Source organism: Coloeus monedula, assembly GCF_965178545.1.
Source record: "Coloeus monedula genome assembly, chromosome: 19".
NCBI lineage: Eukaryota > Metazoa > Chordata > Aves > Passeriformes > Corvidae > Coloeus > Coloeus monedula.
The window spans coordinates 7,340,808-7,447,914 of record NC_138799.1 but is presented as its reverse complement, the minus strand read 5'-3'; the positions used below and the strand labels follow the sequence as shown (position 1 = coordinate 7,447,914).

The 107,107-nt window shown below is 39.3% G+C and overlaps 3 protein-coding genes across 3 annotated transcripts; 1 reads left to right on the top strand and 2 right to left on the bottom strand.

The window, feature by feature from the left end:
• Nucleotides 1–15,531: 15,531 nt before the first annotated feature.
• STXBP4 (syntaxin binding protein 4) lies at nt 15,532–81,668 on the bottom strand. The gene is made up of 23 exons (XM_082293961.1): nt 81,652–81,668; nt 79,605–79,723; nt 72,266–72,339; nt 71,986–72,081; nt 70,936–71,005; nt 70,046–70,120; nt 67,960–68,045; nt 67,218–67,347; nt 66,527–66,659; nt 64,348–64,454; nt 63,784–63,964; nt 62,731–62,809; nt 60,131–60,213; nt 59,543–59,639; nt 58,105–58,217; nt 57,360–57,446; nt 56,239–56,304; nt 50,428–50,604; nt 48,268–48,384; nt 47,698–47,747; nt 46,448–46,578; nt 29,087–29,144; nt 15,532–16,176 (listed from the first exon to the last, which is right to left on the bottom strand). The coding sequence occupies exons 2-23, from the start codon at nt 79,640–79,642 to the stop codon at nt 16,065–16,067; spliced, it is 2,160 nt and encodes a 719-aa protein (XP_082150087.1). The 5' UTR covers nt 79,643–79,723; nt 81,652–81,668; the 3' UTR covers nt 15,532–16,064.
• On the top strand, nt 81,667–85,408 carry COX11 (cytochrome c oxidase copper chaperone COX11). The gene is made up of 4 exons (XM_082293962.1): nt 81,667–81,916; nt 81,983–82,138; nt 83,248–83,373; nt 83,864–85,408. The coding sequence occupies exons 1-4, from the start codon at nt 81,680–81,682 to the stop codon at nt 84,044–84,046; spliced, it is 702 nt and encodes a 233-aa protein (XP_082150088.1). The 5' UTR covers nt 81,667–81,679; the 3' UTR covers nt 84,047–85,408.
• Nucleotides 85,409–87,566: 2,158 nt separating this feature from the next.
• Nucleotides 87,567–100,995, bottom strand: TOM1L1 (target of myb1 like 1 membrane trafficking protein; the record flags this gene model as incomplete). The annotated part of the gene is made up of 12 exons (XM_082294008.1): nt 100,846–100,995; nt 100,462–100,581; nt 98,821–98,928; nt 98,122–98,238; nt 95,124–95,257; nt 92,700–92,760; nt 91,199–91,316; nt 90,345–90,441; nt 89,827–89,887; nt 88,882–88,969; nt 88,533–88,605; nt 87,567–87,612 (listed from the first exon to the last, which is right to left on the bottom strand). The coding sequence occupies exons 1-12, from the start codon at nt 100,984–100,986 to the stop codon at nt 87,567–87,569; spliced, it is 1,164 nt and encodes a 387-aa protein (XP_082150134.1). The 5' UTR covers nt 100,987–100,995.
• Between the last annotated feature and the right edge of the window lie 6,112 nt (nt 100,996–107,107).

The window sequence follows — 107,107 nt, the reverse complement described above, 5'->3', positions numbered from 1 at the left end:
ACTTCATTCCACTGTTAAATATGTTCTGTCTGGAAAAAAGAGTTGCAAAAGTAGGCGGGCAGAGAACAAGCTGCAAGATGGAGAGGATAAATAATGCAGAACAAGTGTTCGGGTCAAGGCACAGGACAGACTGAAAAAGCAAATGGTTTACAGTACCTTAAATACCCACTGGTTCATCCACTGAGTGGATCTCCACCTCAGCCCTTTGGGAGCCAAAACAATGGATGAAAGGATTGAGTGAGATGCACAAAAAACCCCCCAAAAAACCAACAAAACAAAACAACAAAACAAATAAGCAGAGGAGAGAATTTGAAGAGGCTCATGATTCAGCCTTTGTTTTAGTTCTGATTCGTCCCAAAGCAGTGCAAAGTTCCCAGGCTGACCTTACAGGGCAGTGCATTTCCAGCTATGTGACGCAGAACGTGGAGGGCCATGAAAATCTGCGTGAGAACGCTCAGACACCCACACCCAACTGAGCTGAAAAGCAGCAGCTTTTGAAGAGAAGATCGAGAGACACCAAGGAGCAATGCCTGCCCCCCACTTCCCTTGCCTCCACAGAGGTTCTGGCCAGAGCCCTCGCTTGGCTTTCCAAGTGAAAGCTGCTACCCACAGCACTGAATTACTGAAAAATTGATGTTTATTGTCCCCGTGGGGTGCAGCCGAGTGAGCTGCTGTGGCTCCTCACAAGACTAAGAATGCCTGTTGAATGAACCATGAGTTGCCCCTGCCTTTTTTTTTTCTTTTTTTTTCTTTTTTTTTTCTTTTTTTTTTTTTTTTAAGTTTAATTGAATGTGGGAGAGACAGGTTTGGAACTGCTTTTGGGTGATGGCAGAGGAACTTCTCTTAAGTAATCTGGGGTGGTTCCAAAAGGCATTCCAGTTCGCAGAAAAATAGGTATTACTAGTCATTGCTTATATGCTATGAGTTGAAAGATTAATAATTTTCTCTGCCAAAGTTTACAGGCAGCCTTTACCATGACATGGTAGATCAAATACATGTTCTTGCCTGGGCAGCTGACCTGATTTGAACTCAGTAAGCGTGGCTCTCACTGATGACTACAGTTTTGGAACAAATACTCTGCTCTGCTTTTTAAAGCAACCTTCCCCTTGTAGAGCATTAACCAGACTCTCAAGGCCATTTCCAGGCACCTTGTGCCTTTGGTGCCTTGGCAAATTATTTAGACCCAGTAGGTGTAAGCAGCCAGATGACAGAACTGGATTGAGACAAGAGATAAGGGAGTAGCTGGCCCGTTTTGCAGTCAGACCTTCCCCTAAATAAGGACAACTCCCAGCTGGTGCCAATGGGAAAAACAACTTGATCCTTCCATTTATTCCTCTGTACTCTATTCCTCTTCCTTTTTCACTCTTGGCTTGCGTGCTGCAAAAAGACAGTTTAGAAATAGCTGTTCTTACATGCTCAGGCTGTTTGATTTTGGAATTTGGCATTGGTTTTACTGGAGACAGAAGAGCACCCACGAGCACAGAATAAAACAGCCCATCCCCGGCCAGAGCTGCAGCAGAAGGGAAGAGTGAAAGGTGCAGGAGCTGAGCATCATCCCCTCCTTAATCAGAGTTTCTATTGAAGTCAATGACCTAGATTTCTCTGACTTCAAATGGCTGCTTTCAGAGAGCTTGCTGGAGGCACGGTGCTGGGGAAGGTCAGGCAGAATTTAGCCTGAAGAATTCTGCATGCATAGGCTTATCAGCTCGGGATCTGTACAGCTCGATACTGCAAACCCCGTGCTCTCCAACGAGCTCTCTCAAAGTCACTGAAGTGACTGCTGCCCTGGGCTTCAGGCTTGCTAGGCTGCCCTAAGCTTGGGATTTCTTTCTGTGATCAGTTCTGTGACATCCACCTTGCTCCCAGGTTTCCTACTTAAAAAAACAAAATGCAGAAACACAGATCAGTTTTTAATCCCATGGGTTTAAATTATTAAGGACCCAGAAATGTGATAAACCTTTCTTATCTTTGGTAGGAAAGCCTGACCTTCTGTGGGAGACTGGGAAAATTCCTACAGACAAAAATCAGGGTTCTAAACATAAAGGCATTAAAGTCATGCTATGTCTCCTTATGAAAGAATTATTTTAGCAGCAGCAAGTAATGCAGAAATCCACATTACTAGCTGTATGCAGTTTGTCCTGCAGGTTTAGATTCATTAAATCTTGTTGATGAGACTGGGGGGGTTCTTCCCCCCCTCTTTTTTAATGCACTCTCAGTTTCATGCAGTACCTGAGCAGATTCCTGACAGTGCTGCCAGCCCACAGTGCCCTTCCTGGGTACCCCAGGTACCCCCAGCCAGGGCATTCTGCTAAATTACCACCTCTCTTATTAGCATTATGGATTTTTAAAAAATGTATATTCCAACCCAGAATCAGCTTTATTTATAGAGAGCATCCCAAAGCAGAGTTTCAGTGGCATGGCTGGGTGTTTATGAGAAGGAAAAGGAGGTAATTTCCCATAATCATATATGCTTTGTCTTACCAGTGTCCAGGGTAACGCAAGACAGAGTAGCTGCACACTGGGGACCGTGCTCCGAGGGACAGGGACAAATCAGAGCCCTCCTGCCTCTCCTCTGCTGGAGTCAGCAGCTCTGCAGAGTCCTGGTGGCTCCTCTGCAAGCCCAGGCTCATTGCTTGTGTCTCCTGCGAGGACAGATGTGCACAGAGACAAGGTACACTGAAAGAGACACCTCATGTTTGCCATTTCAAGCAGCGCTCAGCTTTGTAAAGTTTTTCTGCATTAAAGTGAAATGTTGAAGTTAATTGAGATGAATACAATGATAGCTGGCAGCTGTATCATAACAACCCCTCAACATACACAGGCACAAGGAAGCAGAGCAGCCCTGCTATTGTTTGTTGCTTTATTCTGCCTTTGACTTTTTTTTTTTTTAATGCCATGATTTCTTTTAAAGTTATCTTCTCTGATCTGCAGCAATGTGGGTGCATAATTGACTGTATTTGGACTAAAGATATTCTTGTCTGTATGTTTTCCTGGCCAGGCATTTAGACTACAAGCTGTATGGAAAGCAGCAGGCAGAAAGTTATGCAGAAAACATCAGACAGAACTGGTTTAATGTTAAACCAACTTTGTAATATTTTTATTCCCATTAATTTTTAAAGCCTTTAAAAAAATCCCTTATTTAATTGGCTTGCAGAATAAATTGGTTTTGAAGGCTTACAACTGGCATTTTCATAACAAGTTTCTTGGGTTTGGGGTTTTTTCTTTGTTTTTTTTTTAACTGCCAAAGGGCATAAACATATAATTTTCTATAGCCACCTGACAGCATCCATGCAGGGAAATAAAGATGTCCTTCTCCTGTATTTTTTCTTAAATGACTTTGACCTGGAGAACACATTATGTTGATTGGCATGAGAAAGAAGGCTGTGATCTTATTTTTACTGTTTGTTATAGTGGCTTCAAACTTATCAAAGAAAGAAATAGAGATTTTTTAGATGGCTGCTTGCCAACAGCACTAATCAGAATTTTAATGAGATTTTTCAAGGCCTAAATTAGGTCTAATTAACAATATATAAAGCTAATGTATAATGCCATAGAAGGATGTAGCCTACTGCATATAGAATGGGTTCTGATCTCTTTAAAAATAGAAAGGTTGAACAAAATGCACATTTTTATGCAGGTTTACATATCTGCAGCTCTCTGGTATTTTTACTGTTATGCCTTAATTAACAAATTGCCTTTGGAAAACGTGGCCCTCAACTTCATAATAACTTTGGCAGCCCTGCAGGGGAATAGTGCAGGTTCTCATGGCTGAACCCCCTGTGTGGTTTCCACTGACTGACACAGACTCCTGGGTCCTACAGTGCTCCCTTTGCCATCCTCCTGTCTCCATTTAGCCCACGTGTTCCCATTGTTTGTGAGAGAGAACTGGCCTGGGACTCCCATTTCCCAACCAGCACTAAAGGCAGGGTTATATTTAGTCCACACACTGTTTTTCTCCAACAATTTAAGACAGAAAATGATTAACAACTCCAAAACGTCATCCTCAAAGCGCAACCTTCTTTCTGCCCCCAAAGGGTATTTTGTGCAAGGACAGATGAACCAAAAGGATTTTTCTCTATACAGGAGTTTGTAGTTATTTATGATACCACAATTCAGTTCTTTCCTTGTCTGTCTGAGCTGTTACATATAAACTAAAAAAAAAAAAAATCTTGAATCCCAGTCGTTCATATGAAGCTTAATGCAATTAAACACCTCAAAGTAGGGAATTGCTGCTTCTGCCTAAGTAAACATTTTTATTCACATACTCAGACCATTAACTGGGAACCGTCTTGCAAAGCCTCTTTCCAAATTTCATGTTTAGTAAACAAACCTCATTTCTTTATGCCAGATAAATCAATACCTCTTCTGATTCATTTAACTCATGAAAGATGACCAGCAGCAGTAACAATGGGGGCAAAGAGCCCACTGAAACAGGCCAGAACAGAATGAATATAAACACCAAAATAAACTCTGCCCCTCTCACAAACTTGGGGTCATCAGTTCTGTGCTGTTGGGCTGAAGTGTTCAGAACACTTGAGTGGGACTTTAAGTGCTGCTCCAGAACAGGTTCATCTGCAAAGCTGTAACCAGAGCTTACACTAATTAATAGAATCTGTAGTTAATGAGGCAGTCTGTCAACTGACCATAAATGTTGAACCAACATCAGACAGACTCCAAGGAAGCTTAAATAGCCATTTCAGATGTGTATTTCTTGAAGTGTTTAAATAAATATATCCACATCAAGTTTAAGGAAAGAGCCAAACCACAGGGCAGAGGGAGCCAGAATCATTTTGCATCTATTACAACACTCAGGATAATGTTTGGGTTGATTTATAGGGAAAATATTTGGTTTTCAGCTGGAATTTTGGTAACTCAGAACAGATGTTCACAATGTTAGAATACTGTCTGCCCATGCAGCTCTGTTAAATCAAGTGCTGTTACACATTTAAACTCAGCTAGGAAAAAATTAATAGACTGTGAAATTGCTAATCTTACAAAAGGTACATATTAATGGGATTCCAATTTGATTATCTTTCCATTATATCAGAATCTCAAGCCATACAATAACACCTGTGAAAAACTACCAGAGTTCTCAAGGAATCAAGAGCAGAGAGTTAATCTGGTTTGTGACCCTGAATGGAGAGGGAGTGCTTGTCTATCATTTTTTTCAAAGTGTTTTTCAAATTGTTGAACCGAATCAGCTTTCTTACTTTTTTCCCAACTTCCCTGAGCCAGGGGATATTTAAACATGTGGAGAGAAGAAGGTTCTTGTAATGAGAGAGTTATTTGTACCTCCTAAAAATCATTAAGAATTCGGTAAAATATTTTTTTTAAGTCCTATTTCTATCACTTAAAGACCTCTGAATGCAGAGCAGCCGTGAAGGCAGCTCCCTTTCCCCACTGATTCACTCACATCCATCACCACTCAGCCGGAGGAGGAGCGGGAGGGCGACTCCATCCTCGTTTCCGTGGCCGGGGGAGCAGCGTGGTCTGAAACCCACGGACGGCTTTGCATTCGCGCCGGGGGCACGGGGCTCCCCAGCTCCGAAGCAAATGGCACTTATCTCAGTTTGGAGAGGCTGCCTTTTTTCCTTTTTTCCTTTCCCCCTTTTTGACTAGGCAGGCAAGTTGCAGTCTCCACAAGCGCAAACATCCAAAACTATTTGCTGATGCGAATTCCAGGCTGCCAGCAGAGCTCTGCCTGATGTCTTTACGAGGGCTGCGATTCCTTCTAGGAACTTTCAGATGGTCTAGTGCCGTGTTCTTCCCTCCCAGGAGAGATCCAAATGAGGTGGCGTGTAGCTGTTTAATAGCTATCCCATTTGCAGCCACCTTTTCCTCCTGTGCCATCACTCTGTTCTTAATAGCCGATGGCACTGCCCGTGTCAGTAGCTTGTTCCTGAGTGAAGCAAACATTTTGAATTACTGTAAGCTGAGCTCTTGCAGTTGTACCCAGCCATGTTCCCTCCCTGCTTTGGTGCCCTCATGGCATGGCATGATCCCTCCTTCAGCCCGGGATGTGCTGCCGCTGCTGGGGTGCGATGTCCCTGAGTGCCACCAGCTGGGACAAGGGGAGGCAGAGCAGGGGGACTGTGGGGTCTCTCCTGTTCCACACCAGTATCTCATCCTGAGGGATGCACTGGTAACGCCGGGAGAAGTGGAGTCTCAAGTTTGTTGTGCAAACGCAGTACAAATGCAGATTTTACTCAAGTGTGCTCCTTGCAGGCAAGTTCGTATTTATAGTGGTGCCATGAGTCACCTCCTCAGGTACCATGGATACAGAGTCCCATCCGCTGGCTCCATTCAGCACAATCAGCCTCTCACAATACTCCGCATTTGTGCTTGTACAACTCGGGGATTGTTTTTCTCTTTGGGGAACTCCTTCCTCTTTGTCCTGGAGCCATCGGGCAGGGCAATGCCTCCATGGCCAAGAATCTTCCATGCAACAGAAACAAAACGTCATCTGCTGCAGACTTTTAGACCAGATTTTCGGAACATTTCTCTGATACTTTGCTCAGACATCCAGCATCGTTACTTTATCTTGATCATTGTCTAACTGACTTGTCTACTATTCTGTTATGTAAATTCTTTCCTGGAAAACCTGTCCTTTCTGAGAGAAGCTCATATTGTCTTATTATTTTTATTTTTTTGAGCAGGAGATAAAAAAGTTGGAAACCATTTTTTTACTACTGTTTTTGAAGAATAAAATTTTCTTATAATTTAAACCTTTACACTTGATCTGGAGCCTTCACTTATTGAGACAGTTCAGTGCAGGGGTGGAAGCACCAGGCTGGTGACCTCAGCTCTCCGGCCCCTGCCACCACTTGCTGCATGACCTTGGACAAGTCACTGAGTTTTCATCAGTGTTGTCTCTCTCTCTCTTTGTCCGTTTCCTGTAGGATCAGGTAGGGGGATCTTAAGAGGGTAACACTTGTATGCCAGGTGAGTATTTGCCAGAGTTAACTGTGTGATTTCTTGTATCTGTAAGGTAACAAGGTCTGTTATGACACCGACAGGTTGCAAACCTCTTATACACAGCAGCCAGGTACTTGTTTCCAGTAAGAAGTCTTACAGCAGTACATTAGATTTCGCTGAACGTCACAGTAACGTCCTCTTGACTCTCAAGCTCTGTCACTGAGCTGCTCAGAGGCTGCTCGGCAGTGTCTGCTCAGTAACAGCGTCAGCATCGACCTCACTTACTGCAGATTTCTGCACAAACCCTCTCACAATTGTTCCTCATAGGAAAACCGAACTGCTTAGATCCCGGCTGGATTTGGGGGGTTTGATCCTGACAGGTGCTGGCTGAGCCACCCTCAGCCCCTTGGAGCAGGTGATGAACACGGCTGCTGCGGGTCCAGCCTGGGACAGGGAGACTGTGAGATGCTCTCCTGCAAGAAAACACCTTGATTGCTCTGTGTTGTGAGTAGGTGAGACTGATTTACTTAAGAGTTGCACTGAGGTCCTTTGGAAGTCATTCAAAGGCTTTATTATGCTAAGATTAGTAGCTCTTGAGTAATCTCTACTAGAACAATTCACTCTCACTGTTGAAACTTCGCAGCTGCTACAGCTCCCTGCCATAGAGACTGGGTTTGAATTCAAAGAAATCTGTGGAAATGTCATATTTCTGGCAAAAGGGTCAGAAGAGGGTCCATGGTGGTCCATACAACTGGCTTTTCTGGAAAGAGAACACTGGCTTTATTATAAACACAGGATTTGCTGTCATCTGAGTGTGCTTGTAAATTTGAATAAGAAGTAAAACATGCATGAGTTCATGGGAGAGGATCCTGTAACTAACACACACTGCAGTTGCAGACAAAAAATGCTGTGGTTTTGCTTTATTTAGAGAACAAACTTTTCAGCAGAGACCCCTTTGTGATACAGCAGCAGCACCAACAGCACTGATGGGAGTTTGAAATCAACTAAAAAATCCTTAGGCTTTCCAGTTTTATAATAGTTAACAGGAGATGTGATTTCTTTTTAATATTTTTAACACTTCCCCTCAAAATTACAAAAATCATACTGATTTTTATTCCAGGTTGCAGGTGCTCCAGGCAGAGGACTTTGCCTACAAGAATTGAGCACCCTGGCAGCCTGTCCCTGGCTATCCCTGCTCACAGAGTGAGGCTGTGACAGAGAATGGTAGGAGCTATTCTGAGCTCAGAAGTCCTCCTTAATGTCACTTTCATTCAGGCATGGCTTTCTTTTTTCTGTTCCACTAGCTGCTATTCCCTTTTACACAGAAAGATCTCAGCTGGGTTTTCTGTAGCAGAACTTGCTCTGCTCGAGCCCTGTGTGCCAGCAGTCCCCCGGCTTTCAGGTGCTGTTTTACAGCTGTTCAAGTGCCTCTGTAAAGACCAGAGGGACAGCCTGGCACCGGGCAAATCCATCAAAATATTGTGTTTTTCAAGAGCAGTAAAATCTCATTCCAGCTCTGGATCTCACCAAAGCAGGTGAGGTTTAGTGACTTCTTGTGCCTTAGTGTTTGGACGATAAAGATGTTTGCCTGCCTTGAGAGCTGCAGAGGAATGACGGCATTCCCATGAGGATCAGCCTTGTTGTGAGCACAAGTGAGGCTTCCCTGGAAATGTGGTACCATTTCAAGTGGAGACTCCGGGGAGAAGTCTGCCAGCAGCCTTTTCATCTTCCCTGCACCCTGACTCATGAATAAACATAGGCAGAGAGGGAGGAGATGAAAAGCAGCCAGGACGGTGTTGCTGCAGAGCTGTGCATCCTCCCGGGCAGAGCCTATAAATGGCTCCTCTCTTTCGGGGCTACCCAGGGTTTTAGCAGGTGTTTCGGTGTCTCCCTGAAGGGAAGCAGAGCAGCCCATGGCACCCACGTGCTAAAGCAGCTCCATTGATTTTAGGTCACATTAACAGCAAATCTGTGGATTTGCTCTGCTCCCTCTGCTCCCGCGGCTCCAGGCATCAGCCGCGTCTGATCTGCCTTCAAGGGAGGCTGGAATCTGTTTGAATCCCAGTTATCTACAATTTTAACACGTACTCCACCCCCCAAAATTGTGTGAACCGGCACAGGGCTATCATGTGCAATAGTCTTAAAAATCTTGGCAGGTTAACTTTGAAGAAAATCTCTGGTTAGGCAGTAGTCCCTGCTAGCAATTACCAGGCTTTTATCTGTACCTATCAGTGCATTGTAAAAAAGTGGTTGTTACTCCCATTTTATAGAAGCAGATGTTCTAGGGACATCTGCATAGATTTAATGCAGAAACTGTATGCCTAAAAGGTGTTCTAGAAAATCCCTTCATTATCACATGACTGATTTTATTCAGTGCACCCAGGAATTCAGATCTGCTGGCTGTGCTTTGCTTCTCTTCTTGTTTTAAAGCAATAGTTCTGAAATTTTCATTTTGCTCCTTTGCTGAGGCAGAGGAGGAGCTGGAATGAGTCTTTTTTTTTTTTTTTTTTAGGCAAACTTTCAGGTATGGATTTATTCAAAACTTCTTGAGGTTTGATTTGGTTTTGTGATCAAGAGGCGCAGAAGTCACATTTGTGAAATCCAATTAGGCTCCAGCCCTGGCAGAGACACATGACATGAGGCACGTACATCCACCCGAGTCCCTGTGCCTCCCTGCTTCTAAAGCCCTCAGCCTCTACGGCAGAGCTGTGCTTCTTATCTCAGGTATTTGGGATTACTGCAAACTCAATTTACCCACTTGGGAGCTGTCAGAGCTGCAGTCCATCCCTTGGAAAGGTGGTAGTGACAGAGAGAGGCAGCTGAGCACTGCGCTCCTCCAGGGGAGGGATCATGATCAGAACTGAGTAGGGCAGGAGAGCTGTAGATGGATGGAGCCAAGAACAATTTCTGGATGCAGTGGGCACAGAGGGAGGAGGCTGAGCTGCAACTTTGGCTAGGAATTACAGCCTGCTCTGCACGTCTCTGCTGGTTCACCCCCCCGCCTGCAGCTGGAGCTTGTTGGTGCCTTTGCAGAGCACACGGTTTTTTTGGATTGAGGGCTTTCCACTACAATGAGCTAGAAGAGCAAGGAAGCACTCCCCTGGTAACACTCCCTAGGATCCAGCTCCCGAGCTCAGGGAGGTGGTGATGCCCCTGGCAGGGTGCCCCTGTCCTCACTCCAGCCCCAGAGCCCTTGGCTTGCCTTTCCCTTTTGGCTATAGCAAAAAAAAAAAAAAAAAAAACTCAATCCTTCTCCTTACCTGGAGAGCTGTAATTTCCCTCAGCAACATCAGAAGCTGAATTGCTAATTCCCCCCGTGCTCCAGCTGAGAGTCCCTGGCCCAGAACAGCCCCCTGGGCACCCACTGGTGCTGTTCAAAACTTCAGTCATGATAGCTACTGAGTTTTCTTATAAATGAGAACGTGCATTTTTATGAATGTGGTGAAATTACCAAGGCCTTTTCCTCCAGTTTCCTGTAAGTGGGTTAAATAAATTGTGTATCCAAAACATCAGGACAGGCAACAATAACAAACCTGGTCTGAAACAGACTTCAGGGTTTTGTACCCAACAACCTCTGACCACAGTTATTATTATCCACTCTTATTATCCTCAGCCAGCCGCAGGACTTTTCCTGTTAGTGAACATTTACTATTGATTTCATTTTTGGCTTTTGTATCATTCTCTGCAGGACTCTAAGTGGTTATTTGAAACAGCAGAGCATGCAGGACTGTGCTGCTTCAGCAACTACAGCCAGAATGGGTTAAGCACATTCATGGAGAATTTAGGCTCAAGAGACTGGACTGCATTCCCAAAGATGAGCAGAGAAAAGAGTAATTAACTGCATTTACACATTTTCAGTTAATACCAGAATGATTCCTTTTGGTTGCATCTTTGAATTAGCCAAGTAACAAGACAGCCATATTTCGACAGTTAGGTCCTATTTCCTGATCCTCTGAATCTTTATTATTTACAACACTTCTGCATTTAATTGGAGGAGTAATATGGTCTGAATGTGCCAGGCAGGTTCTTACTGGGCCTCTTGACTCCTGCTCATGCCATGCCAACAGTGATGAGCAGTTGTCTTTGGCTTGGAACATGTAACCCCCACGGTGACTAATTACAGTCCCTAATGATGGGTCCCCAGTGGCTCAGTCTGGAGATTAAAATGTGCAGCTCAGCCAGGGCCTGAGATCTCCCCTGTCCCCAGAGAGCCCCCTGCTCCTGCTGCTCTCTGGAACAGTGGGGTAGGAAAGGAACAGGGATGCATTACCAGCCTTTGGAGTGAAAATGAAAACATCAGCAGGAACTCCAATGCTTTGCTTTCCTAGGATCCTTTCTCTTTCCCATATAAATGCTGTTATTGTTATATTTCTATTTCAGACCAGAAATATAATTTAATTTCTTTTTCCATTTCAATCACGTTTTAATGAGTTCTCTTCACATACAAAAGCAAGGATAGTTCTTGATGATAATAACAATAATTGGACCACAGGGAAATAGTGACTGTGGGTAGCTGACAGGCAAGGTACTTGAGAGGAGATTAAGACATTTCTGATTAGAGTGTAGCTTTTGGGGGTCAGGGTGAAATAGTGTCTTATCTAAAACAGCAGCAAAACTACTGATTTTTCATGGTTTGCTTTTAGCCAAGAAGCCTAACAATGAAACCAAAATTCCCCATAGTGACTGTCTGGAGAAACTGGATTCTTCCTCATCAGGATGAGGGATCATTTCAGCAACCTCCCTCATTGGAGCCCTCAGTGAATAATAAGGATCATGTCGCTGCAGTTCAATGTCTCTATTTATCAACATCCTTCTTAAGGTGAAGGAAGAGCACAGCTTATGTTTGCTTTGGAAAAATGCTGAGCTGAATTCTCTGGAGTCTCGAGCGCCACTGTAAACACCAAACACATCACTGTCCTGGCTGGTGTGCTGAGAATTCCTGAGCTGCAAGATACAGGCAAGGAAATATCCTCAGACAGCAGTTAACCCTGCATATATTTAACCTCAGCTAATCCTGAAGTTGTAAATAGAGATCCTGGACATCAGATCAAACATGGCCTTGTGGCTTCAGGGCCAGAATTTGCAGGGGACAAACCAACCTCCCAAACATACCTGGGAGCAGGAGGGATAAAGATTTTTTAATCCACTCTCTTTAAATGATAGTTTTAATTAGTTTGGGTTTGACTGATACTGTACCACAGGGACAGAATCAGCATTGGTTATCAGATTTCAACTTCCCAGCTTCATATTGCGAAACAAGAGGCTCCATTTATAACAGATCTTTGGCCCATGCCCTTTTTTTTTCAACTCTATTGACTTAATAATGAACTATACAAAACTCATTTCATCTTTGTAGGAAGTGAATTCAATACTATTATCTTGCAATAAAATATCTTAAATGAGTGTTGCGAAAACACCAACCTATTAAATCCATGCCAAATCAGCCACTGTTTGTGGAAAAAATCTAGAATGAGCAATAATCAAGCCACCAGAAAATATGAGCAGAGCCTAAATGGTACCACCTGTGAGCTGGCTGGTATTTTTAGTGTTACATGAAAACAATCCCCAGGGAAAGGCAAAGCTGGTTAGAGAGGACAAAGGTTAGGCTTTAGTCACCAGTATTTGATTTTTGGTACACTATCACTGCAAGCAGCCAGGGGAAAGATTTACTAAGGTATTTAGGTACCTAAACATGCCAAGCAGCATTTATAGCAGCATCTAAGTAGGTTAGGTGCCTAATTCCCATTAACTCCATGAACATGTTTAAGCTGCTAAACATCTTTGCAAAGCTGGCCCCAGTGCCTGGGCTGACAGGTGCCAGTCTGAACTGGTGTGACTGGGCTCATTCCCTGCAGGCTGGTGCTCCTTGGAGTGGGGAGTATTGGTAACACATGAGGACCAGGAGCACAGAACTGAACAAAGGCTCCTGAGCTGACTTAAATTTTTGCTGCTGACTTAAAGCAGAGCCACACAAAAGTTACTCAGAGCAGCACTTGCCAAAAGGCCACTGAATTTTGGAGCTTGGTTTGGAGTGAGCATTAATGCTCCTGTGTATCTTGAGCTGAAGGTTAAGAATCCCACCAGTTCCCAGAAAATGAAACATTTCACAGGCCGAGCCAGAAAAGCATTTTCCTGAGCTCCTGGAGAGCCTTGCCCACAGTCAGTCCTGCACAGCCCAGCCTGTTCCACAACCACAAATATTTTTCTTAAAGGATTTTCCTTTCCTTACCTCAGTGGCACCAGGCACCTCCTGAGTGTCAAAAAAGAGACTTAAATAAATGAACCAAACCATTTCTAAAGCAGCCTGTTACAAGAGGCATTTCAACAGACGGAGAATGTTATATGGGACAGATTCACTCCTACATAAAGGTTTAGCTTTATTAATTTAAAGGCTATAACATGCACTTTAGTATCTTTTCCACTTAATTTTTTAAATTCAGGAATAAAAATGAAATTTTTTTGTTTACAGCATTGCATATGTTGACAACTGCTCTTTACAAATTCTGTTCCAAGTTATCCTAGAACCCTTTTCTCAATATACACAGTTCAGATTAAGCAAAATAATATTCACAAAACTATTTCACAGAAAGGAAGAGACAAGGGGAGATCAAGAGAAATAACCTAGGAAACAAGTATGCCACTGTACAAAAATAGATTGGAACATTTGGAGGTTGTAGGTAAGAAAATGTATTCTCAACCCCAGAGAATGTGAACTGGTGGATTATCTGAGGAGGGAAATGCTCACCGGAGCAGCTGAAGAGATGCAGAGATCTATTTCTAACATCTTTAATTTCTAGGCAAGTTTATAAGAGAGAGGGAGGAAGAGGCTCCAAGTTTGTGCCACTCTCATCTGTGGGAGGTGCCAGTGAGAGAACAGGCGGATTGTCCCCGTGCACAGCAGGCTGCGCGCCCGGCGCCGTCCCCAGCGCCCCGGGAAGGGCAGCATGTGCAGAGCTGTCTTCCTGCAGCTGGTCCAACAGAAGGACAGCTTTGAACTGCTCTCCATGGAGCCCCTGCTTGTGCAGAGCCTGCCTGAGCCACAGTCCCCATCCTTAAATAGCTGCTCCCCTTTGGAGCACCCAGCTGGCTGACACAAAGCCAGAGCAGAACGCACTGAGGCTGCAAGAGGCAAGTGATGGCTCAAACCTCTCCTGAACAGAACTGGGAAGCTGAAATCTATGTGCAGGCTGGATATCACTGAAGTATGAACAGAAAGTGCTGTCATAAAGCTTTCAAATGACTACTATGGCTACAGCAAATACCATAAAGAATTCAAAACATCACATATCCTCTGTGGGTCATGAGTCTGTGCCATTCTGAGAAAAGGGATTTAAATGAAAATGCTTCTGGAGCATCCAAGCCTGAAACTGAAGCACCCGCTCTGTCCCTTTGGCCTGAGCTCTCCGGGAGCGCAAAGGAGGCTGTGGAGCACACAGGAGCCACTGGAGCAAATATGGCTAAACCATTCATGTGTTATTGCTAGGAGAAGTTTTCTTAGAAATCTAAGTTACTGTGGGTCTGCTGAGCAAGCTTTTTTCCCTAATCCACACCACCTGTGTAGATTCACAAATAATTTGGGTCTGACCTAGTTAAAAGTACAAAACAAATTTTTCCTATTTGCTTATTCAATGTACACTGACTTCTACTTCCTGCAAAGGCCTCTTTTGTGAGCTTCAGGAAGAACATTTGGTGATGTGCTCTCCAGCTCTCAGGCCAAGCGCAGTCAGAAGCCTGACTTGGATTTCAAAAAAAGGTGAATTATTTTGGTTCAAAAGGATCAACTGTTCCAGTGAGCCTGACCTGGCAGAACTCTGCACTGCTGAGGACAGAGAGCGTGGTTGAGGCACCAGAAGTGCAAGTGAGTCTGGTTTTCATATTCATTCTTCAGGGGACAAGGATTCTTAACTCCAATGCTACACCTGCTGAAGACAGACCTTAAAAAATGTGATTGCAGCCTGTACCTTAAACTGCCACAATCCCCTTCTTCCTCCTGCACTGAAGCACAGAGATAGTTTTCCTTTGGCATATCCATCAGTGCTTCTGCAGGTTCAGGGCTGTCTCATTCATTAGTAACAGCCACCATTATATACACAACACACACAAAAAGAGCCTCCAGAAAAATGTAGCACAGAATCATACATTTGAGAAAGCTGAGATCAGACATTGTGCTGTGAATAATGAGATTTAAAATATCCTGTGCTATTGAGGTACACAGAAACCTGTTCAGTTTCTGTTCATTAACTTGCACTAGCACCCACCATCATTTTCTTTATCCTCTTTAAAACATCACCAATGTGTACAAAATGATTTTGCTCTACTTAAAAGACCAGTTCTGAGGAGGTGACTGATTTCTGCTGATCCTGGAGGTGGTTTCACAGGTTTCATTGTACTTGAAACTTCACAGCTTCCACTGAAGTATTTGATGTGTGTCTGTATCACTGTAGCAAAGTACAAAAGTAGAATAATTTTCATCTTGCCTCATATTGTTGTCAGAGTATGGTGTCCTCTATGAAAACTTTCTTTTTACTTGACAACTTATCAAAGACACATTTTTCTAAAGCTCAACAACCAATCTATATAAGTATTTGTTTTAAAAGTCATCAGGGCTCCAATATTTGTAATAAATCCCTAAATTTCTAGTAGCAAAACTTATTTGCAGATTTCTCCCATCGAAATAAGAATTTTCAGTTAAGTCATCTACATTATTCTCACTAGCATTGGTTCAAATACCCCACCTCACTTTGCATCTCTCAGTCAACCATCAGCTGGAATCTATCACCAGTGGTCCCATCTTGAATCTCATGTTGCTCAAAGCTGTGAAAATTTCAGCTGACCTGAAAAATTCAGCTTCACGTCAGGGAAATTATGGGTCAAGGGGGTAATCATGAAAAGACTGGACTGGGCCCTAAGGTGAGACTGATCCCTGGCACACCAAACTGGGGCAAATTAAGGACTCCTGTGGCACCTGCATCCTTTGCAGCACCCATCAACAAACCCACCTCAAAACCAGCAGAACTTCCTTCAGCTTAAGGGGGAGAAATGTCACCAGGTACTACTACATCACATGAGAAAGTAGGTAGATTAAAACCTGTGCATCTTCTTACTAAGGGACTAAAAGCAGACAAACTACTCTCTGTCCACAGCTGTCCTCAGCTCTTGGGCCTGGGAAGGTCTCTGATCCCATCCTCCTCCTCCTCGGAGCAAAGCAAGCTCAGTGCGCTCGTGACGGGATGGATCCAGGACGTTGTCTGTGTCACGTGGCTAAAAACCAACAAGAAATGCTATCAGCAACCCAAAAGAGGCTTACCCACCCCAAAACAAGGAATTCCAGGTGGATTCTGGAGTTGTAACAATCATTATGACACCTTCAAACACAGAATTGTCTTTTTCTTGCTAGCTGCGAGATTTTTAAAAACAAAATGTGGAGTCTTCAGACAGCCAGAACCTGGACTGGAGATTCAATTTCCCAATGCAATAAAGAAAATGCTTTTGTATGAGACTCCTGATACAGACTGGTGACATTTATTGTTAATTACTGGAGCTGTAGACAATTAACACAGCAGGGTATTAACATGGCCATCACACCAGTTCCAGCCTGAGGGAGGCAGGGTGGTCAAGAGGAAGTTGAGCAAATGTGGAATCACATCATAGAAACACACTCAGCTCTTTAGAATATGAACCCTGGAAGTGTCCAAGGCCAGGCTGGACAGGGCTTGGAGCAACCTGGAATAGTGGAAGGTGTCCCTGCCCCTGGCAGAGGGTTGGAATGAGGGGGTATTTAAGGTCATTTCCACCCAAACCATTCTATGATTACTATTCTAGCATCATTAAGTAATTCCTCTTCTTGCAGAAAGAATGAATTAAAAAATGATGGTTTTTACATGTCTTCCAGCCCAAATTCTGGACGTGCTCCCACAGCCTTTACACATGTAATAAAAGGGTATCAGTGCTGATTTTTAATGTTTAAACCCTCACTTGACATGCAGGCTAAGCTGCTTTATAGTTTCTGGAAAGTGCCCAAGCAGGACTCAGTAAGGACAGACACACGGACAGGTTTGGTGTCTGTGGTGAGAACATGCACACCTTATGAGTGGTGTGTGCATGTGAGCCATACTGTGTGTGGGCAACACACTGCCTCTTCTCCCTTCTGGAATAATGTGTTCTTGGGAAAGGAAATAGCTTCTTTTCACTTGGAAAAAAAAATCTTGCTAATAAATTCACAGCTTTTATAGTCAAGTCAGTGCAAAGATTAATTTTGTAATGTAAGTTCACTACAAGAACAAGCTGAAAAATACTGTAGGTATAATAAATACCACAAAGGACACACAGCTCTTCTCACGTCCTAGCACAGTGTCCCTCATGCCCAGGTCTGTACTCAATTTCCAGATGCATTGCTTTAATTAAATTTGAAGTGCCATCAAGGAACTACTCTGGATTTACCTTTTCAAGTGAGAACAGGTTTTGTCTTTCTCTCTGCAAGAATGGTCTCTTGAATAACTGATTATGGAAACAGATACATTGAAGTAGGAATTCGAGCCAATGTTCCACTACACGGAGTGATGCGTTTGGGATCACTCTTCCCATCAACATGATCATACTATTCACACCTTTCAGCTGAGTGCACTGAGCTCAGAATCAGTTGGGTGTGATGAGTATGATACTGTTCACCAAGGGCTAAATATGATCCTAATGTAAATCCCAGCTGGAGCTGCTCTGAATAGGTAACCTGTGAATTCAGGCATTACTTCAACTCAGGCAATGCCTGAGCAAGGACCACACAAGGAAAACAAAGTGTGGAATATAAAGGCCATACTCTCGGTTCTCACACATTAAAAAAAATACCAAACCCTGAAGCTCCAGTTACGTGTAAAACCAATTCAAGAAGTGCTCTTTTGGTCAGAGCAGGACTGGATGGACTCCATTCCTTCTTTTGTTACAAAATGTGCATTACTGGGGTTGTAGGATCAGTTTCACAGAGTTAAAACAAAAGGATAAATGAAAAACATGTTCCTACAGAAAATACACTGCAGCAGACAATGACCACTCTCAAGGACAGTAATTGTTCCATTCTAAGAAAGCAAATGTACTAATTTTACTAGGAATAAGAGCAACTTAGCAAACATTTCCAATGTTTACCTTTAGAAAGTGAGGTGACACCCAACATGAAGAACATGAAAAGAGTTGTTTTACAATGTTTTATGAGAGACTTGTGAATAAAGTCTGTCTAACCAAGAACATTGTTCCCATTATTCCACAACGCAGGGAAATGTATGCATCGTATTTATATTATGAATATATTTACATTTGTAAATATACTCAGAAAAATATTTTGCTGCACATTTCTGCAATGTTTTCTATAATGTCAGGAAATGCCTTGTTTCCCAATTAAAATATTCAGTCAATAAGGCTTAGTACTGGAGATGTGCTCCAGATTGAAGTATCAGCATATGATTTATTAGTATAACAACATAAAACTATTTTCAATACCTGCAGAATTATGGGAGCTGAATAAACTGGATTCCATCCATTCCACCTCTGCCAATGCAAGATTTATTGCCTCCAGCACTATGTTTGTATTGCCTACTTTTATCAAACCATTTCTGAGCAATCCACTGCTGAATTTAAATAAGAACAAAATGATTTTTAAATTTGTTTCTTTTTCCCATTTGTCTTCCTTGTGTAGCATGCCCTGACCTGCTGTGTACCTGAAGCCTTGGTTCCATTTTCTCCTGAGCATGCAGTATCAACCCTGTGAAGGGGGAGAAACTGCACAGGAGTAAAGGAAAGGCATCCACAGTTCTTTGATGTAAAAATTCTTTGCAAAGTGTTTCTTCCTCTTCAGATTTTTCTCCTACATACCCCAGGCAAATGACAGCATGCCCAACTTTCTGCTACTGCTGTAAGAACTTCAGTTTGCTCTCACACAAATTAAACGCATACAATTCTCCAGATCTTTAGCAGTGCAAAATTGTGGCACTGAAATCTGGGTTACGATTCCCTGTATTTGATTGCATAAGATTGTTTCATCAGAGTAAGAAAGAAAAGAACCAGTTTTCATTCATTTTCAAAACACCAGGGGCCAAGTTTTGCTCTGTTGTCAGTCTGCTGCTGCAAACACTTCTGATTTGAACCCAGCTCCTTTCAACTTGCTCTAGACTTTATCCCATGGGCGATTCTCTTACGACAGTTTGGTTTAAACCCTTTGCCAAAATCCTTCCTAGGAAAAGAGCTCTTATAAATAAACATTAAGTCCAGATACCATGTCTCACATTGTAGACAGACACACACAATACGCACAGATTATTTAAGTACAGAATAAATGTATAAACCCTGCTGCTATTTATTTTTAGCTCTCCAAAAGTGCTGTGACTAAAGAGCTTTGACATAATCAGTCCGAAGAGATAATCCCAGATTTAGTGGTTTGCAGAACATTCTTGTATACACCCTCTCTGATTTGTGTGTTAGGGCCAGCAATAAAAAGTGAGAGAGAGTCCAAATCTACCTCTAGGTTTTGCTTAATTGATGCAATTGGTTTGAATATTAAAGGAATATTTGGAAAGCCAGCATTACAAAGTTTAAATGTACAACATTTTCCATTTGCAAATGTTCCTGTTCAAAATTTAACATCTTCAGAGCAATTTAACATCTTCAGAGCAATTAGCAACATTTAAAGATTTTTAGGTTTTCAAACAAATCACTGCTATCGGAGGGCAGCCAAATTTATTGATAGAAAACAAACATTTGATCTGGAAATATGTCAGTAGATTAGTCTGTCTTTTTAACATTAGCAAACTGCAGGACAAATTTCAGAGCTTGGGAAAACAAAACATGAGAACAGAGGGATGTTTTGGCAAAGAAATAGTAGTGGATTATTCAAATGCCATTATAATTACTCTCCTTATGGCTCTTCCTTCTTCACATGGAAAATTATTTCTTTTAAAACTACAACCGCAGACAATATTTTAAGAAAAGAGTAACTCAAAAATTCGGAGAAAGGCTAATGGAAAAAATATTTGCACCTTGTTTTTAGATTTTAAGCATCATCAAGACATCTTTTTCACTTTAAATTGTGCTCTCCAGCCAGGGCCAAACTCTGGAGCCTAACAGGGAATTGTGAAATCTTGCAGACACCACAAGTGCTGTGGTCTCGGTGCAGGATGTTGAGCTACAAACCTGACATACAGCATTCTTGGAAGTTGTTTCCCCCCCCCCCCCTTTTGACATGAGATGACATTGACAACACCTGGCTCAATGTTTCAATTGCACCACTGTTCCTGAGCTTTAAAAGGAGCCGTCTTGTGCAAGACCCATTTGTTTGAGACCAGTTCAGGAGAGGAGATGCAGCCTTAAGCAATTAGTCAGTCAAACTCTCCTAATGAATAGGGACCGTTACTCATTAGGGGCCAAAAAGGATTTAGTTGTATCTGAACTTAAAAAGCCGAATTCTGGCCTCAGATGAGCCCTGTTCTTCTCTACCAAACTGAGCAGTATGGAAGACGAAAGTGAAACTCTGCTTGTGTAAAACAACACAAACCCCATGTCTTCCTCCTTAATGAGCATACCCCATAAACTAAATCCATGTAATCCATAGCAGTAATTTTGCTAAACTTTTAATCTTCTCTTCTTTTTCATTTCCCAATCGTCACTAGCCCTTTAACATACAAGAGTGCTCAGCTGAAGAATACTGATGCTTGATGAAGCTCTTCCTGATCTCTGCACAAAACCTCTGCAAAGCCCTGGTGGCCCCCAGTGCTGCTGAGAGCCTGAGCCAGGGGCACTGCACACCCTGTGGGCTTCACCCTTTGGTGTATTCACTGTTGCTATTGAAATAATCATTAAAAAATGCAGCAAATAGCACTGCTAGATGTAGATGCAACGGGTTTGAAGGGGACATGCTCTGCACTACCCAGAAATATATTCCACATTGTGCTTTGGTAGTTTTTAGACTCACATGCATCTCCCAGAGGGAAGGTTTGGAGTTCCTGTGAAAGGAGTGTGTGCCATCTGCCAGAGGACTGGGAACATGAACTCCACATCCCCTCCTTACCCACTGGCATGCAGGCCCCGGGCACTGCTGGCTTGGAGGCTAATAAGGGCCAGAACTATAAGAAAATAAAGAACAATGCCCCTGAATGAAGATCCTGAAACTTAATCCTTCATGTAGAGACTCTGCTGTCCTCCCTGCTTGCTCTTGCACAGGCTGTGTGTCACTCTGTGCTGGACTCCACATGGCTTCTCAAGATTTGCTTGAATTACTGCCTTTGTCTTTCGTTTCCAGGCCTTTCTGTTCCTGTTCCCCTTGTGCTTGGGAGAGCTCTTTGCTTTGCAAGGATCCTTCTTCCTTTCAAACCCACTGTCCCAAATTCCACACCTCAGAGAAGGTTCTCAGCTCTTATTCTCATGCGTCTCTAAAGCAACCCTCTTAAGCCATGATCAGAATTCCTTGGGCATGTTTGGAAATGTTGTATAATTAGAAAATATACAACCAAACATAGATCCTGCATACAAGCGGAGCAGTCCCAGCTTGCAGCAGCATCTTGAGGACCTTTACATCCTGGCAGGGAGAGAGAATCACCCTTCCCAATGAGAGCAGGTCGTAATAGAGCATCTACAGGAGCTCCAGGGAGTTGCTGCTCCTGAAGGCAGTCCATGGGATCATGGCAATAGCTGGCCTTTAGTTACCCTGACAAGGCTGTGGAGTTTAGATAAATACATCAAGATTTGGTAGGCAGGATGGTTAAAATGCTGGAAGTGGGCTAACTCTGTTGCCCTCAAATCTCTACTTGCTTCTAAATCACTCTATAATTCTATTAAATGTAACGTGGAGCTGTTGGTGCTGCACCTCACACATTTTGGGAATGCACTCCTAACTTGAACTATTTCTCAGCTTTCCAGAGCCAGTGCTTTTAATACTCTGCTGTTGTCCCATATGAATCTAAACTTGGTATTCATTTTTTGTTTCTTCTTCTCTTAGAGCCAGCACACACCTGCAGAGCCAGCCAAGGTGTCTGCATTGGCTGGAAGCCCCTTTGGAAAGGACAGTGGTTGGAAAGCAGATATTAAATGCTGTCAAGCACTGGAAAACTCTTGCTATTTCGAAGAGCAAATGCTGGGAGGATCTGTGAGGAATAACTTATTCTGAGCTGTAACTAAAGCATTTTCATTTAGCGGGTAAGCAATCAGAGCAAAATAAAACAACTGAGTGACATTGATGGAAGTATAATCTATCAATCAATCAATCAATCCTGAGAGCATCTAGGGATGACAGTTTCCAGACACGAATCCTAAAGGCAGTTTGGGAAGGGTTTTTGCACTGCATTTATCAAGATCAGATTATTTGAACTGGAACATTCATTTTTTCTTTTTCCTTTTTTGTTAAAATTCATTTAAGCTGTACCCTCTTTCAAGACATTTCAAAAGACCATACAACCTCTAATAGTACCCCAGGAGATGCTGGGCAGGTCCTGGAAGATGTCAGTGACCTTAATTTTACTGGCTGTAATAAGATCAAGAGCACTTGTCACCTCATGGAGCTGTGTCCTGAGGCAACATAAATGTTTATTGTATTTCCCTCCCGGATTGCAGATTTTGCTTGAGTATTAATTAAAGATTGAGGGATATAAAGTGAAACCCCAGAAGACAGTCTTGCTATTTACTCCTTGATTAAACCAATTAAACCCTTGTCTACTCAGAAAAATCTATGAGCCATTTCAGCGGGCAGCAATCACTAGGAAGAAGATTTATCCAGCCAAATAGTGTGTGCTGCATCATTAAAAATTGTCAACAATAAACAAATGGCCTGAACTAAAATAAAATCAGTACAAAAGTATCTGAGCCAAGGCTGAATCAGAACTAAGGTCTGAGTGACAGCACAGGCACTTCTCAGCTTGAAAGTGCTACCTGAAATCTGTTTCCCTAGTACCAGCCAAGTGCTGTTCCTCTGGAAGTGCTGGTTTAATGTGTGCAGTTACTCACAGTGCTGTCTCTAAGTGAGCTGCATAAAAATTCTGGTGCTGTGTATTTGCAAATGCATCAGAGCATGTTGAAGGCTACTGTTTAAACTCCTTGTGTACTAAACTGACATGAACCTGGAGCAGTGATTTTGCTCCAGATGAAGCACATCCCAAAAAACCTTGCTGTGTGCTTTGATCTGCTTCCGATGGCCCTCCCAAAACCCAGGGAGCAAAATAATTTCACTTTCTTGTGTTTTCTCACAGAAGAAATTTTAAGATGCCTTCTGTGACAGGCCAGAAGCTGGACAGAGTGTGCAGTATCTGCGGAAGCCGAAAGAATGTTTCTCCATTTTGGTTCTTGATATTAGAAAACAAACAACCTCTCAGGAAAAAAAAGATTGCCCAACCAAAAGCAGCTTAAGGTCTTAACATTCTTGTATTACAAGCTCATGTTATCATAAAATCCAATGCCAAGTTTCCTAGTTCTACATCTGACATTATTTTCCTTATTGTCATGGAAAATGATTTCAGTGAGAATCAGAGAAACTGAATTCCAAAAATCCAAGCGAAACATGTCAGGACTACCCAAATTCACGTGGTTACATCTGAGGTGTGTGAACTGATGCCAAGCTGATGGATGGAGACAAATTTGGATCCCTGTACATTGAACAGCAGTAATAGCAGGTAGCACTTGGTTAGTGCTCAGCCAGTTCTGTTTAATATTTGCCACTACTTGTAACTATATAACTATTCTTTATTTTCATTCAGGAGAATTTGAGGATGACAGGTAAAAGGAAACATTTTCAAAAACAACCTCCTTTGTTTTTTTTGTGAAATGTAAAATAGGAAAGGTCCAAATTTTAAGAGACGTAAAGTAACTGCAGCTTTCTTTGAACTCAGTGGAACCAGCACTGCATGCCTCAAATTACCCATTCCTACCCACAAAACTTCAGAGTTAAGATGGGGACACCTACAGTGATGATTTGATAACTGCTAATTTTGGTGCAAGTAACTTGCCTACTGCTTTACAGGGAGCTGGGTGCAGAGCTGGCACTGGATTCAGTCCAGGGGAATTTCAATTCCATGTTGAAATCAGTATGGCAGATCACGGGTTTTCTTAGTCTGCTGCTCTGAACTGACTGAAAATTAAGTGGAACATACACAAGTTTATTTCTACATCAGGTCTGCTGTGATTTGAACTTCACTGAAGTCTTCTAGCAAGGGCAACTCCAACCCATGCTGAGATAACCTGCAAGTAACCAGGATATTGTAATATTACCAGAGTATTCAGGAATGAGCTGAACACACCTCAGTGTGCTGGGGTTTGGATCCTTCATTTATAGAGCAGTAGAAATGTGCAGAGAACATTTATAAAAGGAACAAATTTGTATTTTCAAGTTACCATGCAGTTAAGTAAAATCAACTGTGATTTGTTTTCCTTTTACGATGATACCTTTAACTCTAGTGCTGTAAAACATCCATGTTTATACTACAGAAGTTCTTCATCTATCACACATGCTCTGCTATTCTTAGCTCAGCTAAAATGATACACAGTTTCTATGAATGCCCAGTTTTCATCAAAATGAATGGTGCCTCTTTCCCAAGCAAGACCAAACAAAATACAATTTTATAGAATATCTAAGTACGATGTGTCTGCTTTCCAAATAGAAACCTGATTTCTTAGGCATGATTTAAAAATCCACTAGAACACATCATGTGTGGTTTTTATTAATCTGTATTTTGTAAGTATTGACTTTAGGCTTCTACTTAACCTGGAGCAAATTCTCCACCTTCCAATGGAGGCACCTGAAGTACACATGGCCTCCATGGGAAACTTCTGATTTTTAGATTAATTGCTGAAAGATAATCCTAAATGAAACATTACTGTTTCCCCTTTGTTGTAAGATAGAAAACATCACAGGCCCTAGTACATCTAAGGGAAAAGATCCCAAAAGTTCTAAAATATTTGAGAACTTCTACTTGTCTTTAACAAAAATTTAAAATAAGCATTCTTGAGGAAAATAGTTGTTACTGTGGAATATTTGGAATCTAGTTCTATTAAAATGCTAGAAAAACAGTGTTTACAGGGGCAAAATTCACAGCTGGTCCTTACAAACCACATACATATGCAAGGAGTGGGTGGGAGTGGGAGGGAGCATAGCAAGGCCCTACCTAATTTTAGGTGCCAGCCTCATGATACAGAGCTGCCATATGTTAAAGGTGAACATAGTGGGAGGATGAAAGAGATTAACTAGAATGGGTTTTCTAGGGAAAAATTAGTGTGTCCCAGCTCTGGGGTTTTATGCTGTTCCTGTGTGATTCTAAACTAGCATGATGTAACCATTAATTAGCAGATATGGCCCTCCCTGGGAGGGCAGTTCTGCGCAGAATCTTTCTCCTATTTGAAAGTTAAACCCAAAGATTCCTAATTCACAAAATAAATTCAGTGATAGAATGGACACTGTTTGCACTGCTGGATTTTAGTGCTAGAGCATGCAGCAAAAGTGAGATTTTGTTCTAGTGGTGGTTGGTTACAACACTTTGTTAACTCATTTAATGCCTGAACTAAGCCTGGGCAAAACCAGCCACATGAAAACTTTAACAGTGAACAAGATGGCCTATCCCTTATTTACAAAACTTTTCCCATCCTAATGCCTCCCAGCTGACTGAAAAGTGCTCTCACACTCATCTGGGTGTAGGTGATACTTTAGGAGGGCTCATTAGCCCCTTTGTGTTTCTGGGACTTACAGATGAAATGCCTGTTTGGGACAGGAATTTCTATTAGAAAATCAGTAATTTAAAAATGCCTTTATCAACCATAAGTAAAATTAATTAATGGACCTTTTTACCTTATTATGTGGGGTCTCTTGAATGCACTGATCTTCCAAGTTCAAGACAGAGAATGGAAGAATGGGGGAGGATCCAGAGGAGGGTCACCAAGATGATGAGAGGGTTGGAGAACTTGGCACATCAAGAAATGTTGAAGGAATTGGGTTTGTTCAGCCCACTCTTCTCACAAAGATGTTGGTCAGAGACAAGAAGCAATGGGCATAAGTTGCTTCAGGGGAAATTTTGACTAGACTAACAAAATATTCTTCACTGTGAGAACAACTAAACATTAGAATGGGATACCCAGCCAATATAAAAAGGATTGAAATTCAAAATGTAAATTGGTAAGAATACAGGCACCAGTGCTTTGTTTCTCTTGATGGGGCATGAATCTGGTGCCATGTATGAATGGTGGTACTGCTACATAAAAATACAACAGTGCTTGTCCTCTCTGTTAAGGTATACCAAGTTATCTTAAAACATATCCAGGCCCAAATTCCACCTTTACTGCCCAGCAGGAGAGAAATTACATTTGCAATGAAGCTGATCCCTATCTACTGTTGTAATTTTTGTCCTTCTGATAACTGTTAATTTATTTTATTTTAGTAAGACACTTGAACTTGCTTTTTTCCAGTGTACACTGAGCTGTAACTCAGAGAGTCTTCCATTACACTTTGCTATTCCATGGTAAACCTGTACAAATGAGCTTAATGGCCAGCCCAGGTTTCTCACACTTGCAGCACTGAGCAGTCCTGACAACCTGGTTGACTGAAAATAATTTACTGAGGCTGAAATGATTTGCTGGATAAAGTGACAATTTCAAAAGTTGTCCTAAGGTCAGGATTCACGGACAAGATGCAGCTTTCCCTGGTAGGTACAGGGAGCTTCTCAACCCTATGTAAATGTTTTATTCATGTCACTTATTCATGTAAGTGGGTTTCACTTCAGTGTGTAACACAAGCCAGCTGGTTTGCTTCTTTTAAACTCTGATTTCTCATGCACCTCATATTGCTACACCCCTTCAGAGATATTTATGGAAATTTCACAGCAAGCTGTCTCAAGCTTATGTGCTATTAAGATTCCATTCTGGGGTGTTTACTGCATTAGATTTATAATGTATAGATTTATGGACTCAGCTACCTGATGGCCCAATAAAGCATGTTGGAACTGAAGGCAACTGCTAATTAAAATAATATTTGATTGTCCTTAGCATATTGTAAAGCTGCTGTGGATTTAAACAAAGCCATTGCAGCTTCTATACATCCTCAGTGCACAGTAAGAAAAATGGCAATTCACATATAAGACCAGTTCAATTGTGGCCTCACTTTCAGAATTCTAACATGTTTTTCTATTTGTATACAGGGAAGTGGGCTAGTGTTGAAATACTCTTAAGCCCCTCATGGCTTTGACTGGACTAAAAATGAATGAAAGGATTCTAAAATAGAATAAAAAGATTGACATTCACAGCCAAAGAGAACAAGAAGGTGACAGCATTAGTACCAGAGCTGTGAAGTATCAACTATTCTGACAATTCCCATTTAAACAATTAAGATTAAATCCTACTGGAAAGGATCAGCTGATAAAATCGTCCCTCAACTGAGTTCCTCCTAGAAAAAGGATGTTTTCAAAGTTGATTTTCACCCTGAAATCTCCACCATTTGATGTTAGAAACAAGGATCTGTGCAAGCCCTGCTCCTTGCTCCAAACAGTTAACTTCGACAGCTGACTTCATACACATTAAACAGTGTAGTAAGAGGTATGAATTGCCAGGCATGCAAACAGCCTGGCTTACACTCTGCAAAGGCATTTGGAAACAGTGATGAAAGCAAAATAAGGAAATCGTTAAAAATAATATTAATTACAGTGATGTGTTACTGAAATGCTCAGTCAACTCCATTCTAATGAGCTGCATTAAGAGCTCTAACACCTCAAATTCAAAATTCCACTCAAAAGAAGTTTTTAGCCAGTGGTCATAAAGGGTGATTTCACACCCTTCTCTGCAATTAAATGGATAAATTTTCCTTGCCTTCCTTCCTCACAAAGACTGACAGGCAGAACTTTTTAGGACAGATTACAGAAGGTAACAGCAATGGAAAACCTGGGCACTGTCACCAGGAGCAAATGAAGAGAGTCACTAAGTCAGATCTGCAAAAATTCCTGAAAAAGCTTCTTCATGTGAACTTGTGAGTTTCAGCAAGTGGGGACAAGATGCAAAACATCTGATGCTTTCTGCAAATTAGACTTGCACCACCTAGAGTAGCTGAGATTCTGCTGTTGCTAATAAGCATCTGCTTGTCACATCTGCAATGGTTCAGCATCCAAGTGCAGAGCTCAGAAAGAAATGTCTGCACATATCCAGCAAATCCAGCTTTCTGCTGAGTCATTGAGATACTTATCTGTACGAGAAACACAGGAGCAAACCCCCCAAAAAAACCCAGAACAGATGCTTCAAGAATGTGTCATTTCTTCTATTCTGATTCTAAATTTTATTTGCTATTTTTGATAATACTATCTTCAAGCTTAGTTTCCAGTTACACAGGTACAAACCCGGAGTATTACCCAGAAAAGAGTCCAGCATCCACCTTAACTCCCCAACTGTTCTATCATGTCTCCCTGTATGAACAGACAGAGCCCAAGGGAACAGTGCTCTATTTTAATAGTTGCTCTTGTATTTATTTCCATGACTATGAAATTGGCTTTTAATTCACTTTCATTTCCTAAGCTATTTTTCTACAATTTTTTGGGGTATAAATCTCATGTAGTAACCTACATATGCCTGAAAATAAAAGGCACCCTTTGATTAGAGCTGGAATGCAGGATCATATACAGAGTGTTTGGAAACCTCTGCAGAAAAAGCCATGTCTGCTTTAATACATCTCGTTCGAGGCAGCACGGGGTGAAGCAAGGACAACTGAGCACTGTGCTTGAAAAAAAGGAAAAAAACCTCTGCTTTTCTTGGCCAGTAAATGCATCAACTTCAGTGTTATTTACGTGACTTTTGGAAGAGTTCGGGATAAAAGTAATTTATTTGCTGCCCTTCCTCTGTTTAAGGAGACTGCAGAAATCCACCTGCAAAACCCTGTGTTTCTGGCACCTGTAAGAATTAAACAATGTGAAAATTTCAGTAGCTAGAATAACTTGCTATTAACTAGATCACGATATATATGGAATGGAGGCGAATTATATTTTTTGCCACTTCTTTCAATCTTTTAGAGGAATAACAAAAAAACCCCATATTATATAAATTAATCTTCACTATATTCTAGAAAAAAACAACAGCATACAGTACAATGTGCAATAAATTTTTCCATTAATTCTAGGACTGAAAATGTGTTTATTTTGACGTGCTTCTATTTCAACTTTGACCCGTTTACCCCAGAACTACTTACTTGATAAAATATTTGATTCCATCAGCTGTGTAAGCTTCTTCCCATCCATAAGGCAGACCTAAGAGGAGATAAAGACATAAGAAGTCTGTTGAAGCTCAAGTGACACCGAGAACATAGTTTTGAGGCAGTGTAAGTTACAATGCTGTAATTTCAAACAATATCATAGATTATAAACCAATTCCTACTTTTGTAACAGGTAATAATATAAACAATACAATTTAACAAATACTTGCTGTGCTACAAAGCTATTAGCTTTGATGATTTGATGATACATTTATTACTAGATAATACTTTTTGATAAGTATCATTTGATGACATTTCTATTACTAGAATGATGAATAATACTTTTGGTAGGGCACTACCCTATATTCCTTTAAAAATTAAGTTTTCCAAACAAATCTTTACCTTTTAAATAACTATTTGCTCAAAACTAACTCTTTGTAGGGTTTGAAAAGTGCTGGAGAAAAAAAGCATCAGTCACTGTGTAAAAATGCTCTCACTTTTGTGATACTGTACTGTAAGGTATATAATGGCAAGTGCAAGGTCCTAAAAAACTGGCTTATATATATATATATAAAATATATATAAAATTTAAATATTCAAGAAAAATTGTTCTTGAAGTGTTTTGCCTGAAACTCATCTCAAAATGTGAGTGTCTTAGGAGTTAAACTATTTTTGTTCAAGTCCCAGTGTATCTCAAAGACCAGCTCATTAGAACCATCTGTGAGCCTGCTTTAGATTTAAAACTTTTATTTGGAAAATGTGCTGGACTGCACGCACCATCTGAGCTTTGAAAGCTGCCTCCTCCCCAGGACTGCCTAAGTGCACATGTTTATTTTTTAAATGTCTTTTTTAAAAGGCTGGTTTTCTTCTGTTGTCACACCTTTGTCTCTAGTGTGGTTCTTCTTAGAAGTGTGGGGAGGGATAACTTCAGTTCTCCAGTATAAACAGAGTTCATTACAGCTACTGAATCAGGACGGGGCACAGTGGAACTGGTACAAACCTTCTCAGAAGGAATTAAACCTGTAGGCACCAAGTGAGGAGCCAAAGTAACCAAAGCTCCAGAACTCAGGAAGAGAACTTGAGAATTCGGAACTAGAACAGCACCGTGATCAGTCAGTACAGCTTGAAAAAGAAAAAACCCACTGGATTGATTTTTTTTTTTCCTATCACTTTTACCCCCATTAGTCACTTATCTCAGGCTTCTTCCCATTTTCAGTTTAGAACAGATCTTTACAATCTGTTCCTCCAAACATGACGCCCACTACCTTTCAAAGAGAATAATCCACAGCTACTTCCCTTTAAACACAAGGTAGATGCTGCGTAGCAGTTCTCAGGCTCTGACTCCATTATGAAGGGAGGAAGAAACGGATGTTTTAAGTTATAAATATGCTAGACATGCTCAGTGGTTCTTCCTTCCTCTCCCATGAAAGATGGGACCTTTATTCAGCATGGATATTTTCTGACTATTTAAATGGCAATGGGATTCATCCCTCAATTGCTTCCATCTGCCCTGGCCTTTCCTTCTTCCTGCATGAAACATGCATGTCCCAATAAATGACAACAAATTTGCTCAATTATGAGTAAAAGCCCAGCATCTGCTCTGTGCTCACATGGATCCCCTACATCACCTGTTTCACTTATCAGTCATAATTACACTTTTTTCACTGGTGATTTGATTAAAATTATGGCTTTTTTTCTCTTCTAAATGAAGAACCCTATGTAGGTAGCAATAACTGATGCTCTGTATTCTTCCCTTACACACTGAAGACTGCTTTTCAAAAACTCTGAATACATTTGCCTAGAAATGAAACTCTGGAGATATCTCCAGAGCTTTATTTGCCTTTTTGACTTTGTATGTGTTAGATTGTATATCCTATCCATTGTTTATACGCTTCCACGTTCCACCTACATCTGTAGGTTTTTTAATGGTTTTATTTTCCACATTTTTTACTTGCTCTCCACTAGTTTTTCAGTGCTGTTCCCTTTATTTCTTTCCTTCCCTTTCAGATTTGTACTTCTGTTTCATGTATTTCCCCTGGTAGCCAGGAAGCTCTCATGTTTTGCATCGTATTTCCCCAGACATCATCTCCACTTCCTCCAAGCTTGCTGTCTCCATGAATCATTCATAAGTTGATCTACTTCCTCCTGCTCTATTTTCTCACACCCTCCAGGGTCAAATTTGTTGTCTGTCTCAGGACTTGCTTTGAAAGGCTGCTAAGCTCTCACCTGGAGTAAACGGGAGGTAAAGGAGCTGAAAAAGTCAGAAAAACAGTCTGAAATATACAGGATTTAACCTACATAAACTCCAGCAATCTCAGATTTCCTGCATATTTATAATTTCTCGTGTGAACTGCTACAGTCTATTTGATGAATCTTCATAAATAATATATTTGCCTGCAGTTGTCTGCATAGATCATCTTAAGAAATTACAGATTTACAGTATTTAAAAACTAGTTCACTTCAGCAGAAAATACAGGGCTTCTTGCTATTCAAATACTTGTGACTATTTACCTTCTGCGAGGTGAAGAAAAGGTAAAACTGCAAAAGCAATTGTGCATGCAACGGGAAGAGCAGTCTCCTGAGAGAGAGCACTTCAGTCAAAATACACAATAACCTACCAGCATTTTGTTCTGAGTATATGCATTTAATTAGGGTTAATGCCAAAGAAATGTCTGTAATTCTCTGTGAAAAACAACCAAGGAAGCGGCTGCTGTTGTTTGCACCCCAGCACTACAGCTGGTCAGGGTCCCTGGGGACTGCTCCTCCTTCCCTGAGATGCCTGCTGGGATAACCACTGCTCTGAACTTATCCAAAGCTGAGAGGAAATGAAGCCCTTGGGCAAACAGAACTTTCCTGATACCTGATAAACGTGGAGCTCATTGATCTTTATCACCTCCTTGGCTTAACAGGACAAAAACTGCACCAGCAGTGATACTGCAGGTCCCAGAAAAAAGGAGATGAGCATCAGCCCAAATTATAAACCCGTAGGAAGTGACAGACATGGAAGACTTTGCCTGCAGTTCCCAAGAGAGAACGTGTGTGCTCTCCCCTCAGTAACACTGCACATGGCATAATCCCTCTAAAGGAAAAAGGGGGAAATACATGTATTATGGGAAAAGCCTCATTCTGGGCAGTTATTAAACCTAGACACTGCAGTAATGTTGTTGGGTGATTTTTTTCCCTCTAAATAATCTAGTTAAAAATCATTAAAGCAAAAGATATGTGGAGATCAGCAGATGAAAGTAAAACAGATACCACAGCAGAATATTCAGTTGACTCAAAACTGCAGTCCTGACTGACATCAAAATACTGCAATCCAAAAATGCTCTATTTTGCTTATTTTTTGACAAAATTACTTAAAGGAAATGAGAGATTTAGAGCCTGTAGAATTGCTCAAAGAAATGCACTGCACTAGGATTCTATCTAGATTTGCCCTATTTAGATGCTGCAAGATAAGTATGTCCTTAAGTGTTTTATTTTGGCCTTGAGGCCACAGTTTAAAACCCTCCTTCCATTATAAGCAGGCACCAAACATCTCTGATGAATCTGGAAGAAGTGCTTAGGGACAATTTCCTACCAGAGGTGCTAATTTCACCCAAAGCACTCTTCTGTGAAACAGAAACTACTTTCCTGCATTTTTCACATCTCACATCATTAAAACGGTCTATGACTGCAATACCCATCCTGTTATGGGTGAACAGTCTGTATCTGGAATTAATATCTAGTTTAAGGGATGTAGTATCTATCTGGAATGCTAAAGACACATTATTGACATATTCTGTTTCACAATGAACCACTCCTTGACCAACAACAGAAACAAGGATATCTTTTTTACATACTTGAGTATGGGCCAGCTCATACCATTTATCTCCTGATAATTTATTTGTATTTAGTATCAGAGTCTCAAAAATGATGACATTTTTTTAGAAACAGGAATTACATGCTAAAAGGGTTTCTGATGCAGAAGATTTGCTATAGGACATTAAAACCAGCTTTCTCTGTCAGTTGATAAATGTGGTTCTGAATTCTGATCTTTTTTCAATAGCCATCGATTTCAGCTCTTATCAACATTTAAACCTTCTTCATGTGGCTTCAACAATAAAGGAAAAGGTGTTACTTAAGATCCCAGATGCCTTTGGCTCTTCTCTTCTGAGCTACTATTTCTGTGCTATTGAGCAAAGCAGATGGAAAGCTGAAGGTCTGATTTGTTGGTTCTAAGTTGCCTGGTTTTGGACTCCTGAGTGCTACTGGAATATGGGAATATCCCAGAGATGACACCAGAGGTATCATGTTGTGAGACCAGCAGAGGAACCCCTCTGTGACTTATGTAATTTGACACAGCTGAAGCAAAAATCTGTGGAGAAATATCCACCCTTGTTTGTCCAGAGTGTTCAGTGGGGTGCAGGCACAAAATGGCCTTTTATTTTTTGATGCTATCAATAATACAAGCTGTATTTTGCCATTTTTGAATTAAATTATAAACACCCAGGTTCAGAAAAACAGCTTTCAGAAGTGAATATGCACTTCTGGCATTTGCTTGTGTGTCACTTTAGATCACTTCAAGTGCTCTTCCCAAAACCAAATATGTTTCCTTTCATAAATAATACTCTGCTGAGGGGCCATTCCATTCCTTTATTCACATATCCAATTCCATTTTAAAGAAATTGTTCTTTTCTTTTGTTGTTGGTCACTTAATAAAACAAAGAGGGACTCAGCAGTCTTCAAGTGGAGACATCTGGCAAAAAGTATCAACTGAAACTTCTGCTGATTTAAGAGTATGGTTGGCAGACTGGCTTGTCTTCCTTCAGTCTGTTCCTAGAAACCAGGCTTCAGGAACAGTATTTGTCTTACTTTGGACATTCAGGGTATGGTGAAAGATGAGCTTGTGTTTTCCCACTGCCTATTAATCATAACATATTGACCCATCTATGTTGGCAAACTCATTAATCTTGGATTAAAACAATTACAATTTACAATTTAGAAGGAGTTATTAAATAGTTTGTGTTTCATGCTGAAGGATTATATGAACAACTTTTAGATCTTTTTGCTAATTCTGAAATTACAAATTGCTATAAATGTCTTTCTTCTAATACTTGTCTGTGAAAAGCTTGGTACAGTTAATTAGAAATAGTCTGAATACAAGAGCAATTGCAATTTATGAACAATGACCAGTCAACTGGCTAAAATTTAAGGAAATAAGAATGACCTCAAACAGCATGTGGTCAGACATTAGTACAGTCATTTTCCTCTCCTACCTAAGAATGAAGGAAATCCAAAGTTAGAACCAACTCTGCTCAGTGTGAAGATCTTCAGAAATGAGTGAGAGCTACAGTCACCTGAGCTAAGAGGTTCCTGCTATATGTCTTTAAGACGGATAAAGGATTACCTTTAAAATTGTACCTTTTCAGAAGGTGAATACTGGAAATAACAGAAAATAAACCTCCAAACTACATATTTTTCAGATAAAGACTAATTATCTGCTTTCCCATAACTCTTAGGTGCTGTAGGTTCCAAGCAATTTGGACTGTTAACAAGATGAGAAGCAAACAGAGGAAGTGATGCTCATTTTAATCTGTGCAGAAGCTTAGTAGTAGTCAAAATAATATAAAATAATCACCTCTCAGAAAAAAAGTAATTCATTAGCAACTTGGATCAAAAAAACCAAGTTTATTTCAACATGCTTCTAATAAATTGGCTTCCAAAGTCTTTCCACATCACATATTTGACAGTTAGATGTTCAACAACAGATTTTGAGGAGGCCAAGATACCATGAGGCTGCTTGTCCCTCAATATTATCACATTTCAGTCATGGGTGCAATACATTTGTTTAGGTATTAGTTCAGGAGAGCATAAATCCTCAAAGGTGAGGGATAGTGAAAGCTGGGAGGGGTTTCAGACCAGCTCCTTCTGACCAAACACTGGATTTTGCATAATCTACTGGCTCTTATTCTTTCCTTTTAAAAATGCATTTAACATACTGATTATCTGACGCTGATTTTTGCATTTTTCACCTACACTGCTTCTAAAATGCTATTGGCTGCCCAGTGAAAATACAAAAGAATGCAGTGACCAATCCCTCCAAATTATTTGGCTTATTGTGGTCAAGAATCTGTCGATAAGGTGGAGGCGATACAGAAAAACCAGAAACATGCCGAATGCAGAAATCCACCTCTTTCACAGAAAAGGCTAGAAAGAAAAAGAAATCATACCAGTGTTCCTTATCCTCCAGTGGCTCCCATCTGTTTAGTTTGCCAAGTTAAAGATGTTTTGTTTTATTTTAGTGTTAAAGGCTGCAATAGCTGAGTCTCAATTGGTGACACAGCGAGAGAAATGCAGTGCCCGAGGATCACAGGGCTGGTACTGCTCCCTGCTGAGGTTAAAAACCAGTAAAAGCATGTTCCCCATTACATTTTTCTCACCCCCTTCCCGTTTTTTTAAAAAAATTATTCCTTTCTATGAATTAATTGCAGGCTTTTTTTTGCAGTTTCCCACTATTGACTGTTAACATGATGCTGTCCTTGGGATGAGTCAAGAACACATTATTGCTTCCACTGCTGACTGAACACACTACAAGTTACGAATTAATTTTTGAGAAATATTTGCATAAATTAAATTAAAAATTAGTTTTGTTTATACCTATGAATCTCGAAGTGCTGAAGAGAAGACAGGAAACACATTATTAATTCTTAAATTAGAGAAACAGTCCATCACTGGACAATTTTACACCAATGCCATGTAGGCTAACAAAAGTTAAATTCATGGAAGTAAGTACTGTCTGGAGGACATTCTTGTTCTGAATTGGTACAAGCCACTTTCAGCTGATTAAAAAGAACCTGGAATAACCCATTCTTATTACAGAAGTTCAAGGCTCTGCACACAGGGCATTCACCACCAGGACCAGGTAATTAGGAATAGCCTGGAATAACTCACTGCATGGCCCAAGAACCCATTTCTTTTTACCCAGGCTCCCTCCTTTCTTGCTCCCCTGATTCCTCTGTTCCGGAATTCATCCATCTCCTCTCCTTACTGGATCAACTTCTCTTGTCAGCATCTATTGTGCTATCCACCCACTTCCATCACTGTCAGCTCACATTGCTCACTGACGCATGTGATCGTTAAATGCAAGTTTAATTAGAAAGCATTCATTGGTAACAAATTAAAATGACTGCCTAAAATTAGAATTGAGCAGAAATTGTCTGAGATTTAAAAAGCAATAGTATTACATGATATGCCTTTCTTGCTAAGTAATATCTCACTTGTTTTGCACTGATGATGAAATTAAACTGCACAAGGGGCTGGCACGAACCACCTACAACTGAGAGACAGAACCACTCTGTGCTCAGCTCATTTCACAGCAAGGACTGACCAAAGTAATATTTTTTCCTTTTGAAGCAAGAATTGTAAGAATACATCAACTCAAGCCATTCTTTTAGCCTGATACAGAAAAGCCTGTAGCTACACATAGGTAAAAGAAGAGGCTTTAGAAATAATTTAAAATATTTTAGAGATAATGTTAAAAGTTCTTAAAATCTAAGATAGATTTCCTTTTTTGTTTTACATCTGAAGGGAAAAAAAAATATCACAAAGTGCCTCAATTTAGCATACTGAACTTTACCTGAACTGTAAAGGTAAAATTTACAGGTAAAGGAAAATTCCTGTTACAAAACACAATACCCATAGCAATCACTAATGTAAGGCAAAAATTTCCCTCAACTCTCAGTTAATGATCCATATGCCTCATGCGATGAGGTTAACAGATCAAGTCTGAGCCATACATACATTTTTTACCTCCTTTAGGTCTCCTTTATAAGCACCAAGCAATTATATTTTCCTCTGGCAAATTCTCCTTAAAACACACTTTTAAAAAGCTTCCTCTCTCATTCCTGGCAATCAACTTTCCCTGTACTTCTTTCCATTTAAATTAACACACTGGTGTGCCATATATGTCTAAGGAACTCTGCTGGCCCTCAGCTTCTCACTCCTACCTACTGAGGAGAAGTGAAAAAATGTGACAACTGCAGGAGCTGACAGCAAAGCCTACGAGCCCTCTGAGACAAGATGAGCCCTGATAGCTTCAGCACACACTGATTCCCAACAAAGGGCTGCTCATCCCCCTCCCCCTTGTCAGCATGAATCCAGATCTCTCAGGATGCTCAAAGAAAATGAACTCAGCACTGACTGCCAAAAGCACACACACTGCTTTGGATCAGCTCCACTGCAATGGTCACTTTGGTTTTGGTCACCTTAAATGGTGACACAGGAGCTCCCTGACACCCAGACCCACAGGGAGGCATCGGGGTATCCACCTCTCCCCACAACCAGCTGACTAAATCTGAGCTGTCCCTGCCAGCCAAAGAAGGAGGATGTCAGACTCGGATCTGGGACTGACCCCTCAAGGATAAATTCCTGTCTCACCAGGGTATTTTCTGCCTTTCAGACACTGATCTGGGGCCGAGACCAGTTCCTGCCTCCCCTGTGTATTTTCTCCAACTTGGGAGCAATTTGCATCTCCGTGACACAGAATTTCAAAGTTTCTTTCCTCCCTTAAGTCAAAACACCATGCTATAATGAAGGATTAATATATCAAAATTCCAAGCATTATGTCAACAGAAATTAATAGAGAGACAATTTAGGAAGTATTTACCATCCAGTAAAATTGCTGAATCTGGAGAGTTTTGACTTCAGTCTCCATAGCTACCAAGAGCAAATACAACTTGTATGGGAAGAGGCACAAAGTCAACTAATTTTTTCATAGAGGGGTCACAGTCTGAACTAAACAAATCCATAGACTTTTAAAGGTCTGCTCTTAAATGACCTTTTTTTTCAGAGATGCTGGAAATTATCCTAATGATACTGCACTAATCTTGTTAGGTCATCTGTATTTTAAGATATAATAATATCACTTGTTTTTCATTATTAAAATGTTTTGATTTGAAAGTCGGGACAGGCAGTGCCTATTCAAAAGCTGACTCATCTTTTCTCATTAAAGGTAAGTGAATGGAGAGAGAATAATTCGCTTTTCTAGCAGCAACAACAGAGTTCTGAAATCTAGGTCACATTAAAGAACTGTCTTGAAATACAAGCTTTAGACACTGAATTGTGTTTTTCCTTACTGTGAAACATGGGGATTAACATGCATATTCAATCACCAATAAATCAGCATGCAACTTGTTCATAACTGGTGTTTAAATGTATTTTCTGATTTGATCAGGGTCTAAAATTATTCTGTCCTTATTAGTGTGAGCTTTTATCTGGCTTCTCTGCTTATCCATAATTACTGTAATGTTCTGATTCTCAAAAACCAAATTAAACAAGCAGGGTCTAGTTCCTGGGCCCTGTAACAACACCCACAAGTAAGACCAGTTAGGTGAAAACAATGTCATTCTTCACTCACACTCAACAAAACATGAGTTTAGTCCAAGGAAGCGGAGCTTGGGGATAATTCAGGATTCAAAACCCATTGGTAAAAGGACGTTTTTTTGAAATGCCATTGAAAAACAAGATTAAAATTTTGTAAGGGCTTGACTAACTGGATCAAATGTCTGAAATAAACAGGGTGCAGCTGAATAAAGACAACAGCAGAGTGTTGTCTTCAAGGTGTGGATAATCAGCTGCCCAGAAGGAAGTGGGCACACCCAGCTGCCCTTGGTTCTGGGAGTAGAAGAAAGCCCAAACTTCACACGAACCAGTAATGTGGAGCTACTGGGGAAAGGAAACACCATTTGGGACCTGGTGTGATTTCATATTAAAGCAAACAAGCTTATTCCATTTTTGTCTCCCACAGGAAGCTCTCAAGTACAGAACTCAACACAACTTTGATGAATTGGAGAGAAGTCAGAGAAATACAAAGGTAAGGAAGTGACCAGGAGAGATGTGGTGTAGGGAAGAATTCAGCAAACTAGTGTCATTTATTTGGGGGAACAGCAAACAGGGTGGAGATGCTATATGGTCTTCAAAACTTAAAAGTTAAGAGGAAGCAGTGGGGTGTTCTCAATAGCCACAGGGGTCAAGACAAGTAGTAGCGGGCTTTAACCACAGTGAGGAGGATTTAAGCCAAAGGAAAAGGTTTCTAGTGGCACAGGTAATTAAGGACAGCAATAGCTGGCCCACAGAGGCAGTGGGATATGCTAAACAATTACCTGTTTGAGTTAACATACCTGTCTGAGTTAATAACAATTTGTGTTGCTGGAGGCACATGGATGCACTAATTGCTAGAGGTCCTTCCCAGCCAAATCTTTTCTGATGCCTTGGTGGCAAACTACCAAGTGCTACTTCTCTACAATTTTGTGTAATTTACATTACATGTAGACATTTCTTCTGCTTCCCATTTGCAAGGCATTTTTATGTCTTGTGTTCACAGAAGTGATATATTTAAATTATATTATGCACTAAAAAACTCCTCTCTTGTCTCCTTCAAAGTGTTTCTTGTAAACACAAGGCAATCCTGGCCAGAGAAACAGGGCTTAGGGAACGTTTTTAAGGCTTGTCAGAAAGCACCTGTACTCACACCCCAATAATAACACTAAAACCAAACAAAACCACAGTCAAAGGTGAAACAGCAAAAGCATTTTTTGGTCTTGTGGTTTTGTTTTTTTTTTTTTTTTTTTTTTTTTTTTTTTTTTTTTTTTTTTTTTAATTCAGCCTTGATTTGTCTGCACTGGCAGAACTTATTTCTGTAACATTATAGGAACTGCTTTTAAGTACAGATAAATACTTAAATATTACTATTTCATCAGTGATGATGCTACAGCTTAGCAGCCTTTTTGTTTTTTTTTTTTTTTTATTGAGTCAGGGATCACCACCCAACCTTGAAACCTCTCCCATATTATCATAATAAATCATGCAATTGAAAAGAATATAAAAGAATCCAGGTTCTGCAGACAAGCTGTAAATCAGTCATGAGACTTTTGCGGTTCAGTGGTTGATGACCAAGTACAGCCTGGAAACCACAGCTATAAGTCTAAATTACCTAGAAATATGTGGATAACCATGCATTAAAAAATTAATGTGGATCCAGCACACAGCACTGAAACTTTGCATCAGACCTACAGTACTTAACTGCAGCAATTACGATAAAAAATGGCAAGAAACCCAACCCAGTAAAATGTTCTCAGAAAACCGTACGGGAGCCTATGGCTGTCTCTGTGCTCCAGCCTGTGCTTCCTCATCAGCCACTCCCTTTCCTAATGAAGAGTTCCAGGTCAGACAGTGCAAAGGTGCTCCCTGACATTGTTCCATAGTCCAGGCATTTTTGCTCAATGAAAAGTCACTGCATAAACATCACACACAGTAATGATAAACCAGAAACGAAGTATTTTTACAAGTCACTAATAAACCTGACAGTTACCCAAGAATGCTGGGGAATAGCATCTCTACTGTAATAACAGATTCTAGTAATTGTAGATTACTATCTGGGAAGAAAAAAAGCTGCTTTCAAGATTTCCTATCAGTAAGACACTTAATCAGAAAAAACCATTAACAATAAATTCAGAAGACTTTTGTTAAATCCTTGAGTTTTTGTCATTCTTACCTATGAACAAGCAAGTCAGCTGCTTCATGACTCAATTTTTTTTTTTTAAATTGGGGTAATAATTTTAATCAAGGAATCATCCTACATTTTAATGTAGGAATCATGTCAATAAAGCAGTTTGTATCAGATTTACAGACTGGAGAGAGAATGGACTTGTCTCACAGGTCTAGTGCTCCCTTTTCAAATTAATTTTTATGCACACTCAATTTCATTTATATCGGAGTTATTTTCAATACTGTACAGTATTACACTTCTTAAGTGGAACACTTATTTTCCATTGCAATGAAACATATTCAAATTCGTGGATAGATTTTCTTTTTGAAATTACAGTTCTATGAACACTGTCAGAGTTACAACTCTTCATTCTTATTTACCATGCAAGCAAAATTGGAAATTTAAATGATTTCCAGGAAATTAAAAGTCTTGATGCAAGTAAACAGTTATGTAGAAAAAGCTTTCAAATTCTTGACTGCATCCTTGTAAAACTGTATTAAATATGATGGGATTTTTTTCCTGAGGATTACAGAAACCATTTTCACTGCTATGCAACTTTGAAATTTAATTTTTCTGCAAGTACAGAAGTTGTTCACCTTCAGGTTTCTTACTGTGATCTGATTTGCAATGTATCTATAGAGTTGCAGAAAAGCTATCAATTTTTTAATGAAACATTCCCATTTTCAAAATAAGGCAAAAATTTAACAAGGTCTGTAATACAGTGTGAAACATATCCACTTCTCATCTTGTGTATATTTGATGCTGTGTATTGGAAAAATTAAAATTAAGTCGGGGTTATTCTCAGTTTACATCGTTGAAGATGTAAAAGGAAAATTTCCAAGTTTTATTTAAATTCCCAAACTCTATTCCTGAGTTGCACCAGCAAGTTTACAGATCAGAAAAGTAACCTGGGCACTCTGCAATTTAATAAAAACAGTATTAAAGTTTCTTGATGAATTAAGTTTAATTTTTGGACAAACCAGTTTGTGTAGCTGCAGCCACTGTTTCTGCACAGGGTCCCTGACTCCCAGCACGTGGCTGAGAGCAGGGACCCAGAGCCCCCAGCACAGGCTGAGCTGGGAGACAGATCTCAGTGCCCAGGGAGATTTCCACGGAGCAGAGCTGGGAGCTGAATCCCCCTGTCCCACAGAGCCTGAGCCAAGGGCTGCACTCAGAGCAGCACCAAACTCTTCCTGCCTTGCTCCATCTTGTCCTGCCTTGCTCTGACTTTACAAGATGAGACTAAGCGAACAAGAGACTGAATTCCAAATTCCAGGCAAAGTGAGAGATTCTGCAGCTACACAGGGAAGAGGCTGTATGTAACACGTTGTCTTTAGAGGCCGTGGAGGCCACAAAGATAAGGCCACAGGCCCTCCTATCTCCTTGGTAAAGAACAAAGGATTTTGGAGCATTGCTTCTGAGGAGCTGACAGCATTTGGTATTTATTCCAGGAGGAATAAAGTGACAATATTCTGTGCCAAAAGATTCTGTGCTGTCCCCAGGAGCTCAAAATTCAGCACAATTCTGCAAGTAGAAGGAGCTACAGATGACCAGGCCATATCTCAATATTAATGTAATTCTGAGATTTATCTTTTCTTTTTAATGTCAATTCAAATAAGATCCAACAGCAAAAAGTTAATTGAATAACTTAATATTACTGCTTTTGACAAAAATGAAACTATCTTCCCATTAAGTATTTTTGTTTGGAGGGGAAAAAAATTGACCTTCAGGGACTAGCAAAACTGTGAAATTTTCCTTTGAATAAAACAGTTGATAAATTCTCTTTTGGGAAGACTCACCTCTTTTGTTGTTAAAAGTTTCAAAGGAATAATACATATTAATTTCACCAAATTAGTATTTTCTATGGAAGTACTGTCTCAGCAAATGTTTAGCTGACAAACATAAGTTTTTTACCTTTAAAGCACACAGCACTGATTTTAATTCTTTTGCTAGCAAAAACTATTAAAAAGGGACCTGTACAGCTGCATTCAGGATATACTCTGTATAATTTATCAGGTCTCTTCTATTTCTGATTTCAGTAATTCACTGAAATATTTATGGCCTTGCCACAACAATGAATACACAGTTATCTCTTTAGTTATCATTATGCTGCTCCTTCCCAAGCAGCTCTTCCAGTGAGGAAGGAAAAGCACAGTTCTAGCTCATCAGCTGAAAGAATGTCAGAGATATTCTCTCAATTCACACTCCTCCCCACAAATTGGACCTTGCAGGAAATAATTTTGTCTAATACTAAAAATACAAGATACACCATCTTTAATATCAGGAGCCAAACAAACAGAAGTTAACCAAGACATGCCTGTCCATGCCACAATTACAGCTACATTTTGATGTACAGGCATAAGGTAAAAAGGGGAAGGGGAACAGCCCGTGTTATGGCTGATGAACTACAGCCAATTACCTGTAAAAAGTTACAGCACTGCTGCGTTCATAAAATACAAGATTCAAGAACAAAATAGCAAAAATGTATATAGCACTTATTCTACAAACAAACACACCAGGCCTGCAACAAACAAAAGAAATATTAATACTTAACAATATTGGCTCTTTTCAAAATAGCAAAATTGTTATTTGTGAAGCCTTGCTACTCTACTTTATAGCTTAGTTCCACCCACACTGTCAAAAGAATGGAAAGGGACTGACACTTTCCCAGCCATGGAATGGTTCTGGCATTTAAACACAATATAGTTGAAAAATCCCTACACTGAAGAAATGGATAGATCCAATATTTCAGCTTTTAATGCCAAAGATGTAAAGCATTGTCCAAAAATCAAAAGCAATTTAACCATCAAGAGAACAAGCACTAATGGATGCTGAGCAGCAGCAGTTTACATCCTCCTTTTATCTAGTCAGCATTCAAGAAAAATGAATATAAAATCCAGGCAACAAAATTTCTGCTTTTAGGATCATCAAAATCAAACGCATAGTGACTGGCAAGATCAATATGAGTAAGGTAAGTAGGATTTTTGGAATTTTTATTAATTTGGAGATCATTTGAGTGAACTTCAGCATGACTGCCTTGTGTCAGATCCCAGGCTGAGAGCTAATTAAAGCAACGTGATGGGATAAAATAGCTCAAGATTCACTGCTTGAGTTCCTGCCGAGTGGAGAACCTGGCTTCAGAGCACTTCCTGGATATGGATGGTTGGGATTGTGTCAACTACAGCAAGATTGTATTTTTGGACAGAAGTTTCAGAGGCAGAGGGAGGAAATCAGCAGCCAAAATACTTGAAAGCTGTGTTATACAACTGCCCATTTCAAAATGCTGATTGCCTGCTCTTTGATGAGGAGATAAGTATGTTCCAGGGTTAATCAGCTTTTGGCCATTACCCGTACCCAGTGTATTCCTTTTCTAAATTTTTAATAGAAAAGAAGAAAATGCTTTCTCTATTCTTTTTAGCATGATTTGCACCATATGGTCTGCTAAGTGCAGGCAGCAGCTACTTTTAAATGCTGCAGTTCTTCACTGAGGCATTATTATCCTTTGTATGACGAAAGTAATTTCAAGTGTTCAGGAGATGCTCACATTCTGCAAAGCAGAACAGTCTCTCAAGGCTTGGTTTCTAAAAATAGCTTACAGTCTTTAAAGAAGATGAAGAATGGCTCTTTCAAGGGATAAACTTGATTATTCTGTTTATTACTTCATTGTTTGCATTTCAGGATCTGCAGGATCCTGAAGCAGTAAGCCCTGGAAAATGAGCTGTTGTTTTTTTTCAGAGTCTTTGCCTAAAGAATCACCAAAGTGCCTTCACAGAGCTGCCACAGCCTGCAGAGCTGAAAGCTGACCTGCAGCAGTATCACAAGGCAATATGTACTTGAAGATTTTCAGGAATACACTGAACTTCTTCAAGCCTCTTCCCTCAGGCAAAACGTCAGGATATTAGAGAGGAAGGGGATAGTTTGTGCAGATAATTCATAAATATATCATTTTGACCTGGTTGTCAAGGAAGATTTTTTACAAAGGAAGCAGTCTTCTGTTGGAAAAACACTCTACAACTCTGTCCTAGCACCCAGATTTTGTTTCACATGTATTGTAAATGAATCAAAGAGGAATTTTGGCTGGGGCTCCTTTACTTTGTATTTACAAGTATGAAGCAAATAATGAAAGCAAAGTTGTATTTAGAAGGTAAAATGTATCACAAAGGCTGCCTAGCCAGACATTCTGATCTACTGAGCAACCTCAAAAATATTAACTCCAGTTTTCTCTCTAAGAATTAAGTAACAAATTATTATGTTGTGGACACCTGCCTGGAAAAAGGAAGCCCTTCAGTCTGCACTGTAGTCTCTACTACACTCTTCTCTTTGATGTATGGTATTTATGAAATGCCACATACACAAGAGCCCCCTTTCAATGACAGCCCATCTGCAAGAAAACTTCAGATCACGTGGGAAACATCTAGTGAGAAGCTGGCAGAGAACACTGCAGACAGAATGCTATTAGATAGTTCCTTTGCCTTAACAATTTTTTTTTTTTTGACAGAGAGAGAGAAAACGAGTGAAGTTTAAAGCTTTAATCTCATACCCAAGCTTGTCAGAGTCCAAATCTATCTGTAATGCTCTCCAAATCAGAATGAACTCAGAAAGATGACGTTCAATCTTTAAATCCTTCTCTGCAGACCTATTTTTAATTCTCAGGTTCATAAAATGGATTCCTGCTGTGGCTCCAGAGCTCTCTAACGTGCATTCTACCTATTATGTTTGACATAACCACACGTTAGAATTCAGCTGCATTTAGAACCAAAAGTTTTATTTGCACCATTTCCTGTGTAGTGTAATAAAACCAATTCAGTGTGACAGAACTATCATTGTCACTGGTGGAAAACCAATTATCTCCTCTCCTGGTCACTGTTACTCTTTTCACTCCACCAGTAATTCTAATATTCTGGACACTTTTGAACAAATTTTATCTGGACACTTTTGAACAAAATTTATTGTGCTTTCTTTGCCACAGAGTGAATAATAAATGCTTCAATAAGAATGTCAAAAACCCTATTTTTCATATCTTACTTTCTCAAGAAACATTTTTTCAGTCTCTTTCTAAATTAATTCCTAAATAGTCTAAGCTCTTCAAATCTTTGATATAATAATTATGGGAACCATAATTAACCACCTTTCCAAAACCTCCTGTAATGTACCATTTCTGTTCCATTTCTGTAAATCAATCCATTTAAGCTGGATTAGAACTGACATGTCTGCTCAACTAGAGGAAAATACCATCCAAATACACAATTGTTTCAATGATCTTAACCAGGAACTCTACAGTAAGTCAAAGTTGTTTCTTAGATTTTCAACTCATGTAGTTTATCACAGTAACTCTCATGAACTACCATCACTTTCAGCAATGGGAAGAGACTTCTGTTCATGACCTGAGGACATACACAGATATCTCCAAACAGAACTGCTGCCTATATTCACTCCCTACAGCAACAACATCTTCATTAAAACACTTTGATACATATCCATGTAAATCCAGCAGAATAACATTTTACAAATATTCCAGTATGAAAACCAGAGCATTAAAGTAATGAAATTCTGCTTGTTTTACATGATTCTGGTAATCTTCATATTCCTCATTTCTGCATTAATTTTGTACTTTAAGTTTTCTTGTGAAGAAATGTACTCTGGAATAACTTCATATTTAATTATAGTTTGATGAAGATGTGTCCTGAACTGACACTGAACCTGCTCTGTCCTTCTCTGCTAGGAATGATTTATTCTGCCAGTTCACATTCAATTTTAAATGAAATTATCCATCTTCCTGGCTGATAAACTGATACCAGATTTCAAAGCACACAGAGATGGACACATTCACTCACAATCTACTTCCAAAATGGCACGGACAGACTTGGCAAGGTCCCCAGCTTCTGCTGCAAGAGCTGCTGTGACAGTAGGTCCGACCCTTCCCAGCCGTGCCAGAAGTGCTTTAGTGGACAATGTTCTCCTGTCACTAAGAGAATAAAGAGTAAGTGTTTATTTGTAAGATGATAAAGGAAATTGCTCCTTTTAAAAAGGTAAACTTGTTTTTCTAAAGTGGTTTTGTTCTCACTGTATGAACAAAAAAGATTCACGCTACCAAATCAGCAAGTCTGCCCCAGCAGCAGTCCTGGCTGAACAACAAAGGTTATTTGGAAAGTTCAATTCAAATAACATTCACAACTCAAAATGCAGTGTCAAGGACTCAGTGGGTGTCACAAAAGGAACTTGAATGGAATTTTCATACCAGCATTTAAGAAGGAACACTGCTTCATGGGACCCAACTCTTCTCTACTGTTAGTTAGTCAGCTTGTCACCTTGGCTTAGTATTTGATAATAAATCCATCTACTTAAATATACTCTATGAACTTTATAAACAGACAACATCACTGCTGTGTGTAGTGCCAATGGGAACTGCATCTCACTGATTATCTATGATATCCTAGTTGGTCTGAGCCTGCACAGGTTTTTTGAAATAACGTTCCAGTTCACTTAAATACATTTGATTTCCTTGAGAGCTGTACCAAACAAAACTGCAGGAAAGAGACTGAACAATTTTACTGTTACATAAATATTAATAGAATGCTATCTGGGATATATAGGCACAATCATGTCAATATTCTGAAGGACCAAAGGCTGCTTAAATCTTCTTGAATATTCCCAGCAGCTTTTTAAACAAGAAAATTAATCAAATGTAAATGGATACACACTTTATCAATTTATTTATATGCTACTGGATTCATTGTGATGCAAAATCACCTAGGAGAATCTAAAAAAATATTAAAAAAATTATAACCCACTGTTAAAGTTCCTTGCATTTTAACTAATCCTTAGTACATTATAATTACTTTATGGAAACATCCAGACAATCATATCTATGTAATTACTAACTGTTTTAATTTAATTCAGAGGTTCTTAATGAAGCTGTATCCTGAAAGCCTAATTCATAATTCATGCCATTCCCTCTCTTTCAATAAAATGACACTCAGAACTACACAGCAAAAGCATAGGAAAAAAAATAGCTACAAGGCAGTTTTTGGAGACTTGGAAACAATAGCAGTGTTTTTCATTATTAATATTGCCATTTCATTACCTTAAAACTGTTGAGGAGGTAGAGTTATCAGAGAGTATTTCATGCACAACCTGTTGGTCATAGTCAAGAAGTTAGCAGTTTATAAATCAACACCATCAAAAAGTTAATACCTTATAGTTTGATGTTCTATTTGGGGGTGGGGGATTTGACTGTCAATTAAAGAGTCTAGTGTCTCCCAGCTAGAAGTGCAAAAGTAAAAACCAAAATATTATAACCCCGTGAAACAAAGTAAATATAACAACATCACTTCTTTTTGCTGTTGTTTCATAACATTCCGAAGTATTACCAAATATTAGCTTTTCTGCCTTTTTCTTCTGAGGAGTTTCACAGAAACTGGTGGAGTTTAGGTGTAAAAAATTATCTGATCATTTTCATTTGTTCAGTATAGCAAAACACAAAGATTATGTAAACCTCTGGATGGAACTGTACACTTACACATCATCTATATTTCCAGGAATGAAAGGATCTCTGTGAACTAGTTTATAGCCATTTTACTATGTTTATTCCTCAAAGACATCAACACAAACCTTTTCCAAATAACATATTGCTAGAAATGAAAGGCAAAGTTACCTCTACAAATTGTAGCAATTTTTCAGTGGCCACCTCAAATGTCTTCCTGGCAGACTCTGATTTCCGCAGCTGGCAGTCAAGCACTGTAACCCTCTTTCTCAAGTCTTGAATGCTCTCCTGGGAAAGGTATTTTATGGCTTTTATTCTAATAATTTTCTCCCATGGATCACACAGAGACATGGTATGAACTGAGTGTTTGGAATGTTTAACACACACTTTTCTACATTTCTGTAAAACTCGTAACTGGAATGCCGGACCAGCTGGAAAATCAGCACCAAACTGCAACAGATTTTGGCAAACGATAGAAAGGTAAATTAAAATTGGAAGATAACAACAGTGATAGGGCTGAAAATTAAGAGCGTTTGAACCGACTGATGAATGGATCAAAAATACCAACCTGATGGTGACAGTATCCCTCAGTAGGGTGCCAAAAACAGCCAGAACAAACTCAGTCCCCTAGCTTGCATCCTTTGGCCACTACAGTAATTATGGCACATCTTGGAGGAAATTAGCCCCTAGGATGTCTCTGCATGCACTCGTATAACCTATTGATCAGTGTTATGCATCCCTCTCTCCTTCAGTACAGAGGATGTGAGCCCTGTTAGATCCAGTCCTGGAGGCTTTGGGTTTCATTAGAGTGCCTGGCACTGTTCCTGTGAGAGAACCACGAGTGAAGTCCTCACATGTACCTGGGCATGTCTGTTTAGCTGAGCTGTCTGCTGGACACAAGATCTAGAAAGATCTCTCCAAAATACAGAAAACAGCACTGTAGTTAAAAATAAACTTTGACATCACACTGCAGGTGATCATTCTGAAAGCTCACAACCTACTCTAAAACTCTTACTAAAAAATCACCCAAACCCACTTATTAACTTTACTGGAAGCAAATAATTTGTGTGTATACACTGTACAAAGCAGCAGAATCATCATCACCCTGAATGTCAAAGGATCTGTTGATTCAAACACCTTTGTTTTGGTAATGTCACTGTCCACTCTGGAGAAAGAGCTGGTGAGGGACCTCATCTTTCACACTAAAAAGGCTCTAATATGGAGTTGGTACCTACTTGATACTGCTTCTTTTGGATAAGAAATGCAGAGGTTCAAATCTCCACACAGGTGTTGAAGTAGTCAGTCAGAATTTCAGGAATTCAAGCTACAATCTCTGGAACAAACCTCCAGGAAAGCAACCCACACCCTCTGAATTTCTTAAAATTTGGCTGTTCATACAAGTCCTAGAAAACAAACAGTGCTGCAAGAACACCTGACATAAAAGATGGGGCATCTCACCCAAATGTTCAGAAAGAACCTCCAGGGTGTGATTCACCTCATCACTCACAATTGGATGAGAGGAATTCCTCCCTGGGAGCCACAGGGACTTGGTTAAGCAGTTCTCTGCAAGCTTGTTTACCTCAGAGCTTGGCTTTACCTTCCAATGTCTTGAAATATTAAATTAATTCTCAGGATTAAACACGGCAGTATTTCAGTAGGTTTTCTTCATCAGGTCATATGCACATCCATTTTTCATGAGAAAAACAAGGTAATCTCAAAAATGCCAACCTGTTTGCATTTGTTCAAACCGTGTCTAGAACACAGGTCAGGAGTTACAGGGAAAAATTTTAAAGTGCCTCCAATATTTTATTTCTTAGCCTGCTCTGAAAAGCCTCACTGAAGATGATGTGGGTTTAAAATATAAGGCTCAATTAAAAAAAAAAAAAAATTGGCAGGATTACTAGTATTTAAATGATTATTTTAATTAAATCTAAGTTTACTTTAGAACAGGACAGGGGTGTTATTTTCCTAACAAAAACATAAACCTGAAGGCCATTTTCACATGAGTACAAAAGCATACAAATATATGCAAAGTGTAGTCCTTTAAAGACAATATATCTGCAGCCCAGAAACTATTCCATGCTTAATGCTTGAGATGTGCTGACCTATAACCCAAATATGCTGGGAGCTCCTGTTTTTCCAGCCCAAAGATGTCTGGTGAAAGGAAGCTTCGTACACTTCACATTACCCCCTTCGCTACACATCATCCCAGTTATTGAATAATACAAGACAAGCAGTGACCTACTTTAGAAAAGCAGATGAAAAGAAAATGAAAACAAGATACATGACAACAGGAAGGAAACCATGGTAACTCTGACAGGCTTTGCTTACTTTATTTTGGCCAGAATGCTCAGCGAGCTGAGCCTTCAGCTCTCCAATTTCAGCCTCTAACAGGTGAATCACTTCTTCATAGTCCATCTCTATTCCCCGGGCCTGCCTTTGTGCAGCCTCTGCAAGGTGAATTCTGCTTCGCAGGGCTCTTGTCTCCTCCACAGCTGCCTTGGCTTCCTGCAGATTATACAATTCAGTGGAAAAGTTACAACTCCAACTACCAAAAAAGCAGATTTAGCTCACAAGTACTGCAGCTGGCCTCAGGGCTACCTGTTAGTGCTCATGGTTAGAGGGCTCAATTGCTAATCTTTAATATATGATGTGCAAATGAAAAACAGGTAAGCACAGAGACATAATTTTCCTAATAAATTAAACAACGAGTTCTACAATTACTGAAAATCTACGTGAATGAAAGGTTTCCTTGAAATGCACCAGATGCTGTTGATCTGCCCCACTGCTTCCATACCAAAAAAGTACCTTAATGAGATGTTACTTCATTTTATTATTATTGTCTGAATTCACACTCTAGTCACAGCTCACACATCATGTACATGGACTTTTAATGCAAGTATTCAGTCCACACTCTTCTCAGAATCAGTGCTTTTTATAAAAACTATTTTTCTGCCTAGTTCCTGCTCCTATTATGCTCCTAATATCCTATATTATCACAGAACATTAGAAGAGAGTCGGATAAAACTTTAACTTAACAGAAAATCAGAAACTGTTAGCTTCAATTCAGCGAATGTAATCCCTAAATGTTGCAACATGTCCTTTCAAGAAAGATATTGCTCAGTTCATTTTAGGACTGAATATTAATTGAAGTTAACTTTGATTAGTAAATTAGAAAGTCAAACTAAAGATGGGTTTACACACTAGGAATAAAGCAAACAAACTGCTCACACAAAATATACAGGCTCACTGGCACCAAAACCAGTAAACCATCTTTGCCCTCAGCTATTAATTAATCTGTATGAAAAGTCACCTTATACCAATTTTCTGAATAATTAAAGTTATAAGCTTTGAATACACAAATTCACAGAGCTACAAGCTTTTTGTAGAAGTTGCTCAGTTAAGGATACTTAGGTGAATATTCTACTCCTGGTCTACCTATTACATCTTATTATCATCATTATATCCTGGTTGGGAATGGAACTAGAGGGAAAACAGGTGGCTGTAGAGGAGAAACACACTGTGACTCTTTAACATGGAGGAAACAACCTTCTAGAAGCTAGGTTTGAAACTGCTGTTTCTAAAAAACCTAGATGACCAGATCTTTCTGTTTTGTAGAAGAAACTGCATATAACATGTATCATGATACAAATGTCTATAGAGAGATCAGTTAAACTTACAAATGCAGATTTAATTCTTTCTTCATGTAGAAGCATTTGTTCTGTACAATCAATATCCTTCAAGTCAGGTTTTCCTATACTTTGTGATAATGTTCTTTCTGTAAAATGATCTACCAATCTCAGCTTCACACGACTTTTAACCTCTACACTGTTAGCCTTAATGAAAAATATACTCCAGGCCATAAATCAACTAATATCAGTTGCATATAACCAGTACATCATCTTCCTCATCTTTGCAATATAAAACCAATTTGGATGATGGCCAGGGACATCCTGGTCTCTCAGAAAACAGAGCAGTAGAAGAAGTAACCACACATGTAGAACAGCAACACCACTAGTGAAGGCAGGTGACACTGGTGCTGTACAGGCACTGGTGTGTTACAGGGCACAAGCGGTAAGAGATCCATTTAAATGACCTTTAATTTGACAGCAAGTAGAATGGTTTTCTTTTTTCCTTTGGAAGCACTAGGTGAACTACACGAGGACCACTTGCACCTGGAAACACAGACTCATCCCAAGCTTATTGCTCTGTGTGTGTTATTCCTCACGCTGGTGTCAGAGTTGTGTGTCTGCAGCACTAAGAACAGTGTGAGGGTCATTACTGCTCGCACTCCCTGAAAGCACAACAGAACAATCCCCCCTCCTGCAAGCTGCTCGTGGCACTCCTTTTTTCCTAGAAACAATTCAGAGAACACAGGGACTCCTAAGAAGTTATCAATCTACAGAAGCAGGGGTCAAAATTACTACCTCTGGGGAAGGCACTTTATGGTCACTGTAAGAAACAAAATGAGTCAATAGCAAGAAGAGCTGGGCCCTGCTGATACAGAGGATGAGCTGGGAGCCTTCAGCACCAAAGGCATCCTTGGGAAGCAGGCTGGAGGTGGGAAAAAGACTCTCAGAGACAAAAGTGAAAGGATGCTCTGATGTTAAGTTTGACTAATATGAATGAACACAGAGGCCTTGAAAAAGGATGGCATCTTAAAAACCCACACTTAGGAATTATTTAAATAAACCAACATGAGAAAAGTGAAGAGAAAATTGCTATTATGAAAAGAGAGGTCTTCATTTTGAAAGAATACCTCCTTGAGATAAAGGTTTAAACTCTTATAATCCAGAACTGCCTTTATTCCTCTGTTGTTTTTTCAGAACCCTAGTTGTTGAATATTAATTTCTCTGTAATAGCAGACTAAGTATGACCAGATTTCAATGGTGAAAGACCTAAAGGAATAATTAAGGAACAATGGCTTCTTACATTACAATTAAACAATTATACACACTAAAACTGAATTAGTAAAGTCTTCTGACACACCAGAGCTGTTTGCTGGAGCAGAGGGGCACAAAGGGAAACTACTCCCTTTGTGGAACTGGAGAATAGATTTCACTATTCTCCAGTTACTGGAGCTGGCACTGTGGGGACATAGTGAGTTCTCTCACCTGTGCAGGTAAGGGGGCCCCACCAGTGAAGAACTGATGGGTAACACCCACTTCAGCAAGACAGCTCTTGTCCCACTCACATGTATGAAAAAAGTGTCCAAGCCCAGGCTGGATGGGGCTTGGAGCAATCTGGGAGAGTGGAGGGTGTCCCTCTCCATGGCAGGGGTTAGAATGAGATGAGCTTTAAGGTCCTTTCCTATCCAAACCAATCTAGGATTCTAAGACAACAGATAGGGAATCTGCAGCTGCTAATATTTCATTTATATAAATGCTTGATGGGGCCAATTGTCCTAATCTGGTATGAAGCCACTACAACCAATAAGGAACTGAAAGCTGGAGGACAGAAGCTGAATCTGTAAAAAAGCACTTTCAAGGTACAGGTTCAGAGTGCCAGAAGGTTTTATCCAAGTTTTATTCCAGCCACCAAAACCACCAGAACTAAGATATTCTTTTAAACCACATGAAAACTGTAGTTACAAGTCAACTGTGCTTGTTGATTAATGTTACAAAAATTGTATGCTGAAATTATCCTTCTAAAGAACTTTTAATATCTTTACTATGTATTAAAATAAAAAAACCTAATGAAACAAACCCAATCCTTCTTTCAGGCAGGGTGAAATAAATTACATACTGCTTCCAAAATAGCAGCCATTCAAAGCCCCTCTTTCCCTGTTAGAGAAAATAACCACAGAATAGCATATCTCAGCCCTATGAACCGAGTCCAGGAGTTTGGAATACCACAAACAGTATCTTATCTTTACAGGCTCTCCCATTTACTATGTTTAGCTAAGTGCTTCAGCTGACAGAAACTGCCCAGAAAAAGCTGTAGTACAGAAGGGATCATTCAGGCTGGAATACTCCAGGACTCTGAGGCAGCACAGGATCCAGTCCAACTCCTCCAGGAAGACAGAAGACATCATTCCAGATTTCACATTCATGCTCTTGGCAAGACTTCAGGTACGCAAAAGTGCCTTTCTGTGTTTGGTGCCAATTTCAGCTTACATATGATTTCAAGGAAGCCCCAAAGATATAGTGCTATACCACAACTTCAAAGCTAAAATAGGTCAATTAATGAGTTTTAATTGTCACATACCAATATTAGAAAATAATTACTACCTTACTGCAAGTTTAGCAGCATTTCTAATCTTAAGAGTTTATTCATGCTGTTAGTTACTGAATCAAGCACTGTTTAACAAATTGGTACTAACAAAGCATGTTTATTAACCAGAATATTTGTACCCCTGTCTTAATTAATCTGTAATCTCTGCAATTCACAATTAGTAGAAAATAGGAATACCACAAAATATACCCCAATACATGACTGGTAACCTATATCCTCATTTAAAACCTTGGTTTTTTCATGAAAGCAGTCATTTTAAAAAAATGCTTAAATTACACTGAAGTCAGAAGACCTTACGCATAGACTTTAATTGTTTTTTTTGTTTACTTTGATTGTTACTTTTAATCAGGCCATTAGGGCTCAGTAATGCACTCATTCCCCTTTCACTAAACTTCAGCTCAAGCAGGAATGCACATCGTAAGTTAAATGGCAACTTGTACTGTAGGTAGCCTATTTCTAAAAAACTTATCACCATGAATCTCAGTGCCAATATTGGTTTTAAACAACAGAAATATATATATAAAAATACATATGAAGCACTTGAAAATGCATCAAGTATAAACAAAAGAAAATGTCCATTAAAAGCCCACTTACATGTCCTAAAACAAATCACACAATGCTATAATATATATAATTTATTATTTCTCTTTGACTTCTCTATATGGAACCCTTTCAATGCCTACAAGAAAATCAGTATTTATCCCTGGGAGGTTTGCAGGGCAAAGCTGAACTTCATCATCACACGACAGTACCTGAGAAAAATAAAAGTGGGAGGACCTCGAGTGGTGGCAAATGGGCACTGCTGCCACTTAAAACATCTTAAACCAGCCCTGTCCAAGGGTGCCTTCCTAGAAAAAGCAGGTTTGTACTGGGGATTGTACTTTGTAATAGCTTTAGTCTGGACTAATACACAGAACAAGTGCTCTGGTCTAGAACAACACAATCAACCCATTAGAGAATAGGAACTTCAAGTGCATTACTGGAACAATCTTCCAGTTAAATTTTATCCAGAAGATAACCCAACTTATTTCCCCACAGTGTACAGAAGGAAACTACACAATACTAATGGAAAAAGCTTCCAAGCAGCTCTCTTACATTCAAGGAATAAAAAGTGATAATGAAGGTGCTCAACTAGTCTTATGAGCAAAAATACAAGACTAATCTTAATACATGGGATTTTTAAACTTTATCTCTTGCATTTTTACATGACATCAGACATGAGAAACCTGCAAAGGATAGGTGCAGCAGTGCAGGAGGGAAGGAAGGCAGCCAGGCCCATTAGAAGGAAAAAGCTGACAGGGTGTTCAGGAGAAAGAGGGAACCAGAAAGTCACTTGGTTTTGAATCCAGGCTATAAATGACATGAGACTTACATTTAATTGGGAATTTCCTTTAAGAGACACAAGGAGGCCAAATACTCTGATTTACTGGCTCATAATTATAGATAGATTTGCAGACAGAAACAAGGCTTTCCTCACAAACCCCTAACTACAACTTTTTTTCCTGGTAATTTTTTCACACTTAAGAGTGGCTGACATATAAAATAGTTAATGTTAGGATTGTAAATTAGGCTCACTGTTGGCTAAAACCAGCAAAATCTCTTCAAAAACACTTAAGACCAGAAAGGTTCTACCACATCATTATCCTACTTCATTGATCCAGCTGGTCTTAGGGTTTCACTCTCAATTCAATAGTAGAGAAATATATTACTGCTCTAAAAACTGAAGGATCAATTCTCCACTTTTAATAAAAAGCTCTGTAGTAACACCAGAACCACTTTGTGTTGAAATCAGTGTGAAAGCATAATCTGTATGTGCAGCAAGACAAAAAGTGCTCCTTTCTCCCTTTCACAAAAAAAACCCAATTAAAAATTTTTAAATAATTGTAATTTTTAGAAACTTCAACATACTTGCTTGACTACTTGTAGCTGCTCTGTTAACTGTTTCTGTAAGTCCACAGATTCAGACAATTCTTCCTGTTTAAAAAAAAAAAGAATAGTAGAAGAGTTTTGGTCCTAAAACAATTAGCTCTTTCAAAACTATGGGTAGCAATACTTAACTTCTATCAACAGCTTTTACAAAACCTGTGGTAAAACCATCTCTAAAAGCTAACTTTTCTGTGAGTTCATTGATGCTTTTTAAGTTTCTTGAGTATTTTAGGATTATTTACTGAACATTTCTGGAATTTGTGTAAAAGAGTGTAAGAAATAAGGCAATTAATTATAGATTGATCATTGTCAGTTTTCCACATCAGCAACTTAGGGACCCTGGGTCAGCAGTCACTGTGCTCAATGTAAACAGGGTTCTTTCATTTCAGTACAGAGCTCTCTGAAGAAGAATCCTTGAGCACAGAACAGAGAACAGATCTCTGGCCATTTCAACCCAATGTTTCTGTAATTTACAGCAAGAATTTTTTTGGACCAAGAGGCAATTTTTAAAATTGTCTTTATCCCAAGCTCAATATTCCTGTCCAAGAATCAGAGTTATATATCCTGAATACATATATCTTTTGGTTTGTTAAAACAGAAATTTAGGACCATGAGAATGTGGTAGGAACCTGGGGTATTAATAAACAATAAGAGTATTTACTGCTTTAGTCTTGGGAATTTTCTAATGTCTGGGAAAATATGTATTAATTTTGCACACAGATTAATTTATCCTCCAGTTCTGATTCCTTTCAGAAGTATCAGCACATGCTCAGACTCTGCAGTTACAAGCATCACACATTTTAAAATAAAACTGCCATGCAAATCAGTAATTTCTCCAAATTCACTTCTGTGAAATGTCTGCTTAGTCTCATTTCTCTGCGGATCAGATTAAAAAATGTGTTAGCATTCAGTGTAACAGCTAAAATTCAGTGTCTCCACAAATACATTGTAAGCAATCTTCAAACATGATTAAGACTGCTTGCACTGCCATTTTATTTATGAAAAACTGCACATGAAATTTAAAAAAAAAGTAAATTACTATGCAAACTCAAAAAAAAATATTAGTCTCTTGAATAATTTAAAGCAAATAAAAATTGTGTTACCTTTAATTTACTCATTTCTTTTAAAGCTTCATTTCTTTCTTTCTTAAGTCTTTCCACACCACCGTCCAAGGAATCACAGGTTACAAACTGTGTGTATATAAATACTTAAGGTTAGAATGTATTGCTAACTGTGTCTTCCATAATCTTTAACATCTTATATTAAAAGTTCTTGTTAATAAAATGAGAAGAAAATCTTAATTTTGAGTTATAGATCTGAAAATGCTAAAAACATTTAAGAAAATTTTAACCAACTTATCTTCCAAAGGAACAATTACTTTTCCTTTTAAAGTGGATTAATAAAATGTTTTTTAAATTACCAAGAATACATCACTATTTTAATATTTTAAATAATAGGCATTTTATTTTAGTGTTCATATACTAAAAATGCTCTTTTTAGAAGTCACTTTTAGAATAAAATGGTTTTCACTGTAGCACAGTAGTTCAAATCACTGCGCCCAGTAGTTGTTTCTCACTCACACAGGTTTTAACGACCCAAATTTTATTAAGAGACCTCAGTAAATCAATGTTGTCCAGACATACAACAAACCAGAATTAAATTACATTAATTGCTTTCTACAAATTAGGCTGCTTAAAAAAGCTTCACAGAAACTAAGCTATCTTAAAGAACCCCATGCTATGGAGCTGTTTTAAACATCTGCCCAAGATTTGGAGTTATTTTACATACAATAAACTCTCCAATAATCTCCTCCCAGCTGTTAGAACACTGACCAGGCACATATTTTACCTGTGAGTCCTGTAAGCTGGCAACTTCACTGACCCTAGAGGTGACAGATTTGTGGCCATCATCAGCTGCAGTTGATTGCATGGACAACAGATTTCTTGAAACTTCAAAGAAATCTAGGAAAAAAACAGTTCAGATTTTGTTGTTGTAGCCCAGAAGTTCAGCTTAGTAACAGATCACTGATGCAACACAACTCCCAATATCACCAAGAACAGCCACTCTGAGAAATGCAGTGTCTGCCCTTTAAGCTTTCTAAAGGAAAACAGGAAAATCAGAGAGATATCTCCGAAGAGAAAGCTCTGTTAAAGATGGTAAGAATAAAAATGCCTGAAACACACCGTGGGATGAAATGTCCTCAAATCAAATTGTGAAGGAGAAAAGAAAACAAAGGTGGTATGAAGTTCACCTTCAAAGTACCTGGAATGTTCTGCATTTGGCAGGTGTCTGTGAAAAATGAAATAAATCTGCACACCAGGTATACACACCTGCCCTTCCCAAGAAGTTGACCTTACCAGAGGAGACAGGAAAAAGGAAAAATTTCCTGCTAGCTCTGAGCTCATGGTTTCCTTTTCAGGCCCTTTAAACCCCTGACAGAGGCTTGGTAAAATTGATGCTGACCAAGTTGAAAGTTTTAAATACAAACACTCCCTCATTCACAATCAACATGACTTGGATTACCCATTCATTTTTAATTAAAAAATTCTGCTACGCTATGACAGAAAAGTGGAAATATAAAGGTCAGTTTACTTCACATAAAATCTGACAGAAGATCCAGTATCTTTCTCACTGAGGATCTTTCTGGATGTTTAAGTACAAAATACTAGTTTTCACACACTAGTGTTTTTCATAGACTTTAGGAAAAGTGAAATTTCCACCAGTTTTAGCATCAGAATCATCATGTCTCACAGTTTCTGAAAAATATTTTAAAATTGTCAGTGTCATCAACCAAAATTGTCATAACCAACAAGAGCAACTCAATCCTATCAGAATTAGGTTTAGCTGGAAGAATTATGATGGTCTCCCTGCAAATCTGTTTCTATATGCAATACTTGAAATGTTCTTGCTTCCCACAGACTGAAGTTAAATGATCCGTCAGTTTATTTGCTTCAAGAAGCCTCCCTAACCATCAAAACTCTCCCAAGTAATTTTTGGAAAAATTACAGTTCCCTATTGTCAAAACAAAAAGTTCAGGATTTTGTGAGCACAAAATAAAACTTTCCCAAGGCTGCTCCTAATTAGATAAATTTGTGATTTGCATTCCCATGACTTAGTTTCAAAATTTCAAGCTTATTTTCTACAGTAAAATAAGGTTCTTGCCTCAAACTATCATTTTATTTGCAGCAGCAACCCAATACTGACAAAAAATATAATAATCGTTATTATCTACCATTTCTGTATTCCTACTTTTCACTATTTTCTATGGTAATTAACAAATTATTACCTCCAAAAGACACTGTTCCTTTAGAATCTTTATGAAGTTGCTGCCTTAGGGCTTGCTGCTGTTCATCTGTGAGCTGAAGCCCAAGATAATTCAGTGCCTGGAAGGAAAAAACTTATTTTGGACTGAAAAAAGAAAGGACTAAGGATAATGACTGCAGGGACATGGGGGAATAATTAAAGAGCTACACTTCAAAGAGCCTTTGTATCCCGGTACACTCTCACTGACAATACTTTTATTCCAGAGCCACTCTGTGACTTTTCCTTCTAATTGAGAGATGTTCAGATATTATTTAACCTTGAATACAGATGAGTGTAATAAGCAAACCCCTTTGTCCTTAATAACTGCTTTAAAAATCCTGAGGGATGTTCTGATTCCCAGAAGAGTTAATCAGTAATTAGATTAACAAAAACAGTAATTTGCCCAATGTATAAACTGAAATGTTGGCCTGCAACATTAAAGAGCTACTCAAATAGAAAATTCTGTGTGTCATTTATACCTTAGAGTTTGTCAGCCTAGAAATATTGTTTAGAGGTTTTACCTGCATCATGAAGAGGAAGAAGCAAAACTCAGAAGATTTTAAGTATTTACCCTCTCCAGCTTTTCTGTTTTGAGATGAATACTTGAATTCTTTCCTTGGGGCTCATAATCATCATTCTGGCTGGGGGCAATAACTAAGAAATAAAAAAAATAAAGTAATAATGATGTAGTTGTAGCTATTGCTTTGAAAAATTTGTTCTGAAGCTCTGCTCATCAAGTGGATGCCAGCTAAATACCCACTTGCCAAAAATACATGTTAATCCTTAGACTGACTTCTTCTTTTAAAAGACATAATTGTAATCAACAAAAATTATGGGTATCAACCACTTCCACTATTTTTTTTGCATAAAAAAGTGACAAGTAGCAAATTAACAGAAAATAACCAGGAATAACTTTGAATGATCCATCAAGCATATGGCTTCTCCTTGTGGTATTTTCTCTTCTCTCAGAGTTACACAGACACTCAGGAAACAGAAGGGGAAACACACTTGTGAATTCCAAGAGAGACCTCCAAGACACACCCTCAGCGTAACTGACAGTTCCCACATGGAGTGATCTAGAAAACACCAGGGAAAGAGAGGGAATGACCTGTTCCCAACCATGGGCTGTGTGGAGAGCTTAGGCTGAACTCCCCAGGCTCCTCAGTATTTTTTCCTGGGAAGGAACATTTTCCAAGAACTCCTGTCCATCATCCATCAGCCCCCTCTACCCTCACAGTCAGAAACACAAGTTTGAATGGGTTTTTTTTTTTAAACTATCTCTTTGGATTTTAGATGTATGCAAATTAAAAAAAAAAAATAATTGTTTGCATTCATTATTTATAAACATAATGTAGATCTTAATTCATCATTTCCTTAATGAATTAAAAAGGTACTGAAACCAAAACCAGCTTTTGACAAGTAAAGGATCTTGCAGTTTGCGATTCTCTCTAAAGGAACAGAAGGAATTGCAGGGAATTCTTTTTTTAAAAAATTTTTTAAGTTTCACAGAGTATCTGTTTCCAAGCTCAAAGCCATTTATATTCTCTTTACATGCCAAAAGCATAAACCAAAACATCTTGAAAATCTCTGACACTAACACCTCTCACATGCTATATTAAATTCTGAAGACAGTGGGCTAGAACCTTGGTGGAATTGGCACAATTTCACTTCAGCTCAGAATGAAAAAGCCTCATGTGTGAGTTTGTGCAAAAACTTCCTGAAACTATGCTAATTTTTTTCATAAGGTGTTAAAAAAATAGTATCTCATCTAAAAAATATTTTAATTTTTCAAGGTTATCTTTGAAAGTTTATCCTTGAAAAAGGGCAGCATGAAAGAAGTGGCAGGTTTGACAAAGGATGTGCTGTTAAATAAGAAAAAAATCAAACATGGCAAGAAGCAGTACAAACTGGAGCTGCAAGCATTTGTGCTTTCTGCTCTACTACCTACATTATTCAGATGTGTTAAAGAGACTGTGGCCTTCTTGGTGTCTTCAAACAATGAATTATATTAACCAAGAGTCTTGTATTCTGAATATATTAAAAAATAAGACTTTTGTCTTGTTCCTTTGATTTAGTTGTAGTGTTTTTCATGGTCAATATGTAAAAACTGTGTGATCATTATTCTCCAGGTGTATTCAATACTAAAACCTTTCCAGTTTCAATAGCCCATATTTGGTCAGGTCACCCTTCAACGAAGTAAACCAACTGTCCGATTTGCAATATGGGAACTGTTTCATTTTAAATCTGAATATCTAATATGGGCTATAATAAATGCAAGAACAATTGAAATAACATCAGTGGAGAGACATCTGGAATGAATCAGATCCTGTGTATTTTTTCTTCCTCTTCTCAGTACATTAGACATCAAGTTGAGAAGCTCAGCTTATGCTTAATTCCTACTGCCTGATGAAAAAGAATAAAGTTCAGGTCTGCACAGAGAAATACTGAAAAGAGTCAGTTCTATCACAGTGTCAACGGGGACTCCCATTATTGTGCCACTCCTGCGTTTTCACTGTTTCTAAATACAACACATCTGTTTCCCACAGGAATTACAATTGTTCAGCTCAGATTTGGTTCTGAGCAAATTTCAAAAACTCTGTTTTTCCTTAAACGTTGTTTTCAAAATAGATATTTAGAGATGGGATCAGTGACTCTTGCCATTGTTTGAATGTCATGACTCTAAAGCACAAATATACACTACATATTGTATTTGTTATTAACTGAAAAGCTGTTAAGAGGGCTGCAAGTTATTTCTATCCTTTCAATATGCTGCCCTGATTTAAGGGAAAAAACCATGCAAGCAGCATACATCCCCAGAATTTCATCAAATCAAGAAAGCACAGTTTCTATGGCAACCTAATCTTGATCTATACGTGAGTCTTCATTATCTGGTTTCTACTGAGTCTATTATCATTACTGCTGTATAGCAAATGTTGTGATCACTCTTTTTTGTTTGGCTGCAGCTGTTTGTTAGAGACAATGTAAGTTATATTTGACAGAAGCTACTAAAAATCCATTGATCTCAGTCCTTTATTTATTTAGGAGTATAAAAACAGTGCAATATTCCTGGTTTTTTTTGAAGACTGTTGAGTCTCACTATGCACTATGTTCTGTCTGACTGTTATTGAAGGAACAAGGAAAAGGATGGCAGGGAATTAAATGAGCACTTACCCGTGGCAGACACATCAGCAGGATTGCCGTCTAGAGCAGTAATTGGAGATTGCTCTCCCATCTTGACTCCAGTTTCCATCTACAAGAGGAAATGAAAAGTCATGAAATACCATTTCTAAAGCAGATCACAAGCCAAACCAGAAATAGACATTAATGAAAAAAGGGACAGGAAGGAAGACTGGGGGCAGAAAAAAACAACCCCAGGAGAAAAAGAAAGGCATGGAAGGGGTGGTGGTGAGAAGGAAGAGCATTGGAAAAAAAGAGATCAGGGCCTCATTAAAACCTTGAGTTTTGAAAATCTTAATATGTGAAGATAGCAGTCTCTCTAGGCAACCCACTTCAATATTTATATCCCTAATAAGAAAGAAAAATGGGCAAGAATTTTAAGTACAAATATAAGAAGATTTGAGGATCACCTGTTTTGACTTCGTGTTTGAGAACATTTTCTTCTTCCTTCTTCTAAGGCAATACTTTATTTAGCTTTAAAAATATGATAAACTGAAAATGTTTTTTCAAAAATTGCAATAATAGTCTTAAAATCTTCTTTCTCATGGTCAATATTTATTTCTTTACACTAATGGTGAGCTGTATGAATTAAAACAATTGCTGCTTAGTCAAAAGAAAGGGGAAAAACCCCACATCCTTCTAGGACTTTTTTTAAGCAAAAATCTCATCATCACAGAACAAGTGTTGAGATTGCACTGTACTCACACATATGTAGTAAACAGGGAATTTTAAACTCTGAAATATATAACTATTTATATCTAATTCCAAAACTTTAGAGAAACAATAAAGGAGAACTTGGTATCTAAGAACACAGTTAATGCTTGTTTAATTTGTTTTCTTACCCCAAGTCAACTAATTCCTCTCATCAGTGTGCTTTAATCTCCTGTTATACAACATGGGTTTTTCCAAAAGTTTTGATATTCCAAAGACAATATTGTGCAGGAAAATAGACAATAATTTTCTTACTAAAATGGAAACTCAATTACAATTAGGAAAAAAACAACCATTTGCTGAGTTTATTCTAACAGGAGTTATAAGTACACTCACAGCATCTGGAGGGAATGTTGAAAGCAACTTCCCATTAGGAGAGGGAAGAGGACCAAGTGCAGCCTGTTGTTCTCCATGTGCTACAGAAGATGTTAAGAGGCTGAAAGGACGCTGCCGATTCTCTGGATGACTGGGGATGTTTTTCTGCCTAATAAAAGCTATCTCCCAAAAATTTTCAAACCTAAAATTAAAATGTTAGAAATTTCAACATATTGTACACTTATATTATTCATAAGATTATGCTTCTACAAAAATTACATGTTTCCAAACACTGTGCGTGGGTTTATTTAATTATTTTCCTAAAAGGATGTTCTGTTATTCATCATTAATTACAAAGACAAATACTGTCTTTTTTTTTTTAAATATTAAAGTATCACAATTTTGCAGGCCTGAAAGGTGCATTTGAGTCTTTTCTATGAAATAATATTAAAACTGAATATTTAAAAAAATTAGTATCCCTCATATTTCCTCTAAGCACACAAAAACACATTTCACATTAATCTGATCATAAATATCATCTCTTAAACCATTTTGGAGGGTTGGCTGTCCGACAGTAACAGATACCTCATCTTTGTTCTGTTGATTATACTTTTTGCCTCTTCATAGGAGACTCCAATCATGGACTCTTTGTTGATGGACACGAGCTGATCCCCAGGCTTCAATCGTCCATCCTAAAATAACAAATATAAAACCAAACCCACAACTTTTAAATTAACTGCTAACACTACAGAAAGAACTGTATAGTCACAGCACTTGGACACATTCCCCTGGTTCTATTAGGACAAGAAATATCAAGAACAGCTCTGCATTCTGCCTGACAATCTTCCAGAAATAAGCAGATTAAACCATCAAAACAGTCATCATAAAAACTCATCAAAGAGAACAGACCTCAGAAATTGTATAAAGAAGAACTCTGGATCCAGATAAATATTTCTGTTAAAAAAAAGCCAAGGAAAGAAAAAACAGATTTTTCCAGCACCAACCCATCTGACTTTAGGAAGCTTCTTTACTAATTAATTCAGCTCTGAGCTGGATTAATTTGCATTTCAAAAGCAAATGTTCATGACAATACATGGAACTCTGCAGACACTCACTGGCCATGCTAAACTTAATGAGAAAACCAGATTGGTCTATTAGGATTCACCAGTCAAAACCATGACAGAAATAATATTGTCAACTTTGTGCTTCTGTTGAATTACTTGCCAGCTCTCTACTAGCACAAGAACATCTCACATTTCTGTCCCAGAGACTCTTAAGACAAGATTTTAAACATGTTAGGCTAGACTTCTCAGTAAGGCAGCTTTCTTTACTCACATTTTAACAGAGGCCTCAGCAATTTAACTGGAAATTCATGCAATTCACCTATGGTTATAGAGTTAGTTATGACATTTGTCTAATGTAATACACATCACATTACACAGAACATGTCTCTGCTTTTCAGCTCCTACGAAATCAATCTATGTGGAAAAAAAAATATGTACAGACAATGATACACAGGAAAAAAGTAAAATACCTTCTCAAAACCAGTGTAATTTTACCTACTTAACACCCACATACCATAATTTTAGCTGTGTTGTTTCAAACCCATGCCTATTACCTTTTTTTTTGGTCACATAGTGTTTTGGTTTTGGTTAAAGAAAAAAGCTGTATATCTTTTTTTTTGCTTTCATCCAGCATGTTCAAAGATATCCATTTCAATGGTGCCCTCATGTGGCAGAGGTTTAAAATATGCTTCCTGCTTCACCTTCCCAAACAGGATAATTAGGGTTGGGAAATTACCTCTATTATTGCTAATATTAGAGCCTACTGAAATTTGATGTCTTAGCCTCAGTCTATTGATTAGGTGTGATAGGCCTCAAATTCACAGTGAGAAAAACATTTTAGAAGCCACAACAAAACAGGAGAAAATAAAAGAGGAATGATTACCATTAATCTACTGAAATAGGTCTTTGAGAAACATTGGATTTTTATCTTCCAGCTTGGCATTTTAGGATTTAACTTAGTCTACAAAAATTCAGTAACAAATAGTTATAAACTGTTTGGGGACAAAAATCACTGTTCATGAATTGAGATCGTCCCCTCTTGCTGGGCCAGAGGCAAAAGTTGGTTATCTACACTTCCAAATAACCATAATTACTCAGGATGCCAGAGGAGACACTAGGATAAACAGTTCTGTGTACCTGAACCAGGCAATTACATTATTTATTTACTTTTTACAGTGACAAATCCCCCTGATATACATATTACATTGGTCATAAATTAAAACAGTAATCAACACCAATTCACACACTTTATCAGTCTGCACTTCCAGAATATTTTTTTCTAATTTGCCTACACAATGATTTCCAACTGCAAGGATCCATCTAAATTAAGTCTCAGGGAAATGTGATTTTTTGAATGTCCAATAAAATAAAAAAGAGGTGCCATCTGTAGCTCTGTCCCATCCTTCCTGATTTACCTTGCATTATGCAATCTCTTATAGAAGTTGGTTTTGTACCTTCTCATACACAAACTGAGGAATAAGATCCTCATTTACCTCAAATGAACTTATGAATAAATTTTCACTACCATGTAACTCTGTTACATTGCAGAGAGATAATTCTGTTAAAAGAGAAGGCAAGGAGGAACACAAAACACATTTAGTATTTAAAATATGACTGTAGATGTAACATACCAAACATGTACTAAATTAAGGCAAAAATACAGGTGTCTAAAGGGGAAGGAAGGGAAAAAAGGCCTTTACCTTATGGCAATCACCCCCAGGGATAATTTCTTGAATATATACCAAAGGCCCTTCATTTCTGTTAATTCCTCCCACAATATTCAAACCTAGGCTTGTTCCTTTGCAAACAGAGATAATCTGAAATGCACTATCACTAGAGACACAAAGAGAAAGAAAATTAGAATTACTTCACAGAACTAGATAATATAATGACTGAAGCAATAACTTATCTTTATCTTACTGGTTTTGCAAATATGTATTACAGTAACAAATAGAAATAGTGGACATTTAATCTCAATGTTCAAGTATTAACACTATTTACTACAAAATCAGCAACCTCAGGCACTTCTGACAATTACAACAAGAACTGATACCTATTTTACAAGGCTAAAAACTCCTCTCTACTATATATATATCCAAGGCTTGTGGGAGTACCTGGGTACACTTAAACCAGGAACATTAATTCATTAGGAGACACTAAAAAAATCAACCTGATGAATCTACTTCTACCACATAAACAATAAATATATAGAAAAATAACTTATTAAAATGGAAAGTCTGCAATGTCAATGGTATTATGAGCTACAAGACTAAAGTTAAAAAATAAAACCAAAGTCTAACACTTAGTGCTCAACCCAAATTTTCCTGACCAGCCAAATACAGCATTTCCTGCAGCTCACACACAAGAGGTACAGTCAGTTTTGGAGATTACTTTGGAAGCTTTGGGGATGGTGCTGGCACAGAACTATTTCTGCTGCTGGTGGTTATGTTTTCCTTCGGATGCAACTGAGGACTCTGCGACCTTGAGGATGACCCAGAAGAAAGGCTGTCTACAGATTTTGCTTCAAAAAAAGAAATAAGAAAAAAAAAATAAAACCCATATTTGGGAAAAAGCACAAAACTTCAGCTCATGTAAGTAAGTTCAGTAGGACCACTTTCATACTAGAAAACAGACAAACTAAGCAATCAGACAACCAAAGAAAAGTCTACACAGTTAAGAACTGAGAGCTGCCCAGGGCTCCAGGAATAATTTTTTAAAACATAACAAGTGATGATTTTTTTCAAATTGGGTGCAAAATACAAAATCTCAACTAACTAATTCCTCAATGCTATATAAAGGCATCTTAATTAGGCAGCACTTCCAGAAAGATTAGAATTCATGGTGCTCTAGATGAAATTTTTCTTCATATTTTGTGGCACATTTCAGCTAGAAATACCAAAAACTTTTCATATAAATCATTAATTAAATTGAAAGTAGACATCAGTATATTTATTTTAAGATTTGAGGAAACTGACACACAAATTCCTCAAGGTACATGTGTGTTTTGTCTGACTTTCAGTGACCTCCTCCAACACACCTCCCCTCAAATCAGGAATTTTAAGTACAAGTTTCTATTCCACCCAAGGCTGATTTTGTCCCCCAGGATTGCTTCAGGCTGGAAGTGATCTCTCACCAGCTAACTGATGTGTTGGAGAACTTCTTGCAGAGCTGGTGTCACTGTGAGAGCCATACTTATCCATCAGGTCATGAAATTCTTTCCTGTGCCAATAAAAATATTGTCTTTGTCAGGATTTGGTGTTAGTTTGAATGAACCCTGTGAAACCTGCACTGCTTGTGCTGAACAGTTGCTCCTCCTCAGAGAAGGAAGCTTAACCTCAACTGAAAGAGGAAGGCCCTGTCAAATGGTGAGAAAAGGCAAAAATCAATCATGTAATGCAGGATAAAGGTGGGAAAACAACAGACTGTGGATGAAATGGACTGTTAGTAAAAACACTTGATTTTTGCGTCTCTTTACCCTGAATTGCAAAACTTTAAAAACTTGTAATGCAATCAACTACAGATAACAAGACAGTGGTACTACCACGGTCCAGAACAATTTATTTATATTAGAGGGAATCAGATTATACATCTATAGCATACTCATGTTTTTAAAGAATGCCTTTAGTTCAATTACATTGAACAAGAACCCAGAAGAAACTGACAAAGATATGGCTCCTTAAAAACAAGGGGATAGAAGAAATATTTATTAACTACTGAAAATCAAAAGCAGAAGTTCCTTGCAGACACCAATCATATTGTAACAGACGGGCAATTACGTACATCTTCTATGACAGGCATTAAAGAGAAAACAAAAACATTTGATTCATCTGATATTGAATCTAGCCTAATTTAAGAAAAAAAGTTTATAATCTGAGCTCTGATTACCTCAGTGATAACTGATTTAGAAGATATAAATAATCTAGAGTGATGTAAGCCAGAAACATCACCAATTTAATATTACAGAATTAGTCAGAGAGAAAATAAATTAACTGATTGCAAGGAGAGTAATTCCCAGGTAATTCCAGTTTGCCTGCTGAAGGTTGTTCAAAACTCCTGGGTGCACTTTATTTTAAAAAAGGACAACATTTATTGTACTAATGCTGGCCCCAGGGCACACACATAAACACAGCTGAATGCAAACCAAACATACTTTAAGCCTAGAATGCAAAGTCACAAGAAATGAATTCACAGGTGGCTGGTCAGGGACTGGATGGAGTGGCAAATTCTGTCCAGGCTACTGCACTTCCCCCTTGGAGTGGTTAAAGGACTGATGGATTTTAATTATTCAAGGAGTTTACAGGAACTAGGCCAGTATGCTTTAGATAAAAGCAGATTAAGAGTGGACCTCATATATCTAGGCAGTCTGAAAAAACAAGAGATCAGAGGCTACAGAGTGATTTAAATGTATGCCAAATACAAAAAAAATAAAGGAACAGAAAGAGGAAGCTTAACTCAGACAAAAGGCTAAAGGAATTTAGGGGAAAATCCTTTATGGGGAGATTACTCTGGAAGTGGAACATCCCAGGGATGGCAAGTAACAGCAGACACTCTCACAACGGTTATCAGAAATAGTTACGTAACAGCTGTTTTCTCCCGAGATTTAAGTCAAAAGGGGATACAGACCTGGATTCTCACATTGCCAATGATTCTCTGCCAATATTGCTTTATATGCTTAACGTCCAACAGTCAAGTTAAAGCAATATTTACCATAAATGTCCTTAAAATGAATATATTTTGGACTACCTGTTGCAGTGAACAGTTTAACCTACTTATCCAAACTATTCAAAGCTCATTAGAGATTGAAAAGCAAACTTCTGGGGGGAAAACACAACTGAATCTGCCTTTTTTCAGAAGGCAAGACCAGTTTAAATCTTATAGTTTTGTAGTAGCTCTAACGGAGTCCTCATTTGTCATTATTTTAAAATGTGAGAACTATTTCAAAAACTATCACAGCTGATAATTTTTAATGGTATTAGCTGTAAACGTAACATTACAATCCTTCTCTTTAAACTGAAGCTGGCCTGAGCTTGCTACTTGAAGTGATGCAAGTGATCTCAGAATGAACTGGTATCAAATACCATCAGAAAAATGTGACATGTGGTGCAATTCTGCAATTAAAACTAATCTGAAATAAAAATACATGCAAGCCCACCCACCCACCCAGAGAAACAGAACTGGATTTTTATTAGTTTTGAGGTTAAAACAATTTTTCCTCTTACTTTGCTTCTTCATCTCTAGCAACAAGCAGAGACATGTGATTAGAGGCTGAGGCTGTTCTCAAGATGTCAACAGCCCTAGAAGAGGGGAGAAAAAGGCCAAATAAATATACCAGGATGCTGGCAAGAAGTGGGGAGTGCTAGAAGAGCAGGAAAATGGACAAATTGCTAAGGTAGTTAATTTTCACAGCCACATACAGAGAAAAGAGCTCAGCAGCAAAACTCAAAGTGAGCACTGGGGAACAGAGCAGAAGACAGACTGTGGTGCATCTGCTGACAGCAACAAACTGGGACTGACCTCTCTTTCCCTTCCCTTCTGTCCCCATCCCCCCTTGGTCCATCCTGCTGCCTTCCTGGGCCTCCTTCAGGATCAACAGTAACACAAACACACCAAAAGCTACTGCTCAGGTGTGCCTGGCTCAGGATTTCCCTCAACAATACATACGGCAATTTTTCTTTGAATTTTCAATGTCCATCTCCAGCACTAAAAGCTGCACTGATCTCTTAAAGATCCAGCTACAGAAACCATCTACAGATTTTTCTTTCCCCTTCATTGTGCCATCACATGATTGCTACCATCATTTACATTCACCAGTACTGAACCAGCAGATAGTTACAAACATATTTTAACCGCTTCTGCTATTTTCACACACATTCTGTAATCTGTGTCACTAAGAAACCAGCTGGTTCTGGTGTTATGGAAGCATATAAAATCCTTAACTTTTCCACAACAGTTTTGCTGAATTAGATCTATAGGATAAAATACCTGCCAGTTGAACTCCAAGGATCTCAGGGTAGTTGTGCTCTTTCAATCAGTCATTGATAACGTCCAAAATAATCAATATATCACATTCCAAGCTCTAATAAACATTCAGGAATCAGTACAAACATACCTTTCATTTGTTACTCCAATCAAGTTTTCTCCATTGACATCTAAAATTAGGTCCCCAGTGAGCAAACGGCCTTTAAATGAAACCAAGAGTGATTGATGAATCAACAAGAAAATGGTGAACATATCGTATTAAACCAGGTATTAAAACCAGGGCTTCTCCTTTCAATTTTATGTGACTTAATGCATTAAAAAACTTTATGACTCTTGGCACCTGATCCTAAATAAGACAGGTAATTGTGGTAAGACTAGAAACTAAAAATCAGTCTTATTAACAACAGAGTAGGCACTGAAAATAAGTGTTATGTAGCTATTTGTATTATTTACACACAGCATAAATTTGGGAGACAAGAATTTGTATTTCCCAGTTGTGGAATAAATTTTTATTTGAATTTTGCTCTTAACATTAATATAAGTTACCATGTGTAGATATATTAATGTTTTAGACATTAATAAAGTCAGCTAAAAGATTTGTTAGAACCAATTCTATTTTTTAACCTCCTGAAAATGTCAAGTTTAGGAACCTGAAGTTGATTCAGATTACTTTAAGCAATCATATTGCACAAGACGAGATGGAATCCCATCAGAAACCTAGGATGGAAATCTGTAGCTTAATTACTGCAAACTCTGAGTGTAATTTCTCCTTTGCATACTGATCTCAACCACCAGCACACCACCATTAAAAAAAACAGTAATAAAAATTACCAGAACTAATTAGAAATACTGGTTCTATACAGGAAACCTCACTCTTATACCTTATAAATTAAAAGTGATTCAGCATCTCAACACTTACTCAGCAGCACTGAAAGATTGCCAATTGCCTTCACCAGCCATATTTAGATTTGAACACATTTTCAAGACCTGAGCACATTAAAATCTTCTTCCACAAGAGGTCCATGTTTCATTTCTCTACCTTAAAGTAAGCCAAAACTTCATGGATCCTGACTAAACCATACTATTTTAAATATCCTTACCCACAAAGTGAAATAAAGACTTCTTTTGACAGCTTTTTATATGCAGTGTGTTTGTAGGAAAAAAAGTTAAAATTTCTTACTATCTACAGCAGCAACCCCTCCAGGTAGAATTCTCTTTATGAAAATCCCATAATCTTCTGCTGTTTGTGCCCGATAACCTCCAATAATTTTAACTCCTGCACAACAAACAAAAAGACAAAAGTGAAAAATTGGTTATTCCACCTACTGTGCTAAATGTATTTGCAGCCAAATTCATAAAAGCCAAATAAACTTTCCTGATGCCAGTGTGAGCTGGCAAAGCTCACCAGGTGTTTTTAGGTTTGATTTACTTTGAATAACAGAATGTGCAGTCTTAGTTACCTAATCCATTCTGGCAATCAGAGAAAGAGATGCGATGAACAGCTCGATTAATTCCATGAGGGCCCATAATGGTCCTAAGGAACAAAATAAAAGTCATTAAATTACAGAAATGTAGGTAGAGCTATGTTAATAGAAAAGAAATTTCAGTGACTGTGTTTTCAACTCAAATACAAATCCAAACCCGTTTTCTCCACTGACAACTTCAAATTGTTTGATATCTCTGAGCCACCATCTCCCCAGCCAAAAATCAATCTACTCATCACAAATACCAGATGGAAAGGTATAATAAATATACAGAGTTCACTTCCTTTTCCTCCAAAGCATTTCAGGCTAAACAGTGAATCCCATTTTGAATAATAGAAGGATTGTGATTATATATAAACAAAATTCCGCAAGCTGGTCCACCTTAACATTTAGGCAATAAAAACATACCATAAAATCAGTCTTCATCAGGTCATGAATATTTGAACGAAAGTACGGCTAAGCCAGTGCATAAAATTATTTCCTAAGATACCTAAAATATAATTTTGTGGCTATTTATGAACATAATCTTTTCCCAAGTCTCCTAATTTCTTCACTCAACATTGATTTCTTTCTTTGTTGTAAAAAAGACTTCTTTCCAAAATCTTTTGCCTGATCCTGGCATAGGGCAGACAATAGGGAATACAGTATCATACAGTCACCCCAGGACACCACCCCAAGGAAAAACACCAGGATGGCACTTGGAATTGTCTAAAGGCAGAGGAATATTTTCAGGACAGTTGATCATGCTATAGAATTAAAAAAGAATACAAATAAAATTAGAGTTTTGAAATTTACAGTTCCATCAGACTCATGACCAGCACACTGCTCTGACAACGTAGAGTGTTAAGAATGACAATATATCCAGATTATCCTTTACCAGGTTTTATTTTCATTTAGAGGAATTATGGGTTAAAAAAATGTAAGTTGTATCATAGCTCTTTTGTCCTTTCACTGCATCATTTTTGGAGACGACTCAGCAGATCTCTTCTAGAAAAGAGCAGAAGCACCACCGAGGTTTTTCTGCTTTGACCTACATATTGTTCTACATTAGAGAGAGTTGTATTTTCTAGAGGGTGCTAGTGAAATGGAACAACGAGAATTCATTAGCAGGGTGGGAAAGAAGATCAAAGTGGAGGACACAGTGACCCAAATCCTTCTACACAACCTAATCCAGCACACAGCCTGAACTCCATACCTGGAACTGGGTACATCTGCAAAAGCCAGAGTACATCATTAAAAAGTGCTGTGCCAGAGGAAGAGAGAAATCCAGAAGGTCCATATGTTGTTAAAATTCTACCACCAGCCAAGAGATCCAGATTCTAAAGAACATCTGCAGTTCTTTTGGTTTTGTAGAAGAAAACTGGATGAGGTTTTTTTGTATCATGGGATAAGCACTAGCTTTGAAAAGCAACGATTCCCCAAAACCTCCTATTTCCAAATAATTGCAAAATTGGCCTTTGCTTTAGGAAAGGCTGGCTACAAGAACAGACCTAGTAATTCTGATAATTCTAATAACCTTTAGAAGCAAAAAGTAAACCCATGCTTCAAGCACTGTATAATTTTTAGTATTTCTTGAAGTATTTGTTTCATAGGCTAAAAAGAAATAACAAGACCCGGTGCATTGGATCTGTATTTGACAGGACTGCACATGACCTCACCATGATATGTCAGAGCACAAGGCATCCTTTGTAAGGCTAACAGTGAACCAAACTGCTTTTACTTAACCACAGCCTGAAAGGAAGAACAAATCCCCAAGTCTGATATTTGCTTTTGACTACCCTCTGGACAACCTCCTCCTCCATGACAAGAACAGAGTATTTTGCATTACTACTCAGTACTGTCACTGCAATTATCCCATGAATTTGTCTTGAGGTGGAAGGACAGCATACTACACATGTTTTGTCCTGACTTGTATTCATCTTTGAAATCTTAAACAAGGTACACTGATCTTTAAAATAGGCAATTATTCTATTTTTTCCTTTCTTCCCTTTTGCTACTACTGCTGTTGGTCTTGCTCTGCCATCCCCTCTCAGCATTTTTCACATGGCAGTTTTTCTGTTAAAATTAAAAAGCAAGAACAAAAGTTACTTCAAACTCATACAAACCAACACAGAGGTTTACTTTGGTGAAGTCTGAAAAGATCAAATCTCAAGACTTTAAGTCTGAAGTTTAGAGCTCACCAGAAACTGCAGAACCTCTTTATATACTACCATATAAAACAATCATGAAATATGATCAAATCTAAGTACAGGCCAGTTAATAGGAAAGGATCTACATTTTCAAAAGTAACAGGCACTACTTTCAAAAGAGAGATCCTAACGAACATAAAATGGATTCTGACAAAGAGGATACAGAGAATATACAACTAATAATGCACAATGGAGAGGAATAAGGTATCTCTGAAACACTGGAATTGTGATGCTGCCACCTACAATTAGAAAGAACTGACACTTTGGACAGACAACTTCTACAAGGTACTCGGGTCTCTTTATGCTCTAAAGACTAAATCCCTCCAGTACGTGCAGTTAAAATTACTTTATCCCATAAAAGCAAAGACAAAGATTTTCAAATGCTCCAAATTTGTTTAGCATATCACATCTAGTTGACTTTCAGTGTTGGGGGTCTTCTTCCCCCATATAACTTAGATCTTCAAGTCAAGCTACTTGCCATAGTTATAAAATAAACAAAGCTTTAACAATTTCACTGTAAAATGACTTGGATTCAGCACCCATCCATCCAACATTTATTTTATGTCATCATTATTTAATATTCCTGAAATGCTAGAATACTTCTCCAGAGCATTCGAAAAATGCTGAACAGTATAAATAAGGAAATAGGCTCCTAAACCAGCTGGCAATAGTAACAAAAAATAATTCAACTCCTCATAGAAAAAGATGCAAATTAAATAACCATGTTATTGATGACATGATGTTGCAACTCATTTTTTGAGGTCAGGCAAAAGTATTTGTAAGCAAGGTTTTAGCACATAGAGAAGATGTGCGGCAAGAGATGAAATAAACAAGCAAAACTCACCAAAATGTACACTATAACTGTCTTACATTAAAAAATACTAAACTCAATACTCCAGCTGAAGTCCTGGAATGCTAACAGGCTAAATGTGCAACATTTTGTGTAGATGCTCTAGTAAGGGCAATTAAAATGAACCTGCTTCTATTACTTTTTAGCAGCATACACAAGGAAGTTCAACAACTTTGGGTTTTATTTCTTCTAGTACTTATCAGAACATACAGCTCCAGATAGTCTTCTGATCTCTATTCCTGAGAAATTATTAGTCATTTATGTGCAGAAATAAAACATTTACCTATTTTTATCAATGGAAGAATAATACACTTTGCTCACAAAACACATATTACTGACACAGAAAAATCTAAATTATAAACTCTGGCTGTTCATGAAAAGAAGCTGAAAATGCCCACAGCTTTTAAATTATCTGTCATGTACTTTGCCCAATTACAGACTAGAGCAATACCCTCGGAACTGAATGGTTCAGCATACCAGTATAAGAGAGAGAGACCATCAAAACGCTCTGGTTCATCTTCAGCCCCTGGAGAAAGCAAGGACATCCTTCAGCACGCCAGGAAAAACAAGGACAATGCAACCAAAACACACTGGAGGTTTCCAGTTCAGCCGGATAAAGGTTATGAGCAGGATGATTTCTGCTACCAGCTAAAAAACCCAAACACAGCTCCAGCTGAGCGTCTCTGCCTACTTAATCTTCTCTGAAAGCCTCTGCGTCACATGCACTAATTCACCTAGGGAGGTAATGCTTACTTTTTCTCTCTTTGAAATGGCCATTTAGAGCAACTTTTAAGACTGATAAATGCAAAGGAGAAAATTTACTACACTGTGATTAAGCAGTCTAGATCCCAGCAGCCAAAGGCAAATGAGATGATTAAAAGAAACTGATTTCCTCCTGCTCTTCCAAAAATTTATTTACATGCTCCCTGCAAACAAGGTCAAAAGCAGTAATTCATGACCTTTCTAAAGCAATCTTCCTAGCAGACTGGATTATGCACAGCCACACAAAAGGGAAAGCCAACAAAGCAGACTGAAAGTATTAATGAAATGAATGCCATTATGCTATTACTTTTCATTCTCAATCATGGTATTGGCCTGTGCCATGATCTAACTTGGTTTGTAGACTTTCGATAAACAGCAGCCAAAAGTCAACAGAGAACTTGGGTTATATATTTTCCCTAGAAATGGAAGCTGATGTGCTTTTCTGTGAAAGGAAATAAAACTGCCAAATTTATGTCATTACACTGAGAATAAGACAGAGTCAAATATATCACCCCTGTTCCCAGAGGGCAGACCTTGCTGACAAGAGGCTTGGTCTTGCAGAGAGATGCACATTTTCAGAAATTGTGAACACCTGACACCATTTTGGTTAATGACCATTTTCTTCCAGGCTTGCCTCAGAAGAAGCACCCCTACTACTCCCCCTCTCTCTAAAAGATGGTAAGACTGCAGCTTGAAATTAAACTCAACTACCCTGCATTCACTAAGGGCTTTAAGTAGACAGGTGAATCCTCTCTAGCCAAGAGCAACCCTGGGATCAGACGGCATCTGTCAGGTCTGGAGCCATGCAGCAGGAGGGCTCTGCTATGCCAGGAATGCAAATGCTTATCTCAGGCACCTTTTTTTTTTAAAGCTGCAGTGACTGTGGTTTCATTAGCAGATAATCCTTCTGGGGAAAGGATCCCTTTGCCGAGAGACAACGTGCTGAACAGTGTTCAAATAGAGAGAGGTCAGTCCTGAGAGCCTGCAATGCACACACAGAAGGGGCAGAGTGACACCACAGATTAAGGAGCAGATCAGAGATGGAAATGGGAACATAAAGCAGCCTTCCCAGTTTCCAAAATGTGAAAAGCCCCACTGGAACAGTGATCACATCCATACAGAGATGAAAATTTGCCCCTTCATAGCCTTTTCTCAATCAGTTCACTCTGCTGGTGCTACTGGAACTACACAAAAGCCATTGGTATTTTAAGCCTCGTATCAATTAGATTGGCTCTAGGCAAGGTTACAGAAGATAAAATACCAACAGTTCTTCTCCAACAAAACTACCTCTTATCTTAACAACAGTGGAGTTCAATTTATGGTATCAGTATCAGGAGCATTTGTCAAAATACATCACTCAGACCAACCAATGTCACATTTTCTGCTACAGAAACCCCTCAATTAACACATGGCTCAAGGCTCTGCATTTTCCTTGTTAAAAAGCAGAAAGTTATTTTTATTAAACCAGACACGACAAACTTCTGAACAACTTAAGCAGATATAAAGTAGTATTAAACTTACTGCTCCCATTTTATTAGAGTTATTACCAGTAATACATCACTTGCTCCTCCATCCCTTCTTCAGAGTAAACTGTGCTTTGTTCAGCTTCCTGAACTCACCCCCGAGGCTTCTATCCCTCTTTACCTTCAAATTCTGTTGCTGTCCTGCTTTTAATGAACAACAGCATCATTTCTTCTCTTGCAATTCCTTTGCCTTTCAAGAACATGCTCAGAAGAACACAAGTTACTTTTTACTTACAGAAAGGTCTAGGAAAATTGTAACTCAAAACTCCATGAAATTTAGTATAAATGAGTAAAACTAAATTTTCAAGAGTTACCATTTGTTATTAAGTACTATTCCTTTCCAAACAGCTGGAAAACTATTCCATTCTGGCAACATTTGTAATTACAACCTGCCTTTCCCATGGGACGTTTTGCAATGCTTTAGCAACTGAGATGGATTACAGGGTAATTTAGAAGATGACAAAAAGATCTGCAAAATCTTTGGACGTTTGATTCACAGGATCTTTTTTGTTATAAATAAACCAAAGGCCTTTTACAAAAATCCTATACAAATCCATATGCAACTGTAGCCTTTCAGGTTCACTAACCCTAAATTCAGATTTTAAGGACTACAGGCAAAGGAATGCTGTATCAAATATCATGGATGAGCACTCAATATGATCCATCCAAACCCACTCATTATTCAAAATACATTTTGCTGATTAGGTTATAAAGATTAAAAGAAAACATATGTCATTATATGGCAATTGTTAAGCCTGAAAAAAGCTTGGGCAACATTGTAATAGTGGAGAAGCAGGAATGGTTAGAGGCTAACCCTGTGCAGAAAAGGAAAGTATGATTCAAAGTTTAGGTAAACCTCAGTTAAAATATAACCAAGTCCATTCTTGGAAGCATCGAGACCATCTCCCATAAAAAATAAAAGTACAGAAAATTACAGTCTGCCATCAGCATGTAGCTGAAGTGCAGTTATAGGTGCCTTTCCTGTTCATCTCTTATGTGAAAAACTGCCTTTGGAATACAGTGAGCTAGGAACTACTCATGTAAACTACTCATCTTTCACATGACTCTAGCAAGCCACAGCTGTCTTAAAGATGTATCTTTGTGATCCTGTACCCCGAATTTCCATCAGCCAAGCAGAGTGTTGCCTTCTTCAGGTCCCAGAAAAGCAAGTTAGTTTTTTTTAAATGTTATGTGGTTTTGTTTTTCAAAATAATCAAGTTATTTATGAGGTGGCATAATTCTAAATCTATGCTAAATTGTTTTACAATTTTTCTGAATACTCTTTGCTGGATTCTATTGCACAAGTACAACAAACATGATCAGTCCAGCAAGAGGTTTTAGTTCTGGTTTTGATGACAGCATTGGCGTGGTTATTTGGCAGTTTGGGAACGGTCTGGAGTTACAGTTTTCAATCATGACTGAATCCATTTGATTTGACATTCAGAATCTGATCCAACTCTTAAGTGGATAACATTATGTTTTATAGAATCAATACAATTATTATTTTATATCCCATGATATTGGTAAAAATATGATGGTTCCTAAGCACTACGTATTAAATATTAAAGGTATAGAGACAGAGTATTCTGAAAAATTAACGCACTGTGACACAAAACCTCCATACCATATCTTGTGCTACTGCAGGTACCGCAGACGTACAAGGAAGTGATCTACTATATACAAGTATGTTTTCATACTTCAGAAGCATTAAATTAAGAAATCTCTATGCAGGGTTTTATCTCTACAAAACTAGTCCCAACCAAGTGCTGATTAACTTAATGAAAAGCTTAAGGGACATTTCCTCCCTTAATGTGTAAATTCACTGGTGTTGGTGTCAGCTCTTCTACGATGTTACTGCAGCCTGCTTTAATATGAAAGTTATTTTTCTTTAAGACTTCATCAAAGCAAGGTCCTACCAATGAAACTGCAAGAATTTTCACATTGTAATCCAGTAATTGTATTTCTGCATCTAGGCAAAAAAGAGTACTTACTCCTTCTCTGTATTTGTGAGGGGATCTGTACTGGACATCTTCTTAGAAGCTTATTTAAGTAAAAGTTCAAAATGAAGAGTTCTGACACATGAAGAACAGGCTCCTACCCAGGATCAAAACTGCAGAAAACAAAAAAGGAGAAACAACTTTCTGAAATTTACATGGCCATTTTAATTTTCAGACACTGAAAACAATCTTATTACTGACTAGTTGAAATCAAACTGGAAAAAGACAACTGCCATTACAAAACGGATACAATTCATTGCTGAAAACAGTTAACGACTTGGACTTTGCTGCAGGTAGTATCAAAACATTTCACATCCTAATTTCTTCTTAACTTATAAGGCAGAAATTAGGGTAAACCTGAATCCCTTGTGATTAAAATCTTCTAAAAAAGGAAAGAACCGATTACAATTCTAAGATGAAGTAATGTAACTGCTGAAGGCAAAGACAATCTCTTTTTTTTTTTTTTTTCATTGAAAGTTACTTGGAAAGGGAATGTTACTTGCAACATGATAAGGTGTTCTGTGTGTCTTGTTTTCTCATGTTTTTTTAATTTACTATCTGGTATTTACTGTCTCTGAACGTCTCACATGAAGTATGTAGAACAGGCCAAAACACACAAAATGGGCTTACACACCACTAATGTAGCAAAACCCCCAGAAATTCACGTTGTATTTTTATTAGTACATACAACAGGTTGACAAGAAATACAACCCTGGATGTACTGAACTACAATCATTTCAAAAACTGCAACAAAAGCATTAATGGAAAAAATACCTGTTTATATCAGTAGCAGCAAATCCTCCTGACCTTGTGAGGTACACTGCTGAACCCTTACATGCCACAACCCAGAACAGGAATTATTTCCAAGACAAGAGGGACAAGGAACTCTCCCAACACACAGGCAAAGACAGCACAGGTCCTCCTGGCACCAGTGTCACACCACAAAACGTGGCCAAGATACAGCAGAATGCCCAGGTGGTCAGCCTCCACAAAACCACACTAATTCCTGCATGTCCATATTATCTTGTGTGAAAAAGATGTTAAATGCACTTTGGAATACCACAAATGCTCCTACAGCAAACGTTTTCAGGTTTTGCTCGCTAAAGGATCAAAAAACCAGGCATCTAAACACAGTGGAAATACCACAGTATGGCTACACTGCAACCTTTACCATTTTCTTATTCAACATGGAAAATGAAGCAGTAGCAGGAGCTGCCAGTCCTTGTATGATTCACGTTACTGGAACAACCACAGGAGAAGAGAAGCGCAGCTTTAAAGCAGTAAATTCAAGTATTGCTACAGCAAAGTTTGTTACAAGGCATGGCACCAGCCATATGAAAAACTATTGTTTGTGAATTTGCCTGACTTTGCCCATCCTGAGGTTGCTGCTGTTTACAAACAGCGCTCGCTCCCTTTGCAGCGTGTCAGTATCTGTGCCTGGACAACAAATCCCTATAAATGAATTAACGTGAAACAAAGCACCAGTGGGGAAAAGGAACAAACAAACAACCGGTGTCAAGCGTGCACAAAAGGGCAAAACCTGCAGGGCCCCGGAGGGACCACTCGGAGCGGCCCCGCGCTCAGCGCCCGTCCTGGGGCCGGCAGCACAGAACCTGAGGGATAACCAGGTACCTGCGGGACCAAGGTCATCCCTCAGTACCCTCGTACCACGTACGTCCAGTGCGGTGTCCCTGCGGGACAACCACCCCTCCGGTGACCCCGCTCCTTGCCGGCCTTTCAGTGCCGCTGCCGTCCAGCACAGCCCGCTCAGTGCGGTACCGGGGGCGCGAACCCCGCCGGCCGGGGGCTGTTCCAGTTACCTCGTACACAACCTGCGCCCGGGCCGTCCCGCCGGCGAGCGAGGAGGGAGCACCCACAGGCGGCTCCGGCAGAACCCCCGCGCTCAGCGCGCTCTGAGGGGCCGCGGCGGGCGGGGATACGATGGCGGCTCGACCCGCCCTCTCCCGCTACCTTCCCGCCTCCACTCCCGCCCTGTTCCCACCTCTGTCCCGCCCCATTCCCCGCCCCGTTCCTTGGCTACCTGTCCCGAGAGCCCCCGCGCTGCGGCCATGGCGTTGTGCGCCCGGAGTTGGGCGGGGTGCGGCCGGGGGCTGCGGCTCGGGGCCTTGCCCCGGCCCGGGCTCTGCGGGACCCGCGGCGTGCGCAGCTCCAACCCTTTCACCCGGCAGCAGGAGGAGGAGTGGCGGCGCCGGAACCGCTCAGCCGTGGGCTACATCGCGGCGGCGGCCGTGGGCATGGTGGGGTTGTCGTACGCGGCCGTGCCGCTCTACCGCCTCTACTGCCAGGTACGGGGGGCCCGCGGCCGGCGCCGGTTCCGCGGGCGCGGGGCCCTCACTGCGCTTCCCTGACAGGCCACAGGGCTCGGCGGGACGGCGGGCGCGGGGCGCGGCGCGGAGCGGATCGAGCGCATGGAGCCCGTGCGAGACCGGGTCATCAGGGTCACGTTCAACGCTGACACGCACGCCAGCATGCAGTGGAACTTCAAACCGCAGCAGAGCGAGATCTACGTGAGTCACCGCCTTCCCCCCGCGCAGAGCCGCGCTCAAGGTTGGAAGAGGCCTTTAAGATCATCCAGGGCACCCGGCACTGTAACCCCTAAACCACATCACCCAGCGCCAGGTCCAGACGCCTCTGAACAACTCCAGGGATGGTGACTCCACCACCTCCCATGGCAGCTCCTTCCAATGCCTGACCACACAAACAGTGAAAAATTTTTCTAATATCTAATCTGAGTCTCCCCTATCTCATCTCAAGGCCATTTCCTCTGGTCGTCTCAGTGCAGGCATGGCAGAAAAGCCCCATCCCCACCTCACTACACGCTCCTGTCAGTAGTTCTAGAGAGCATCATGTTCCCCTTGTGCCTCCTTTTCTTGAGACTGAACAGCCCCAGCTCCCTCAGCTGTTCTTTGCAAGACGTTTTCTAGACCTTTCACCAGCTTTGTTGCCCTTTGCTGGCCATGCTCCAGCACCTCAATGTCCTTTTTACAGGACATTGTAGTTGCCCCTCTGCCACCCCATGAAGCTATCAAAAAAGCTACTGAAACTGTATTTACATACACACTTCCTGGTATATACACCACATGTACATGGTATATACACTGCAAAATTTTATATATATATACTTAAAAATATATAGTATAACAGTATATCTAAACCTGTAGTGTTTCTCCTCTTGCCCCTACCCTTATAGAAACGGTATTGTTAATTTAAAAAATCACAAATATTTAACTTTTCTGTTTGAAATTAGTTCTCAAAATAAGGAGTCATGCTTCTTAATAGATTCTGAGTCCAGTACTGAAAGAATAACCTCAGAAATTAAATGCACACCATATATAAATCTGCTTATTAAAAAAGCTCTGTGTGCTGCTGAACTGCTGAGAATAATAGAAGACTCAGGCAAAATGGGTAAGATTAAAAATACATAGAACAGTATTGAAGCTTTTAATTTTGAATGAGTGAATTGCATGTAATCAAAAATATTTGTGAAATAACCAATTCGAAACAGCAAAAGAGAAAATTAATTCTAGATAAAGTCTAAAGAACTTGGTTTGAGGGGTAGAGGGCTGCAGTGGGTTTAAAAAAAAAATTAAAATCACTGTACAATTATGTTACACAGGTGGTACCAGGAGAGACTGCACTGGCATTTTATAAAGCAAAAAACCCTACTGACAAACCAGTAATTGGAATCTCCACCTACAACGTTGTTCCCTTTGAAGCAGGACAGTATTTCAATAAAATACAGGTAAGTGTGAACAAACCAAAGATTGCATTTTCCTATACACAAACGAAAACAGTTACCTATAAATTAACTCTTTTGTTTTAATCCTGGACACCATTCTTCGTATGTCAACATTTTAAGAAAATACCTTGATTTTTTTCAAATGATAAAGTGCATCAATTCATTCTTAGCCTTAGTCTTACACCAAGCTGCTCATCCCATCAGAGTGGCTCCAAAATCTGTTATTTAGTACCACTGTGAGGGCAGGAACAATGTGAGCTGGCCTGGCCCCTTGACACCTTTACACAGTTCATTAAGCTGATTTATTTTTTTCCTGTATCACCATCGTAACAGAATTGCTGTCTTGTTGCTCATCATATTGATCCTTCCCAGGATTTTAGGGGTGTCCAGGGACTGAGAGTTTATTTTTAACCATGAAGATTTCTTTCATGTTGGCAGAGATATACTTTATCATCACTATTGTTGTCTAATTGTGGATTCCCTGCCCCCCCAGTGTTTTTGTTTTGAAGAACAGAGGCTAAATCCTCAGGAGGAAGTGGACATGCCTGTCTTTTTCTACATTGACCCAGAGTTTGCAGAGGACCCTAAAATGGCTAAAGTTGATTTGATCACCCTCTCTTACACCTTCTTTGAAGCAAAGGAAGGACAGAAGTTGCCACTTCCTGGATATCAGTAATGGGCCTTCTCTACGAAATGTGACTTCTGCTACATCTGAGTGCAAGTTTTGAGGCCATTTTTCCTCAGAAGAAAAAACTCAGGAGTACTGTGCAGTATGAAATTATATTATTAAACCACCATGGGCACATGCTGTTATGAAAGCATATGTATATATACATTTTTTTGAAACCAACTTAATGTATCCCTATTTTTTAGGGACAGTATTTCTTCATCAGACAGTGGACGGGAACACACTGTTCCTGAAACAGAGAGGTTTTTCTCAGGCCATCTCTTTGTAAGATGTTATCTGAATACTGCAAGGCAAATTTTTAAACCAATGTGTAAATTAAGATTTTCATTTAAATACAGAGGAAAAAAATCAGTTGATTAAGCATCTAAAATTCCATTGCTGGCTCCAGAAAATAACTTGCATGTTAAGTTACTTTGGATAAAGGTAAACCCAGATAATAAATTAAGGTAATTCCATAACTAAACAAAGTTGGACTGTATTTCTGTGTAAGCCTCCCTGGCACAGGAGGATATTATGATCAGAAGGTGATGCACCCTCTCATGTTATTACTGAATCAGTAGTTAATTTGGTAAGAGCAGACTGCTCTAAAACTGTCATCATGAGAACAGTAATTTAAGTGTAAGCACATCAGATCTGTGGGATGGTTTCCATTTGGAAACACCATCTTATTTCCTTGTTGTGTCCCACTCATGTGAAGTATCTGTGCTGCTAATGAGTGCTCTTTGCCTCTGCAGAGGGCTGTACTCTGGGCACCTCCACAAGACACAAGCTGGGCTTGTGTCTGACATGCTTTGAGGGGATGGCAGTGCATAAACAGCTGCTGTGAACTGCAGCTAAATGAACAACCATAGGCGTCTCCTCAAAAACCAAAATCAGCCTTTTCAGAGGCTGAGTTGGCCAAAGCCTGCCCAGCAGTGCAGCAGCTCTACAGGTGGACTCTGTTTACCATCAGAACACGTAAGCCTCTATTTATGTAACTTTTGGTCATTATCTGTGGGGGTAGGTCTAATAACACTTTATCACTGCCTTGCAAACCAGGAGCGAGTTGCAGAGCAAGTTGAAGTAACCTCACTTTCAGACAGAAATTAATCTCAGCCAGTATCTCTTCTGCTGGGCCAGGTCTTTGTACCCCTTCCAGCAGAGAAGATCTAATAAAGTAAGGCTAGTGTTGGTGAGCTTGGACTCTGAAAAGGCAATGAGTATTTCAGAAATAACTTCCAGTTACTTCAGTCTCAATTACATTTGCATACAGTAGTTTAAAAAATGCTTTTTTGAAAAGAAATGGATGCTACCTTTACAATGCATTATTGTACCAGTTACTTATGTTGGTTGAACAGATTCTGGATGACATACAGGTCTTTACTGTATATTAAAGATTGAAAACTTGTCGTCATTTCGTCTCTATAATGCATTTTATCCAGCAGAACAAGTGAAGCCCACACAGATGAAATACATCTGTATGAAGATTGTTACACTGGGGAAACTGCAACATGTGTATCAAACAACGAGGCCAGCAGAAAAGAATATGTATGGCCTAATTCTTGATGGATGTTTCAGAGATGTGTATTTCTCCAGCCACATGGCTGAGGATCTGCCGGGAAACTCTCACAGTCACAGGACCCGAGGGTCCTTGCCCACACAGGGGAACACAAAACAACCAATGGGGAACAAGGCTGACCAGGGGGAGGGCCACAACAGAAGACAGCAGCAAGCTTCGTAATTCCAGTATGCTTCAGGAAAAAAAAAAAGTAATATCAAGACTAATATTTGAATCCAGAGTAGGGGAAAAAAAAAACTTCTTACCTCAGTTGCCTTTAGTCCATTGTCCTTCTAAAAGCTGAACTGATTATGGGAGTTCTCCACCCATTGCTTTATTCTGGCCACATTCTTCAGAAGAAAAGGAGTATCCCCCTGGCAAGTGGCAATTCCATAAAAATGTGGTTTCTCCCCCCGAGTTTTGAACGCCCAAATTTGCACAGATGCTGAGCACATTCCCTCTGTTAACACAGGCTCTAACCTTGGTAATTAGCCAATTCCCCTCCATCTATCTGTGCTGCTTTAAACACAGGTTTCTTCAGCAATCACCCATTATGGATTACACTGGAACAGCCAGTTGGATTTGTTACCCTTCACGGTGGGGGTTCTGTCTATACAACTAAGCTGTAGGGGAAAAATTAAAAAAACAATCCACCTCAAATCCTGTTTTCAGATGTCTTCTCAGGCTGCAGTCCAGACCACTGCAAATACGCAAGAAAAATTAGAGTAAAGCAACTCACCTTTTCACCTCAGCTTACAAAACCCCCAACTTTGTCAAGGTTGTGTTTTGAATAGAAGCAAGGGGTTCTAATGGTCCTGCAGCAAACTGCACACAGACTCACACTAAAATACTTCCAAAGCTACCTACATTTATGTTTCAAGGAATACACAAATAGAGAAAAAGTTGGAAGCGATGAGAGTTTACATCTTAGCATTTGCTTTTATTTGGGATTTTATGCTACAAAAATTGCAAAACCAGCTGAGAACTTAAACAGTTAACATAAGGAATGTTTAAAATGCAGTTATTTCACAAATTAGCTTATCGGCTATGAACATGAACTAAGTTCTCAAATTTTGTATTAGCTATAAATTCAGAGAACTATACCTGTTAAAGTGCACAGTTTACATTTAGCATTAAAATAGATAAGGCACTTATTAAAAGACAAAACAGTTATTAACAGGGTTAAACAAAATAAATGGGTAACTATTGCTCATCTGCATTGTAGATGATTAATTTTTCCTTCACCAGAACAATCTCTGCAGGGCAGGAACATCAAAAGAAATAACTGATCCCCCTCCAATATTTACTGAGTCAATAAAAGCAACAACAACAACACAGGAACAAGCAGGTTTTTTTCCTGCTCTCTTAATTATGGATGACAGCACTTTGTGTCCCAGCTTAGGTTCTTCCCAAGACAAAAATCCAACTATACTGTGGGGTTTTTGGAAGAAAGTAAAAAAAGAAAATCTGTATTAAGGATGTAGGAAAGTAACACTGCACGTCTTCAGACATCTATCAAGAGGCCAATTTTAGAAAAACATTTTATATATCAAAACCCCCTGATAGATTTCCAGGGAGATGAACACAGCAGTGAGGCCAAAAGAGAAACTGGATTCTGCAGTTTCTGTGAATGTAATGTCCTTTTTGTTTACTTGTGCCTGGTGTCAAGTGTTACTTCATACACAGGTGAATTTGGAAGTCCCATTTTAAAGGCCCCCAAAATACTTTAAAATAACCATTCAAGTGACTTTGAAGAACACACAGCTGAACATTTAGGACAAATTGTCAAGGTGTAGAGCCAAGTAACTCGTCAACTTGCACACAGCTTAGTACTCCAACACTAATTATTTGTTGTGTCAAAATGCAAAATCTCTTCTGTTATTCACTTGTAGTTACAGGAAGCACTGCACAGGACCAGCACCAGAGAGTATTCAGGAAAGGATTCCACCTCCACCTTCAGTCTGTGTTCTTTTAAACGTCTGTCTTCAGCACATCATCAATTTCTTCATAAATAGCTCTGAAAGAGGAGGAGCAGGGTGACTCCTATATCACATTTCATTTTGACAAAATGCACCAGGGAAATCCTGCCCAAAGTTTACAGTGTAGCTTCCCTTGCAGGATGCCCAGGTCTCCACAGAAACAAAGGGCCAACCTTGCTCTGATGATCTGATTTTACATTTAATGAGGTACCTCTGGACATTGTTACTTTTGATCAAACAAGTTTGGGAACAGGACTGTAAAACGCAAATGGCAAGTGCACCACTGTGCAATTACTGCACTAATTAAAAAAAAACAATGGAAGCTTTGTTGAGATTTCCCTACCTCAGAATTCAATGGCTCCTTGGAAATAAGTTTTGTATAGACAGCTCAATTTTTTTGCAATTTCCTGTTAGAAAGGGGGGTTCTGTCATCTGTTAAGTTTTGTATTAGTTCACTGTCTCACTATTTTGGCCTTCTGGAGAGACACAGCATCCATTCCCTTTTGTGGTTTATATTTAAACTGAGGGTTTTTTTCATATGCAGTAGAAAAACATTCTTTAAAAAACATGACTGCTGGGAACAGGAATTCCTTCTGTTATCTTATTCCAGAACTACCTGTGCTGAAGTTCTATCAGCTTCCTACAGCAGGACCCTGACCATATTTCCTCCACCTTTCTGTATTACTGGATAGGATTTTTAGTAATTTTGACCCAGGATTACTCCTCCATTTTTACAGATGCCAGTTAATGAGCACACTACAGTTTATTTCTTAATTGTTTATGCCAGAAATACTGGAAGAAAACATACAAAATGCAGCCACTGTCATTTCCATCAGTGATGCAGTTGGTCAGTTAACTCAACCTACGTAGAGAGAGGTCTGCTTTCCCTCTCAGAAGAAAAAGCCGTTTTGCCTGTGGCACCTCTGAATTTTAAAATTATATTTAAAAAGTTACTTACTCAGTGGGAGCCAAGGGATCAAATTCCATTATCTCGTAGTAATGAGGTGACTGTGACTTGTTCTTTGATGGAGCTGAAGAATAAAGACAGGGAGACACATCCAGATTTAAATGAGAATGAACAGCATGATTACTGCATGTTTTTTGTGTCTTCCTGAAAGTAGCACATTATCTGCTATGGATTCAGCTGCTTTAAATGCTAAAATGGACAGGTGTGTAATAGCATCCATGAGCAATATGACTTTGTCAATGTTTGTTGCTGCTCCTAGTCACTGCCAGTCATTATGTAAAGGCCTTAAGTTCTAACAAGAAAATGAAACGTGAAAGAGGTGATTTGCAGTATTTATTACCTGCTGATGATGGTCCATTCGATGGCACAGTCTGTCCAGCCTGCAGATTTACTGGGTTCAGAGGCACTGGGCTTAGAAGAGGCGCCAGCTAAGGACATCAAGCAAAACAATGCATAAACAGATTGTTCTATGAGAACTGGTTTGACCTCACTTATATAACTGCTGACTTACCTTTAATCTCTGACTACTGCAGGTAAAATTCTAAGGCCAATAGTTAGCAACCCAATTAATCTTCATTCTCCACACAAACTTCAAGCAACTTTTAGTGTTCTATAGCACATTTGTATAATTTACTTCTGTGTGATTTGTTACACTACACAGATTCAAACATCTGCTTTGACTTGCAGTTTAAAATAAGGACTGTGCATGTTTGTTTGGGAGCTGCTTCTCATGTTTTTATTTCATACCACCTTCATAACATTACTTCAAAGCCCCTTCATATTCTTTCCATTCCTTCTGTCATGGGTGTTTCGCTGCAGCATGACATTTGCCATGCACTGTACTTGGGGTTTAAGTGACTCTTTTGGTGGGCTGTGTTTTTTTGGGGGCTTTGGGTTGTTCTGGTTTTTTTTTTTTTTTTTGTATGTTTGTTGTTAATATCTTATTTGAGATAGAAAATACACCAGAGTGACATCGTGGCAATAAGAGGAGATCTCAGCTTGCTTCGCATAGCAACAAATTAAACACAAATAATAGAGCAAATGCTTTCTGCAAATTGCCCTGGGATTGTGCTGGACCCAAGGAAACAGGCTTCCACATTAGGATCTGTGGCAGCAAAAGAGGAAAGTTGACCTGATCACCAAGTAGAATATTCCCTAAGGTATGCAGAAGGGCCACAGAAGAAATCTTTGAATCCCACTTGGACAGCAGTTGGGGTCAATCCGAAAGTTCTCATTTGACAGCTTCCAGACAAGAATGATCATCCTGCACGTAAGTATTACTCACATTGCTGTATGTGTGTCCAGGTGGGCTGCTTACATTATTGTTTTGTGCTTCAGCTGCAAATCTAGGAGAGAGCAGTACACTGAATGTAAGTAAGAAATGATCAAAATTGTTTATTCTGATTGTTCATTATTTCTTCGGCTGGTCTGTCTTTCCTGTGTGTCACAACTGATAGCAGCATGAGCAGATGGACCAGTGTCCAACGCACAGGCATTATAAGGACACCTCTTCTGTCTTAAACTCTTTTACTGACCTGTTTCATGTTTCTCCCTTTCCCTGCTGAAAGTCAGGTACATTTATGTCTATTTATGACAAAACAGTGCTGCAGGCGTAAGTGTATTCTGAACCCTCTCAAGCAGTGTCTAGCACAGAGGGAATTTTCACTTGTTTTACTGGACTAATATGTAAAAGTAGTAAATCTGTGTCCTCAGAGCCTTCTATGTTCATTAGATGAATTACAGAGCACTAATACCCCTAAGGATCTGTTATCCATTCCCATTCCTTGATAAGAAACTACTCACTGGGATTGATGAGCTTTTGTAGGAGGTGCTGAATCCAGCTGTGGGTAAATTGATGGATGAGGCCTGCTTTTATCTTCAGGGTGTGCAGATAGGCCATCTGAAATTCAAAGTGATAATTAATGATCATTTAAACATTATCATGCAAAAGTAGCTACTTGTACTTTGAACAGTGAAAGAGTAAAGTTTTTGTTTGGAAGGCCTATAAAGAGTCTGAAATGAATTGCTGTTTATCACATGAAAGGCAAAATTTTAATGACTCTGGAAAGTCTTAGATCCAAGATATTTATCTCTACAGCATCAGCAGAGCTCTGCATGGTAGATACTACTTAAAACTCTTTTTGCTATTTGTAAAGGACTAAAATGGAATTCTAGGCATTTATTCCCAGGGGGACATTCACACCTTTAGCTTTAGTATATGGATTTCTCTAAAGTGGGTAAAGGAGGGGATTCTGCAAACAGTAATTCAGGGTACCTGAAGCCAAGTCTTTCTAACACTCCTGAAAAAACTCCTATTTCTTCCTTCCAAGTCTACAGAACAAGCTGAGGTAGAAACTACCAGAGTGTTTTACAGGCCTCACTGCAATAGAAAACAGAGCATGTTCTACTGCTCAAATCTATAAAATGGGGGAAAAAAATTACTGTTAAAAAATTACAGGCAACCTTGTACTACCTTACAGTTTTGTTCCTATGGACACATTTCAATTCTCCTTTTAAGAAAATTTAAGGAACATCCTTAAAGTTAAGGAGTATCTTTGTTTTCTTTCTTACAAGGACCTTCTTGATTCCTCCACTAAGCTCTTGTGGGTTTGTTTTAGGGAAGCGGAATGGAAGGGAAAGAGGCATTCACCACCTACTTGGGCCTGAAGGAGACACTGCAAGGTCACTTTGCACCACTGCAGACACAGAAGATGGAGAATCTATGGAGAGGCCAAGTAGGTCACTTGAGGGAGCAGATGGCTGTTTCCTGTACAGCTTAATATTTGAAAGAGAGAAAGTTATTTTGGGTTTTTCCTGGTGTTCTGTTTTTTGGGGATTTTTTTTAAGGAACTTACACAGTTTTAAACAAATTACTGTTTTCACAGAATATAAACTTTTAAAATCTTAGTATTAAAAATTGGTAAATAAAAGAGAAGATCAGGACTCTGTGTATTTGAAATGTAACTGATGAAACAAAATAGGCATTTCAGAGAAGATCAGTTTCAAAAAATAAAGAAAACCAGTTCAGAAGTTGAAAATAGAAAGGATTCAATTCTATAAAGATATTCTGAACTTGTTTAGTTACAGGACTGACATTTATCTTTTGATCGATCCTGTACAATTCTTTTCCTGCTACTTACTTGTGTTAATGAGATTGATATGTACTTAGGAGATTGATTTTTTCCAGTCCCATTTTGGATAGAAAAAAAATCAAAATCACAATAATGTTTCCTAGGACATAGAAAAGAGTTCCCTTCCTTTCTCCTGTGAATGTGTTGGAATTAAAAATGTAGCCAGCCAAAGGTTTAATAAAACCCCATGCTTGAATCATACAGGTTTTTTCACAACAGATGAAAAATAAGTAAGTAAAAGATGATGCATTTTAAACTCACAGTCTCCTTAGTAATACAAAAATGCACAGACTACACCATTTGGGCTATTAACTAACCCAACAGTGCATCCATCAAGCAAAATCATTCCCCTACATAACCAGAATGGAGTAAGAGGGGTTTTTCAAGAAAAACAAGATAATCTACCTTTTTTTAGTAATTGTCAGCAGTATTTCAGCATTTACAATGCATTTTCATATCGAGTCCTAGATCACTGCACAACTATGGCTTAGCAGAAGCTGAAACATGTGCAAAACTACTTTGGGCAATATAATTCACAACCATAATTATCAATCAATAAAGGACAGTCATTAAAGATTTGCTACAAGCCATTAGTCACAATTCAGAAAAAGCTTTGACTCAGGAAAAAAAAATCAGCAGCAAGAGTGAATTCTCAAAGTGCAACAGTATTTCAGTTTCTACATCATTAACAGAAAGCAAATGAAAAGAACCTATGGTTTCTCATTTTGTGTATGGCAGATAATTGTGCTTAGCTGGAGAGGCAATAAACCAGCATCTGAATAGATCTCTCCCTCATTTTTCTTACCCAAGCTTCCCTCTTAGATTTGACATTATTTGCTGCTTTAGTTACATGAATTTGCATGAAATTCTGCAAGTGAGACTTTAGAAAAATCAGTAAGAGTAGTGTCAGTCTGTTGTCTCCTGTACCTCTCAACTAGAAAATAAAATTCTGCATGTATCAGAAGTGTGTATTTCACAAGGAAGAGCAAAAGGAATGCTTGCAGTCCTGCAGTTCATCCTTAATTACCTCCTCCCGCTCACGTTGTATCCTCTGGTTCTCCAGGAAACGAACTCTGTTCCGTGAGAACCTGTTGAAGGTGCAGAGTTAAATGTTCATTCTTACATTCCTATGATGTCCTTCAGAATATGAACCAGTAATAATCAATGTTTGATTCTCAAAAGACTCCAGAAGCACCGAACAAGTACTCCAAGTGCTGTCCCTGGAGCACCTGTCTCTTTATGGGCAATCACATTCCAGGGCTGTGGTCCTGGGATCTCCTACACCAACACCAGCTGGTTTGTTCCTGGCTTCACATTTGGAAACAGCCATCTGCTTGTTCCTAAACAAAACCAAGGCTCCTTTGACAGTGGTTTGCCTCTGTTCACACCAGCTAGGTAACTGTGAACATCCTCTGTGCCAAATCCAGCTCCTTCTGACCAGAACACTCGTCCAGCTGAGTCTCAGGAAGCCTTCTGTCCTCAGAGCTCTGGGCATTCCCTCATGCCCTCCCAGGACAAACCACACACCTATTCTGGCACACAACCCTCTCATTAGTGCAGGCCTCTGAAATAATTTTTTTAAAAATGGAAACAAACAAAAAAAATCTACCTGCATTTGTACTAGAAGTGATAACACTGCTACTGTGGGTCCAGAGAAGACCCAGGTAGGTGACACTGAGCATCCAGAAGGTCACTGTGTTTCAGCACCAGAAGCCCCGAGTTGTACAGACAGGAGACTGTTTATCCAACTGCATTTGCTATTCAGGGTCACTGTACTAGGGAGGCCCAGAAAGAGTATAGATGCATGAAGAAGCAGCAGGAAAAAAAAAACCTTTCCAACTGTAGAGCAGAAAGTATTTATCATAAATCCAGAAAGAACCAAGAAGCTGCAGAGACACTAGAGGGAAGCACTGTTACACACATGAGCTGTTGGTTGCACAGTGGAGATTGCTCTGGATTTAATTTGGATTCTACATTAATAATCAGAAACAGAAAATGCAGCATGACTCATCCTCCAACAACACACAGTGTGAAACAGATGCAGATCGTCAAAATCAGTTGGCCCTTTACACACTCATAGTTCAGAGGGAGATCCAAAAAACAAATCTTCTGCAACACAAAATGAAACAGATACGTTTTTATACTCATCCACTCTGAAGTGCAGTGGATCTGCACTCAGGAAGACCTGTTACATAAAAACCATAGCATTACTAGAATACAGTAGTTTTCTGTCCAAATTAATCACTCTTTCCATCACCATGTCTTTACTGAGGAATCTGTTGAATTATACCCACAAGCTGCTATTCACAGTTCAAGGTTCCTGGCCTCACCAGTATTCATCATTTGTAACAAAAATGTAAGCCCGCATCTGACTTCAGTGGATTTACACAAAAGTTGAATAGAATTCCTTTTCTGATTATTAAAAGGAAAAACCTCCTAAAGTAAGAAGTGAGCACACAGTTCTTTCAAGGCAGCTGCTGTAAAATCCACTAACGCTACAGTAGACATAAGATTTAAGGGCACATGAAAGCTTAATGTTGTCATTATTAGGCCTAAAGTTTATGCCTGACACTTAGAAGAATTAGTGGTATTTTCAGTGCAGCACTCAGAAGAAGATTAAAAAGAAAAGATTACTAAATTCTATAAATTTGCTAAATTTAATAAAGAACAATTGCACTTGATGCATAATGATTCCTAGAACACTTTTTAGCTGTGAAAGAGATCAACTACTTAAGATGGAGGGGTATCTCCTATTAAATCAGAACACTCTCCAGGAGTATACTCGTGATATTTTGTGGAACAACACTGGAATTCTGAGTTGAAAACTGATTTCAGTTTTGCCAGCATCCAGTCATGCTACCAGTGCCATAACAGACAAACACCCAGGATGTCAACAGGAGTACTGCTGTGCTTTCATGTGTGAAATAAAGAAACATTTTCTGCTGTAAGACAAGCAGAACAGTGTGTTTCAATCCAGCTGAGAACAGTAAGCAACTCTCCTAAGCATGCAATGAGGCAGAAGGCTGCTCCATGGCCAATTCCTGCAGTAAAGCTGTCAAAATTGTTTAGAAAGGAGGACAAGCATTCTTTCTTGGAAGCACAGACACTCAACAGAGATAAGGATGAGCACCAGCACCAAAGGATTTGTAGCAGCTGTTGACAAATTCACTGGACTCTACCAAAAATTCCAGAATTATTTTTGCGTGCCTCCATCTGATTTTCTGTCCATGCTGTTAACTTGCTTTACCCTACTCTATGGTTTCCTAACTACTTTCCTGAACCATTTCTGAAGTGTTTAGGAGGCAGAAAATACATAATTTTCTCTTTTTGCAATCATACTTCTTTTCTGAATTTAAGGATAAAATCAACACTAGGCATAGGGACCATCTCCCCATTAAGTGCACTTATTCAGGTAGGATTCCAAATGTGAGGAGAGAAGCTCTGCACTTACCTTTCATGTCCCAGGAGGACATTATTCAGATCTTCATTTACTTGTATTAGCTCAACAATCACATCTTCATTCTCCACTGTCACCAACAATTCCATGATCCTCTCCTGCATCATCCGACAGGTCTTGTACAATTTCTGCCCGAACCAAGGGAAGGAAAAAAAATTAAAAATTGTAACTGTGGTCTCTCAATATGTCAGTTCTGGAGATGAATGGTAAGACACTCAAGCACTGCAGTCACAGGTAACATTCCTTAATTTACACAAACCACATGGGTACCAACCATTGCAAATAGAACAATGTCCACATCTTTGATCTCTCCAATGCAGGGTCACAACTCCCACCACCACATCACTCCTACCTAACCCCTACCTCTTGATCCACTGTCATTTCTAAAGATATATCTATCTCTAAAGCCTAAATTACAAATTGCAAAATAACAAAGACACATCTGGGTGATGTAGAGCCAATGTGATTTGATCCTGCTGGAAGCTGATTAAACTCAGCAGGATACTTGGATGCAATCCTGTTCAACATCTGTTTGAAGAAAATATTAGTCTGAAGGTCAGAAGTGCTCTGTGACAAGTTTCCAGCTCTAACTATTCCTTTAAATGGGAAGTTTGGATAAACTTAATCTATGGACTTTTGAGAAAGTAACACAAACCTTACAGAATTAACAGATAGGAGAATTATGAGAGATTATTAAGCAAAATTTTACATTATTGTCTGGTGAAGTAGAAGACAGTCTGTTTATATTACTCCCCTCTGCAGATTTTGCATATTCAAAGAAACAAATTCTTTAGCAACAGGAACTTTAATTCAGCAACATTTTTTCTCACTCACTCTGCATTTGCAAATGCAGGGTGGCTCTGCTTAAAGAAACAAAAAAAACAAAGGAGGGGGAAAATTACTCTATTTGCAAACTACTATTCAGAAATTGCTTTGATATTCAAAGTGATCTGATTTGTCCTCAAAAAATACATACTTCATGTACATCAATTATTTATGGAAAAAGAAATCTTCACCCCTTTGCTAAATCTGTGTCAGGATTGTAGAGTGCTGTACTTTTCAGTACTGTATCTTCATGGCCCAGGATAAAACACAAAAACGTATTCAGCTTAATGTCTGTAATTACATTTAAAACCTGACTCCACACTTTACTACCTGATCCACATTTAAAAAAATGTGTATTTCTTTTGACTCCATTACACAGGCAGACTAGCTCTCCTTTGCAAGTGTCAATACTCAACAGAGAAGGAAATTGAGACACTCATTTCAGGCACAGATTTGCCTGAAAACTGGAGTTTTACAATGATGGAGTAGCAGCTGGGATAACAATCATCAGTGATTCCAATACATTTGTGTTAATTCTTACCAGCTGCTGACCTGGACCCAAATTCCTGTACATCCATCCACTATCTGTTCACTATGTCTATTCACCATCCAGTACAAAAGTTTGTTACGCTTCTTGGCTGATCCTGAGCTATTCTTTAACTACAGTTTTTGGCCAGCACATTATTTCCAGTGAAATCTGATATCTTAAGCCTTGTCCAGCACAGGGTGTGGAAAGGGAGGAGCCTGGCCACTAACGAAGATAGAGAACTGAAAACACATTGCACTGATCAAGTTCACCTTGTTACAGTTTTTATTGAGGGACTGAAATCAATGTCTCCAAATCACTCAAAGTCTAAACAAGCAGCTCTTTTAATAAAGGATTTTGTTCTGTGACAACAGAAGTCCAATCCAAGTAGTGTCCCAAACAAAAAGAGAACATTAAACACTGCTCAAGGAAAAGGCTGGCCATGCCTGATGTTTTGCACCATTTGGTGCACAGGAGAAAAAGAACAGAAAGAACAACAGTGAAAGGAATGAGTTTTCATTCACTCTCCCACATATGGGAACTCCACACCCTGTCCTCAACCTTTTGCCAACAATTTTATTACTGGGAGTGTCAATAAGAATCCACTGGTTTACTGTGGGCAGCTGAATCTGTGCCACATACAGAAGTGCCACAGCAGGAGACAGGAAATGAAAGATGAACTTTTTCTGTTTCCCAGCCTTGTCATGGACTGGACTGAGATGGTCAAGCATATTAAATCAGTGTATTCTCAACAGCACTCAGTAAGGGTTTGTTGCACAGGAAAATGTCTATGTTGGGCAGAAGAAGTGCACTCAAGGCTTGCAAAAATTAGATCAGTTCTTCAAAACACTTAATGCTGCAAAACTGCCAAAAATGCTTCCTCATTGTAGCAGTTTGGAGGTAAGGTAAGAAACAGGAGGATGTGGTAAAAGTTTTTTAAGTTCTCGCAGACAATATGAAACCAAAAAGGTTCCATTAACACAGGTCACTATTGCAATGCTAAAGTAATACTGTACTTTTAATTTCTAAACAGAAAAATACAGCATAAGCACATAATATCACAGAAGGAACATGTACAGGTTCACTGTCACATCACTAGACTATTGCAATACACTTCCTTCAGGCTACACTTTAAGAGCACATGGATTCTTCTGTAGCACAGCAAGCTCCCAACCTTTGAGGTTACACACATAAAGCCAATGCTTCATATTCTTTACTGGCCCTCAGTCTGCCTCTAAGGGACTGGTGATAATAAAGAGAGCTCTGCAAACTCCAGGACGGATATGAGAGCATGACTGTGTCATCATCTATTCTCCCACAAGGCAATTGCGTTCAGCTGGAATGTTCTCGGGGCTGTTTGACAGAACATGCTCAACAGAGAACGCTCCATTATAAAATTCCTTTGCCCTTGGAATTCCCTAGAGCTTATATTTGCATTTCAAGCTGTATTGTCCTTTCCTGACTATCGAGATGTCAAGGGAAGGTGAAGGAGATGAAAGTAGGCTGAGCAAAATGAGAGACAGACACCTGCTGTTGAGTTCCATTTGTCAATCTAAATTGAGATGTTAAAAGACAAGACATAACACTTTAGAAAGCAACTATAACCAAACCAATAGCCCCTATCAATGAATTATCAGGTACCTGTAAAAGATTCATATCATCCAGATTTTCAGAGCCAGGAACATTTTCTTTCAATATTGATGACATAACTCTCACATTCATTTTTGCCATATCCAGTTCACTGTACAGTTTCCCAATCTGTTGGAATTCAACAGGAAAATATTGTGTAAGTGAACAGAGCGAGCAGAATAATTCTTACCTCTAATACACACTTTCTTCTCCATTAGGTATAATATGGACTTAGCTAGCATTATTTTACTCTGGTAACACACCATGAAAATGAATGGAATTAGTTCAGCTTTTAAATGTGCAATCAAACTAAGATCCAAGCCTGATAGCACTACTTGTTTTCCTTACAGTTAATCCCTCTCACTGATGTTACTGTTCCTCCTTTTAGTTACATAGGCAAGCAGGAATGGAAGAGAACTGTCCTTTCCTTCCTGCTTTTTATAACAGCCTCTTCACACAAGCCTTGTGTGAAAGTAAATTTGGCTTTCTCGCTTATCTCTGAACAAGTTTTTATCAATTTGCGTAACAGAATTGTAAAATGTGATTAGATATTCACAAACTTGAGTAGTAATTCCACAAACCTAAGACCAAGAACCCAGAGCTACACCCCGTGAACTGAGGGTCAGTCCACTGGCAGCCAGGCTGCTCAAGTCACACATTCACAGCACATTTCAGGCAGACCCACCCTCCCCTAAACCTGTAGTGTTGCACCTGCTCCGGAGTCAACAACAATGTTGGGCCTGTGGGAAGAGGCAGGAAGGAACGTTTGGCAGGACTGGCAGAGGATGGGGATGACTTTGCACAAGGCGGGGGTGAAATCTGTGAAAACACAAAAAAACCAGAGCTTGGGTTGAACAAAATTGCAGCAGGCATCCTGCTGAGAGAGGACCTTCTCTCAGACTACACAACTGGGCAAGAGCTTCCTCATAATCAGTGCTCCCATGGAATTTGTTGAGCAAGGCCTATTTACAAAAATAAATCTAATGTCTCTTTTGTAATGAAATGAAGCTTGGAAATCAAGTATCTTTAGAAAGCGTTTGCAAGTAAATTCCATCACAGGACAAAGTGGGAACGGCTCAAGAACAGGCTAGCAAGGAATTATGAAGTCATCTAAGAGCAAAGAGTCCTTCCCAAAGTGCTAATGCAATTTTGCAATGAAGGACAGTTTGGAATGGGATGACACTTGGAAGCAGTAGAAGGGTTCGGGGGCTGAGTGTGGGTCTCTGCAGAAGGTGAACTACAAAAGCCTCCTGGGCTGAAAAGCAGGAACAGTCTGAGAAAGCTTCACCTGCATTGCATCTGAACTGACTGCTAAAAAAAATGCAAATGCAAATCCCAGCCTGCACTACACGCTACAAACCCTTCACTTCCTGGAGACTGAGGTAAAAACTGTGTTCAGCTCTGCTAAGACAGACATTTTGCCACTGATTTTAATTGGCAAGTACCTGAGGTAGACAAAATAATCTCTAATGTACTAGGTGAGGGAAAAAATTAGTATTTATTGAGAGCACTCTTCACATGGCTTGTTTGAACAACCTTTAAATACAGAAGCTTTTGTGTACTCCACTATTCAATCAGCAGATCAAACTTAGGATAAATCTGAATTATTCCTGTCTGCAGTGATTATAGACATCTAATTCTGTAATTGCAAGATTCCACACAGTGGTGGAAGGCTTTCACAGTGCCCAAAGATCTCATGAAAATTCTTCTTAAAAGAAAAAAAGCAATCTAGAAAGAATGGCATTAAACCACGTACTGTATTTTCAGCTGAAGTTCAATGCTCAAACTATACTTTTATTTCATGACCTAAATGGCACACAACACTACCTATGACATAGGCTTAAATAGCACTTACTGTGCATGGATTGTGCAAAGCTGAAGAGAAGCTGAAGAGATATGCAGACAATAATCTCTTCTTCTAGATTTCTACATCTCTCAATTTAATCTTAAAGATAGATGATGCTCATATTCTGAACAGTACGTGTTTTTGTGAAAATCTTACTCATTTTTGTTGAGGCTTTCAGAAGCTGACAAGTTTGGAGCACTAAGCACTCATTTATTTTGAAGCAAACAGCATGCACAGATCTTTGAAAGTCTCAAGACACAGATGCTTCGTTTCTGGGAACATATCCATGAATCTGTACTTGGAAATGAAATAAACTACTGTATAGGTCAGGTTTCTTTGTTGTTATCTTCACTGTTATAATTGAAACTGATTCCTGCTCACGTGCTTAAGTAGTTTGGTCATACTCTGCCCTGGAGCATTTAAATAAAAAGCCCAGATCAAACACACCTTCTGTCTCCCATAAAATTAACACGTACTGTTTCTGAAGTGTCCTTGTATATCCTCACCTTAGATCCACCTCTGCTGGTGTCAGAGGATGGAAACTCCACTCCTTTCTTCAGCAATTCTAGGTAAACTTCTTTTACTTCACTCACATCCACCATCCCTTGGAAACCTCGTGCCCAAACCTGGTTTCGAAATATCAGGGACAGTAACAGTCACAGAAATGGTCAGTCAGTGGGTCAGACAAATGCTTTTAAAACATGTCCTAAAGACAGGTCATTCCCTTCTTCCACTCTGGAAAACTCCATTCAGTGCAGCAGGAACCACAACAGCTCCAAAGTTAAGGCCTGCTTCAGGAAGAGGTTCCCAGGATTTAAACAGGCTGCACAATTAAACATTTACAACACAGCAGAGACACTTTGAACACTCACAGTTTACTCCAGACTCACCATGATAAAGGTCAGGATTTTCTCCTGCATGTCAATGGGCAGGTTGTATCTTGGGTTCAGCAGTTTCACCAGCTTGTCTTTGCAGAAATCCTTCTTCACAACTAAAGACTGGAATCTTGGGCCACAGTTCTCCATACACATCTCAAGCAGCTGCACATACAAAAAACCTTCGGTTACACAAAGAATAGGGGGGAAAAACTCCACAACTTGACTGCTTTTGTTTCTTTCTGTTTAATTTGTTTCAAGGAACTATGGGGAAGAGTAGGAATGGATATGAACAGATTACTGCTCACTAGAATGCCTGATGAGGTTACTTCAGGGGAACAGCAGCTCCTGTGTGCTCTGTGATACCCGCACAGTTCAAAGGAGCTGTGCCAGCCAGAGTGCCACTGTTTTTAACAGAGAAGCATGGTCACACTTGTTTCTATGTCACAGCAGTTACTGAACACAGTACCTTAACAGCAGGAAATCTGCCCATATCTTAAAAAAGTTACTTTTACAGATTTAGCAATAGAATTAATTCACTGCCTAGCACATAGGTACCCTGGTCTGACAGATTCTGAAGAGCTCTGCAAGAGAAGAAAATCAAGATTACTAAATGCCTGTCCTCTAATCTGCCCTGTAAGTGAGAGACTAATGATAAAATAGGAAAGAACAAATTCACCAACTTGGAGCACAATTTCTCCATGCATTTCAAAGGTCACATTGATTTGAAACAGATGAGCTGAAATGTTCCAGTTGTCAGATTCATCTTAATGAAGGAAGTCTACTTCCAAAACCCTGCTTGAAATGCTTAGAGCAGGATCCCTGTAAGCACTGCCTTGTCAAACACAGCAGGATGTGGTAAGGACGTAACACTTCTCCCTGGTACATCTGGAGGTGGCTGATTATAATTCCCATTTTCCAGAAGAGATGTCAAAAACTGCCATTACATCTCAGTCACCTGGGACTTGACAGGAAACTGGGGTCAATCAGATCAGCTGCAGAATCAGGAACAGAACTCATCTCACCTGGCCCAAATCTGAAGATGGATGATGACCCACAGAGACAAAAATGGTCACTCTTGTGCTTCTTTCTCCTCAACTATAGCTTCATTTTCCCTCCCAACGTAAGAGAGAAGATAGAAAGGTGGAAGTAAAGGGCTGACATTAACAAAAGGCTGCAAAATTTCATGTGTTTTGAGACAAAAGTTCCCCTGAATCACGTAACAGACAGGACATATTCTCAAAAGGATACACATATTTAAAGGGATGATACTGTGATCTTGATAAAAGTATGTTAAATATACTTTCTATTCAGAGCAGACTATATTTGACTAAGTGAAATCATTTTAGTAACTAATTTTCTAACGTCAAGACTCAGGGATTTTTCTCTCAGTGTGATCAGGAACTTACAGGATAACAGGTTTAAGACCAGAAGAAAATATATTGCCAAAATGAAAACAGGGTAGAACAAAGAGACACTGGCAGACTGCTGTGCAAAAAGCTAACTGAAAGATAATTACAAAAATATCTTGGCTCGAAACATTGCTTTTCATGGAGAGTACATGAAACATATGCAAATAAGCAAAGTCATTTGCCTGTGCAGTACTTCAAAGATGGTCTGTGTAAAATATTTTCAACCCAGTGCATGGCAAATTTGTTATGGTACTCCCTATTATTAATTCTCTATTTAAGGGACTGAGTATTTACCCGCTAAATGAAAGTAGTGAACGAATGATCTGGATCTTCCACTCGATTATGACACCCCAGCCCACTTACTCAGGGTAAAACTAAGCTGGTATAAGAAAAAGGAGAATTTGACTCCATTATTTTTAACTGGACTATTCATGAACAAGCCACTTTCATGCTAATAACACCTTTCATTATAATTTCAGTATGGGTATTTATCATGCAAATAGGACTCCAGTGCAAACAGGACTTCAGAGTCGCAAGCACTTCCACTGAAGGAACAGATCCAAGCTGGCCAAGCCAACCACTGCTCCACACTGCACAATGGAAACTCAATAGAGACATGTTTTAATAACAAAACTGGCAAATTAACTTCAATCAAACCATTAAACTTCCTGTCAATAACAAACAGGATGTGAGAAGTGTTGGAATCGACAGAGCTGCTGTGTTCCATGATAACTGATCCCAGATATCTGCACTGAGCAAAATGGGGGCAAACGGTATAATCCAAGGCCTCTGGTTTACAGGACTGAATCACAGAACTAAAATGATAAAAGGCATCTACAGAGAAGTGAAGCCAAACTGAGGCAGAAACAGAAAAGTGCGAAGTTGGTGAGTATAGCAGAAAGTCAACGATGTTCCTTATCAACAGAGCCCTCACCCAGATTTCAGGACTCACTGCTCATCTAAAGCAGCCAGGTTTGGTCCATAAAGCTGAGCAATGGACGCAGCTTGTGATGGACACTTCTTAGACCCAAGGTGGCTGCAAGAAAACCCAGATGAACGGTTTGTTTCTTCGCACTTCTGACTCAAGGGGAACAAGCCATTAATCCATGTCCAGGATTACACTCCACTGAACACATCCTACTGCCTGCCCAGCCGACATTTGGAACTGCAAGATGCTGTTTCCAAGGCCAGCATTTAAACCAAACCGGTATGAGCAGCTCTTTCAGCTGCCACTCATCAATTACAGTGCAGGGGCTGGGTACATTTGATCAAGGTTCAGCATTTCAAAACCACTGAATTTTCAGAAGTCTTGAGTTTTTCAGATTTCACATTTCAAACACTGAGATTTGGATTTCTTTTGCTCCCACTCAATGTCCTCTTCTTTTTCTCTTTGTCAGCATATACCATAAAGTATAATAAAATTCAGTAGTACTCTTTCAATTGAGGAGCTGGAGGACTCTCTCATGTTTTTGGTTTTTAGATCCTCTGCTTTGTGAAATGTTAATTTAAAAAATTAAATCTGAAGGTCACATGTGCCATGCTAAATTTTTTCTGCATCAGAAAAATTACATGCGATTAAAAGGAAAAGTAGAAATATTCTTAGGAAAAAATACCCTTCAAAATTTAATTCTAAGCAATTATAGAATGGCTTATGTTGGAAGGGACCTTAAAGATCAACTAGGTCCAATTCCCTTGCCATTCACTAGATCAGGCTGCTAAGAGCCCCATCCAACCCGGACTTGAACACTTCCAGGGATGGGGCATCCACAATTTCTCTGGGAAAATTACTTCCTTTAAAATATTTTCCAACAACGAAATACAGAGGTGAAACAGAAATTTAATCTTAAATTTCTGCCCACTGCTTTGAATGCTGGAGTGAGAGGGATACATTCAAGAAACAATTTCCCCATGTGCTGTTCAGCTCCTAAGACCTTAGAGGTATCAGAACTGGGGCACTGCAGCAAATGCTTTACAAAACCAAGGGAGACCTATGGAGGTAACTGAACAGCTGTCTCAATAAATACATAAACAGAATTTATGCATCTAAAGTCTACCGGTAATAAAGTCAAGTAACACATACACAGTCTGTTGGATTCCTGCCTGAAAGCTCTAATCCTCTTCACTCTGATTGTGCAACCTCCAGCACCAGCCCTGATCTCTCCGTGTTATCAAAGGCTGGGTATGAGGCAACTCCATGGCCTAATACACAAACACCTCCATCCATGTGACTTCACAGGAACTTCAGCAGCTCAGAGCACCTGAAGCCAAGCCACAGCCAGCACATTATACAGCTGGCACTCAGCCTTCTTCCTCCAAGTAAATAAAGAAGCATCCAAGAGCAAGGAGGAGGAACACACTGTTGAGATTTAACCCATCTCAGTAACAGAATCAGGCCTACATGTGCAGTTGAGCAGCTTCCATGAAGACTTTCACACTCCACTTTGTGTGTATCCTCTGGGAATGAGCTCCTTAAGCAGCTTCATTAGAAATATTAAATTCTAGGATGTCAAGGTGGAGTAGATAAAAGTGGATCAAAGTGCACTTCAAAAGAAATGTGATTTGTAGATCCTTCTTAGTTGTATCTAATGTAGGTAGGAGAGACAATCTGATGTAGAGTCTCAAAAGCTAGAGGACCACATTTACCGTAAGAAATACAGGCACTAACAGTTCATCCAAAAAGAACCCTTATTTTTGCAAAACTCTGGGAGGAAAACAATTTTTAAGAGATGGAGAGTTGCACAGGGAGGGAAGGGCTTGTGTTTAAGGAATTGAAAATTGTTTTTTTTTTCCACTTGCAATGAATTGCTGTTGTCAACCAAGCATTTCAAAACGGAAAACAGGAACAATTTCATTAAGGCAATTAAGAAGATAAAAACAGAAGATACAGCACACAGGAAGAGTGATGTGGGAAAGGTAAAAGCCACACATGGCCAGCAATGAGGTCATCAAAGGAAAGATTTTACACATGCTAAAATTATGGCAGAACTGGTAAAAAAAGAAAGAAAAATGAAAGAAGCCAGAGGCAGAGGGAGAGGCAAAGCTTATGTAAGATCTAAACCCAGAAAGAGAGTTAGAGGAAAGTCTGGAACTTATTTAAATTTAAAAAAGGAAACAAGATTAAGAAATATAGAGAGAAGAACTCTGCAGACAGAAAACAGCAGCTGGGCCAAGAGGATGTGACTGACTGGCAGGCAAGTTACAGGTGCGCATGGGAGTGGGTGAGGACAGAGAACAGGGCTGCAACAGGACAGGAATTGCACTCCCAGCTGAACCTGCTGCATGCTCCATCTGCAATACAAACTTCCAGGTCAGTGTGGTAAAGTTCTTCCTTGGATACACCCAGAACAAGATCCTTCTCCCACTTTTACATACTCAAAAGCTAAGCTGTAATATCACCTTGGGTATATCTGCACTGTAAATGCCCAGGAAACAGCTCCTAAACCTACACCCTGGATTAGCAGCAGAGACTGTGTCAGATAATCAGAACAGGACCTTGCTGCAGAAGAGCTGCAGGAGACAGACCTGATAGAGGGATTGCAGGTACAGTGGAAACCCAGTGTTTCCATTATGCAAACACACAGAACACACAAAAATGTGACTCATGAGACAGTGGAGGAGGAAGCAAGGGAAGAAGTGCGGAAGTGGAGTGAGCTGAAGGTCTATATTGACATGTTTAACACAATTATCTTCATCTCTAACTTGTCAGGAGACACTTGGGCAATTGCTAAGCGAGCTACAATTTGGCACTATCCCTCACCCATCTTCCTTAATCACTTCTCAGCACATCTAGATATAGATAATAATTTTACACAACAAATAGCAAACCCATGATTAATAGTACTCAAAGTGACGTAGACAGGCCTCTAAAACCTCAAAAAAGGAAATGGTGAAGAAAATACTTTTAGCTAATTAATGACAGAATAATATCCTCAAAACCTTAAAATACAAATAATATGACTCTTGTCACAGATGCACTATTGGTAGCCAAAGAGTAATTCAAGTCAGAAACTCAGGACTTAGAACATTATTAGAACTTCCTGCGTTAACATACTTGGTAAATCTTAAATTGACTGAAATCACAACACCTCCCCAAACCCAGGAGCAGTTCAGGAACACTGTCAGATTCTAGAGGCCAGGCTATGTCAAGTGAGGATATTCCAAGACACGCCAACCTTTAGCCATAACATTTGAATTTCACATAGCTCACCCTGCCTCTCTCTCCCTTACTTAACTCACCATGGTTACCTTTTCCTTCAAGTTTATCATTTATTTGTGATAACATTTCCTTCTACAAAGCAGGTATCACACATTCCACCACATTGCACACTGTGCTTAGTTTGACTAACCAACTAACAGGGTGAGTAAGAGAATGGTCAAATGTAGCTTTTATGTAATATCCCAACCTCCGTGTCTTTCACAAACAGGTGGGGCTCTCACAGAGGGACAGTCACTGGAGCAAATAAGAACTATACTACTTTTACACAGAACAAGTGAAAAAAAACCAACCCAAACCAGAATTTGCATCATCCAGAAGTCCATGGAATGCCAGCAAACCATCTGATCTGAGCTGTGGCAGTGCTGTACACACAAACAACAAAGACTGAAAACATCCTGCAGAGTTGTGTCAGGAGTAATTTGCATGCCACCTTATCGTTTAGAATGTTTGCCTTCTTAGTGTCTAATTAATATAAACATAGCTGTACTTACAGACAAGGTAAGCCTGATCTCCTTATGGTTACAGTTTTTTGAAAGCTTCTTCTTCAGTGCTTTAACTGCATCTTTAGGCCTGTGACAAGAAATTAAGAAGGGAAAGTTACCAGTGAAATTTTCTAGTTCATAACTTCATCCAAGAACCAAAAATACCA

Excerpts from the sequence above, each read along its gene's own strand:
- STXBP4 (XM_082293961.1), bottom strand. The coding sequence starts at position 79,642 with ATGTCCAGTACAGATCCCCTCACAAATACAGAGAAGGA. Across the intron at positions 59,640-60,130 it reads AAACAGAAAAGCTGGAGAGG|GCACTGAATTATCTTGGGCT; the intron begins GTAAATACTTAA and ends TTTTCCTTCCAG. Across the intron at positions 16,177-29,086 it reads GGAATCAAATATTTTATCAA|CCACGTGACACAGACAACGT; the intron begins GTAAGTAGTTCT and ends GTTGGTTTTTAG.
- COX11 (XM_082293962.1), top strand. The coding sequence starts at position 81,680 with ATGGCGTTGTGCGCCCGGAGTTGGGCGGGGTGCGGCCGGGGGCTGCGG. Across the intron at positions 81,917-81,982 it reads TCTACCGCCTCTACTGCCAG|GCCACAGGGCTCGGCGGGAC; the intron begins GTACGGGGGGCC and ends CTTCCCTGACAG. Across the intron at positions 82,139-83,247 it reads CGCAGCAGAGCGAGATCTAC|GTGGTACCAGGAGAGACTGC; the intron begins GTGAGTCACCGC and ends TATGTTACACAG.